Here is a 134,494-nt window from a genome sequence, read left to right as displayed (position 1 = left end):
TGATCTAAAAGCAGAATATATCTTAAAGTCGTGATTCTTTTGAGCTTTTATCTGTTGTACATACTAAGCCACGAATTAAGAACATCAGGTTTCTATCTGGTAAAATCTCGCGTGAAAAAAAACGAATGATAGTAAAGCAATTCAAACTAATAAAGAATGTTCTTGTACGCAATGAGATAACAGTCTGCCTACATGTACAAATACAATACAATACGTAAACCCAGACATGCATGAGTTAAAATTAGGATGCCTTGTACAACAGGTACAAATAGATGTCCCTCAGTATCATAAGCCACGCGTGTTGTAGGTAATGTCAAGGCTGATTTTGATACACAGTCCGCCTCTGCATGGTTACGTTCACGACTCCGTGACCTTGAAATGTTTCCATGGCCTTGGCATGAGCATCGACATTCCGTTGTTAATAAATCAATAATTACTTTAAAATTCAAACTTAATCATGACGGCAAAGTATTTACTACTAAACCAATGATGAAGTATGTACATATGAAAAAACCCAGAATAAAATATTTCCATACCTATGCTGAATTTGCTGAAAATGTGTTCTAAATCAAAATAATTTTTTATTATAATATCTGAGACTGGGGTTTCTCCACGTTACAAAAGTCAATAGGCTGTATGTTTTTATTTATTATGGTCGGCAGGCTTATCTTTGTATAAATCTGATATCATCTCACTCCGCCTGTTTGTCTGATACAAATTCTGAATGCTATTTCCTCCCTACTTCCCTTTCTCGGTTCTAGGTAAAACTTTGAACAATTACACATTGTTATTAACGAAATAGGAATCAATCAAAAACAAGGTTACAAAGACATTTTGTGTGGAAACACAAACTTAAAATCGGCCCCCGAAGTGGTACACCCAGGCAGGCTTCAATATTTTCAGAAAGAACATCCTAATGAAATTATATCAAAGACAAATGAGAGATAAGAATGGAGAAAGAAGGTTGACAGATCTTGTGTAGTGCCCCTACGGTCCAGCAGATCAAGGTGAATTGCAAGTGAATGCAAAGTTTGATGTGAACCTGGCCTAACTAGTTCCCCTTTCGGACCTTGTGGTCTATAGGGAAGATAATGTAAAGTTCATCTGTTTTTTGTGGCCTACGGTTAATGAGGGTGTGGCCAGTACAACGACCAACCGCCTTTTACTTTTCCCAAACTACTGTCAGGTACCCATTAGAGCTGGGTGGACTCAGAGGCGCCCAAGGATTCCGAAGTTGAAAATTCCAGTCTTCACCAGGATTCGAACCTGGGATTCCCGGTTCGAAAGCCAAGCGCTTTGCCGCTCCGCTACCGAGCCTCCCCTGGCGTAATTGAAGTGTTAGAATTGATGTAATTGTTTTGAAAAGGCTCAATCTCTAACTCGAATCGTCGATACCATTGCATTTCAACTATGTAATGTGTTTAAGAAATTGAAGTTTACAAGATTACTATTCGTTTTAAATTAGGTCTGACTTATAATGCATACTAAATAGCTTTTTCTCTTTAAATAACTTCTTGCATAAGTGATTTTAAAAATTAGATTTTTCGCTTTCAGAAAAAAAAAGTAGCCGTTGCTTCAGAACTTTCAATGGTCTAAGATATTGTGATGTCAGATTTTCACTATCTTTTCTAGTTTACGAGATCTAAACGGGACGGACGGACAGACGGACAGACATTTCACACAAAACTAATAGCGTCTTTTCCCCTTTCGGGGGCCGCTAAAAATTATTGTTCAATTATCAAATTAATTAGTGTTTCGTTTGAGATAGAAACAGGGAAATAAATCTTACTGTATTATATATATATAAATATATGGCTGTAAATGTGGATTGCTTCCCCTTAGATAAGCTTTGATTTTTTTTTTAAGTAATTTTTTTTTTAAAGTAATTTTTTTTAAAATATTTTGCTTGTTTTTTTTTGTTTTTTTTTTCTCTTTACTGAAGCAGCCCACTACGTTATAACGCTCCCAACACATACTTAAAGCGTAAACTTGTATACTACTTCCATCCTCTCCCCCCCCCCCCCTCCCCCCACACACACTTTTTCCTAAGATTTAGATCTAACCTTATAGCAATCTAATTCACATTAGAATAACTAATCATTGAATAAACGCGAGAAATGATTTCTCAGTTTGTACGGAAAATATCAAGAGCGATATTTCTACATATATAAAGTGTCTACAATCGCGAGTTTACAATCCTGACAGACAGTGAAAGATAGATAGCTGTTTAAAATATACGGTAAGTGATTATAAAGTTTAAAAAATTGTATTCATTTTCAACTCAAGAGGGAAATAAGTGATAAGTGAGTCATTGACTTTTGATTTGATTTGGAAAGACCAGCTTCATATTGCGTCCCAGACACATACACACTCTCATATTTAGGGTCCGTTCATTTTAGTAGCAGTTTGACTTATCCCTTCCTCCGCCCTCGACCACAACAAAAAAGTTGGTCCACCATATGACCCACAACGTACAATGATCTGGACTGGTTAATCAAAGTCATCGTGTAATAAACAACAGCACTCTGAAGTGTAGGTTTGAAGGCGTAAGTTCGAAAGTAATCTTTCTTCTATATTGTACAAGTACTTTTGAAGCATGATCTAATCGTACTTGTATTTACAATGTTCACCTTTACGAACCTAGTGCCAGTCACTGGCGGATCCAGGGGGGGCGGTAGGGGCGATCGGCCGAAGGTGGGGGGGGGGCGGACGAATTTTAGTATAGAATTCACACAATTTGTATAAGAATTCATTACTTATGTTAATAATATATACTAATTATTTATATTTCAACCTATTTTTAGATTATTTCGCCCCCCCCTCTAGTATGTTGGCCGATTTGGTGGGGTCGGGAGGGGGCGATGGTATCAATCCCGCCCCCCCCCCCATAAACTTTTGAGTGGTCCAATTTCTTTGTAGAAATCACAGCTTGCTAACAGAATCAATTACATATCTATGTGATTAAAACTTGTTATTGATATTTTAACCGATCTTTGTATTATGTCGTTCCCTGTTTGCCAATTTATCTCTACTGCCCTTCCCACCTAAACCTTTTGAGGGGGGGGGGCGGTCCTACTTTAATGGAGAAATCATAGTTTGTGAACAAAATTAGTTGAATTAATATATAGATTTATATTATGTCGCTCGCCTTCTTGTATCTTGGCCGTTTCGGTGAGGTTGGGGGAGGGGGAAATTGCATGTACTGCCCTCCCCACTCTAGCCCTCTGAGTGGGGGGGGGGCGGTCCTATTTTTGTGGAGAATCATAGATTGTGAACAAAATTAGTTGAATATCTATATAATATAAACTACATATTTTTTTCATAGTCGCCTTTTTCTAACCTTTACTCAATCTGATATTTTTCTAGTTAAATAAATTTGGGACTATAATTCACAATTTATACTTTGATTTTATTGAATATTATTTATCGAATAATTTTTTTTCGGCGGAGATCCTCAAAGCCAAAATCTAAATATGTGGGGTATCTTATCTTTTCAAGGAACAAATCGGATTTTTTGCAATGTATTAAGGGCCTATAAATTCATATTAGAATATTATAAGTACAACAGGTCCTTTTTTAATAGTATGAATGGTGTTTTAGGTCAGGAGAATACCTTTCTTCTGTGAAGTATGCAAGAAAACTCTTTTGGCGGCGGGGCTTCGCCCCGAACTCATTGGATGAATAATGAGTTGTAGATGTCAGGAGAATGCGTTTTTACAGTGAAGAAAGCAAGAAAACGCTTTTGTCGTGGGGGCTTCGCCCCGAACTCCATTGATGAATAATGAGTTGTAGATGTCAGGAGAATGCGTTACTGCAATGACTAATGCAAGAAAACACTTTTGGCGTCGGGGCTTCGCCCCGAACTCCATTGATAAATAATGAGTTGTACATGTCAGCAGAATGCGTTTCTACAGTGAAGAATGCAAGAAAACGCTTTTGGCGGCGGGGCTTCGCCCCGAACTCCACTGATGGATAATGAGCTGTAAATGTCAGGAGAATACTTTTCTGCAGTGAAAAAAGCAAGAAAACGCTTTGGTCGTCGGGGCTTCGCCCCGAACCCCACTTGAAAACCTCATTGCGATGCCCCAGTTGTTTTGTTTTTCACCAAAGGGTTAGAAATGCTGCTTTTTAAAAATTCTCATATATATATATATATATATATATATATATATATATATATATATATATATATATGCACGTTTATGCATAGGGTTAGGGTTTACTGGGCATTAGGGTTAGGGTTTGGAAAAAAATCGCCCCCCCCCCACTCAAAAGTTCTGGATCCGCCAGTGGTGCCAGTGTGTCCCTGATTTCACATTGTTGAGGCATGTCGAAGTGCGGAAGTTAAAAAAAGCTACGCTCCTCTTGTTCCACACAATGTATGGCGAACTTGACCAACCGACGAATAAATCTTGCATTACGCCATGACATTAGAGAAGCGACCATTTTTCTTTTTTTACGTAGTGATAGAAAAATCGAAGATTGAAAATAAAAGGCATTTCTTTTTCCTCTTCGTTGTTGACGGCCGTTGACTTGTAGCACCAAACTGCTAGTAGACAACTAAACCGCTGTAGGCGTAGTATAAAATGTTATAAAATACTCAGAAAGACACAAAGATAAAGACACATTTCTCATGCCATAAGCTAGGACAAATTTGTATAAATACTCATTCGTCCCTAGTGCTATTAGAGCATGGAATGGATTGCCACAGGAAAACCAGTGACTTGGCAGAATTTAGGTCATTGGTTAATATGCATGAATAAATGCATGACGCGTAGGACGTAATCATCTTCTATTTTGAAGTAACGTCTGTAATATATAAGATAAGAGAAATAATTTGTATAAATTCTCTGTAAACAAAACTAACCCTAACTTTTATTACAATAGAGACAAAGTCAACTTCAGATGGAATGAAATAAAATTTAAATTTTAAAAACATCTAACTCTCTAACAAAACAGGTCTTTACACTCTAGCATCCTGGAGTCATCTGACCTACACAAGTCAACTTACGACAGTGCCGCTGATCTTGCATCATTCACACGGCATAGCCATCAACCAATCGCTAACTTCTTCTCACCGTCACCGTATAAACACACACACACATACTCGATATACTCCATAAAACTCTTATTCTTAAAAACTCACAGACTTTGGTTTCTCTCGAGAGTGATTGTAGAGAAGTGTGTCAATGTATAATCACAGGACGCTAACTTTCCCTAGCAGTTATTTACATACTTTTCTTGTTTCTTTTATTATTTAGAGATCATGTTTGTGAACACTTTAGTGTATACTACCTTCTGAAGATGAACTTAAGAGAGAATGCAGCATTACAAAGGACTATCAGACCCAGGCGGGACCTACATCTTCATGTCAAATCTAAGGCGTACATAAACCATTGCCTGTGGCGGGTCAATCATTCTCTTTTCGCGGTCTTCACAGAGCCTCGGTCGTAGCATTTCTTTGGGTCTCTAATGTGTTTCTAGGCTTTTGCAAGAGTTCTCCTGATGTCTCTTTTGGAAGCCATTTTCTGCCAGGTTTTTTACTATTATTTATGCCAGGAAGTGCATTAATGTATCTGAATTGATTTTAAGTGTTTATTTATTTTTTTTATTGGGGGACGGGGGAATCATACGCACTATCATTTAAGCTGATAAAAAATGTCCAAACTATAATGCTTATAGAATTATACAAAAATAAGTAAGTTAAATGAACTGAACAATTTCATTACCAAAGTTTTGACTCTATTGCGTGTTAGATTAATGGAATTATAAAGGAGGTCTAAATTCGCACATATAAGGAACTAATTTATGTGAAAATGTTTTTGAAACATAAATTTAAAGTTAATTTTATTAAATAATGAAATCATTGGGCTATATTTTATATTTTCATTTGTGAAAGTAAAAAATATCTTTGCAAAATGTAGTTCTTAAAATTAGATCTAGATCCTTTCGATTTTGTTTCGTGTAAACATGGCTATATGATCTGGATCTATGAAAAAGTAATGATTTAAAGAGTTGGGCAACTTTTTTTTTAGGGTCTTAAGTTTGTTTTAGGGCTACTTTATATACGTTACTGTCCCAGTTAGTATCCAAGGAACATTTATACCAAGTTTTATAACGATTGATCAAAAATGTTTTCGATTTCTATGAGGGACATACATGCAAACATGTGCCTTGTTTTCTGTATCACATTATAGACATACGAACATATATATGTATTAATGTGGTATATATATATATATATATATATATATATATATATATATATATATATATATATATATATATATATATATATATACGTAACAACATGATGTTGTTAGCTAAGCCCTTGTCTTCCTCTCCCTTCCCCCCCATTTCAAATCTCCTATATCTGGTTTTGAAGTTAAAGCCATTTTTTTAATGACATTAATGACACATTTAGTCGATTATGCCTTTTTTTTTCAAAACTTCAAAGACAAACTAATGAAGAGAAACATTTCATTGATTAACTCCATTTGCTTATTGCATAAGATGAGAGAACTATACATTTATTAATTATTTTTTAAAGACCTGAAATTAGAATTATTGTTGAACAGTGAAAACGGTGTGTGACATTTGAACAAAATATTTAAATAAATAAAACAAGAACATGAAAAAATAAGTAAAAAAAAAATCTCTGCATATTGTATCAGTCAAGACTTTTGACCACCTCACCCCAAGTCTTATGACCACCCACCCTAAGTCTTTTGACCACCCACCCCAAGTCTTTTGACCACTCACCCCAAGTCTTATGACCACCCACCCCAAGTCTTTTGACCACCCACCCCAAGTCTTATGACCACCCTAAGTAAAGAAATTTCTGATTTTAGTATTGAATTTTTAGACGCAGAGATGGTCGCCTCTAGAAGTTTAATATCTCGTTCACTCTACAAGGGAAGAGATCGAAGCCCATCTTCTACAACAAACTAAATACTTATTTAAATCTTTAACGCCTTCGCTACTGATTGCATTGACTACATCTGCCAGTGGTAGCAACGTTAAAGAGCTATCGACTGATTGCGTACATTAATGATCGTTACTTCCTAACTGCTGATGTGTACACGACAGGTTTTTTGTTGCCTTGACAAACAGCGAGTAAGATTATGAAGAAATATTTTTTTTTGTAAATTCGATATTATTGACATTCATTATCAAGAGAACTCGAACTTTAATCACGATTTCATTGACTTTTAAATGTCTGCACTCTGGAAGGTAGTTTTAGTTGTGGACTGAGCAAGTGGAGTAGATGGAGGACTTGCGTATATTGCTGTAGAAAAGTAAGCCTAACATTTTAATTTATTATGTGTACAGTACCTCTCTTTAACTCTTACCTTCCTGGAATCTGAAACCTTCTGGGGGTGTGGTCTGAAAAACCTGGACAAACATCTCGAAAACGGCTCCAAAGATTTGCTAAAAATTTGACAGTTGATGTGTATCGTTAGGGAAATAATGACGAGCTGGTTGGCCACTTGAAGAACACGCGAAGAGTTTGACTGTCATTATTTATCAAATTATAAAATTAATGCATTTTAATTTGGCAAGAGAAGTAGAAAAGACTCTATGTCTTCGGGAATATCCTCATTCATTCAAAAGATTTTTTTCCGTTTTTTGAAAACTAGCATTAATTAATTAATTAGAGAAAAACAATCGCTCTAATAATTTGTTTAAAGGAGGTATTGTCTTTAAAGTTTTTTTTTTCTTGTTTTTAATTTCAATTTCATAATAAAGCATTTCATCTTTAACTCTCTTACTTTGTTTGGCCAAGCTGCGTCAACAATGACATCGTCGTATAATGGCTTTTAGTAAAGAAGTTCTTTTGAATTGTACCAAGTCGCAGACCACAGTTTGGGAATCACTGTTTTAGAGCGCATCATCATCAAAAAAAAAAAAATGCGAATGTTCATTACAAGACTAGAAGCAGACAATCGGATAAGAGAATCACAAAGTGCACTTTGCTTGGATGTCATCAAGAATAACAATACAAGTAACTGACGTAACATGCTCTCTACACATGACCATCTAGGAATGCATGTGTCACGATGTCCAGCTGGTCAGTTTAAACTTTGACGGTTCAACCATTAGGTCTATTGCCCCATGCTGTTTGACACTCACTGATCCAATTGATTTCCAAAATCGATTCACGAACTGTACTTTTTAGAGGAATGCAGTCACATATGCATTCACTGCTAGATATTTCCTATCGTACCGATTCTATTTGTGTACATGGAAATTAAACAAACCAATAATAATAGTAATAAGATTATTGGTAATAATAATAACCAAAAAAAAGTAAGAATTTCAAGGGCGAAAACTGTACTTATATTAAGATTAGTTAATCGTACAGAATTCTTCCCCTTACAGCGTAATATTACTGTTTATTATGTGTCTCTCGAGAAAAAAAATGTAACTAAAAAATAATAATCATTATTGTCAACAAATAATTCATTCTTATATTTTAAATCTCTTGACCCAATTAACATAAGTTTCAAAATTGTCTAGAGAGTGAAGTAATGTATATGACTTATCTAATAAGTATTACTAGCTTCAACAAAGAACCGTTTTATGTTCTAAGAATTGATTCACAATTATTTGCCTATGAAGTTAAAAAATGCCTTGATTTAAGATTGTGGGAGACTTGCAGCTGTACACATCTACATCTAACCCAATCAAACGTTATCTCGAGGATGTGTTGGACAGATAGTTTTTGAAGATCATCTTTCACATCCTCTGTTCGTGGATTGCATTAGACAGAAGTATCAGAGAGTCTATATTTTCTTGTGCGTATAACTTCATTAATAAGTACATATATTCGAAACGATGGACCTTGCTAGTGTACCTAAAGGCATCATTCAGCTTTCAGCAGGCTAGAGAATGTACTCTGACACTTACTTATTGAGCCCTGGCTCTTTACATAATAGGCCCGAATTAAATATGTAATGGGCCCTAACACTTTAATGGGCCCTGATATTCTATAAAGTGTGCTGTGATAGTTTACATGGGTTCTGATATTTTACATAATAGTAATAGGCTCTAAGAGTTGGCATAATGAGCCCTAATAGCTTACAAAATGGGCCCTGATAATTGGTATAATTTATTCATCACTGATAGTTTACATGAAAAGACCTAATCAAACATATAATTACCTTGACCATTTTAATATAGATTGGTTTACCCTAGTCTCTATTGCTGAAGTGGCTGTAAAATATAAAACAAGATATTGCTGACATAATGCAAATATACAGTTAAGAAAAATAAAGTCGGACGTGTATTCTGACAGCTCCCACCACCGACAATGTAGTATCACCTGTACCACCTGTACCATCAGGAAAGTCAAAGAGTTCTAAAGGTCGCAAAACATTGTGAAATCAGACAGAGCCAACAGGTGAAGCATCATTCGTGCCGGATGTAACAAAGTCACAGGGCTCAGGTGTTCCTAGCAGCGGGTCACCTTCACCTGTCAGTGTTGCGAAATTATCTCAGCGTAAGCGTTATTATCAATCTTTGGGACTGATTTGTCCGTTATTGTAATCCCAAGTGTTGAAATATGTATCCATCTATGTTCCAATGTATTATCTGTGTACAGAAACAAAAAAAAGATTAATTCATTTTTTACATTTTCTTTATCGAAAGTCTGTCCTATATGTCCTCTTGCTTTGTCCTGTAGCATGCTGATGATTGGTAAAGCATTTGGAAATCTAAAAAGCAAAAAAGTAAATAAAATACACCTGGGCTCCCCCCGCCGTATTGTATGCACTTTATATTGTGGTCCAGGTGAACCAGCCGCCGCCATCTCCCGCCATCCCAAAGTCTGGGATAGGAATGAAGTAAAGGGTTATAGGCCTACAAAACTATCCCGTTTTATCTTTGGTGGCAGATGTTGATAGGCCGAAGATTTAAAACGGTGTCATGTGGCCAACATAAAGACCAACAGCTTTAACTTTACAAACTTATGTCAGATAACATTTAGTGTTGGGTAGAAGAAAGGGGCATTCATGACATCCCGAAGTTTAGTATCAACCAATCTTCACCGCGATTTTATTTTATCTTATCTTATATACTTTGGACATTACTTTAAAAAAAAAAGATGATTACGTCCTTAGCGCCATGCATCTAGTCATGCATGCTAACCAACAATTCTGACAATTCACTGGTTTTCATAGGTTGGCTCAGGCAATCCATTCAATGCTCTAATAGCACTAAGGGAGAAGGAGCATTTGTACAAATTTGTCCTAGCATATGGGACGAGGAATGTGCCTTTATCTTTGTGTCTTTCAGAGTATTTTACTAGATTTTGATTTCGTATTTGAAGATTATGGTTCAGTGTTCTATGTTTAATTGCTACTTTACTTTTGAGTCATCTCTCCTAAAGGCTTTCTAAATTTAATGATTTTTATTAAAGGTTTTACTATAGTCAAATGGAAATATTCGTTTATTAAGAATCTCACTGCGCAATTTTGTGTTTTATTTTATCTCCAGACCACTCGTTTCAGAATTCAAATATTCACCATTCAACTACCTAATATTGTTAGGGTCGAAATTTGAAGATTTTAAAATGTTTCAAATATCAAAGGAAACAAATCTCAGAAAAGGTTAAAAACAATAGACAAAAAATGCGAAATTTCTACTAAACAATTAAAACTTCTCACTGTACAAATAACACTAGGTATACATATAGAAAGAATACCTTCTCCATTTCATTATTATATATTTGGCTCAATAGGCGGACTGGCCACTGCAAAGGCCGTATTTATGCCAGTAGAATGTTTTAATTTATATTTTAATTTTAATTTAATTTTAATTTTTATAATATTCCCTATAAAAGCGTCAAGATTTATAAAAAATCTTTTAGACTTTAAAGTCTAATACTAATCTAAAACATAGTGGGTAAATACCATACATCCGTATATAGTGCTTCTTGTAGACGTCAATTCCAAATACACACTAAACGATAAGCAATAAAAAAATAAGTCCTTTATTTCGAATAGAGATCGACGTTAGTATAAATATATTCGAATGAATCTATAAAAAAAAACAACGTTTTATGTCCCTTAGATGACATATCCAGTCACATGCAGGTTCTTATTGGTTTGATGGAGGTGTCGCATGATCACAGTCCTTCACAAATCACAAATTATTATCTTGTGTAGAAACGTGTTGATTGGAATCAAAATGCAAAAGAATCGGAAAAAATATAGCAGGGGATAACTAAGATAAAAAAGGTAACTATTGCTAGAGTATTGTGTAAAATAGTGTAGTAAAATTATTAAATTTTTCTTAAAAGCACTACAAAGTCACCAACGTTAAGATGACAGCACTTATGAATAAACAGGCTCAACGCCATAAGACGCTTTGCTATAATATGAAATGATCTTCACATTATAAGTTTTACTGAATGTAAGGATATTATATTACCTTCAAGCAAGTGGACTTGATGTTCTAATGTGTGTATAGCCAGTTCTAAGATGCAGACAGTCAAGCTAGGTTTCCAAGTTATTGAGAAACCAGTAAGCAAAGTAAAATTCCCCTATCAGACCTGTCGATCTATAAGGCGGATGATGTTATGGTCATGTTTCTTTGGTCAATGGTTGACGAGCACACAACAACCAACCGCCTTTATCCCAACTAAAGTCAGGTACATGTTATGTTTCCTTGGGCTCTAAATATTTCGTGAATTTCGAAAATCAACATATAATGTACACATTGCCTTCCGAATTGCTGTATTTATAATGGTAGCGATTGTTTTCATTTTTTTAATTCTGTGACATTAATAAGCTATGCGTTTCTAAATAGGTCATCTGATTATTTTTTTCAAATACAGTAGTCTTTATTTCTTCATGTATGTACTCTATGTAGTTATTACTGAAAAAGTTTGATGATAAATACCAACGTTACAATGCCTTCCAAACTGTCACGAGTATTACCCCCTGTCTGAAATATCAAAAAAGTAAAACTTTTCTTGTTCTCTTTTTTTTTTTTCTTTTTAGGATACCATCAGCTTTTTAGGATACCTTCAGCTTTTTAGGATACCTTCAGCTTTTTAGGATACCTTCAGCTTTTTAGGATACCTTCAGCTTTTTAGGATTTTTTAGGATACCTTCAGCTTTTTAGGATACCTTCAGCTTTTTAGGATACCTTCAGCTTTTTAGGATACCTTCAGCTTTTTAGGATACCTTCAGCTTTTTAGGATACCTTCAGCTTTTTAGGATACCTTCAGCTTTTTAGGATACCTTCAGCTTTTTAGGATACCTTCAGCTTTTTAGGATACCTTCAGCTTTTTAGGATACCTTCAGCTTTTTAGCTTTTGGCGTCAATAGTCGAGATATTGACATTCTAAGAATAAATTAATTTGTTTGGTATCTCGAACAAGGGAAAGAAATTGTACAAGACTAATGTTGTGGTATAAGCTTAAATATTTTCCTTCAATTGACGCCGCTTTGAAGTAAATTTGAAACAAACAATAGATAATTATACCATCTTCTGTTTTCATACGCGCCTCACAAACAGAGTGGTTAGAGATTGTTAGACTGTCGGCTGGAGGAGACTTACGTTCATAGTTCGAATTCAGATGGTTTTCCGTTTTTTTATTTTTTTATTAATGCTTTTAAAAAAACGATTACAGCAAAATCAACCCAGATATCCCTTTCTCCCTCGGCCCTTGGTTTACCAACTGGTCCAGATAATTGATAGGATCAAAGCGAATTAAGAAAGCTCAAAGCATGAAATAGCGATAAACAAGTTCAAAGGGTAACAATATTTCTAATCGCACAGATTTATTATTGTTTTCATGACTGATCCAAAACTAATTGATACAACTACACTTCTTATAAGCTTTGTTCTGTTTGGAAAGTATTTGTTTTGTTTTGTTTTTCTTCTCTCCTCCTATCTTTGAACCCACTCTCCATTTCTCTCACACGGCCAAGTCCTCTATTCTCTTTTCTTTTTGTAATAAACCCACAAAGGGAAGTAACTGGTGCCGGATATAAAAAATAAAACTATTGACTCTCTCTTTAGGTCAGTTTGCTCCACATTTGTGTTCCAGCACCTGGCTGACAGTCTGTGTACAATCTTTAGGAAGCACTCAATGTCTTTCTCTGTACAAACACTCACTATCTGTCCATAGGGAAAGTAAAACATGCAACATGTCAAACAGTTTAGCTTGAACAAAAAAAAATGAGTTTGGATTCATCTCATAACGCCGTCTCTGCCTAGGGTGACACACCAAAGTGGCGACAAAACAGACAGACAGACACACACACACACACAAGTATTTTGTTGTTTACTTTCTCTTTACACTAGCTCTACACTAGCTTTAAAAACTCGTCAAGAAGTCTTTTTTAGCGGCCCCAGTAAGGGAAAAAGCCGCTATTAGGTTTGTGCAAAATGTCCGTCTGTCCGTCTCAAAAACTAGAAGAGTAATTTTTAAAAATATTATTTCATCATGCGATGCAGCATGCAGCTTGCAAAGTTTAGGTGCAACGGCAACTTTTGTTTCTAAAAACAAACCGTTTAGTTTATAAAATTAATTATGCAAACTATTTTTATATTTATAAAATGTACAAGAAATGTTAACAGCAAATATAAATATTAGTTCACTGCAGCTGTCCTGGTCGACTAGCTGCTAAAATTAAATGAAAATATTTCTGTTTGTTTATAAAGGCTAAGAATGCACTTTGTATGTAAATATCACGCACATTTTTTTTTAAATGCAGCGAATTTCGTACAGTTGTGTAACGGCCGCGGTAAAACATGGTACTAAACTAGTTCCTCAAAATTAAAAAAAAATCAGATTTTATTTAGTTTTTGTTTAGTACCCCCATCAGGATAAAAGCCGCTCATTTTTGTGAATTTTTGTCTGTTGTTCGGTCTGTCCTTCCTGTTTAGATAAAAAACAATAAAACTAAAAGCTATCTGAAAATCTGATATAACATTTTATGTTCCTTCCGAAACATCGCAATACTTTTTAAGTTTCTATAAAAGATTGTTCCGGATATTTTTTTGCGAAAAACAAATAATGCCAACGAATGATTGTTTGCTTTTCTAACTTGTATTGCCTTTAATTTCTTGCTTAAACGTTGCAAAATTACATAATCAATAACTTGTTGTTCCGGTTTTTTAAAGTAAATAGTATATAACTGCAAAATGAAAATTTCTATACTGACTTATATTTCATTAACTATAAAGTTGTTCCGGAAATGGCTATTTAAAAAATAAATTTTGTCAAATGAGTGTTTGAAATCACATAACTGACATATATTACACTTATATTCTAGGACAATACGTTACTATATTTTAATTATCTATATCGAATTCTTCCGTATTAACTTAAAACAAATTTATGTGGAATGAATTTTTTTAATTTAAAAAATATCGACAATATGTTGTTCAGGATTTTAGAACAAGAAAGTAATTTACTAGAAAATATTATTGAAAATCTCTTTTTAGACTTATTTTACATAAAATGTTCTTGCTAAAACCGAACCAAAGATTTTTGTCGGTAAAGAATGTTACGATTTTGTTTTGAAAAAGAAATATATATATATATTGTTACGTATTTCTGAATCTTCTGGCTAAATGTATTAGTAGGCACACAAATAAAAACACTGCAAAGAACTTGACAACTCAACTTTCAGCTTCATCTAACTTTATTGACTATTAACTCTAACATTACTGTAACATGTAGGGTAGAAGACTGTACAATATCTGTCAGTTTACAGTTAGCTATACTTCGTTGCACTGCATCTCTTCACTTCGTTGCAATTCCTCTCTTCTCAATTTGCATCGAGCCGTATTCCACAGAACAGACCAACGACACACTTCCCAGTGTCGCTCCAGGTCTCCCAAAGCTGAACCAAGTCGTACTCAAGTCTACCGAATCAGAGCCGCACACGTCTTACATCGACTGTATCGACTGTAACAGCTCAAGTCCACTGTAGTTCGCTGTATAGACTTAACGACAATAGTCCACTCCAGTTAACTCTACCCTAGTTAACTTGCATCGAGTCGTACACATCTCTCTTCTACTGTCTCGCACAGTAGACAACAGTCCCGACGACTCATTCACGACTCCATACGACTGACTTTCACATTAACTTTCAGGCTTATATAGAGTCCCTAATCGCTTCTCTAAAGTTTCACAAACACTCCTAGTATCCTCTGGAATAACATGTCAGGAAACGTCACATCCTGTCTTTATTTATACATGTAGATTCCAGAAAACACTCGCTGCGGTGTCATCAAGTCGGGGTCACACGTAGTGACCTTTATCTGTCATTGTTCATTAGTAACTGTCCTCCTACTTAGATCTGTTCGTCCCCTGGAACAACACGTGAGGACACGTCACATCCTGTCTCTGTTTATACATGTACATTCCAGGGAACACCCGCTGCTGTGTTATCTCGTCGGGGTCACACGTTAACCTCTCCCTGTCACTGGTCATTTGTAACAATATATATATATATATATATATATATATATATATATATATATATATATATATGAAGATTTATATATATATATATATATATATATATATATATATATATATATATATATATATATATATCTTCAAATGAAAAGCTTTTAGCTAGCACATTCTGAGGTAATGGACTTTTTTTCCTTTGATGTCATATTAAATTAATTCTTTAAATGAATGCTTAAGGAACTCAGTGCACCGATGTCTATGAACCCTCGTAAGCTTGTTGGTATTTATAAAGACATTTTTTAGTCTAACTAGGCTGTGTGCGTAGTGGATTTTTTTCCCTAAAAGAACTTGGTGCATTAATATTTATTAAACCTTGTTAACTTTATCGTATTAAAAAAAGACATACTAGCTAAATTTAGATCTAAACTAGATTTTTTAAATTAGATCTAGATTTTTTTTAAACATTTGATCTACCCTTTTTACACTACATCTATTTTAGATTTTTTACACTTGATCTAGATATTCTAAGTAAAATCATTATATATTCTAGATTTAGAATTTCTAGGTCTAGTTTATAATGATATAGACTAGATCAACATCTATAATTCCAACTTCTAGACTTAAAGTGTAGATTTTCATTTCCAAATGTCTAAATCAATATTGCAATGTTATAAAATACTTAAAATAATGTACTATTTTTAGATTTAATGTTGCAATCAGTCTATTGATAGATTATATAGACTTTTTTTTACATAAATCTTATCTAAATTACATCTAAATTATTCCAAATTTATATTTTAGATCTAGTAGATATAGATCTTAAGAGTGCTAAATCAGAAGTTTAGCTTAGGTAGATCTTCATCCTCATTCTAGTTCCTTTTAAATGAAAATGCCAATAGCTCAGTTGGTAGTGTGCTGGGACATCGAGCAGACGTTTCCGAAGCTCGATACCTGTTTTTTGACAATCAAAACAAAATCACGTCTTGGATATTCCTTGCGAATAGGCGGATTCGACAGGGATCCGACGGAGGCCACCTCTGAGTTTGTGTGATAAGTCAAACTCTCTTTGTAATCTTGTTTTATTTGTTTTTTTAATGTATCATTTCTCTTTTTATTTTTTTTTCTTAAACGCTTAATTATTCTAAAAGGAGTTTCTTTAAAAAAAAAAAAAACGAAAATCTGTTAGAAAATCTTTGGAGGTCCTAATAATCTTTAAGCCTGGTAGAAAAACTTTCCCAATGGTCATGTGACACTATCTTTTTAAAACTCTTTACAATATCTGATTCTTTTGTGGCGTGGCTATATTATCAGAAATGTTTCATAAACATTCACCATCATCTTGACTTCGTGAGAATCACTCAAACTGTATTTCCATTTCACATTTAATAATAAAAAAAAAATAAATAATGATTTTAGGGCTCGCACTTACATGACGAGAATGAAGCCGCCTCAGACTCTATAGTTAATGCAACAAATCAAAGAGCAGCACCAAAAAGCTCAATCTATCAGAATTAAAAAGTACAAAACATTTTTTTTTTACTTAGCGACGACTTCCTTTTTTCTTTTATTTACAAACATTTGGAGAAGATGTCATCTTTTTTAGTTTATATTCGCAATGTATTTATTGGTCAAAACTCTTTTATATTTGAACGTTGACGATAAGGTCAACGTAGACAGATGATCTAGTGAACCAACTTTGAGAAAGTCGTTTCATTAATCACCTCAGCGAGTGTCCAGTTTGAACCTATGCCTTACGGGAAGAATTTTACCCAGAGGCCAAGAGTGAGAGATGGCTCTTCACCGATCCCTCAGTCCGGAGATTCCGCATCAACTGATTATCATTAAATAGCATCCTTTGTAATAACCAGCAACGTTCATACGAACCTTACATTAATGTGTTTTGTTGGTGACAAAACAAACTTATTATTTTGTTCTAACAATTGGAATGAATTGAACAAGGAAAATGTTAGAACTATCTAAAATGTTTTGAATGTTTAGAAAGACTGCTTGTACTTTTTGACAAGTCCACACTTTATAAACATTAAAGGTTGTCTAATTATATACAGCGATTGGACACTATGATGATCTGCTAACTACTGTCAAAACACGAAAACTAAAAACTCTGTGGCTATATCACAAGATCCTCAGGGCTCGCAAAGACCTTTCTTCAGGAAACAGTACCAGGAAAAAGAAGGAGAGGCGAACAGAGCAAGCGATAGGAACCCAACTCAAAAGAATGGACGGGCCTGTCTTTGTAAAAGATTATATCCACAGCAGTAGACAAAGAGGAATGAACAAAGACGTTAAGAGATCTTGTGTGGTGCCCCATCGGTATATCAGATTAAAGGATATGTTAAAGTGAATATTATAATTCACGACATAAGTTAAATGAAGAATTTCTCATGCTACTAGTTATTTAGAATTTAATAACAAATGCATTACATTCTTGCATAGTTTTAAATGTTTAAAAGTCATAGACATCTTTTTTTTTTAAGTTTTGCCATTAAATGAATAAAGCAGTACTTCCTTTTTAAAACACCCCCCCCAACCCCATCGCTGCCTGGTTACCTATACGTTTGTCAATACATTTACCAGAAACCAAACCTTTTTTTCCCCGCTGTTTTGTTGTTTGTTTTTTTTTTTGCTTATTGCACATGCTTCTTTTCCTCTAACCGTTGACATTTCATAGATTGCGGGTGAGTTATATTTAGTAATACTTCTGAGTGTTTAAATGCAGCAATGTTTTAGGAGCATTGCATCCCTAGGGCCCTTGCTGTCACTCCTTTCCTCTTACCTGGGCCGCATATCATCTATGTAAGTAGTACGTGACTAAGTACAGTATGTAAGTAGTACGTGACTAAGCACAGTATGTAAGTAGTAGGTGACTAAGTACAGTATGTAAGTAGTAGGTGACTAAGCACAGTATGTAAGTAGTAGGTGACTAAGCACAGTATGTAAGTAGTAGGTGACTAAGCACAGTATGTAAGTAGTAGGTGACTAAGCACAGTATGTAAGTAGTAGGTGACTAAGCACAGTATGTAAGTAGTAGGTGACTAAGCACAGTATGTAAGTAGTAGGTGACTAAGTACAGTATGTAAGTAGTAGGTGACTAAGTACAGTATGTAAGTAGTAGGTGACTAAGTACAGTATGTAAGTAGTAGGTGACTAAGTACAGTATGTAAGTAGTAGGTGACTAAGTACAGTATGTAAGTAGTAGGTGACTAAGTACAGTATGTAAGTAGTAGGTGACTAAGCACAGTATGACCCCATGCTTGTATTGCACAATGACTCGTGTACATTCCTGCAGGAGACGCCACGCGCGGCTTTCATTCACCTGTAGCCGCTTATCTTATCTATCTCATCCCACCTTCACCCCACCCACATCTCGAGCAGGTGAGCCTCCCACCTCCCGCTACCCAGCACCACCACCCCCCACACACACATACATCCACTCTCCACTTACAAAAACCCCAATCCTCCTTGCCCCATTCAAGAAGTCGTATCTCATTTCTTAATTTCCTTACCATCGCATTGAGAGGTAAGTCCAATGCCTAATATGACTAGCTCAAGGCTCACACCACACAATCACACCCAACAACCACACTCCCACCTCACAATTCACCCCCTCACACTCCCTGAGATTATATAACAGCTAGCTAATTTCAAATCTACTCATTCAGAAACACGATACCAAAATTAGCGTCTCTTTCCTTGCCCTGGGAAACTTTCACTGCACTAACCCAGTCTCTATCACTTCTTACTCTTTTACTCAAGATTTTCCCGATAAAAATACTAGCCAGACATCCCGTGTTCCATGATAGCATCTACATATAAATGAGTCGTCATATGACGTTATATGACGTCGTCATGACGTCATATAGATAAAAATGAATACGCGGACGAAGATTAATGATATTAATCTCTTCTTCTTATCTTCGACCGTTCCTAGAAAAAATTGTTAGAGCCATTTTCGAAATCCGTGTCCACCCAGGTTGGTTCAAGATTCCACCCTTTAAGAGTTTGCAAGCTGATAAGATGAATTGTAAAAAATATGTAAAATTTATGTAAGAATTGAGAACCTTCGCTGTTTGTCATGCTGATCAGAACGTTGACCCCCGTGTCTAACCCCCCTCTTGCCTATCAAGACCATCACCGATTACGTAATGCTAGCTGTCACGTCAGAACCATGACGTCACATAAGATAGAGATGAATGCGCGGAAGATGTTTATACAGCAAGGGGGATCTGAGAGACAGTTTCCAGGGGACTTTTAAAGCGTGCCATTAAACATTGCGCTCAGCCCCATCAATGTTGTGTTTACCGGCGCAATGATTCCATCTCTCCCAGTAATAACAGGATCTACTTTCAAGTCAGGATCAGAGCAGAAGGCGGGCATAACATCTTTAGAGATTCAAGTTGACGCAGATCTGAATGCAAAATAAAAACTAGACAGAGGAAAGAAACGCTTTGGGCTATTGTAACTTATGAGCTGAATGTTTACTACTACATAGGCTACGTGGGTGTTGGAACAAAGTCTCAGATGTAATAATACTATGCTCTTTTTTTTTTTTTTTATAAAGTTTGATTCTGAAAAGACAGAAAGAAATCTTCCATTTTAGAATTTTTAAAATCCACTTCGTTTTCTATCTCCTTTCTCCTCAGTGTTGGCATTTCCCAGAACACTGCGCCACTTGTTGTATCACCATGAGAAAAGAAAAACGAAAAAAATATGTTTGCATATATATATTTATAGCTTATATATATATATATATATATATAGCGCTGCTTTCATGCTCATAGCATGGTCAGAGCGCAATGGTCCAATCTCATTTGTGGACCAGTGGGGGGAGGGGGTATTTGGGAGAAGGTTTTCCATGCTGCCTTTAGGCGCTCAGTAAACCCAACTCTGCTCGAGTCGGGGGTCGAGCCTCGAGCCCACTTCATAGCCAAGCCAAGCCAAGTTCAAGCGTACTTAGCCTCTCTACCACCATATTTACTTTGCTTAGACTGGACACGAGTTACAACGAAAGGTAAGTGGAGTCCCTAACTTCCATCACAGCGTCGGCAGTTTATTTTATTTTTAAAATGTTTTTTTTTTCGACCTACCTTAATGACCTCTTGATGGGTCTTAACAAGTCCGAAATAATGCCCTTATTTCTAACCAGTAAACAAAAGTCAAGAATACCGCTTCAAAATCAGCTTGTAGAAAGACATGGTGTGCTGACGTCCCTTGGTGGAACTGAATACACGCCTTTCAAATTTTCACTCTATTGCATAGCTTCTAGTCTTTAACATCGTCTGCTCCAGGCTCTGTCTGTCGCTGCCTTTGCACTGCGTTCTCCATTCAGAATGTTACGTAGAGTTGTACTGTTTGATCGTTTCACTTGCCTGTCGTCGGCAAGTCACATTTCAAAAGTTATCGTCTGTAAATAAATAGAAAAGGCGGTTAAAATGTAATTTGAAGACATTCAGGTAATTGTCGCTAAAACAGTTGTTTTTATAATTGACTTCTAATGTTTATTTAGCATGTAGAGAGAATTATTTCCCTTTTATAACGAGGAAAGTGGTTGGCCTACCTGCAGGGAAATAAAAATCCTTCAATTTACATAATCTTTAAAATCTATTTCTCTCTCTCTCTCTCTGTTTCTCTCTCTTTGTACCTCTCTTTTCTCTCTATTCTGCACTCACCTCCTCTCTCCTTCTCTCTTTTCTCTCACCTTCCCTCTTCTCTCTCTCTCTTTCACTCTTTTCTCTCTCTTTCACTCTTTTCTCTCTCCTTTCCTCTTTTCTCTCACCTTCCCTCTTTTCTCTCTCCTTTCCTCTTTTCTCTCTCTTTCACTCTTTTCTCTCTCCTTTCCTCTTTTCTCTCTCCTTTCCTCTTTTCTCTCTCTTTCACTCTTTTCTCTCTCTTTCACTCTTTTTTCATTCTTTCACTCTTTTCTCTCTGCTTTCCTCTTTTCTCTCACCTTCCCTCTTTTTTCTCTCCTTTCCTCTTTTCTCTCTCTTTCACTCTTTTCTCTCTCCTTTCCTCTTTTCTCTCTCTTTCACTCTTTTCTCTCTGCTTTCCTATTTTCTCTCTCTTTCACTCTTTTCTCTCTCCTTTCCTCTTTTCTCTCTCTTTCACTCTTTTCTCTTTCTTTCACTCTTTTCTCTCTCTTTCACTCTTTTCTCTCTGCTCTCCTCTTTTCTCTCTCCTTTCCTCTTTTCTCTCTCTTTCACTCTTTTCTCTCTCCTTTCCTCTTTTCTCTCTCTTTCACTCTTTTCTCTCTCCTTTCCTCTTTTCTCTCTCTTTCACTCTTTTCTCTCTCTTTCACTCTTTTCTCTCTGCTTTCCTCTTTTCTCTCTCTTTCACTCTTTTCTCTCTCCTTTCCTCTTTTCTCTCTCTTTCACTCTTTTCTCTCTACTTCCCTCTTTTCACTCTAGCTCTTCTTTTCCCCCTCTTTCTCCTCCCATCTCTTCCTCTCAATATTTTTTTTCTTTCTCCATCTTTCTTTCTTTTTTTATTCTCTCTCTCTCTCTCTCTCTCTCTCTTCGTCTTTCTGTCAGCCCGCTTCTGACTCTGGCTTGCACTTTCTGCTTTCTGCCTTTGTCTATAACACTGTCTTTCTGTCTTTCCATCGGTCTCTCTGTCATTTTTTCTTTGATCTCTGCACTTTTTTTTGTTGTTGTTGAGTCCTCTTGCTCAATATCCAATATCTATGTCTTAAGAAGATTTTATTTTTAGCTTTTCCCATCTCATTATAACAAAAATCCCCCTTTCACTCGAACCCACACCCCTCATCTATACTGCCCCCCCCCCCCCCATAGATCATTCAATTAGCCAATAAATCAATGCATGTGACTTCGTTCTCTTTCATGTTCTTCAGTGTCTTGCACTTTTCTTGTTTCATCTTTAGTTCTCTTCCTCACTCTCACACTCTCTCACACACACATATAACCTCACTCTCTCTCATAGACACATATAACCTCACTCTCTCTCACAGACACACACACACACACACAACCTCACTCTCTGAGCTTCTGACAGAGAGACCAGCACGCGCCAGACGCACGTTCCACTAGCTACGAGTCGTGCTGGTTCTCGTGTCGCGGACTATCATCGAGGCGGCACAGCGCCCAGAGCGTACAAACACGCGTTCACACTGTTGCTCGCGCGCACACACACACACCCACGTAACGCATCGTTTCTCCGAATACCTGCACACGCTCTTGGAAATAAAAAAAACAAAAAGGAAAACAAGACTCAGGACTTTTTAATATACCTGTGACGGGGTGCTACCTCTGTGTCGGTGGATTTTTCTGATCAACCATCAATTCCTGTTTCACACAGTTGAAATAGTCTCTGACATTTCTTGTGTTAAGTAGATTTTAACAGAGACGCAGAATTTCGGACTCAACATTTTAGGCGGATTAATTCATTTCAGTGAAGTGTTATTATTTATTGCTAAAGTTCTGCGTTCCTATATCAGAAAGTCTAGATATTTACTGTGGTAAGTTTTAATGCGTTGAGCATCGATATTGTCTACACACCAAGTAGACATTAAAACATACTAGATTTAGCTCTACAACCAATGAGGCAAATATCTAGATTCACCTTCACCCATCCCTTAGTCTTTCATACCGTTGGGGCATTACACAAGATCTGTTGACTCTCTTTCTTCATTTCTCATTGCTCTGTGCCATGGAAAGAATTGCATCCAATGACAGTCTTGTCCATTCTTTTATGTTATGTTTGTGAGCTCTGAGAACCTTCTGATGTGGCCATAGAGCTTCAGTTTGCGTTGTATTAGAGTGGTTAACAGGTCATCATTGCTGTATTAATCATGTTTCTAATATCTTTGCGAATGATGCCTAGAATCATTCTGTTCCATTATATTGATGCTTTTCTCGGGATCGGCAGTCAGTGTCCAAGAATGGCAAGCATATAGAATGTGGCCGTGACAAGGGAGCTAAAAATCAAATTGAAATCTAGATATGTTATGGTCTGTAAGACATATTGTTACCATTATGAGTTATCTATTCATTACTTACTTGTTTATTATACATCATTCTTGTTTTATACTTTAAAAAATATGGAAAATAAGACTAATCTACATATAGATCTGGGGGCGTGTTGGCTGAGCGGTAAGGCGCTTGGCTTTCGAACTGGGGTCCCAGGTTCGAATCGTGTTAAATTTCGAGATCTTTGGGCGCCTCTGAGTCCACCTTGCTCTAATGGGTACCTGACATTAGTTGGAGAAAGTAAAGGCGCTTGGTCGTATTGCTGACCACACGACACCCATGTTAACCGTGAACAGATGACCTTTACACCATTTGCCCTATAGATCGCAAGGTCTGAAAGGGGAACATAAGATACAGATCTATATCTATACGGTGTGGGATGTGTTGTTAGGTGGCCCAAACTTGAAGAAGAGTTTGAATCTCTATGTAGACTAAGAATATTTAAAATATGAGTTTTAAATTGAGTTGAATTTTTATTGTTGAGCTCGAAAGGGCGCAGGGAAACCTCCCAGATACTCTCCCCCCTCGTGTGTCTACTGATAACATTGTATCAGAACCGAGCACAAAAGACAGATAGACTAAAGCAGTATTAACACTATTATAAATATACCGTTCTCTGTGTCCTATTATACAGAGAAGTAAAGTTCATTAGCTCTATAAGATAGACAATCTATTCTTCAATGCTCAACGGTTTACATTGTGGAGTTTTGTGACTTACACAAACTCCCACAACTTTCCCGTTCAGTAGATTCCAAGGCACCCAATTAAAGCTATGCCCGCCATTCATACATTTCCTGAAACATAAAGCGGAAGTCTCAGTTCACCTGAGTTTGAATGTTGCCCTTTTGACAAATCGAGCTAACGAATACTTGGCAGTATCATTGCTATTGTACTTGGCAGTATCATTGCTATTGTACTAGTACTAGACACGTACGTTTGTGTCAGGTAGAAGTCATTTAGTTCTATGTTCAGCCCTCACAGTAGCTTGGCGTATAAAATATTTGCTGTACTTAAGACTTATCATTCCATGGTAAAGGAGATATGTGGCTGAAGGGAGGAATCTTTTGACTACCTATTAAAGGGGGCTTGAGCTCGAATCCCGACTCGAGTTGAGATGTGTTTACTGAGCACAAAAACCTTGCCTTGATACTCCCTCCCCTTCCCCAAGTTTCCACAAATGAGCTTTAACCATATGGCACTGAGCCTGTAATACCACCAGTGCTGAATTCACCATTGTCAATGTATGCTATAGCTTTCTTGGGGTCCACATACACACAAAAGGTAACAAGTATATTTTCGATAATTCTGAAGAAGTTGCAAAGGAAAAACTGCCTTCCACTATCCCTCCAGTCTAAATCCGGCACTGTTAATTGCATGAAAGATACGCAATGCAAAAAAAAAAATAAAAAAAAAATAAAATGGAATGTCACGTGACAATATAAGTAGAAATGTTTGTTTACTAAAGACGTAAATTCGTAAAATTTTAATCCTATAGTCTAAAGCGAGCAGTTCTTGTATATATATATATATATATATATATATATATATATATGTATGTGTATATATATGTATGTATGTGTATATATATCTGTATATTTATTTATTTATTTATATATATATATACATTTTATTCTGAAAACGGCTCTAACGATTTTCTTTAAAATTGTGTATGTAGGCCTATGTATATAAATGAGAAAAAAAATATCTGAAAATGGATTTCCGCTCTCGTTTATATAAATAGACACACACAAACATTGCTGAACTGGTGAAACAAATCATTCAACCGAGCGAGAGTCGGTCACCTAGTACTACTAATAATAAGAGTTTAGAGTTTTAGAGTCTTAAAACTAAATACAAAATGCCTTAACGCACCTCCCTAGTTACCCCAGTGGCCTATGATTTTACCATCATTTAATTATTGCATGGAAGTATTATTGGCTAAAGGCTGGTGAAAGATGCCATTAAAATCTCTTCCCAGGCACAGGTGCTAATTACTGCATATTCCAGATCTAGTAGAAGGTAAAAAAAAATAAAAAAATTAACGCATCTGTGCTGGACTTTTGACTTAATCAAAGCATCTGTCACTACTGGAGCTTTTCATAGTACACAGCGAAAAAATATTAATAGCTCTCTTTGTTGGTGTGTCCTATGTGTAGAATGAAGGACGTGTTGAGAAGTGAGGTTGTTGTTTTTTTAAAGGTATAGGATAATTTTGTGCATATTTTAACTCGGCAGAATTAAATTCTCCCAGCGCTTCTGTGTATAGCACACACACACACAACAGTTTTATATGGAAGAAGCATTAAATTTTCAATTAATGACTTAATTACTATTTAAAAACAAACGGGCTACTAACTAGCGGTAATAAAGAAAATTTGATGCACGATCCACTGACACTTATTTAAATCTTGTTCAATTTATAGCTCAATTCATTTCAATTTAGTTGGCAACAGTGACCAACAATTGAGCGTTGACTTTATCGTAAAAAAAATCTCCAACTCACTTCTCTTGCCAAGTGTTTCATATTCGTTGTTAGAAACAACCGAAAGGCATAGTACATCAGTTGATAGAAATCTCACTTATCTCAAGATATGACCAATCTATCCATTATTAGCGGGCAGAATGTTAGCATTCATCGTGTTGAATAACCGCTCATGACAAAACGTGAAGAGTTGTTTCCCCTCTTGCTGTTACGTAAAAAAACTCTGCCTCATTTCTGCCTTGGCGGTGTCACTGTCATGTCAAGATTTCTTGGGAGTATTGTATTTCTAATTCCTAAGTTGTTATTAAGTGTTCGCGCCTCCCAGTTCACTTTGGGGATTTACCAAAACCTAACCACATCATCATGTCAGTCTAACTTCCAAACATTCTCGATGTAGCCTTCTCACAAGCCACGATCATTTTCAGTCATTTCCTTATATCTTATCTTATCTTATCTTATCCATTCTAATTACAGGCGTTACTTTAAAAAGGAAGATAATTACGTCCTACGTATTTCATGTGTCTTATGTTCGTTTGCTGTAGTCATCAGCCTATAATTAGTTTTTAAAGCGTTTTTTTTCCTGCCCATCCCATTCGACATATTGACTTGATTAGTTCCACATCACTAACTGCTTTCTTGTGTATCTCCAGCCATCGAGACAGTCTAGCCTTAAGAACTCTAGGAAACTGTGATACTTAGTCAATAGATTTACTTGTAGTTTCTTATCTTATCTTTCTTCTTATATAATACAGACGTTACTTCAAAAAAGAAGATGATTACGTCCTACGCGTCATGCATTTAGTCATGCATATTAACCAATGACTTAAATTCTGCCAAGTCACTGGTTTTCCTGGCTAGCTCAGGCAACCCATTCCATGCTCTAATAGCACTAGGGAAGAAGGAGTATTTGTACAAATTTGTCCTAGCACATGGGATGAGGAATGTGTCTTTATCTTTGTGTCTTTCAGAGTATTTTATTAAATTTTGTTTTTGTATTTGAAGATTATGGTTCAGTGTTTTATGTATAATTGTTACTTTACTTTTGAGTCTTCTGTCCTGAAGGCTTTCTAAATTTAGTGATTTTACTAAAGGTGTTACTCTAGTCAAATGTGAATATTCGTTTGTTATGAATCTCACTGTTCTATTTTGTGTCTGTTACAGTTTCTTAATGTTTTCTTGAGTTGAGGGGTCCCAAACGGAGGATGCATATTCTATTATTGGCCTAACCAAGGTTAAATAACATTTTAGTTTTATGTTCTTATTTGATTTATAGAAATTTCTTTTAATAAATCCTAATGCTTTGTTTGATTTTTTTATAGTTTCATCAATATGTGGATTCCATGATAGTTTTTCATTTATTATAACACCTAGGTATTTTGCGATTTTAGTCTGTGTTACCGGTTTGCCATGAATAAGATAAGTGGAATTAATTTGTTTCTTAGTGCACTTTGTAGTCATGTAGTGGGAAGTGAAGTGAATCTGGCGTTATGTTCCAGAACTTTTGACCTACGTGTACCCCTTTTATAATTTTTGACCCCCCCCCCCCAACCACACTTTAATTTATTAACATAATAAATGGGTATTTTATAAAATCCCCAGTAAATGGGAAACACTACTATACATTGTAAACGTTTGGCATATTCATACACATCTAACCAAGAGACAAACAAACATTACTCTATATATTTAACAATACAATTTAAGTCTCTTGATATCCATCAGATAACTTGGATTTTCTGTAAAAATAAAACATAAATCTTAAAAATGTATATATTTCCAAAAAAATTGAAGGTAAAACAAAACACACAAAAGAATAATAACTATGTCACTACCATAATAAATTCTTACTTCCCCTTAATTATACGCAGCCAATTTTTTATTTCATGTTTGCTGATTTCTTAAATCATTGGGGAACAGCAATTTCTTTTCTTCACCGGTGAAACGACTGTGTCAAATCTCGTGGACTTCAACTAGAGGAGAGCCTGGCTAGGATCGGAAAGTTGTCGCCCACACAGCAGTTCCCTGCACTCCACGCAGCTGTTGGGTCCAAAGAAATGGTCAAGTTCCAATATAATTAAGGATGGACTCTTCTTCTTCTTCGTTCTCATTCTTATGTTGGGTGGTTCAGACGAGTAGTCCTGTATCTTAGATGAACCGCGAAGCTCTTATCTTATCTTATATATTACAGACGCTACCTCAAATAAGAAGATATTACGTCCTACGCATTTCATGTGTCACTCTAGGCATGCATGTTAATCAATGATGTACTCTGCTAAGTAATTCGTTGGTTTTCTTGGCTGATTCAGGCAACCCATTTCATTTTAAAATGGCACTAAGGAAGAAGGAGCACTTGTACGAATTAGTTATAGCGAATTGTATAATAAATGTGTCTCTATCTTTGTGTCTTGCTGAGTATTTCATTAGGTTTGGTTTTTTTCTATTTATTTCATTTTGTTTCCAAATCAAGCAGTTCACCGTATAGTTTTAATTCTTAAACAGGATTTTGGGGCCTCTGGAATTAAAATTGCATCTGTAAAGGAAATGGTCGGCATTCTCTGCTGACACTCCTCAAGGGCAAGTTTCACTAGTCCAAATGTTTTGCTTCCGGAACATATGTGGGATTTCATTCTGTTGTGTAAAGTCCTGGGACGAAACATTCTATGTTGGTCTTATCAGGACAGCTTGTAATAGTTATCACTTTTCAAGACATTTTGAATTACAGATGGTCTATGTCTTATTTATTCCACTCTCTATCACTTTCTTTATTTCTTTCTGGTAGTGAGGAATGTTCAATGGTCTGTGCATTCTACGGTATATGGCCAGTATGTCTGCGTTTTCATTGCCTTCTATTTAATGTGTGCTGGGATCCATTGAAAAACGATTTCCATGTTGTTGTCTTTGAGATTTACAATCGCTGTCTTATGTTATTTTATATAGAAAGCATCAGAGTTTGTCAGGCTCTGATATGTATCAAAACACTTGTTGAATTGGTAGTAATGGTTAGCATCTTTAATCGATATTGATCAATCTATATTGGTATTGGGGAAATTGTTTAAAAAAATACGTCTTAAGCTACCAAACTGTAACATCATTCGTTACCTCATTACAAGTGTACACAATATAAACCTAAACAATCAAAACACTAAATTTTGCCAGACCTTTGCAATATTCCTTAAAGGTTCCTTCAGATACAGGGTGTCATATAATATTCGAATATTATCTATAATAGGCATTTGGTTTCTTGTGTTCATTTTTGCTCGTTATATTTAAATTCCAATGTGCACATATCTTAAGTACAAAACAAATTCACATTCCCACAAGAGACTTCTAATCATCAAATGTCTTAACATTAGACCAATTTTTTTATCCCATATATTGTAATGTTTTTCTTATATCATTAAATATCTATGTAATTATCACTGCTAAATCTGTTTGTCTCTGCCAGTATGTTTATCTCGACAACCCTCTTTATCTCTGCCACCCTGTTTATCTCTGCCACTTATTTTATCTCAGTCAGTCTGTCTAGCTTCGCAACGCTATTTATATCTGCCACTCTGTTTATCTCTGACACTCTCTCTATCTCTGCCAGTATGTCTAGCTATGGAATTCTGCCTATATCTTGCACTCTGTTTATCTCTGCCACCCTGTTTATTTCGACAACCTTGTCAACCTAACTTGTTTACATTCAAATTGTTTATCACTGCGATTCTTTTGATTTGAAAAAAAAAAAGTAGTTATGCCTCTATATCATAAGTTATAGTATGCAAAAAATATAGTACATTATATTAGTAATACATGTATTGAAAACGCAAATGTATATGGCTTGATGTAGTGTAGTATTTAGATTAGAAGATTAAACTATTATATGATTTTTTTAAAATAATCAGAAGTGCGTTATTTGCATATCTTGGTAAAGTTTATTTCAAATGATCTATTTCTTTTCTTTGCCATATCTACAACAACTGTGTGATGACACCATCGCCTCCCCCCCCCCGGCCTGAATAAAAAAAAAATAATTTTAATCCTTGAAAATAATTAAAGGGTGATAATTAAGGAAATTTTGTAAATTCTCAAAAAAAAATAAAGTAATAATAATAATTAAAATAATTAAAAAGTCTTTACGCCCCTCAATTCGTTACTCAGACACCACGTATTAAATGTAAATGAAGAATATGTACAGCTGTTACCTAATTCAAATCGTAATAAAACCACTTCACGTTGTTGTAGAGTTCAAGTAGTTAAAGCAGCAGTCTACTTGTATTTACCATACCCACACATCATTCTATACTTTCTGAAAGTAAATGAATATTCAAAGCACAAAATGAGAATTTGAAATTATATTCAACGTATTATAATATAGATATAAAATGCTTCATGTGAAAAGTAACTTATAACATATAAAAGATGGTATGACATTTGGTCCTGCGTGCATGTTTACACTTGTATAGGTAAGTGCCATTATGCCAAATTCTTTCTTTGTTTTTTACCGTTCCGTGTAAACTAAATGTTAAGATCAGCAAGTATATCGTGCACTGGGGAAATGGGAATCCTGTTGAACAATGAATGTTTATACCCAACTTAATGTAACAGTGACTATATCTTTGATATTTTATTTGAAATAGGGAATAATTAAATAAAACATTTGGAGATTAATTTGTCTCAACTGAAGAGTGTATCGTTAGGAGCAAGTGCCATGATCATATTTCTCTTTGTGATTCTAGAGGATGGATGTGGTACTTCCCACTCCATCACCAAAACAAGGACCTCCTCCCAAGTCTTTATTATTCATTTGAGTTTGTTCACATTGACTTGAAATTCACTAATTTAGAACTTGATTATTAATGTATTTATTTTAGGATAGCTGATGTCAAACCTGTAAGAAAACGTCATAGTACGTAGTAGAATAGCAGTGTTCAGACTCGTTTTTCTTTGACCTCTCAAGCTATCAAATCTATTTTAAATTTTAATGTCCTAATTATTTTCCGTTTTAAAAATAATCAATTCATCTACTAATATTTATGAAGAATCGTAGTCCCTTCGAGATTCTTAACAAATGGAAAGATCAAATTTTGGATGAGAGCTATGTCAAAAAGAATCTATAGTTTCTTGAAATGTTATTACATGAATCGGAACTCCAAGAGAGGTAGAGGCAAAACGCACAAGAGGGGCTCATTCCATCTAATATAATCTACTATTTCTTCGGAAGTTTTGCCTTTGGAAAGACTCTTAGCTGCCGAATGCAGTGATTAAGGCTTCATGCAACATCCTAAGGATGCGCCTCGGTCGGCGCATGCCCTTATTTTCGTAGCATTTTAATTCACTACTTTCTCTCTTAAAAACTTGGTCCCTGGTGCTGTTATTCATTTATGTTTAATATATGTATGTATCATTTGTTTCAGCACCTAGCTTCAACTCTATGTTTACATTTACGTTTACAGCATTATTGCTCGTACCCACTGAAGCTTCTATATGTTATGTGTTTATGTTGTCCACTTGTCTTTGTGAGAGATAAACAATTAGATAGAGCCATCGTTTGTCTAATACATGCCTAACGGCTGTCTGTGTCGGCTCTATCGAAGTTGTTAGTGAACGGATGCTGCGAGGGTGGGGGAGGGGCTAGCTGGAGCTTGTGACCTTTGACCACTGGGGTGGTAATTTGCATACGGGCGAAATGACTCTGGATCAGAAGAATGTTTTTTTGGACATTCCGATGGTCTAGAGGCTAGTTTCGCTTGGTGCGTTATCGCTAGGCGGTGGTGTCGAATCCAGTGTCACAGGTTCGAGCCTAGGTCGGCGCATGCCCTTATTTTCGTAGCATTTTAATTCACTACTTTCTCTCTTAAAAACTTGGTCTCTGGTGCTGTTATTCATTTATGTTTAATATATGTATGTAACATCCTAAGGAAGCTCATGTTTGTTTCTCGGTTAAGCCGCCCTTTTTCTTCCCGGTATCTGTTTCCAAGTTGAACCGAGGAAAGATTTGGAAATGTATTAAATAAAAGTGTGAATCGATTCATAAAAACATATGTGTTTTAAATTAAAATAAAACTTTGAGAATCACTGTCATAATGGCTTGCAAATATCTTCCCAACATTTAGATTCCCTGATGGGAGAAGGATTTATCAGAGACGTTACGAGACTATGCACTAATGCTACTCAGCAGGAATGCTGACGGCTCAGATCTCTACGTTCTTATTAAAGACAGAGTTTGCTGCGTGAAACAGTGTCAGATATACTTACTTCTGGATTAATGATAAACTTAATAGTAGCACTAGAGTTCTTAATGTACTCGTAAAACTAGTCATTGAAGAGTCATCCCAAAAGTATCAGGAGTTCTTTCAAATGAATTTGAAACTTTTACTTTACAGTCATGATCAATATTTAAAAAGCTTCTTTTTTTTTTGTTTCGTTGCTAATCTGGAAGATGAAATCAATTCAAGTTTTAACGTTTTACTTCTGCAAGTAAACTTAAAAAAGAACTTGAAATACATAATTGTTGACTTTGAAAATGTAAGATTTCCACACTACACTTACCAAGGTCAAGAACGTAACTGTTGCCAACTCGATCAAACAAAAAGAATTAAGTAATATTTCTTTTGATATCTCAATGCATATCACAAGATCTTCTTATCAAATCTCTTCCATTACCGCTAGTTAGTTGCCGATTTTGGTTTTTAAATAACTTTTAAGTCACGGAGCGAAAGTCGAATGTGCTCTCCAAACTAAAATTACTTTGTGCTACAAACAGAAAAGCTGTTACAGATTCAGCAGTGCTATCAAGTGCACACAATTATTTTCAAAAATACTTTCTGTAACATTTCCTTTATTTCGTACACTGGATGCACCTAAAAGCTAGCAATACTTTCGCCATATGTGAAAAGCTCCGATACTAAATTCTGTAAAAGTGTTTGAAGCTTTAATGCTTCGTTATGTTCATGTCGGCTAAAAGCAAAATATGTAGGTCAATGCTGGGTCAGCGTGTCAACATAAAATAATACTCTCTTCTCTAACATACGTACTTCAAGACAAGCTATTTGTAAAAAAAATAAAGGATTCCAAAAGAGCTGAAGGTGAAATGTTACAAACGTCAGAGCCATACCCAAACGTCGGAGCAATGCCCAGACGTCGGAGCAATACCCAGACGTCGGAGCAATACCCAGACGTAGGAGAAATACCCAGACATCGGAGCAATACCCAAACGCTGGAGGTGACAGTTGGGTGTACTTTGTTGGGATTCAATCTGCACTCTTCCTTATATTTTCACCTTGAACACAATAATGTGAACATCACAGCATTAGGACTCAGTGAAATGTGAACTTAAAGTGTCATTAGACAGTTCTTTTTTTTAGTTTTTGACATTCAGGCATAAAGATTGTCACATTCTTGCCTAAACGTCCGATAGTACGCTGGGGATGGCGTCTGGCAAGATTTAAACTCGGGCCCAACGTGACCTCTTAGCGTATCGCAGTGTCGTACTCATTAACCCTCTCTATTAAACGGGGTGCCTGGATACATATTTTGTTCTATGGGCCACCTGAGATTGTCTTCTTTTGCAATTGGACATATGGCAATTTTCATGCAGTCATCTTAAAACTGTTCCAGTTCGTGTCAATCAACAGATAGTGCACTTTGTTTTTATGTAATCAAGTTATCTTATCTTATATAATACAGATGTTTATTTAAAAAAAGATGTTTACGTCATACACGCATTCCTAGGTCAATCTTGTCTTGCATGTTAATTAATGACTTAACTTCTGCCATGTCATCGGTTTTCATGGATGACTCGGGCAACCCATTCCATGCCATATTAGCACTAGAGAAAACGGAGTATTTGTACAAATTTGTCCCAGCATATGGAACAAGGAATGTGCCTTTATAGATCTACTGAGTATTTAATTACGTTTTGTTTTTGTATTAGAAGATTATGGTTCAGTGTTTTATGTATGATTGCTACTTTACTTTTAAGTCTTCTATCCTTAAGGGTTTTTAAATTTAGTTATGTTTACTGAATGAGTTATTGTAGTCAAATGTGAATATTCGATTTTTATAATTCTCACTATTCTATTTTGTGTTTGGGTTAGTTTCTTACTGTTTTATTAACTTGAGGGGTCCCAAGCATAGGATACATATTCTATAATGGCCTAACCAAGTTTAAATAACATTTGAGTCTTATGTTCTAATTTGCTTAAATAAATTCCTTTTAATAAACCCTAATGCTTGGTTATATTTTTTGTATGATAACTCCATCAATATTCCATCAATTTGTTATAACACCTAGGCGTTCTTTAATGTTCCGCGCATTGCTGGATTACAAATAACTAGAAAGTGATATTTATTTAATTTTTTTTGTTACTTTTTAATACTTCACAGTTACCAATAGTGGAATGTAGAAATAAAACAAATTTTAAGAAAACTTATCCAGAAGACTTCTTCTGTTCTTGCTATCATTATTTTGCATAACTATTGAAATTTTAATATCCTGTGGGAAAAAAATGTAAAATAAATTTTTGAATTTTCTTGTTCCTATAGGCTTCGTTTTTGTCTAGATTATGATATTACTTCTTAATCGATGCATCGACACGTTAAGTAGTCTAATAAGAAGCTTCCTTAGTAATGATATTGTCTGATCTAATTGTTTTATTGTTACTTTCAAGAGTAGGCCTGGAAACCGATTTCGATACGATCTTAATTCTTTATTATTTGGATACTAAATATTGTTCAGGTCTTCCTAATCTGTAACTTCTTGAGCTACTCTTGTGCAGAAAAATATTTGTTTCGTGGTGTCTATATGTCATGTCTTAACCCTAAAACTAAAGGTGCTATTAAAATCCGGATCTACGTCTCTTGTTGTGTACATTATCAAAAATTGTGCAGACTGTAATTTTAGTCTTCCGAAGTAAATAGTTTTAGGTGTAACTAAATATGTTACCTAGTCAGTGATTGGGGTGTAGGATTGAACCTCAGTGGTCTGCTGCCATTTGGCGATATAATTTTGATAAACCTTTAGCATGAAAGCACTTTCCAATTTTAAATCAAATCTGCTTTTATTTTTTTATTATATTATTTTATTTGTTGTCACGTATTGATTTTATTTTTTATTTTTTTTTTGCCTCTCTTTACTTAGGTCTTATCTCTCTGCCCTATCTATTTATCTATCTATCTACTTATCTAGAAAAATAAACTTCATTGCATGATTCTATTGTATAATAAGAAATATAATCTCGGTGGACACTGGTTTAACAATGAAATTTGTTTCCCTTTAACGATTTTTGATTCTGGCTAAGCCCAAGGAAGACTATTGATTTCATTAGAAAATTGTTTCCATTACGTAGCTGTGTAAACAACTTAGTCTAACTAACTCAATCTTTGACAGTAAAACAGCGGACATCAAATAGTATTAACAATGCAATCTACATTATAAGAAACCTTAGGCTTTGAACAAAACATCTGTAAACAAAGTACCTAATTTAAAGTGCACCTTTCAGACCTTGCGATCAGATGATGTAAAGGACATCTGATTTTTTGGCACACGGTTAACTAGGCTGTCAAATGTAGCTTGTAAGTATAATATTAGCATTATAACAAAAGATCTTATGAGCTTTGTATACACTTATTGTCACCAATCATATAAAGGTATCCCAATAAACTCAATGTAATACATTGTTGAGTTACTTAAAAAGTTGGAAGTATATTTCCTGTACAAACTAAAGACATCTACGTACTACATACCACAGTAAGTTGGGTTGTAAGAGTGATAACAGTACCATAGGTTATAACAATATGTTGATGCTTTAGTTTAACCAAGAACCGAAACTCTGCACTGGGCTACCCCTTGTATTTACCCCAGAAAATTACCTTTTCTCTGCTGGAGTTATCTTCGCTTAATGGTTCATTGATAATCTACACCAGACCTCCTTTTTTATATTAGGTTATAAGGGGAAAAAAATTCTATCTAAAAAAAAAAAACTTGCTGATTCCCACCATTGCTTGAAGGAGCTTTGCGTGAAATTTGTGGATTCTGTTAAAACACCTGTTGGGGTCCCTCATGTTAAGTTTGTGGCTTTGGTAAACATTTTAACTAATTTAGTTATTTTTAATTTTAAAAAATACAACTTCGCATACCTAATAGTAATTCCCACATTGATATTCGTTGCTTGTCTCTTGTGCTGGACAGCTAGAGCAGTAATTCCCAAAGTGGTCCACGCAGATGTCCAGGGGTCTGCGAAAGGGAAAACATAAATTGGGGGTCTTTGAGATGTCCATGGGGGTCTACGATAATAAATTTCTTTTGGACCGGTTGTGACTTTAAGTTAACATCAAATTAATTTAATTCTTTTATAAACTAATATATGGTTTGTTGATTTTTACCCGAGTTAAACCTTTAAACATTTATCCTGCTATTCAAACGAAAAATTGTTATATTTAATTTCAATACTTATTTTACTAGCTTAATTTTTTCTACATGTAACTAATGATTAAGAAATACACGAGAAACTGCTCTTAGCGAAAACTTTTACAATGATACATAAGCAGTGGCGTAGCAAGGTACCTGTGGGCCCGGGTTCAAGAACATCTTGGTGGACTCCCCTCCAGACAATAAGACAAATTTAAGGTGTGACAAAAATGAGTAATCGAAATGCAAAGACATTCCAATGTAAAGATCGTACCTTTTTTTAAAAAAATAAGTTATTCGAATGGATGGTTTTAAGGTCATACGATGTGAATGAGTGGGCATTGCATCGTATTGGTTTCAAAATCAACCACCGCAAGAAAACAAAGAAACAAACAAACAAACAAACTTCGAATGGAGGGTTTTGAGGTCATACGATGAGAATGTATGGGCATTGGCATCGTATTGGTTTCAAAATCAACCAACGCTGGAATCCGCTATCGGAATAATTATAATAGGCACTCGCTGAACCTCCAAGAAAACATTTAACATCTATATTTCATTTAGTATGGGGATCCAACCCAGGACTTGTGTGACAGGCTCGAGCTAAATGGGAGTTGGCATAAACACGACTTGGTGTTGGACCGAATTGATGTTGGAAATCAAGTGCCAGTGCTTCTTGTGACTGAATTAGAGACAGTATTATAAGCGCACATTCTTAAAAGCACGGGATAAAACGATATTATTAATTAATATCTATTCGTTTTAAGACACATTAGGAAGTAATATGTAAGCATGTAGTTTTGTTAAGTTAAATTTTAATTTAGGTGATGGCCAGAGACTGTAGATGCATACGACATAACCACTGCCTGCTACACAAGTAAATATCACACCAGTACTGCGAGAACTTTAGGACGTAACCAGTGCCTGCTACACAAGTAAATATCACACCAGTACTGCGAGGACTATAGGACGTAACCACTGCCTGCTACATAAGTAAATATCACACCAGTACTGCGAGGACTATAGGACGTAACCACTGCCTGCTACACAAGTAAATATCACACCAGTACTGCGAGAACTTTAGGACGTAACCAGTGCCTGCTACACAAGTAAATATCACACCAGTACTGCGAGGACTATAGGACGTAACCACTGCCTGCTACATAAGTAAATATCACACCAGTACTGCGAGGACTATAGGACGTAACCACTGCCTGCTACACAAGTAAATATCACACCAGTACTGCGAGAACTTTAGGACGTAACCAGTGCCTGCTACACAAGTAAATATCACACCAGTACTGCGAGGACTATAGGACGTAACCACTGCCTGCTACATAAGTAAATATCACACCAGTACTGCGAGAACTTTAGGACGTAACCAGTGCCTGCTACACAAGTAAATATCACACCAGTACTGCGAGGACTATAGGACGTAACCACTGCCTGCTACACAAGTAAATATCGCACTAGTACTGCGAGGACTATAGGACGTAACCACTGCCTGCTACACAAGTAAATATCACACTAGTACTCCGGGTTCAAGAACATCATAGTGTGTGACAAAAATGAGTAAACTAAATGTAAAGACATTCCAATGTAAAGATCAAACCTTTTTCTTAAAAAAAGTTATTATGTCATAACGTTTGATTCAGCTAGGACTGCATATAAGTAATAGTGTCTTAAAAGTCAATGTTTTTACAACTTCTTAACAGAGTTAAACGACTTAAAAGTGTTTCAAATGAACAAACAAATGTTCTTCCTAAGTTCTAATGTGGGCCCCAACTGGCCTTGAGGTATGGGCCCAAACGTAATGAGCTCCTTCGCGCCATGGTTGCTACGCCACATCTGTGGGCCCCTATTGCTTATGGGCTCGGATTCATTGAACCTCTTCGCGCCATGGTTGCTACGCCACTGTACATAAGACAAATTAATTAATTGATTGAATAATTGTTAATGTTTGAAGGACTACTTCATAGAACAACAAAATCCTATATGAAACATTTATACGTAGCAACGGATAATAGATGTGCAAAAAAAACAAACATTTCCAGTGTGTTTGGTGATTCCAGTAAAAATATAAATTGTTATTTTAATTAGTTTAAATTTGAATTTTATAAAAAAAAAAATAGATCTCTATAACTTCATGTGTAGCTTTAAATTAGTTTTTCACTCTTTAACTCACTACAGTTAGAAAGTTGCTTTAAATTTTTTTTGATGTATTTGCAAAAATCCAATACAAGTTAAGTAGGGGGGCTACCGAAAACCAGAAAACATGGCAAGGGGTCTACCAGACAAAAAAGTTTGAGAACCACTGAGCTAGAGGCTAGTTCCCATCTTTCTATTTTAGAACTCCTATTCTGAACTCCTGACATAGGATTTATGGACAAGCCCACGTCTATCAATAGTTGAAAATAAAAGAATTTGTTTATTAGTTATATAGTTAAGATAATTTTGTTGGTACAAACTAATTGAACATTCAGGTTAACTACAACTGTCTCACTCAGCTTTACTACAACTACAGCGCTACGAATACAAATTCAAATACAAATATAAAAAAAATCAGTCTCCGAACTCAATTCCTACTTTCGCTTCAATCATCAGTTCCTCCCTTTTTACAAAGCTTATATCAACTCACTCTGTTTGTCTGTCTGCTACAATATTTGTACATATTATTTCTTCTATTTCCCATTCTCGGATAAATTTGAAACTTTACATAACTGTTTGTTGTACCTATGAAAACATTAATAAAAAAAAACAACAACAATTAGTTAAATACTTATTGGTAACTAACTATTTTATTTGGTTTAGAGAAAGAGAAATAAATGCTACTTATTGAGAGATATAACTGTATATGTGGAGTTATTCCCCTTTTAACGTTCCGCATCCTTTTTTTTTTAAATAAATTTTACAATCTCGGATCAATTTGAAATTTCGAATAATCGTTCATAAAAAAAAATTACCAATTAGTGATAATTGTTTTTTTTTTATAAAGAAAAAAAAAACAAAGCTTAATCCTGCATTATTGAGATATATGGCAGTGATTTTGCAGTTTCTTCCTTAGATAAGCATATATATTTGTTTCCTTATTATCAACTATTCTGTGCGATGGTCTCACTCGTTGTAATATAAGAATCTATTCAGTCAATCCGAACTGTCACATACACCATTACAAGTATACTCTCAGACCTCATGTTTAAAGTCCTAGAAAAAGTTCAGAAGATTACATACAATACATTGTCGTATCCGTGGGCTTTTAAACACCCCCTTTAATGTTTTTTTTTATGTAAACATTCCAATAATTATTATTATTATTATATTATAATGAGCCCTTTAATTGAAAAACACACACACAGACAACTGACGCTAATTGGCATAAGTCCCGTCGGGGCCCTCACAATTAGAGCAACAATTCAAATTTCTATTAATAAATTAAATTAGTGCCATCCCGCTGTCTCGCTCCTGCCCAAATGTCAAATGTCAATGGTTATCTTTTGCTCGGCCCTTTTCTAATTAACAGATTTAATGTTGACAACAAGTTGTGTAGCCTAAAATAAAATCTTGACAATCTTGTCATAGGTTAGATTTTGTTTATTTTACATTTCTTTACTCTGCTAGCTTTACGTTCTGCGCAATACTAGACAAAGATTTGTTGGCGCTATCCAAGTTTTATGTTGGATATTTTGAACCTGTTCATGTTCATTATACATTTCCAGGACGATAAGATGCTGTTTTATATCACTAGTGCCAGCAACTCGCTTCTTGTTTGGGTGTCACGCACCTAAGTGGTCTTCAGTTTATAAGTAGCATTGAGACTGAGGAATATTAAGAAATTAGAACAAAGGCAGAGTCCAACTTGTAAATGAAAGAATATACGATTGATGCAGTGTTGTATTTCTGTTTGTTGGGTTGACGCAATGTTGTTATTTTATATGTTGGGTTGATGCAGCGTTGTACTTCTGTATGTTGGGTTGATCTAGTGTATTTCTCTATGTTGGGTTAATGTAGTTTTGTACTTCTGTATGTTAGCTTGATGTAGAGTTGTACTTCTGTATGTTAGGTTGATGTAGTGTTGTACTTCTGTATGTTGGGTTGATGCAGTGTTGTACTTCTGTAAGTTGGGTTGATGCAGTGTTGTACTTGTAAATGTAAGATTCAAGAAGTAAGCCTACTTTAGTAAATTAGATTGAGGCAAATGTTAAAAAGTATATATTCCAAATAAAGTTTGATGATTTCTATATGTTGTAAAGGCCGGATTGGTGTTACGGTACTACCGTTCAGGAATGCAATGCCTTAGAATATGTCTTAGTCTATTACTAATTTAAGCTTTTTGACGCTCAACGTTTTTTTTATCGGTCTTTACTCTAAATGTCAATCTTTTGTACAAGACTTCTATATAACTCGTAACTTCCTGATAACTTCTGGGTGGGTGTGTGTGTATGTGTGTGGAAAATGGAGGGACAATGATCTCAAAAATGGCTGTAATGATTTTCCTAGAAATTTAACAGTATATCGTTGAGAAATAAATTTCTACCTCATTGACCACATTGGGAATATTCTAGTTTGAATGTTTTTCAAAGTATTAAAAAAAAAAAATTTGACTAGAGAACGAAAAAAAATTCTAACTGTCTTCTAGTGAGGTTAGTTGTGTCTTCTAGTGAGGATAGTTGTGTCTTCTAGTGAGGATAGTTGTGTCTTTTAGTGAAGGTAGTTGTGTCTTCTAGTTAGGGTAGTTGTGTCTTCTAGTGAGGATAGTTGTGTCTTCTAGTGAGGTTAGTTGTGTCTTCTAGTGATGTTAGTTGTGTCTTTTAGTGAAGGTAGTTGTGTCTTCTAGTTAGGGTAGTTGTGTCTTTTAGTGAAGGTAGTTGTGTCTTCTAGTTAGGGTAGTTGTGTCTTCTAGTGAGGATAGTTGTGTCTTCTAGTGAGGTTAGTTGTGTCTTCTAGTGAGGGTAGTAGTGTCTTCTAGTGAGGTTAGTCTTGTCTTCTAGTGAGGGTAGTTGTGTCTTTTAGTGAAGGAAGTTGTGTCTTCTAGTGAAGGAAGTTGTGTCTTCTAGTGATGGTAGTTGTGTCACAAAAGTGATGTTAGTTATCTCGCAAAGTTACGGTAGTTGTGTCTGTGATATCAAATGCTTTTTTTTTCTTAGACAAGCTTGATTTCGAAAGAAATAAGTGATGGTTAATGTCACACAATTTCACACAGGCTAACAGTCAATCTCCAAATATTACGCTTAGAGGTCATCGAATTCATGATTAAATCTAAGTAAGTTAGCCCAGTCGATCATGATTTGAACCATAACCTTTTGTACCAGCATTTCCACACTTGGGTCTCGTCCACATGTCATGCCTCCACGCTCCATACACACACGCACGCACGAATGATGTAAGTTCCGGCCAAGCACAGAATTGACAACTATCGATCAGATCCTGTGTCTACAGCACACTGTTCGATGCCAAATTAGGTGTCGGTGACAGCTCTTCCTTCAGATCGTCTCCCCTTGCTTTCTCTTTGCATCTGATAAATAAATCTCTAGGATGGAAATGTAGAAGAGTGACGGGGAAAAATTAAAGGCAAAAATAATAAATAAAATATTAAAGATATTTTTTTTTAAAAAGTCCTTACAATCAATGCTATATCTCTAAATGCTGTGTCAATATATGGCTCCTTCTGTCTCGGAAGACAATGAATGCCCAATTGATGACAATGGATGTCAATACTGCAAGTTTTAAATCCCCATTTTTCTAAACAAAACAAAAATGCTTATCAGTAATCGATAAACCAATTGGTTAATTTTCTATAGATTCGTGCATTGTCGTCGAATTTGTATGATTAGGCTAAACTTGATTCGAGAATGTGAGATGGAAGAGAAAACGTGTTAAAGCATCCTCACAGACAGACAGACAGACAGACAGACAGATAGACAGACACTCAGACAGAGAGACAGACGGAATGAGTAAATAGTAGTTTTGAAAAAAAAACTGTGATAGTCTACTAACTATTGTTTGACCCTTCGCTGATAATTACCTTTCATTTACTTAACGGTGAATTATGTGTATTAATTTTGTCTTGTTTATAGTAACAGCTTAAAGTGAAATACAGATAAATCCCTTCGCTAGTGACTCATGGGCAACTAGCAAAGTACGAAAGAGTTTTCCTCTGGAAACAGTTCTTTCTACAGTTGACAGCCAATGATTCGTGTAGTGCCCGATGTATGTCAGTAAGCCTCGTGACCGACCGAGTTAAGTTTCCAGGGACGAAGTGAAGCAGAAGGCGCTAGAAGGAAGGAACTACGACTTTCTTAAGAAAGGCAGAAACAAAACCTCGGACTTGAATTCTGGCCTTCTTAGCTGTGACCACCCCAAAATGATGGCCGTAGATTCCAGAGCGGATATGTCCAAGTTCAGGGCCATCGTACTGATAGCGGTGGACGACAGCGAGCCTGCGGAGTTTGCTTTCAACTGTAAGTACACGATGTTAGCTTGTGATTTAGTGTTTCTTTGTAATGACGTCATTCGTTCATTTATTTCGTGTATCCTATGTTCGCATGTCTTGTCAGCTTTTCGCTTGAAATAACGTCATCAATCTTGAACTTTTTTTTTTTTTAGTTGGCCAATAAGCTTACTGGGCAAAGAAGAGATAGCACATCATCTGTTGTCATTCAAACTGTGTCGTCCTAATGTTGTTGTATGCACTAGCTCAGCATTCCCTGCTCCTTTGTTTCCAAATTACAAACGCATCTTTGACTTCGATTCTTTTTAAAATACCTCTATTCAATTCTAAACTTAGTGCCAACTTCAAAAACCTGGGCGGTTGAATACAGATCTCAATAACGGCTGTTAAGATTTTCATAGAAAATTAACTCTTCGTGTTTCTAGCTGAGAAAAGAATTATTTGTCACACTGGGAAAACTCAATTTTGACCGATATAATTTTTTAAAGTAAAAAAAAAAAGAAATTAAAATTTGGCTCGTGAAGGAGAAAAGATTTATCTATAACGGACATGACGTCTTTGGGTATTTCCGCATTCCTTGAAGAGTTTTAATCATTTAATGGTCAGGAAAATTGTGCGCATTGCTTTTTAAGTCCAGATCTAAAGCCTATCATTGGAGTATTATAAAGTGTAGTAGACCTATACATTCACCTAACCAGGGCTATTTCTCAGGAGGTTAGGTGGGGAATGGAGAGGGATAAAAAAATGTTCCATTGTTGTTGTTTTTTTTTTGTAATCTAAAATTCATTTGTTATTAAGAGAAAAATGTTCACTCTATAAGTTTTATAAAGAAAGTATTGTCTATTTATAATGGTATGTTCAATGTTTATCTTGTCATTTCGTCAGAGGCGTCTTCATACCCGTCACGCAGTCTTTCTTAGTCTGGAGAACGCTTCTTCATGTGTTTATTTAAGCTAGACTTTCCTTGGAAGACTTTGGGCTTAAATAAATTCTGCCAGCCTCTTTTTATTTTATTTTCGGATAAGGAAGTGTTTATTTAAACATCACATTTTTGTTTCAACGTCGCGGAGTTAATATAGTTAAAAGGAAGAGAATTTGATAATAAACTGTGTTTCAAGGCCAAGCCTAACATAAACAAAGTGAAAACAGATCAAAGATGTAGAAGCTTAGCCCTTGGGTTTTCTACAATGTTAACTAAGAAATTTGATCAGAGAAGGCAGTTTCAAGTTGTACAGGCAAAGAACACCTTAATGCCTCCTCCCAGATTAGTGTGTTTCTTTTGTGTGAGGTTGTGTGAGTGTGTGTGTGTGTCTAAGTGTGCAAATAAAGAAAATAAAGAAGGTTTAAGATTGAAACGATTCAAATGATGAGAAATGTGAAGGCGGGTAATGGTATTGCTATCATGTGACTAGTACCTAACAGAAATACCAAAACTTTACAAAGCAGTGGTTTTCAAATTTAGCTATCACATTATATATAATAAAAACCGGATATGACTCACGGCCTACGGGCCAAATTTTGGGTATTTTGACACGAAAATGGGTTCACCTGTTTAGCCGAAGTATAAAAAACTAATAGAGATCTTTTTAGATTTTTTTTTCATTTGTTAGGCCCTCCGGTTGTGGGTGGGACATTAAACATACACTACGGTCTCCGAAATGATCTAATGAACATTTATGCATTGTATTATCAAGATTAGTCAAACGTTTTTTTATTGCTATGCAGGACATACATACATACATAATACATACATACATACATACATACATACATACATACATACATACATACATACATACATACATACATACATACATACATACATACATACAAACAAACATACATACATACATACATACATACATACATACATACATACATACATACATACATACATACATACATACATACATACATACATACATACATACATACATACATACGCCTTACTTTCTACTTTAAATATTAGATATATTCATTGGATACATCAGCTTCTTGGAGATGGGGAGGGGGGAGGGCTACTGTGTCGGAGACATCGTTCTGAACCAAGCTACTGTCCAGGTATTTATCTCTTTCCAATAAGATGATTTATAGTCATTTCGTAACTAGAGGATGTCATAGATAGATAGAAAGTTAGATAGATAGATAGATAGATAGAGATAAAGGAAATACCTTTAGGTAACGGTTTTCTGGTATCTAAATACAAATCTCGCAGCTGTGAACAAACCGAACAAGAAATAAATAAATGTGTGGGCAACTTCTCAGGCGTGTGTATACATTGGCTCTGCCTCTGGCCTCAGACACTGTTGATGTTTCGCAGTGCATCGCCGCTCAGTAACCTTCCAAATCTAATAAATCTTTTGTTTAACTATAAAATACAGAGCTTATATTAAGTATCCATTAGTTCGGATCACTCATGTGATTAAATTTGTAATACCTCTAGAGTCTAGACTAACAATAATAGATGTGTGATTTTTACAATTGCGTCTTTATAGCAATATTAGGTTTTTAGCTTTCATAATGCGCTATGATCTTATCACTTGTCTGGGCCAGTTTGGTAAAAAAAAGGGCGGGGGAGAGAAGAGGGTATCTGAGTGAATGTTACTGTGATCGCTTATTAAATGATCTTTTAAAAAATTTGTTCTTATAGGGCTCAAGCATTCTCAAAGGGACTAATTCAAGTTATACCAACTCCAAACAACTATAATTAATTGTCAATAGTTGATAAGCTAATTGGTTATTTTTGTTTATATTGATTCATATTTTGTCAGGTACAAGAAATCATTTACCAGACAGACAGACAGAGTTGAGCTTTGTAAAGATACATATAGATCTTACTCAATTTGTTGTGTATGTTGTAGCGCAAGTCAATCTAATAAACTGAGTTTGTCCGAAATGTTATTTTCTTCAAACTTTTGATATTTTCCTTAGTAAGTTTTAATCTGTTCTTGCAGTTTATCACATTAATTGCTTAATTCTCAAACTTCTAATTCTTTTCCTTAAATCATAAACTTCTTCCATTGTTTATTTTCCCATTCAACCAAAAGATCCTGGAGGCAGTGTGAGTATTTGGGACTTTAGGCCGACCATCCTCGTGAGGCGTAACCTTAGCGGTTCGTGACTCACGTGTTCCGCCATAGCGAATGCCTGCTGTCACTTAAAGGACTATAACTCTGCTTAAAAGAGACTTAGATCTAGTGAAGGCAGTAAAGAACACAATGTGCCCTTGATTTCAAAGAATTCTTATTAGCATTGTCAAAATGTAACTCTTTCTCTCCTAACTGACGATACCAACGTTGATTTGACCCCATTAAAATTAAATTAATTTTTGTTTTTATAAACTTTAATTTGTGTTATATAAAAAGAGCATGCATTCTTCTATAATTATATACTTAATATAACATTTTCTGATTACATATAAAAAGTTATTGAAGTTAGACCATAACACAAATGAGCATAAGGAATATTTCCATCGAAAAGTGGAAAATAATTGTACACTGAAAGAGTTAATTCAGAAGTAATTTTAGTTGATAAACGTCTTTGCTAAAGTACCTTGTAAGAGGAGCTTCAGGTGGCCGCCCCCCCCCCCCCCACATTGGCTGCATTTTTCTTACAAACGCTTTCTCTGAAAGATCTTGTGTCCCTAAACTATGAGGGACGTTTTTCACATGTCACTAAACTGTGAGGGACGTTTTTCACATGTCACTAAACTGTGAGGGACGTTTTTCACATGTCACTAAACTGTGAGGGACGTTTTTCACATGTCACTAAACTGTGAGGGACGTTTTTCACAATCTAGGTTTTTGTGTCTGCCACCTTTCTGATCAGTTAAAAAGTATTTCTCTATCGAGCTGTAACCGTCTTAGGTTGACTAAGTCATTACAGATATTAGGCCTAGTGTCCCCACTAAGCCTGAAATTTGATTAAACCACGTGAGTTAGGCTCATTCAGCCATCTGAGCTGGTCCCCTAAACCAATTCCTCACACAATTAAATGTGTCGGGTATTTGACCTAGTTCAGTAAGTAGGTAAATAAGTGGACGAAATTAGTTGGAGATAGCAGTAATGTTATATCAAGAGAGAACGAGAAAAAGAGAGAGAGAGAGAGAGAGAAAGAGAGAAAGAGAGGGAGAGATGAAGACATATTTATAAATACCATTTGAAAAGAAAGAAAGAATATGTATCTAGAGAGAAAGAGAGAGAGAGAGAAAGAGAGAGAGAGAGAGAGAGAGAAGGAGGGGCGATAAAAAAAGGCTTTCAGGCCTATTACAGACCAGAGCCAACAAAAAGGAACAAATAAATATCACGAGTCTGCAATGGCGTCTGGTGTTTGATGTGTTTATCACGTGATTAAACGCAACACATTTAGACATCAGCCAATGTCAGCGATTTCACAATACCTACACTGCACCTTTACTGGGTGATTCCCCTTTAGAGCAGGTAAGAAGGCCAACATTTTTTAGTATAGTCAATTGAAAGTCAGGAAAGTCACAGTCTCTCTCTCTCTCTTCCTCTTTACCTATCTATCAATCAATCAATTAATTTATATATCTCTATCTATCTATCTATCTATTTATCTATCTATCTATCTATCTATCTATCTATCTATCTATCTATCTATCTATCTATCTATCTATCTATCTATCTATCTATCGATCTATCTATCTATCTATCTATCTATCTATCTATCTATCTAGCAGGCGTTTGTGGCCTCCGAATCGAGGGTTCTTGAGTTTGAATCCAGATTAAGACTGGAAATTTGAGCTTCAGGAACTTAAGCACGCCTAAATTTTTGTAAAGCTTTTATCAATTCACTCTGTCTGTCTGTCTGGGTGGAATCTTGCAGACATTATTTCCACCACTTCCCAGTCTGGGATCAAGTTGAAACTTTGCACAATTTCTTATTGTTGATGTCAACGTTTAAATACAAGTACAGAATTATCGAACTTTGTTAAATATAGAAAATGTACTAAGATAAGGGGAGGTAAAAGTTGTGTAGAGAATCAGGTCGTTCGGTAAAATTGTTCAAGTAACAAAAGATATTCTTAAAACCTACTATGTTTTTTTAAGTACTTGAATATCTTAGTGGCACACGAGTAGGCCTTCCAACGTGGAGGCTCCAGTTTAAATGTATACTCTAGTCACTTTAAAAAAAATAGGTTTTGAAAAGGCAGCACTGAAACCTTCTAACAGATACTATGTCCCTCTTTCCTTCTCCCCAAACGATCTACAAAACTGATTGGGTCATAGCAAACTGTTTTATAGGCATGAGAGTTGTTCTTAGCAAAAACAATCAATAAGAAAAATAACCTATTAGTCAATTAATTACTAGTAATTAATTAGTTTGTTTGATACCGACGAGGGAAATTAATTATTCAGTATTCATAATTTTCAGATTCATAATTTTTCAGTGCTGTTAAATGTTATTTAATACAAATAAGAGAAAAATTAGTTCCTCTGTTGGCCCACTGTTAACGAGGGTGTCGTATGGCCAGCACAACGAATAACCGTCTTTGATTTTTTCTCAACTAAAGTCATTAGAGCTGAGTGGTCTCTGGGGCGATGTATAGATCCCAAATAATCAAAATCCTAGTCTTCACCAGGATTTGAACCAGGGGCCTCTTGTTGAGATGCCAAGCGCTTTGTCACTCAGCCACCTTGCCTCCACAGAATAGAGTATCAGCTATAGATTGTGTAGATCAATTTCTAGATCCTTATAAGCCGCTGTTGTTGTTGTTTTTTCCTAGGACTATTTAGCAACTTCAGACTACTCACAGTGTTCACTTAGGCTGCCAGTACGTTATCTAATCGTCTTGGTCAGACCTCTTGTCATCGACCACATGTTGCAAAGTCAACTTTGTATACTATAAATATCTCACAGGTACACAATACATTGCGTAAATGTGACCTTTAACCTTACTCACCCCATGACAAAAGGTGAAAAGTGAAGAGAGAGAAAGTTGCGTGTTCTAAGCTAAAAATAACTATGTCGTCAGTGCTTGGGACATAAACAGAACAAGCGTGTAAGTGCGTTCAAGGGAATTAAGATGGTGCAATACGTGTATGTGTAGGAATACATAAGAGACATACATTTGGGTGCTGTGATTACGTGACTGTAAAGGATTAGACCCAATTATTGTACTGTTTTGGGAGTGGTTATTGCCACATTGCTTAATTTCTAGTATGACGCTATGTACTAATATCTCAACAAATACATCTTCCTTCTCAGAATGCTTTCTCCTGTAGATAACACATCTACAGCACCAACACGTCGGGCGTATATATCGACCATTTCCAATGAATGCAATTACTCTCTCCGAATTTCGTTCGTACACACAAAGGTCTATAACTCTGATACAAGGACGGTAACTCTCTATTTGATACCAAGACTAAAATTGTATTTTAGATAAAGACATTGTCTTTCTGTTAAATTGCATACGTTGATGTTACTGATGGATCCCAAAAGATCCTAGTATAACCTAATAGGTCCCAGTAGATTCTTTTAGATCCCATTAGATCCTAAAAGATTAAATTAAGCTTATGATAGTTTTTATAGTGATTCAGTTTTTTTTTCAGAATGTTTATATTGTGTCACTTTTTAACTTCTGTCATACAGAAGTCGCCGAAGGAATAGTATCGTTTTTACAAAGCGTATATCAATTCTGTCTGTCTTTCTGTCTGACTGGTAAAACATGTGTACACGTTATTTTTCCTACACCCATACTCGGATCAAGCTGAAACCTCGCACAATTATTCATTGACATAGACAAGACATACAAAAGTAACCAATTAGATAAATAATTACTGGTAAGTGATTATTTTGTTTAATAGAAACAAGGGAAATTAATACTTCAGTATTCATAGATATGGCTAAATTCAGGGCCGGTATTGGGCCACTGCAACATATGCGGTCACAGTGGGCCCCGCACTTTCTTAGGCCCCGCGCTAATTTTAGGTGTAATTGCAAAAAAAGGCTATATACGAAAAAGTCATGGATTTCTAAATTTATTAAAATCTCCTGAAAACTCATAAAAACCTCATGAAAAATTGTCATTTGTGACTGTCATTCATTGCGGAAAACGACAATCCTACGAGCGATAAAAGAAAAAAGGCATTGCTAGCTTTCATGTAATAGAATGTACTAATCGGGCGAAGTTTCACCTTAATCGGAAGTTACAATACTTTATTTACTTTTATAGTCACTGGCATATAAATATGTCATAGGTTGCAAGGTTCGTAAAGTAAAGTAAATGTGATCGTAATTTTGTACTTAGTAAAGAATTAATAAAATTCAAAGTTGAATTATTTTCTAATACAAAATCTTAATTTTCACTTATCCTTTTTCCCACCCAGACTAGGCCCCGCGCAATTAGTTTCGCATAGGGCCCTGCAATTGTTAGGACAGGCCCTGGCTAAATTTGTTGAGTTTAGTCCCAGTAAATAATTGTTAACAATAGTTCTCCTCACGCATTCTCCGATTAAGTTGATATTTTAAACAATTATTTATTGTACCTAACAAAACATGAATTTATAAACACAAATACTAAATTAGTCAATTAAATATTGGTAATTAATTATTTTGTTTGATATTGAATAAATGAAATAACTTGTACATTATTGATAGATATAGTTTTATGGACTGAGTTCTTTCCCTTTAGATAAGCTTTTATTTTTTTATTTAAAGGATTTTTTTTTTATATTTCGCTTGTAAATAAATACTTTCAGCATGGTATGCTAGACATACTGCGGTCATAGTTTGTGAAGCGCTGTTCATATTAAATCAAACACGGCCTAGTTTTAAAATTAACCAGGAGAAGTTTTCAACCAGTTATCCAGATCCATCAATGGAGACATTACGGCGGAAGCTGTTTCGATAAGAAGGTTCTCTGTTCGTGATTATACATGATTCACCTTGACCTTCGCTGACAGAGACAAGATTGGATCTTAGAGGTGGAGAGTCTCCACAAAGAAACTTTCTGTTCCAATTTTTTTATTTTTTTTTATTTCAAAAGGTAACTTTGTCCACTTATTTCTGTTAATGAGGTCAAACGCGGGTTATCGTCGTTCTGCTCAAATTTACATACATACAAATAGGTCAACTTTTGAAAACAAAATATGTTTTTTTTTCGTTTGTGAATGCCTTGTGTTCTATAATCTACTATTTGATTTTGTTTGCATTTTTTAAAAAAATAGCTTCTTATATAATGTTCAAATTGAGTTTATGTTTGACTGATCTTTGACCGTAGCATTTACTTCTGTGATACAATTTCATAGAATCTCAATAATATTATTTTAAATCTGACAAGATCAGGTAATTTCATTTCCATTGGACAAACGAAAACAAAAATGGCTTCAGAAATCACGATGTCAAAGAAAAGTAAAAACTCAATCATAAGGTGAAAACTGTTGGCTCCTTTGATGCAGGAAGCTATAAAAAAAACATTCCAAAACACAGCTGACTGCATTTGGTTTAAGGTTAGATAACCTGCAGTTGAACGCACCTCTGGGCCAACATGACACCATCAGATCAATATGCCATTGTGGCTTTTAGTTCTCGAGTTACCAGAAATCTCCTTGGAGATTAGAGATGTTCTCTACCCACCTAAACATAGGTTGAAATAGAAATGTTTTATGGTTTTATTTTGCACTTTCACGCCCCAACCACACCGCAACCCAATGAAGAAATTCTAACTTATCAAGCAACTACTAGTAACATGTTTTATTAAATGGGGCTGCGTAGCCACGGGAAATATTGTATTCCATATCAATCTTCAGACTCGAAGACAATCCCTATTATTAATATTATTAGGTAAATATATATTGCTAAAATATTACACGTTCAACTGAGAACAATCAGACATTTTTAACAGACTACGCTATCAATACATCTATTAGTTCAACCAGGCAGTCTGTCATGAGTCATGAATGCTCTCCAACACAGGTCACAAAGGTCATATATCATACACATACACACCTGTTTGTCTGACATCATTACTGTTACCTTTTTACAGAGTTCATAGAAATATTATAGTTTGACTGAATAACAAAAACACATAACTCTTAAAGACGATATTAACACCCCCAACACTAATTATCCTAACCACCGGCTATACATATAGAGATGGAGCTAATGCTAATGCTATTTCTATAATATATTGTCTACTTTCTTATCTTATACAATACAGACTTTACTTCAAAAAAAAAAAAAAAGAAGATGATTACGTCTTACGCGTCATGCATTTAGTCATGATCTAAATTCTGCTGGTTTTAATTGGCTAGCTCAGGCAACCCATTCACAGCTAAACCAAATAACATCAAATAAATAATTATATAACAAAGCAAGTTTACTAACAAGCAGTCAAATAGCTCAAGAAGTAAGACACATCACTACTTTCTTGTTTACATCCTAATCCTCGACCTTTTCCTTGACTTCCTCTATATCTCCATTGTCTCTCTCTCTCTTGTGTACCATGGTGTACAATCTTGTGCCAAATGTAAGTGTGCAATGCAGGGTACTAACAATATTTTTACAAAACTTAAATTAATTCACTCTGTCTTCTTGTCTGGTAAATTTCTGCACACGTTATATATCCCACACTCCTCGGATCAAGTTGAAACTTTACACAATTGTTTATTTTCCTTAGCAAAACATGAATCAATTTAAAAAAAAAATTAAATTAGTCAATTAATTACAGGTAATTAATTATTTTGTTTGATACCAAAAAGTGAATTTAATCCGCCAGTATTAAGAGATATGGCTAAATATGTGAAGGTTTATTGTACACGTTATTTCTCCTAAACCCATTGTAATTATTACCAGTAATAATTGAATGATTGGTTAATTTTTTTTTATTGATTTATGTCTTGTCAATGCCAATGAATAATTATGCAAATTTTCAACTCGATCCGCGAATGGGTGTGGGAGAAATAACCAGGCAGAAAAACAGACAGACCTAAAGTTCACATAAGCTTTGTCAGTATGTATGTGATAGTTAATACATATTGAATGTTGCATAGTGGATTTAAGGGTTCAATGAACATGCACAAACAAATAAACAGTCTGAATTAACATTTGGATATACATTGTGAAATACAAAACAATTTGATCTGACTAGTTAGCAGGCGTGTACTACCTGGATGGGGCGTGTATTAAAAAACAACAACAACACACACATCTAAGTGACAAATTGTATTATTGTAATTCTCATGGTGACACTCTTATGAACTTTGTTTAAAAAAGAATGGTGAGCAGAAAACGGTTCTGTTGTTTTGGTTTCACTGCTCTTTATCAATCACAATGCTTCTCAAACTTTGCCACTATTTGGTAGTACCGTAACCTTGATCTACTTTAACCTAAGTCACGTGGTTGTTGATTTTTAATTACATTGGCTTGTCTTCCTCTATTTTTCCTTAGCTGTTGGTGTCTGCATGCCAGAATGTTTAGCATATACAAAATCTGGGTTATTAGGTTATAGATAAATTTAGTTTAGATCATCTAGAATAATCTAGATGTAAGTGTAGCCTGAATCTACTAGAATAACCTAGGTAGAGGCAAATAGAATAACGTACTAGATTTAACTAGATGATCAGATGATGATCTAGATGTTGAACCAGATCTAGACATTCAAGGCAGATCGACTTAACCAATCATATCAATTAGTGGATTATTGTAACATTTTTTTTTAATTAATGTTTTATATATGTCTAGATCCTTCTAAAGTCTATATAAATAGATACTTGTTCTTAAGTAAATAGTTTGTAATCAATATATTATACTTTGAGATGCTCTGAACATATGCGGCCATTTTCCTTAGCTTTACAAGGTAACTCGCTTGGTGTACCACTGCTTGATTATTAATTGGAAAGCGATGAAAAGTTACATTTGTTTTACGTCCATTGGTCTGTCTACTCAATCCTCATACCTAACCAGTTCACATTCAAGTAACAACGATATCAGCGAGGCCTTCAAATGTAAACTGCACTTACACGTGACAAGGACGAATTCAATACAACCTGATTGGATTATTGAACAAGAACAAATGTATTAAAATAATAACAATGCACTTAATGTAATGCGCTACGCCGATTACATATATGCAGGTGCTATAAAAGTCTTTTAATCTGACAACAAAACGAAACAATGGTTTGGTTTAGTTTTAGACGAATTTCTTTGTAGATGTTTATTTTTCAGGGGCATGGGATGTCCTGGGGAAGGGGGCTATTTAGTTGTTGTTTTTTTTTCGGGGGGGGGGTGAGTACGATTAAACTGAAGCCCACTCTGAAAGATGGACTTGGTCATTCTTCGATATCTTAACCAGACTTTCATTGGTTGCTGTGTAATTGATTCTGTATACAGTTGACTTATTGATGCTATGTTTCCATGTAGCGCCAGACAACTTTATACTTTTTTTTGGCAACAGTTCAATAGTGCCTAGACTACAGAAACACAAACATCTAGTACATTTGTGTAATAAACAGAAAAGTTATCGCATTCATACATCGAGTGTTTTATACTTAAGTCTCTGAAACTCATCGAAGTTCAGGAAGAAGCCGCTCTTAACATTACAATTTACCTTTTCTTTGATTCTTGTTATCTAGACATTTAAGTCTAAGCTGAACTCCCTTGACTTTCATTCCTGGTTGAACCTGATCTGGTAAGTAGCTTGTACAATCACTTGGTTTGGGTAAACGTTGGGTGACGCAACATCTTGTCAAGCCAGCCGCCATGACGGTATAAGAGATTACGCAAAGGTTACGCATTCACTCAGTGTCAGCCTGAAAGAGACGATGGATGGAGGGAGGGAGGCACATGTCCCTCGTTAACGATACAGGATGATGATAGGTTAGCTAAATAATTACCTGCACGGCAGTGCCAGGTGTGCCTATTGTTTCCTGTTTGTGCCCCCTCCCCCGCCCAGTAAAAAAAACAACTGTTTATCCCTCTCCTTTCTTCCACCCCTCCCCTCGGAAGTAAGGCAAGAGCAGGTGGAGCTCATCTTGCCACGTGACTGCTTCATAGTTTATCTCAATAACCTGGCAGTATATGGAGATGAAGTCCTGAAGGCAAATGTGGTAGAATGTAGATCACACCCCCCCCTTCCCCTAGACTGAACGGCTGCGAACTGTAAAACTAAACTAAACAATTAGACAAAGCAAAGGGGAAGAACTACGTCCTGAAAAATATATCTACCAATAATTTACAAGCTATATCTCTGATTCGTAATCAAACAATATAATTAATTACCAATAATTAATTGACCAATGGAGTATTTTTGTTTATTGCTTAATTTTTTGGTAGTTACAATAAATAACTGGTTTAAGTATCAGCTTGATCGGAAAATGCGTGGGAGAGAAATTGCGTTAAAAATTATTTAAGGAGACTAAACCCAACAAATTTAGCCATATCTGTGAATACTGGAGTATTAGTTTCCCTTGATGCTATTAAAAAAATAATGAATTACCTGTACGTAATTGTCAAATCGGTTACTTTTTTGTATTGATTTATGTCTTGTCTATATCAATGAATAAGTGTGAGAAGTTTCAGCTTGACCTGAGATTGGGTGTTGGAGAAACTACGTGTACACACTTGTTACCAGACAGACAGAGTGAGTTGATGTAAGCTTTATAAACAAGATAGATCAGAGCAGATGACAATAAGATGTGGCTGCACTCACTTGCAGAGAGAAATCTTAATAAAGTTCTAGGGAACTAGCTGTTACATTTTTCTCTGTCAACGTGAGAAAATCCTGTTGGAACCCAATCATGTTTGATTGTTTTGAAAGACTAACCAGATCAAATACTCCAGCATGTAAGCGCGTTATATCGTTGTAATGTCAGCATGTCAAGTATTGCTGTGTTACCTCTGATTACTTCATGCGTACATAGAAACTTTTTATTAAAGAATGGGACTTTTTTGATTGCCATTAAAATGGTTTCCTCATTACTAGGAAGTGTACTCAATAAACTTTTTTTTATAATAAGATGATTGTGTACTCGTTAATGCTAATTTGACCTAGTCAATCGATTTGAATGTAAAATCCAATCTGTCATTCAGTGCCAGCCCAACTCAACACTGGCCCATTAATGTTGTTGCGCCATATATAAACATCTGTTTTTCTTAGTGCGAGCAACCTTAAGGAAAAAAAAATGTCTTTCGTAGCCTGACCCCCAAGCCTGACCCCAAGAGTGATAGCACTGATCTTATGACTTGTAGCATTTTGTTGTTCATTCTTTCTGTCTTTTTATCTCAATGTCTTTAATTTCTTACATTTTCTAGGAGCACACATTTTGTTTTTCTCTTGACTTGTCTCCCTGGGTAATTATTTACTTTGTGCTATCTCATTTTCCAGCCTCCCTCCATCTCATTATTTTGCTCTCATATGCTCTCTCCCACTCTCTCTCTCTCCATCTCGCTCTCTCACTGTGTCTCTCTCTCCCTCTCTATCTCCCTTCATCTCTCTCTCTCTCTCTCTCTCAAAGACGAAGTATTGCTGTAATACTAATATTTAATTACAAATATATTTTTTTAAATATGCCATATGGCACATGGCATAATAAAACTTCATTTTCTTTATTATCATTATAGCTTGAGACTAAACCAAAACCAGTGACTCATCTGGGCGCATCTATTGCCTTTGGAGACAAAAGGAGCCATATATATACATATTATAGATTATACAAAAATAATCAATCGTTAGTTTCTTTTTTTTTTTAAATTAAAAATCTCAAAGATACATTTACTCACTTTTTTGGGGGGTTTGTTTTCGTGTTTTGTTTCGATGTTTTATAAACATTATGGAAACAAAATATCGAATCAATAAACTAGACAGCATCAATCTGACTGGGAACTGAGAGTTCATAAATTAGAATCCCGTTTAAAAAACTTCAATATGTTAGAATGTGTCTGCGTCTACACAACTTGAATGTTACTTGAAGATAGTGACGTAGGTTGAACGTTGAGTCTGTAAGTTTGGTGTCGTCTGGTTAACAACCGCAACGACTGAAAATGACCGCTCTCCGTCGTCCTGCAGAAGATTGGGACTGGAATGTCTTTATCTTCAAATTTAAAGGAGCATCTGAAATATGGAAATCCTCATTTACAGATGCAGCTAACTTTTCTTGTATATTTCGTACTATTATTTATTTTTGGGATTATTATTGGTCTGATACTGAGATAGAGTAGCTTCCGTTGTTAAGTTGTTTCTTTAAATAAGCATACGTACTGTAATCAACTCTATTGCGCTCAGCGTGCTATGGTCTAATCTCTCTAGTTGACATTGATATGAAGGCAGAAGGTCTCCATTCTGTATTTAGCCGCCTAGCACACACAATTGAGCCAAATTTGGGTTTCGAATTCAAGCCCCCTTGACAGATAGCCAAGAGGTTTTCGACACTTGGTCGCACATCCCACATCCAAGATGAGAGCCTTTACCCATAACACTCTGCGACACTCTCATCCCCAACCTCTTTTAGTTACGTCACTTAGTGCATAGAAATTATCTAAGTTATGCTTGCAGGTCACCTCTGGCTCTATCCGGCCCTCGAAACTAATGCCATCACGACCACGGTGCGGTCAGTGAAAGCACGTCTCTACTGTATATAAACCTCAATTGGAAAAACATCGGGCACTACTGCTCTAATAACTTACTTACATAACTGACGTCTCTCTCTCTGCTTTTACTTTAGTGTGCCATAGAGTTACATCTTTACTAGAATTTCAAATAACGAAATCTGACCTACGAATAAGTAATTTCCACATTCAAAATCACTTTGCAACTTGTAGCTTTAGAATGCAGAGACATCTGGCCCGAACAGCTAGTTATTTCACACAAGCCACGTTGGACAGACTAAGCAATAGAGCTCAGGCCCCAGGGAAATTCAAACCATTGTTCATTAAGTCTATTTTTTTTCTCTTCTAAACTTTCTTTTTACAAGCAACTTGCAAAAAAATTGTTAAGCTGAATTCTGTCCTCTGGGAACTAGATCTGCTCAAGGAGCTGAATTGATTGCAATGATTAAGACATTTCTATTTTTTTAACTTAACTTTTTAAAATGATTATTTTTAATGTTTGTGCTGGCAAGGTGCACTGGATTGAGGCAAGAGTCTTAACAACCTGAAGCTTTTCTTTTTAAATATTGGTTTTATTTTGTTTCAGCGACTTGAAACTCATTCTTTCGAATTCGCAATTAAATTTGAAATGAACGGCTTTAAAAGAGAAACATCTCTTTCTACATCACTGTTATTGAGTGAATGTGCAGTTTCTGATGTAACCATGGCGTGGCAGAATAGATTCTGATGTAACCACGAGGTGGTCTGTCGTAGTTCAAGAGAATAAAGATTGGTATGATAGTTTTAAAGGAGAGAACACTCAAGGGACGACAGACATCAAGACGTGTATTTTTTAGTGGATATATATATATATTAGGGGTGCACTGGATAGTAGCTCCAGCTCCGGCTTCTGTCGAATATTCGGCCTTTTTTCACTTTTCGGCCATATTCGGTCTTGCCGAATATTACTGCAGGATATGAGATATGTACAAAGTGGACCTCATTCCATTAATGTCTGTTATAGAATGTATTAACGTTTATATTAAAACATAATAATGTGTTTAAAAATAGGGCCTTTATGAATTTGCCCTAAACATCTCTTTTTACAAAGAAAAGGCGTGTTAATATAAATAGAAATGAAACTTTACATCATAAATGCGATTTACATACAGAGCAGCAATGGCTGACACATTTTTTTCATTGTATCCTGACCTTTGAGTGGGTTAGTTAACATGTTGTTATATTCTTTGACTACGTCACGCTGACCAGACGTCTGTCTAGCTGTGCGAGTATGTCTCCAGAGGTGAAGATGAACAATCGCCACCCACTTTTTATTTGTTAAGTCCATCAAATTTGAATTCATTGATAGACAGGTGACCGCAAGTCAAATACGATGGACGTAATGTTCTCATATTGACACTCTCTAGAGGTCACAACTTATGAGAGAACTGAGTTTGTTTACTTGGTAGTAAATCTTTATTAGGGGGCTGAACATCAAGCCACTACTCTACAGGAGTAACAAGCTATATCTCGGTACTAGATTTAAATAACACAATTTTCTAATTTCTTTGTAAATATTTTATGGTACACTATGTAATGTAATGGAGGTATAGTCTTTTATATTTAAAAAAAATGTAGTTTTTAATGTTATTCTTGTTTGATTTGCCAAATTAGTAAATAATTTAGAAACAAAATATTTGTATTTTCAAACTTTCCACGGGCCTTTTTTTTTTTCAGTTTGAAAGTTTTTCGGTCCTAGTGAATCCAAAATGGTGGTCGTTGTACTCTTTAGTATTTCAGCATTTGTTATTTTATCTACGCGACTTGTTTAATGTTTAGAAGAGATTGTATTTTCTCCCTTTGTTTACGCTCTACGCTGAGGTTAAACAGCCAAGATTTAAACAAAAAAATTGCTGTTACCTGTGGACATTCTCACCATGTGTTTAATACCCAAAGTTACGCACTCGAAAAAAAAAAACAGGTGAGAAGGATCTTGAGCAGTCGTGTCATTGAGGTGCTAGACGAGTGGTTGTGGCCTGGGCGCCACCTGGTGGAGATGGGGGGGGGGGGGCAGTGTTAGCATGACGTCAGGTCTGCGACGCTTTGAGCAATAGCCCCTCTTGCATTTACGCTCAATTTGGCACGATATGGCTGTCTGCTGGATCACGTGACATAAGTTTGCGAAATATGACGTAAGACAATGTGATCATTGTCGTCATTATGGCTAAACGCCACATAAAACTTGTTCGTGATGTGAGAAATGGTTATTTAATAAAACAACAGGTGTAAATACTATATAGACTTTTGTCTCATCTTATGTAAGTATACAAAAAAAAGCACAATATAAAAAGTGATTGAAAAAAAAAAAAGCTGTTTTATGGATCAAGGGTAGAGCACCGTTAAATCGGCGACATATGTCTTAATATTACAAGGTTTATCTCCCCTTTCTTGTATAGAGATACATTAATTATTCAACACTAATTGATTAACTAATTGCTCAATTTTTTTTATTGATACATGTATTGTCCGCGACAATTTGCAAAATTATTAACTTTGTAATAACAAAAAAGGATGTGTTGTTTTTGCAAAATGTTATACATCTTTCGGATGTTCCTTTAGAGTTGAAGATAATCTTCTTCCTAGCTTAAACCTCCAGCTGGACAATGGGGGAATGCAACTGGTAGGATGTGAACCCGGGGACATTGTGATGAGCAAACGTCAGTCCAGCACGCATACCGCACGACCTGGCAACAATAGCATATTTAATTATCGTTTTGAATTTAAAAAAAAACAACTCATTCACCCTTTGGAAACTGAACAGCTAAGTCTCGAAGAAATCTATTGCCACAAAAGAATATATGATGGCCAAACGGACTAAGACAGATAACTAGCTAAGAGGTTATAAGCTGATTCTACAATAGACGCAATTTGTTTTTTTACAAAGAATAAGCAATATTTACCTAGATGTTCTGCAGAAAAAGCTGTCTCAAGAAGGCTGCTAAACTCCAGAGGGAAAGGGTTAATATTTAAACTCATGCTTAGACGGATAGACAATATTCTTACAGACTTTTGACATTTTGTGGCCAAAAAAAAAAAAAAAAAAGACGAAACTTGCAACTACAGAAAAAAAACATTTTAGTTCATTAAGTGTAGAGTTGAGATACACAGAGTACGACTTTTTGATAGAGTACATATTGTATCAATGTTTAAGCACGTACTATCTTGGGTTTACTTAAGTAAAAAATTCTTAGCAATACGGACATCTCTTAATGCTTGGCTCTCCCTTGAAGAGCCAAGTGGATAAAAGAATATACCAAAGTAAATGAAAATTTTTATGAGTCATAAATTTAATAATATTTAAAAAAAAAAAAACAACTTTTTACCTGCCGTGTGTGTGTAGCGGTGCCAGTAGGTGGAAGGACCTGGACTTGCTGTGTGTGTGTGCGTGTGTTTGTGTGTGTGTGTGTGCGTAAGAAGGTGCCAGTAGATGGAAGGACATGGACTCGCTGACAGCTGAAGCCCAGTAAGCAGCCCCACTTATGTTCCTTCGCCCTTAGCTATTAACCCTTGGAAGAGTGGCGAGTACTTTCTGGTAGTAGGATGAGCAGAACTTTGTACTCGTCAAGAGGTTTTGTCTCCTCTCACACCTCCTCTCTCCCTCACGCTCCTCCCTCTGACATTCCCATTTTGTTTATTGCCTCTATTACCAGATGTGACCCGAGTGAGCCGGGGGGGGGGGAAGGGGAGGTGTCGCTAGATCGATACTTCCCTTTAGACTCCAATCAGCCTATAATTTGTGATAAAGTGGAGGACATGTGAGAGGGTGTTTGCGAATGTGTGAATCTGTGCGGGAGAGGTTGAGTGAGAGAGAGGACGGAGAGTTTTATGTGGGGAACGCTTTGGGTTGGACTTGTCAGTTTGAAGTAAAGCCCACTGGACGATGTGAGATCTTCTTGACAGAGCCATTCCAGAACAATTCATCCGTTGATAGGATGATGTCATGCCGACTGAACAATTCATCCGTTGATAGAATGATGTGCCAACAGAAAAATTCCTCCGATAATAGAATTGTTTTGAACACCGAGAATTCTAATATGATTTTATAGAGAGATTTGGAAAGAAAGACAGACGGTACTTCAATAAAGAAGATGATAACGTCCTACGCGTATTGGTAAATATGTATAGTACTTAGAAAATATGATGGTGTAAGTTGAGTTAGCCCCCCTTTATACGTTGTGGGTGACCGCTTTAAAATTAAAAACTAAAAAAAGAATAAATATAAAACCTATTTTCATTAGCGATTCGCTGTCGCAGTGGTTAATGTGTTGACTTAAGGAGGCTTTAGAATGACTGAGGTCTCGCGTTCCCATTCAGGTCTTCAACGTTTTTTTTTTGTATTAATACATTTAAAAAAAACGATCACGTAAACAATCACCCAAAGTATCGCTCCCCCCCCCTTTTTATTCCCCCGTCCCTTTCAACTGGTCCAGACTGACTCCAGACTAGTGAAAGGATCATAGAATATTGAGAAAGCTAAAAGTATGAAATAGCGCTAAACAAAAACAATTGGTAAAAATATTTTTTTTAATAGCCCAGATTTATTATTGTTATTGCCCAACGCCAGAAGACTTAAATTTCCTAAATTATATTATTAATTTCTTAAAAGTTTTTTTTCTTCAAATTATTAATTTCTCTTTGTTTGTACAAATCCCTATAAAATAGAATCTGAGATCTACATTATGTAAGTGATGTCCATTTTACAATGGCAGCTTAGTAAATCATATATGATGTTTTTGACACTGCAACTCAGATTACCAAATTTTGCATCCCTCTTGCTTTACATGTGAACATTGACTAAACGGAGTTATCAGAGATTCATATTTAATTTTTTTTATGGTTCTCAAAGAGATTTTAGACAGCCTTGCATATTCATTGGTGCCTAAAATTGAAAGATGTTCTCCAAAGACGAAATCTTGAGTGGAATATTTTTACCAATTATTTTCAACTTTTAGATTTCTCGATGCGCTATGATCCTATCTCTGGGCCTGTTGTGAAAGGGGAAGGAAGGAAGGGGGAAGCCTGGTGAATGTTTACGTGATCGTTTGTTTTTTTTAATTGCATTACAAAAATTCACTCGGTGGCTCTAGATTTCTTAAGGGGACTAATTCAATTTATACCATCACATCTGTCAAGTACGTTTTCCTTGGTCAAGATACCAAACAAAGTAATTTTTTTAAATTGATTCTTGTGTTGTCAAAATTTCAGCTTAATCCGAGATTCTGTGTGAGAGAAATAACGCGTACAAATGTTTTACCAGACAGACAGACAGATGGACAGAGTGATTGCTTTGTAAATAGTCAGTGATTTATAAAGTATATTTTAAACTTACCGAAAGCCTTTTATCTTGTAAATATCTGTGTTTTAAATGGGTAAAATGGAACAATCTTCCGTTCGAAAATGGAAGTATGGACGGGTAGAGCTAATACTTGAGATAATTTAATGACCCTAGGCGAGGTTAATAGCTGGGCTTTCTCAATAAGGAGCTATTTATCTATCAGATCAATATTGACCTCATTCCTAAGGCTTTTATTTTGAGTGTTTCTTTTTTGTTAATTTGCTTGAGTGTTGTTATTTTATTTTACTAACTATTATTTTTACAAAGCTTATCGACTATCTCCGTCTGTCTGTCTGTCTGTCTGTCTTGTACAAATTTTGTACATGTCATGTCTCCCACTTCCCATTCATTGCACTTTATCCAGAAGAAATGAAGAAACTAATAGTAAATAAAATAAATGAGAAATGGACTAGCTCTCATCCGAATCACAAGAAAGATGATACCTATCATAAGCTATCCTGACAAGATCAACGTCTTTCGACTCAGGACCGGACACAACAGAATGAGACAACATATGTACCGGAAGCTCAAAATTGAAACCAGTGAAATCTACCCATGTGGCATGTCACCAGAGAAGGCTTACCATGGCCTTCAAAAGTAAATCAAAACAGTTCTCTTTACCATTAGGCCCGTACAAGACACCCCAATAGAAAGAAAACAATATGAAGCGCTCCCTGATTTGGAAACCACTGCGCAGTTCATCTCATATATTGGTCTAGTCGCTTCAACATAAAAATGAGAACGAAGAAGAAGATATTAACGACAGCTCCGAATCTGCATGTCAAATAATTCTGGAGAAAATACAACACCGCTCTCTCTTCAAACACAATCGTGGTACTTTGTTATTGAATCTTAAACGTTTGAAACATATAATGTGATTCTTGTGTTTAAATGTGCATCCTCAGATCGTTCCACAGTGATATAATACGTATGTTTCAATCCCCAGGGTACAGAGATTTTATACACAAGCCAGAATACTACACAGTACTGCTCCACTGTACAGACCAGAATGACCAGGAGATTAGAGATGCAAGTAAGTTTAACCTACAATAGGATTAAAAGCATTGGGTCATTGAGACATTTGTGTTATTTTTTAAGTAATGCTTGGTGTCACAACGTGTGTTGTGGTGCCGGGGATTTTACTTGAATTAAAATAGTTGAATAAATGACGATCTAGGATTCACAATAAAAGATTCTTTGTTAAAACACAACTCTGGAAATTTATTTAAATATAAAACGTAAGTACAGCTTATGTACAAGTACAGATCAACAAGCACAAGTAATATTACAAAGGCTTTAAATCAGAGCTCTTAGAAAACGTGACTGTCTACTAGGGAATTCTTTCATCGACTGGCGTTCTTTCTCTCTCGTCAATTCTCTGGCGCTAACTCTTTTAAAAAAATGTCTTTATTTATTTTCAAATCAACCAATAGATTTGCAACATCATAATTACGTCTCGGGTAAAACCTGAGGCGCTGTCAAGGATCTAAATTTGTGGGGTAATTCCTGAGGCTCAGTCAAGGGTTTATATTTCTATTTACACTCAAGCTTTTAAATGTGAAATATACAAATAAATCTATAATGGCATCTGTGACACTTGGACGCTGAGCAACGGTTGCATATATATATATATATATATATATATATATATATATATATATATATATATATATATATATATATATATATATATATATATATATACATATATATCAACAATAAAGAGAGCATAAACACAAATTTTATTCTTTGTATATATGCCTTAAGAATAACAAAATCTCCTTAAAATGGCCGCCATACTGGCTCCTCTATAGAGTAATACAGTTTTCATTACTTCCCGCTGCATATAGGCCATTCCTTCATGATGATGCAATTCCTTGTGTGAATTTTGAGTGTTTGAGTATGAGTAATGAGCGTTATAGAAATAGGAACCTATTATTATGTAATATCTACATTCGCTTTGTTGAGACTTGTGTGCCTGTGTTGGGGGGGGGGGCTATCATGTAGTTCAATGCTGAGTTCTCAGGTTTATAATACAAGTTTACGATGCTTCATTCTTAGCTCACACGATACTTCTTTGCTAGCTCTTGCGAGAATTTAAAAATCGCTAACAGGATACTTTACCGGGCAGTAGGTAATATTAAACTAAATACTTTATTTTAATTTTTCATTTCATATTTTATTATTTTTGGGTCGATACATTTCTGCATTAAAAAAAAAAATTCGCACCAAAAATGAAGTGCAAAGAAGCAAAAAGAACTAGGTCACAGGTAGATTTCTAAACGAGGCAATATGTATCCCCATTAAATCAACAATCAAATTACAGGAAAGCTTTGAGTACCCAACATTTGGCCCTACTGATGTTTCCAACATCATGCCGTAGATGTTTTCATTAACTTAATGAGAACAAACGTTTATTTTTGCTCCAGGTTAAAGTCATATCAGATTTTCACCAGATGCTGGTGTTTCAATACACTTTGCCTTGAATGTCTGTAAGATTACAGTTACATGTGCAAGAGTATAAGTGTATGCGCCACTGTGTTTTATTTCTGTGTAAGTTTCGTACATTCCTTCGGAATTGAAGATAACTTTATTGGTTTGCATGTTTCATAAGAACTGAAGATTTTTACATCCTAGCCCGAAACTTCCGCATGACGGCGAGAGATATCTGCGGGCAGGTTTCGAACCCGGGACCACCGAGACAGTAGTCCAGAACACCGGACAGTATTGTAGGGTTGGAACTCGGGACCATTGTTAGGACAATCTGAAGCGCATACCTCAGAACCAGAAAGTCTCTCAATCAGCCGTTCCTGTGACAGCGGAAACTGTTGAACGATAAGGATAAAATAGCTTGATACAGGAACCAAGGATCTTTGACTCAGCGACACCGCTCATGGGTCAGGTTTGCAATTCAATTTAGCATCTAGCCCCCACCCTACAATCTTTTCTATTGATGGTGTTGACTGGTCATTTAAGTTATTACCCTGTGGTCAAACGTTGTTTAATGGCATACCGTATCAACATTATGACATGGTTACACCGACTTGAAATATAATGTACTAAGGCCGATACATTTGTGAATACATAGTCTCGATTGGCTGTATAAAGTCTTTTTCAGATTGTAAATATTTATCTTTATGATTCAGTGGTGTACTGCTAGATTCGCTAGGTCTACCATCCGATCTATAGTTAAGCTTGTCAATCAATTTCTTGGTCATTGCTAAATGTTTTTGGATGTTTCTGGGTACTTGATACCTACGAATAATAGTCCGACATTTCTTTTAAACAGTCTAATAAAGAGTGATACAAAATGCACTATAGAGCAAAGGAAAATAATTATACCAGCGGCAAGGATACAGATACAGAGAGATTAGCTCTTTTAACAATCACTCTGTCCGAAGTTTCTCTATGTACTAGATAGCCATCAAGTCGCATACGTTTTTGAATGGTCACGGCACTTTCATCTATTGCCTAGTCCCCCCCCCCCCCACTCGTGAGGTCGGAGGCTTCACTAAAACTCCTTTTGTATTTCTACATTTGAACTCCGCTTAGTGCGATCCATTTCTTTCAACGTCATGTGCCCGTTGCTGTGTAAGCCCTCTAAAGATTATGATTCTAGTTGGTTTTATCTAACAAATCTATCAAGAAATTCACCTTTGATTTTTTTTATAATTGTGCTGAGTAATTCGTATCAAAAGTTGCACTGACTTTATCATGATACTTCTTTAGACATTGAAAATGAAGTAACTTACTGCTCTGAATATATTCTGCAAAAAGATTAATTTTTTTCTTCAAAACCAACCGATTCTTCTACCAAAACATAGGCTGGGTTTTCCTTTTCTTGCAGTTTTAGATTCATCTCATTTAGTTTCTCTGTTATATCCACCATAAAGTAATATTTCGCTGTTAAAAGCCTTGATTACCAAATTCATTACCTCAACTATATTTCGGCCAGAAATGTTTTGGGCACAAAGAACTTCTTGGTGTATTATTCAGTGAATTTCGCTTTATTTTGCTCTAACGAATTGAGGTTGCTGCTTTATTTTTCCTGTCATAATTCTGGCTCCATCAGTTGCTATTTAAACGATTTTATTTAAATCGATCTTATTGTCTTCAAATATTTTTGCATGGCGTTCTCTCTATTTTCTCCTCTAGTTAGTCACGAGAGCGGTCGCAATCCTAGAAGTTCTTCTTTTAATCCTTGGGAAAACACACACCTGACAAAATGGGCGACTTGAGTCCCAAGACTCATCTATAAGATGATAAGACAGAAGAAAGTTGAATATCTTCCACCTGCAAATACGTTACATTTGAGGAAATTTTAGCTATTCTATCTTGTACTGTTTGAGCGGATAGTGGCAAATCTTTGATTTTTTCCCCCAAGATTTCTGGTTTGTTTTTGAAACCACGAAACAGTTCTTTAGAAGAAACAACAAACTAAACGTCGCGGCCAAAGCGAGTGGTGAAGATGTCAATTAGTCTTGCGTCGAAAGCGATTTAAAACCTATCTAGAAACGTCAGACGACGGCTGAGAGCCTCCGACGGACTGACAACAGTGACGACGCGTGTAATGGGGAAGTGGTGTGGTGAAAAGCGAGTACAAGTGTCTGAGAGATAGAATCGGTGCCTTATCCTCGTTAGACGATTCCGAACTATTTTTTAAATGTTTCGATAAAATAATTAATATTGTGTATGGAACTAAAGAGCCGCAGCTCCAAAGATCCGCATGTGGCTCGCGATCCGCTGTTTGCCGACCCCGGTTCTAGGATGAAGAGGTCCACGCCTTTCTGTTGAGAGAAAACCTTCATGTGGGGCGTCTGGTCACTACGACTTTTTTGAAGGTTATTATCCCCTGCCTATTTACTTTCTGGTATCTGGCTATCTACTCTGTCTATCAACTGTCTCTCAACCTCTGTCTACCAACCTCTGTCTATCAACCTCTGTCTATCAACCTCTGCCTACCAACCTCTGTCTATCAACCTCTGTCTATCAACCTCTGTCTCTCAACCTCTGTCTATCAACCTCTGTCTATCAACCTCTGTCTACCAACCTCTGTCTACCAACCTCTGTCTATCAACCTCTGTCTATCAACCTCTGTCTATCAACCTCTATCAACCTCTGTCTATCAACCTCTGTCTATCAACCTCTGTCTATCAACCTCTGTCTATCAACCTCTGTCTATCAACCTCTGTCTATCAGCCTCTGTCTATCAACTGTCTCTCAACCTCTGTCTATCAACCTCTATCAACCTCTGTCTCTCAACCTTTATCAACCTCTGTCTATCAACCTCTGTCTATCAACCTCTATCAACCTCTGTCTATCAACCTCTATCAACCTCTGTCTACCAACCTCTGTCTATCAACCTCTATCAACCTCTGTCTATCAACCTCTGTCTACCAACCTCTGTCTATCAACCTCTATCAACCTCTGTCTATCAACCTCTATCAACCTCTGTCTATCAACCTCTGTCTACCAACCTCTGTCTATCAACCTCTATCAACCTCTGTCTATCAACCTCTATCAACCTCTGTCTATCAACCTCTGTCTATCAACCTCTGTCTATCAACCTCTATCAACCTCTGTCTATCAACTATCTCTCAACCTCTGTCTACCAACCTCTGTATTTTAATCTTTGGTTATTCACCTCAGACTGTTTTCTTCTCTGGCTTTCTACAGCTAGCAATCACCCACAATTCGCTATAATCTCATAATATTCCAAGCAATCATTTCATTCCCCCCCCCTTTTCTGCCCCCTTTTTTTCTTGTGTTTCGACGCGCATGTCTCTTTTAATATACCTGGCTGTTTTCCGAGAACCTGACCCAGTCATCTCACTCGTTTATGTTTAATTGCTTCAGTCACGCCTTGATATGTGAGTTCCTCAAGCTGGGCAGAGAGATATCTCTGACTACTAATTTATATACAATGTCTTTTATAAAGAATCTATTTTCAAATATGTCTAGTCTTCATGTATGTCAATTCCTAATTCTAACTTATACACTGTTCATGGAAATAGGTTTCAAGTTTGGTTGGGTGCGTCAAAAGGGAATATCTCGAAATCAGTGAAGTTGGTAGAGCGTATCGCTAATAGAATGAAAGTCCTGGTTCGAGCCCCACACTAGCCAATTTTTTTTTTCATTGACAATTTGTTTGTACTCATTCAATTTGATCAGATCTGATACTACCATCAGTTCCATAAATATCTTAGTTGTTTTTGGTCGCAATGCAAAATTAAGTCCAAAATAAAATTACGTATAAAAAAAGCAACATGTAATAATTAAGACAGATTTTTAAAGGACAATGTCTTTTAATAATCTGATGACTTTTTTGTGAGATCGATTATACTACATATTATTATAACTTATGAATGATAGATTTAAATAAACTCGAAGTTGATCTACTTCGCCCCAATATTCCCCCATCCCCATGAAAGAAAACAAATCCTGGTTAAGCGAATGTAGATTTAGACTTATAAGGCGGGGCGCAAATTGTTCCTGATTTTCTATTTATTTTTAAAACTCTTAAATGAACACGCGGGAAGTACACATTGACGTCAAGAGAAAGATGGTCTAGAATAGTCTAGATGAAATTTCATTTGAGAAGATAGGTTTTCGAACATAAATAACGGTCAAACTACACTTTTCCCAGTATAGCTAATTAGCTAGTATATTTTTCCACAAAGCTATACATCAACTATCTAATTTTTAGGAAAATCGTTAGAGCCGTTTTCCAGAACCGTGTCCAACCAGGTTCCCCCCCCCCTCGCCCCCAGGTTTCTTTCTCCATTAAGAGGTTGCAAGCTGAGGAGGGAAATTGTAAAAAAAAAAATCTTTAAAATCTAATCAGAGAAATTTATTGATTAAAAATTTCGTTTGAATAATACATGTCAAGATCAAACTAGAGTTTAGCCGTAGCTGTATTTATTGAATTTAGTTGATTAACTTTCAATTTAATTTCCACGAGCGGATGCTAAACAGGTGAACTATGTTTTTTTTGTTTTTTTTAGTTATGTTTTTTTTTTTAAACTGACGTCAGTAGACACATTTCATTTTCAAGTCAAAACATTGTTTCATAAAATATGGCAAGAGTTTTTAACTCTGCGGGATGAAGCATTTGCTGTTATTGAATTATGTATTACATTTCCCTGTGACACTTATTTTAGACTTATATTTAGATCAAGTTTGTGGGTTTTTATGTGTTTATGCAAACAACGCTTGTTCTGTTTTTATGCAGATAAATTTAGGAAATAAATTGTAGGAAACTGGATGGGCACCTTACCAGACATTAAAAAGTATAAGAACTCTTACAGGTACACACGAACATATATATATATATATATATATATATATATATATATATATATATATATATATATATATATATATATATATATATATAGGCCTACACACAAACACACACACACAAACATCAGAAAAAAAAAGTAATATATTGTTACGTATTTCTGAATTTTCTGGCTAGATGTATTAGTTGGCACACAAATAAAAACACAGCAAAGAACTTGACGACTAAACTTTCAGTTTCATATAACTTTAATGACTATTAACTCTAACAATTCGTTACTGTAACATGTAGCGTAGAAGACTGTACAATATCTGTCAGTTTACAGTTAGCTATACTTCGTTGCAATTCATCTATTCACTTCGTTGCAATTCATCTCTTCTCAACTTGCATCGAACCGTATTCCGCAGAACAGACCGACACACTTCCCAGTGTCGCTCCAGGTCTCCCAAAGCTGAACCAAGTCGTACTCAAGTCTACCGAATCAGAGCCGCACACGTCTTACATCGACTGTATCGACTGTAACGGCTCAAGTCCACTGTAGTTCGCTGTATAGACTTCAACGACAGTAGTCCACTCCAGTTAACTCTACCCTAGTTAACTTGCATCGAGTCGTACACATCTCTCTTCTACTGTCTCGCACAGTAGACAACAGTACCGACGACTCACTCACGACTCCATACGACTGACTTTCACATTAACTCTCTGGCTTATATAGAGTCCCTAATCGCTTCTCCAAAGTTGCACAAACACTGCTTGTATCTTCTGGAATAACACGTGAGGAAACGTCACATCCTGTCTTTATTTATACATGTAGATTCCAGAGAACACTCGCTGCAGTGTCATCAAGTCGGGGTCACACGTAGTGACCTCTATCTGTCACTGTTCATTAGTAACTGCCCCCCTACTTAGATCTGTTCGTCCCCTGGAACAACATGTGAGGACAAGTCACATCCTGTCTTTGTTTGTACATGTAGATTCCAGAGAACACTCGCTGCTGTGTCATCTCGCCGGGGTCATACGTTGACCTCTACCTATCACTGTTCATTTGTAACAATATATTACACTTACACGTGCCTCATTTTCTATCTGTCACTGTCCTTCTTTCTCTCTCTCAATGTGTCTGACTATCTCTGTCACTATCCTTCTTTCTCTCTCTCAATGTGTCTGACTATCTCTGTAACTATCCTTCTTTCTCTCTCTCAATGTGTCTGACTATCTCTGTCACTGTCCTTCTTTCTCTCTCTCAATGTGTCTGACTATCTCTGTCACTGTCTTTCTTTCTCTCTCTCTCAATGTGTCTGACTATCTCTGTCACTATCCTTTTTTCTCTCTTTCAATGTGTCTGACTATCTCTGTCACTGTCCTTCTTTCTCTCTCTCTGTCAATGTGTCTGACTATCACTGTCACTGTCCTTCTTTCTCTCTCTCAATGTGTCTGACTATCTCTGTCACTGTCCTTCTTTCTCTCTCTCAATGTGTCTGACTATCTCTGTCACTATCCTTCTCTCTCTCTTAATGTCACTGACTATCTCTGTCACTTTCTCTCTCTCTCTGTCTCTCTCTGTGGATCTCTTTCTCTTTCTCATTCTCTGTTTATCTGTCTCAGTTTGCTGTCTCTCTCTCTCTGTATCTATTTTTTTTTCTAATTTTGTCTCTCCTCTCTTTCTCTCTCTCTGTCTTTGAAATCATCTTTTTTTTTGAAGTAACGTCTTTATTTTATAAGATAATGTGTCTTTCTCTCTCTATGTCTCTGTCTATCTCTTTCTCTCTTTTGTTTCTTCTTCTCTTTCTTTTTCTCTATTTCTCTGTTCGTCTCTCTATCTTTCTCTATCTTTCTCTTTGTCTCTGTCTCTCTCTGTATCTCTTTTTTTTCTCTTTTTCTATATCAATCTCTCTCTGACATTGTACATCTTTCTCTCTCTTTCCCTCTCTCTCTCACTCTCTGTATCTCTCTCATTTTCTGTTTATCTGTCTCAGTCTGTATCTCTATGCGTATTGGTTTCTCTCTCTTTCTCTCTCTGTCTATCTCTCACTCCCTCTTTTCTCCCTCTCTCTGTATATCTTTTCGATCTCTTTGTCTATTCTCTTTCACTCTCTTTCTCTCTCTTTCTCTCGTTCTGTACATTGAGTCAGGTTTACACCTTCACATAATCTACCTATAAAACATTGCCCATAGCTAGTTGATGTGAGTATTGACAAATCCATTAGAAAATGACTTTCTTTTTCAGTTGCAGGTGGCGGTGAACGTCCTTGACCTTGCTCGAGTCGCTCCCTACGTCTTGGAGCTATCGATTTTCGGGTTCTTTTTCCTTGATCTTCAGAGTACCTTTTTTTTTTTAGAAATGCGTGTATCGTGGGGGGCAGCAAACGGAAAGATGGAACATAAATAGCTAAGAAAAAAAAAAAGAATGATAGACGAGAGAGGGCTGGGGAGAGGTGGGGTGGAGGTAAATAATTTGGTTTTGTATTTATGTCTGTTAAATCAAATCACATTTCAAAAGCAGAAACTCCTTTCAACTCTGACCGCCACAATAAGAACATAAACAAAACTTGATGCGGTCAATGCAAATCATACCCAACTAAATCTCACTTAAAGAAATCTAAATATATTCCCAAGTAACTTGCTTATCAAATTGTCACAAACCTGATGTGCACGTAACGCGGACTGTGTAAAACTTCTTGTTGTGTTGTTGTTTATTTCACAAAATCTTATATTAGTACAGACAACAATTTAATCAATTAAAAAATAATAATCAACCAGTCAATTAATTACTAGTAATAAATTATTTTGTTTGATACCAACAAGGGAAATTAAACCTTCAGTAACCAGAGAAATGGTCAAATATCTTGGGTTGGCTCCCCTAAGATAAGTGTACACGTTATCTCAGCCTCAACCATTCTCGTATCAAGTTGCAACTTTCAACAATTATTTTAGTGTTCTTAACAAAACATAAATGAACTTTGAAAAATTAGGTTAATGAATTATTGGCAACGAATTATTTTGTTTGATATCGAATAAGTGAAATAACAACGACATTATGGTGACCCGTCAAAATAGCGCGGACATAATAGCGCCGACAAAATAGCGCGGACATAATAGCGCCGACAAAATAGGGCGAAATTTCCCGACAAAACAGCGCTAGACAAAATAGCGCGGACTTATATATGATGTGTATAAAAGTACCGGATTATTAGTAATTTAATGTCCTGGGCATCATTTTTTGATGTCTATTTTTCAATATTAATAGATGCCATATTTGCAGAGAAGGAGAGTACTTTACATTTTATATCATTCCACTTTTTCACTGAGAACAAGATTCTGAGGTACAATGCTGGAGAACGAAGTAAAGCTGCAAGCAAGACAAAGTGCCTCCAATTTAACAAACATCTTGAAGCTATATTGCTAATGTACAGAAACAAGCCAGTGATGGAATTTCTATGTGACATTTCCTATAATTTAACTTTGTGAAAGTTTGTGCGTGTGTGTTTGTGTGTAAATTTGACAAGTATCGTTGCGTGTTTTCGAAGTACACTTTTATAATGTAAATAAATGCTGTATTTTGAAATTATTCATTTTACCTTATTATGATTTCTGCTTATTTATGTTTTAAGATATCTAAAGTATTTCTTTCAAAATGACTAAAAATAAAATATACTCTTTTCTGCGCTATTTTGTCGGCGCTATTTTGCTCGAGCTATTTTGTCGGCGCTATTTTATCCGCGCTATTTTGACGGGGTACCTACATTATTGATAGATACAATTGTAAGTGCGGAGTGTTTCCACTTAAACAAGCTTTGTTTTTAAAAAAACAAACATTTTATTCTGTGTGTGTCTGTACTACAATGTGTCTTTGGTTACAGACTGCCTCAGAACAAATGTGGATTGGATTAAGTTCCTTGATTATTTGTCAATATATTTTAATTGTTGATTTAAATGTACTGCATATTATTATTTATGTTAACACAATAACTTTTTCGTTGCTTTAAAATGCTTAAGAACTAGAAAAAATACACAACATAGTATTGAATAACTGTAATTAACTTAGTAATTAACCACTCAGCAGCGTAATAACAAGTAGGCTACTGTCTTTTTAATGTTTTGCTTCTAAAAGCTTTACTAAGAAAAACAATTACAAGTTCTTAGAGATCTTTGGTGGTGCATTTATCCAATACACTATAGAATGTTGAAGCTTTAAAAAGGTTTCAATGAAAGGTATCTGGGTACACATAACAACAATTAGTAGCTATTGGTAGCTATAAACAAAGATGCACCTATCGGCGGCAACATAAGCCATACATTAGCTCATCTAATGCCTCCTTCGTTTTGCTTTGAGACCCCGAAAAATAATTTCACTGGAATTCTCAATCATTTTGAAAAAAAAAGAAAAGGAAAAGTAATGTTGAGTACAAGGGGCCCCATATTTCAAAAAGCTTAGGTCCTTATCATACCCAAATCCAGTCATGATTGCTGCATCAACAACCATTTTTTGAAATACCAAGTTTATTTGGAAAGTTTCCCTTGGCACTGGCCTAAAAAAATGGTATGTATTATTATTACACATTGTTCCCTTGAGTTCTCTTTCTTGGTAGCCACAGACACATCTAGTCACCGAAAAGTCACTAGATACAAATAAATGATTGCGTCTCGGAAATAGAGAAATACACGGGAAATCAGCTAAACTCATCTTTCTATTGTATCCTTCGACTGTGGAGTACTGCCTACGAAGTGAACTCCTCAACTTTGGAAAAAGGAGATAGCGAGAGAATGGGAGAGGGTGAGGAAGATAAGAACAGAGATAGAAGGGGGTTATTAGTAAGAGAGACCTTCTTAACAAAATGCTTTCATGCATTTTAAGATATCATTTCCACATCATTAATATAAACAGTTCAATTGTTAACTGGAAACAAGTCATAAGAAACTAATCAAATTCAGAAAGTTGAAAAATCTAAACAATATTTACCTCATCAGCTATACCATTAGTTGCTTCTCGTGATTCTCTCTCCAATGTCAGTTCTCAAACTTAACATTTTTATCGTCATTATTTAATTAGCTGCAGTTACCTCAGTCACAATTTAAAACAAATTAGAGTAGCTCTTCCCAGGCATTCATCGATACGTGAGGCATTTTAATAATGGAGCTCAATTTTACACATGAAAAGAGCTTAAAAGCAATGTTCCCTCTTTAGACCTTTAATTACTCAATCAGCTCCAAGAAAACCTTTCACCAGAGACCAATTTAATTTCATTCCGTTCACCTGAGATTTCTTGACGAAGAAAATTCTTTGAACAATTTTGTTTCACTACTTTTTTTCCCTTTCATCTTTTTATTTCCTTTTTTTTTACTGTTAAAATCCCGTGATCCATTATTTTTTTGTTGTTGTCGTCACTTCCTTTCCGTGACTTAAAGGTCACACTAATCTCCCGTTTCAGGCTCCAGCACCCGAAGAGAGTCAAACGGAAGTCAGGGTCAGTTAAATGTGACGTCACTAACCTCTCTTTCCGTGTTCTTCTTTCACGCGCATGCGCTATTCCCTCGATAATAAAACACTAACGATGACCTAATTGTTGACATCTAGCTTTCGCCTGTTGGTCTGTCAGGATCTTCTTGGTATTTTTATTCTATATTAATGTCATTGATTCTTTTTATGCACTTAAATTAATTTTTTACTCCTATTGAGTTTGTTTTTCTTTTTTTATGGACCATTTTCTTTAATGTTATTTCATGACATCATTTTAAATCTTATCCTGACTCTCTGTTTTAAATTACTCTCGTATATCATATCTATACTATAGCATAGCTAGGGCGCTGTGGTCCAATCTCATTTGTGGATATGTGGGGACGTGGGCTATCTGAGAGTTGGGCTCATTAAGACACTCGAGTCGGGATTCAAACTCAAACTTTTAGGAGTTATTTTTCAAAGTAAATCTGGTTGTTTAGTTTGTCGCTGTTCATTGCTGTAAGCATCAATCTTATTTCATTGCTTACTGACTTGCGCAAGTCTCTCATCATCTCTCCTTGAAGACCAAGAGACTGCAAGTCTTTTGAGCACATCGCCCCAAGGTGATAATGAGAAATACTTGTACTTCAGCTCTTTAGACTTTTATTTTTGCTGGGGTGGGGAGAAAGGAGTGTAGCTGAGAGCAGACTCTGATGTGTCAAGATCAAGATTTTATTTCCATTTTTCTTTGGGGTGTTTTTTTTTTTTTTTGTTACTGGCATCGTGTCACTGGCATCGTGCCACTGGCATCGTGTCACTGGCAGCATGTTGCAAGCATCATCCCAGCGGTTTTGTTTTAAAAAAAAGGTATACCCACAAAAGATATGTTACTTATATACCGTGAACTGTTGAATGACTATTTCTTATACATTATTTTCAAATTTCTTTATTTCTTATGCAATGTAACTCAACCTTCAACCTTAGCACGTGACATTTTTACCTTTTCGTAACCTTGTCTCAATAACATTTTTTGTTAATTGAACACAAATGTATTAACTTGAATGGTTGTTACTTTGGACTATAATAACGATGCTCCCGCCTTCAAATCCAACAGCCGGAGCTTAGGACTATGGCGAAGGCCTGATAATCTTCTCTTCTAAGTGCTATACGGGACTACATTTATAACCAAAAGTCAAGAGACTGTACAGAAATCTACATTTTTTCCTTCTAGCTTATAAATGACATAATATTCGCTTTAACATTGAGCAATATCGTATAACAACGTGAAAAAAAAAAGGTTGCAATATATAATGATATAATATTGCGACGCTAGTGCGTGAATTCTAAGTCATGTGAATGACGATTGAAATCTTAAAGTTGATTTGAAAGTTAACGATGACAAGACTGAACTAATTGAGTTTTGCAAAAAATAAAATATAGGAATTAACTCCCTTGAAATCTATGAGTCTATTGTGATGTACTTATTTCCCTTCGAACGCCTACGTACAAAGAATAACCTCAATGACGCTCTTTTGAACTATCAGTCAAAATACACACTATTAGTCTCTGTTGCAATGAAGGAATGAAGACATTTGATTCTACACTGGAAAAAGAATGTTATAAAGATTTCTGGCTTATCAAATCCTTCGATCCACCAGATAGCTTACTGTTCGCCATGCTTATCTCCCGTGTTTCATCGTTAAGAAGAAAATCTGCTAGCATTTTTTCTCTTTGTATGAATTACATCTCTTTTTCTGTGACCCAGTTTTAGGGTCAGAATAAATTAGCCAGACAATCACTAGAAAAACTGTTACGTCTTTAGGAGTAAACTTTAAACCTTATCGAAACATGTTCAACATTTGATTTCCATTACAGAAACTTTACATTTCCGCTCCACGCTTCACCCTATTTCTACGCGATATTATAATTACTTGGAACTAATTTCTAAGCCTCGACTCCCTGGTTCTATCACTCCGGAAGTCACTCTTCACTCCCCCTTCAATCGTATTAGAGGCTTAGAGGATCTCTACATAAGCAGACGATGAGCTAACCCTTTGTAACGATGTAACACACTAACGTCTGGGGCTTGTTGATAACTGAACTGTGTCTTAACAGCACACTATTTTCTTTTTTTTTTTTTCACTTTTTTCTCAGTTCAATAGATTTAATTTTTTTTATGCCGGCAACATTAATTAATATTTTGATCTTAATGACATCTAGAAACTAAGATTTTAACTTTCAGGAAGAGGAGTAGGCAAAAGCTTTTTTATTAACATTTTTTTATAATCAGTTTTAATATTAACAATTCTAACTATGAGACCGCAAAATTGATGTAAATACATATACATATTATTTCGACAATGGGAATGTAAAGTAAATCCACACGTAGCAGCAACAACTGCAGAGCTCAATAGACGATTTAAAAAAAACTAAATTGTTTCCCTTGTGTTTCAGGTCCAGGGAGAACTGCAAAGATCATCAAAGAGATGTCAGAGAGGATGAAACGAATTGAAGAGAAGTTCGGACATTTGATGGAAATTAATGGAGTAAGTGTGTTTTTTTTTATTCTTTGCAATGCTTGAATTTATCTCTCTGTTTGCTTCCTCCAGCACTTACTGAGATAGAAGTCGGCTTTATGGCCAGGACACACTAAGTGAGATAACTCTGCCTGAACTAATGGTTGATGCCACTGAAGGGCGTGCTCCTCAAAGTAATCGGTCGTTGTAAATCTGTGATTGCTTGATGAAATAAAACAGTTGCGAGATATGACCTAACCTCTCAGATGGTCATCACTTGGCGAGGTCACTACTAACTCATTGGAAGTAAAAGCGGGTGAACTTGATCAGTTTTTTATAGTCACATTTGGCCTCTAACTAGAATTGTGATAAAGAGGCTCAGACCCACCAATGACTTACCATCTGGCTTACTTCAAAACTAAATCCATAGTCTAATTTAATTCTAGACCAGATTCACCGTCTAATTTGATCTACGTCCCAATTTACAGTCCAATCGTCCATTTCCATTCAAATTTACCTTCTATTTCTATTTTGATTTTAATCCATATTTGCATTTGATTGAAAACAAAGCAATATTTTCCATAAATTTTACTTCTAATTTGATTATAAACCATATTTACCATCTTGTCTAATTCTATTTAAAAAATAATAATAATAATCGCATTTTATTCTAAAACAAATTTAACCTTTTTTTTCGGTGGTTACAAATAAAGCGTTAAAAGGTGCATTCGGAAAATAATGAGTAAATTAAAATTCAGCTGATTTTAAATATTGAATGTATAAAAAGTAATGTGTAAATTACCAGTTATCTCCCCCCCCCCCCCCAAAAAAAAATACATTTGACATCTTAATTATATAAGTTCACCTGGAAAATTAAAATTTCTCTTTCTTCAGATTGTGGGTAAAATCAGAAAAGGAAAAGGCAAGCCTGGAGAGGCCATTGTCAAAGCAGCCAATGAAGAAGGCGCCACCATGATTGTAACCGGCACTAGAGGGCTTAGCAAACTGAAGCGCGCATTCTTGGGCAGCGTCAGTGATTACGTGGTGCACAATTCTCCAGTTCCGGTCATAACCTGCAGGCGTCATTAGTGACCTTGGCCTTTTAAATTTCCCTTCTTTTTCCAAAAGCAAAAAATGTATTTTTTTGTTTGATGTGGACAAAATTGTAAATGAATAGTATATCTTCTTAAGGGATGTTTTCTTCTGTGTATATTATATGATTTTCTATGTTGATTTTTATAACTAAGTTCTATATGAAATTTATATTGAAAAACTTTCCATACATTTCAATGAAAACAGGATACCAAAATATTGTCTCCAGAGAGTTCTTAGCTGACTAAACACTATACAATAACAAATTACCTATTTTAGAAATTGAAAATATAAATCGAAATTCGATATACTTTGTAAAGTGTTTTAACACAAGGCATTATAGTGCCCCCTTTCAGACCTTGCAATTCATTGATGCAAAAGATGTTAAGGTCATCTGTTTCTGTGGCCAACGATTAACTAGCAAGGTTTCATGTGGCCAGCACAACGACCAACCACCTTTACTTTCCCAACTAAATTCAGGTACCCATTAGAGAGGCCTTAAAATCACAAAATTAAAAATCCTAGTCTTCACGTAGATTCTTAAAAATATAGGAATATAAGTTTTAAAACAATTCGTTTAAAAAAAATATTGAGCAATATCGTTTAAAGTAGAATTCCTTCGTTATCCATGCGGAGTGAATTATGGTCTTAGTATAATCCATCTACCATAGCACTTATGACTCTAAACAGGTTGCTATGTTTAGTTTTAAAAACGGGATTCACAAACAAATTTAATGTTTAATAATGTAATTTTTTCGTTGTACTGAGAGATGTGCTTATATTTGTAATAGACTTCATACATTTACATTTACTTTCCTAAACATGCAAATATCAAACTTTGTTTGGGGGGGGGGGCACCTTTATAGGAGGAAGTCGGCAAACTAGGAGACACGAAGGCAGTCTTTTTTTTTTAAGGACAAAAATCCAAGTAAATGTTTTCGTGAAAGTCGTCTGCAATACGATTGATTCAAAATGTTGAAGAAGACATTTCTATACGTATTTGCCAAATGCGATTCTAGAGTCTTTTTTTTTTAAAGTTGGAACGGGTCAAATATCTCCAGAATGTTGTGTCTTCCTTCCTTTTGTGCAGGGCCGGCCTTAGGGCACTACAACCAATACGGCCGCAGTGGGCCCCGCACTAATTCTAGGTGTTAATTATTAAATTAAACTATTATAACTTCTAACAGGGTTCTCGCGATTTTCATGGCGCTCCTTGAAATCTACGGAAATTGCAAAATATACAAAAACGTTATGGAAATTTCCAGAAATTATTAAAGTCTCCTGAAATCTCATAAAACTCTCCAGGAAAATAGACAAACTTGTCATTTTGGGGTGTCATTCAAAATCTAAAACGCCGATCCTACGCGTGAAAAAAAGGGAATTGCCAACTTTCATTTAATAACAGTATAGAACAAATGACAAATTTATTTCTAATACAAAATCTTAATTTTTAACTTATTATCCTTATTCCTATTCAGACTGGGCTTCGCGCAATTCGTTTCGCATAGGACTCGGAATAGTTATGGCCGGCCCTGCTTTTGTGTGAGCAAAGCAGGCTTGCTAGAAGACTTCTTACAAGGATGAGCTTACGTGAAGCTCTTAACGTTCTTGCTCTACTCCCTTGAACGTCTCTCACACTTCCGTATCTCAGCACTTCTGAATGTAGCTTTAAATGAACTGTAATAGAAATAGAGCTTTAGACACGCCAGGAGAAAACATTTTGGTGCACCACTTCCGTATCACAGCACTTCTGAATGTAGCTTTAAATGAACTGTAATAGAAATAGAGCTTTAGACACGCCAGGAGAAAACATTTTGGTGCACCACTTCCGTATCTCAGCACTTCTGAATGTAGCTTTAAATGAACTGTAATTTCTTACTAGAAGAAATAAAGCTTTAGACACGCCAGGAGAAAACATTTTGGAAGCCTATAGTACAGGAAAGGGCTTGGTGAGGGAATAGGGATAAAGCGAAAATATTTTTGTGTCTGAGGGTGCAAAGTACGTTCTCTGTTACGTTCTGACCCGTTACGATCCTGTTTGGAATATGTTTCACCTTTCTATTGTACCGGAGAAAGTGTCATTTGGAACTGTTAGAATTATAACTATCCAACTAACTTTTATAATGAGACTTTGAAGTCTGAAATTGATCGGCAGTAGTATAATTATATTTTTACGAAATATAGAATTTAAAAGAATGTTACATAAATTGTATCTCGATGTTTTAGTGTGTGTGTGCGCGTGTGTGTGTTCTATGTGAGTAAGGGTTAGCGATCCGTCAAACAAAATTTCCATATATTACTCTGTGAAACCTTTTTATTATATATGTATATATTTGTCAGGTGTATGGAGAAGAAATGTTTACATCATTGTATCATTCTGTACGACCTACATTCTATCCCATCATGTTTCACTCACGTTATTTGTGTATCCACTCTGATACAAAAGATTGAAATGTATGAAGAATCTCACTCAAAAGACATATACCAAGGGAAGTAAGAAAGAGTAGTAGTTTTTCTTTTTTAAATTTTGTTTTGCTCCCTATAAAAAGCAAATAGAGATATCATACCATAGCCTCTTTTGCTGTTGTCATTGCATCATACCTAGGGCCGAATCGACTTAGATCTGGATGGACTGTAACACTGGTCACGAAGTTTGAAGGGACATATACTTTTTTATATATCTGGCGCTTTGATTCTAGGTCTCTTCCCAGTTTCCACGGTGAACAGAATGTGGCATAAAACTTTTATTGCTTTGATTGTCTGAAGCCAAATTATTAAACTATTTGCCATGAGACTGACATATTTGTGTTTTAAATTTCTATTATTGACTTCTCTTTCCCCTTCTTTTTCTCTGTCTGTCTCTGTCTGCTTCTGACTCGGTCAGTCTGCCTCTGTCTCTGTGTCTTTGTGTGTCTTCCTCTCACGCTCTCTCACTCCCGCCTTTCTCTTCGAAAGGTTACACGTAGCCAGAACTTATTTCTAGACATTTCAGTTGTTTGCCATTTAGTTCATGAATGTGGCTGACAAGCCAGCAGTGAAGAGGGAAAACTGGAGTCTAGCAACTCGATAAACATAAAATTAACATTAAAACGAAAAACTTAAATCCATGTAATAACTCTAATCAATATTATGTTTAAGTGTTTAAAAAATACAAAACACACAATACAAGCATAGAAAACAACAAGCGAAATATTAAAAAATCCGTTTTTTTTGTTGTTTTTTTTAAAAGAAGCTTATCTAAGGGGAAGAAATCCGCACTGACAACTATAATAGCTAAAAAAAATCTAAGTTATTTCCCTTATTAGAGCTCCAACAAAATATTTACTAAAAAATTAATTGACTGATTGGTTCATTTTTTAATTGATTCATATTTTGTTGGGTACAGTAAATAATTGATTAATGTTTTAACCTGATCCGGCATTGGGTGTGGAAGAAATAACGTGTTTTTTGTCTAAGGGGACGAAAGCCGTATCTGTGAATACTTAAGGAATAATGACCCACGTTGGTATCATACTAAATAATTAATTACCAGTAATTAATTGACTGTTTAATTATATTTATTTATTCATATTTTGTCTCTGTCAATGAATAATTGTTCATAATTTCAACCTGATACGAGATTGGGTGTGGTAGAAATAACATGTACAAAGTTTTTACCAGACAGACAGACAGAATTGTAAAAATGTATCCAAGCTAAAAAAAAACACATTTATTTTTGTGCATCCTAAGATTATATAATTAAAAAACAATTACCAACATAATTACTTTAAGGGGGATGCACAGTGAGAAAACATAGATTTAGGTCAAAAATATCGATATTTTAAAATTAATTGATTTTAATAGTTTAAAATGTCTAGAATACGAATTCCCTATCAGAATACTAAAAAAAATACGTTTTATACATCAATTTTGTATTTTAGATGTATATATATTAGCAAAATTTTGATGTTTTGGTGAAAAATCAACATTTTGTAAGCTATAGTTGATAAGCTAATGTACGCTCTCATCCCTAACAGATGGTATCGATACAAAGGTCTACTTTTCTAGTTCCGATTATGTGCATGGTTTCTCATTCTATAAATAAATAGTACTGCAATAAACTTTCAAAATACGTCACTACCTCTTTTTTTTCCCTATATCCTCATATACACACCCACAAAGCCATATTTACGCATGCGCACCATCAAAGCTTCTTTGGTTACTGTACATACACGCATGCGCACTGAAAAAGCTTCCGTAACGACAAAGTATGCACGCATGCGCACATGACGTGAACCGGTCCTTCTTCTGTAAACTTCCATCACATCAACAATCGATTCATTATTGAAACTCAGAAATGCCAACAAAAGGTTATATGTTTGGAAAGAAAAAACGTTACTGTAAGCCCAGAGGACGACATGCTTCAAAGACAAATGCACAATTACAAAGGTAAGTCTAGATCTAGAGTTTGCTTTTTTTTATTTACTAGACAAGCGTGTGCTGACACATAAAATAATAATAATGAAACCTTGGCTCTTTGAGTTCGACACTGTTTATCCAATGAATCACATCTAGATCTAGATCTAGAATCTAGATTCTATAGACATTAAATAAATATCATGAAAATGATTGCAAACATAGAGATCTATCCTTTTATAGAGCTAGTCTATATTAGGAGCATAGATCACATTAGAACTAGATAATCTCTAGAGATTAGATTATCATGTATGATGATGTATTGAACAGTATTGTAGGACTTCAACTCAAGTCTTGGTCTTAGTTTTTTTTTTTTAGATCTAGTACATATTGTCATATATAGATCTACATTACATGTAACATGTCTCTATACATTCTTTACTTTTTATGATTAATACAATATATGATTTCTAAAATGCATTATAAAATTTAAAATAATCTTCATGTTGTGATAGATGTGACGTGTACTTTCATACTATTGAATTTTTTTTTAAAGACCCTCTAATTTATTTTTTATTTGTTTGCAGCTCTGTTTTGGATACAGCTGGATCTGAAGCAGCAACAACACAGCCTGCAAGTGCAGCTGAGCGAAAAATATCCCTAACTGCAGTTACTAATGCTGATAACACCAATAAGAGGCTGCCTGAAGATTTCATATACGTCATGATGAATTCAATGCAATTGACCACAATGGTCTCCTTGTTGTGCTGTCCACATTGCTTTGACAACAAATTAACTATGTGCATCACACAATCAAAAGGCATGGCTCATTTGATTAAAATCAAATGCCTAAATTGTGAAACATATTTGTGGTCCGACTGGACCTCAAAAAAAAGTAATGATGTTCATCTGGATATTAATGTCCGCGCTGTCGCTGCATTAAAAGAATCTGGAATCTCGCATTCTAAATTTGATAGGTTTTGTGGACTTATGAGTATGCCCTGCATGCACAGAAATACTTATAACAATCTAGCTAACATAGTCAATACTGCTATAATTGAAGCTGGTGAAGAATGTATGATTAGGGCATCTGCTGTTGTGCATGGAAGAAACATTTCACAACCTCTAACTACAGATGAAAGAATAAGTTCAACAGGCTGTCCTGTTATTACAGTTTCTTTCGATGGGACTTGGCATAAAAGGGGCCACTCATCTCATTCAGGAATTGGCACAGTTATTGATTTTGATACTGGACTCGTCATCGACACCGAAGTCCTATCAAATTATTGCCATGTTTGTGATTCAAACTCTGCAGAACTAAACTTTGATGCCTCTAAGCATATGTGTCAAAAAAACTTCAGTGGCTCAGCAAATGCAATGGAGGCCGCAGCAGCATCCAAAATCTTTTCGCGCTCTGTGGCATCCAGAAAACTTGTTTATGGCACGATGCTGTGTGATGGCGATAGTAAATCGCATTCATCTGCCATTACCAACTCAGGATATGATGTAGAAATCTTAAAAGAGGACTGCATTAACCACATCTCAAAAAGAATGTTTAATGCTTTGAACAATTTAAAAATGTCTAACAAAAAAGAACTAAATTATAGGCTTACAAAGCCAAAAATTGAAAAAATTACAAATTACTATTCCAAAGCTCTGCGCCAAAATGCTCCCGACATTCAAAAAATGAAGCTGGCTGTTATGGGCTCATTTTTTCATATGATGAGCTCAGACCTAGATCATAACCACAGGTTGTGTCCTGATGGCGCTACATCTTGGTGTCACTTTAAGAGATCAGAGGCACTAAAACAGCCATATAAAAAACACAACCAGACCATCACATCAGAAATAGGTAAACTGTTATTTCCTATAATGAAAAGACTAACAGACACAGATCTGTTAAAAAGATGTTCTAGAATGGGAACACAAAACGCCAATGAATCTTTTCATTCCCTCATTTGGCAAAGATGCCCCAAAACAGAATTCGCAACATTAAAAACGGTAAGGGCTGCGACATACCTTGCTGTTTTAGCCTTCAATAATGGACCTGTTGGCATCAGATCAGTTTTTGACATATTAGGCCTTCCCTGGACACTAAAAAACATTTCTTCTAGTGAGAAAAAGCAAAATGTCAAACTACAGCTTGTTAGAAAAAGAAAATCAATCGCATTAGTGTCCAGGAGAAAAAACTTGAAAAAACGAAGAATTGAGCATGAGCACCGGGCAGAGGTTCTAGAAGGTCCAACCTATCAATCAGGCCATTTTAATGAATAGTTTTTTTGTTTTTTTTATTATCTATTATGTTGTTTTATGTTAATATTCCCTTTTTTTTCATTTTTATGGTTACAATAAATATTTTATATCATTTTAGAAACTTTAAATGCGTTTTTCTCAAAATGTATTTTTAGGTGCATGTTGTCCACAAGAATCTCAAAATCTTTAGTTCTGTATAAGTTAGACTAATAATTTTTCACATGTAGTTTATTGATAGTATATCATAGGTAATAGGCTGCAAAAATTTTCAATATGTATAATAAATTTCATTAAAAAATAAAAATAATGATGTGACCTCAGATGAAAAATGGGGTCGGAAAAAAATAAAAATTTTAAAAATTCATAAAAATTAAACCAGTAATAATTTTCAAAACAAAATTAGCCAGTTACCTATGGGATTCAAATATCTATCAGGTGCAATCAAAAAATTAAAAAAATTTTGAGTACTTTAGAATATTTTAAGAATTTTGTAAACATTGTTTATTTTCAAGATGGCCGCCATTTCCATAGCAACCCAAAAGGCTACACTCATAAAATGTGTATGGTTACTCATGTCTCTATATGTTCTATCAAGTCATGCATAAAGCTTTTCTATTTATCTGTTAATTACAAAAATTGAAATTTCATTGTGCATCCCCCTTAAAGGCAATAAAAGAAATAGTGAAAATATTTATTTAAATAAATAAAAACCTAAACATTACATTCTGCATTATATTAGTACTAATTAAATATTAAAATCAAAATTTTTAATTAGGATAAATAAATATGTAGTAGCATTTATCGTGCAACCACCTAATTTTTTTAAATGCCAAACTTGAATATGATCTATGGCTATGGATTCTATAGCGAGCTCCTAGAGTGTACCTTCAGACTCGTACAATATAAAATGAGTTTTCAGAGATTGTATATACTGTGCATATGTAAATAATCTAAATACATATATCATCATATAACATGGATGTTTTCAAAAATAAGATCTTGTATTTTGGTTTAAAGAACTAAATCCGTAATTCTATTTCGTTTTGATAACCGCTAGAGCGTCATTAGGCACACAGTTGTTTGGGATGATCAAAGCCTTGGTGTCTGTGATGGTAGTGAGAGGGGCCACGAAGTGGTAGAGGCTGTTGGTGCCACGGTAGCCTAAAGATGTAAAAGGAAAAAAAGATACATGTGCGGAACATCTATAAAGTATGTATATGAAGATTTAAATCAGAGACTCCTAAAGTTTTGTTAAATTCACTGAGTCTTTGAGATTTCCATCTGTTCTTTTTGGCAATGTAACGTAAGGGATACCACACTTCTGTACAACACCATTGCTTGTACACACCAGGAGTAGAAAGAAGGGTGAAAATGGTACAGCGTCTTGTGATTACATAGCACGGCCCGTTACCGCAGCTGTGTATTAATGATTGGTCTCTGTAGACAGACACATGAGAAGTTGCAAAGGGAGACAATCTCGTTTTAACAGTGGCGTAACTAGAAATTTGCCATCATTTGGGGGAACCGGGGGCTTGGCCTCTTAGGGGGCCCCTGCATTTTGCGTAATATTTAATTTAAAAAAACACTCATTTGGGGGGCCCCAAGCAGTGGTAACCCGGGGATTTTCAAATTCTCCTCCTCTCTCCCCCACCCCAGTTACGCCTGTATTTGAAGATGTAAACTGCCACAGAGGGACTTGATACTCTCCCAATACAACGGGCAGATAAGAACGCAAGTATCGCATATTGTTGGGGAAGAGGATTAATGACAAATTAAGGAATCATTAAAAATTCTTTTGTTCAAAATATAATGTTCTCGACATTTCTCACACAGTCGCATCTCACATGAGCATGTTAGTGGGTCTCCCCTACGTGCGGTGTGGTGAACAACTAAAACTTTTGCAATTGTGTTAGGAAAATGATTTCTTTAAAAGCTCATCAAAGTTTGCATAATTTGAATTTCTCACCCAGTTCCTGAGACAAGACTGGCCAAGCTTGCACGATTGCGTGAGACGTGTAGGTTATTCTGTACAGGACATCATAGGCTGTAGGTATTTCCCAGGTCTGGGTAGGCAGATAATAGCCACTTCTCGGATCGCCGATAGCCCCAGTTTGATTTGGGACCAATCGGGCGTATGCTGTAAAAAAAATAAATTTGCAAAATATATATATATGGTAGGAGGCAAATACCAAAAAGTATTAAGTTTTACCAAAAAGTATTAAGTTTACCAAAAAGTGTTAAGTTACTATGTGTATTAAATATTCCAAACTGCTCGACAGTGTAACTAAATATCATGCCAATGTAACCAATACATTTATAACTTTAGGTCTAGAGATAAAATGGTTGATTCGTAAGAGGAGGAGCGATTACTATCTTTTTAATAGAACAAGATTGAAAGACAGATTTTGGTTTCATGATACACCTTTAGACATAGAAGACGGTACGCTAATGTTTATTCACAGTTAAATACAGACATGCGGGAATACCCGATGACGTATGCGTGTTGAAGATATAGATTGTCTTGACCTCTAAACCAAATTTAATTTTTAGATTATTATACTTTGAAATATTAAAAAAGTCGAAGTTTTTTTTTTCTGTGTGGAAAATTAGCTAGTAATTGAAATAATAATATATTTATTTATTTGTCCAAAGGTCTCTGGTACAGGTCTAGCCTAACCTATGCAATATTATAATCATCAATGTATAAAATTTAGTATATACTTACGTGGCAAACATTGGTGCTATACTTTACAGGGAGATAATGTTGACTGTCTGCAGCTGGAGTTATTGGGAATCTCATACGATTTTAACTACAGGAAAAATATAAGTATTAATATTTTATTTCAGTTTGTTTAAATTCTGTTGATTTTCTATTAACATTACATAATATATACATATGTCATAAGAATATATATTAAACATAAATAAATAACAGCACCAAAGTTTTTAAGAGAGAAAGAAGTGAATTAAAATGCTATGAAAATAAGGGCATGCGCCGACCAAGGCTCGAACCTGTTACCCTGGATTCGACACCACCGCCTAGCGATAATGCACCAAGCGAAACTAACCTCTAGACCAGGGGTTCTCAACCTGTGGGTCGCGACCCCCTTAGGGGCGATTTACGATTTGCCAGGAGTCGCCAAAGACCATTGAAAAAATGAATTGTTATTGTCTATTCTTCAATTGTTGTGTGTGTGCGGGGTGGGGGGTCGCGGTTAAGTGGGGAATTGTAAAAAGGGGTCGCCGAGCATAAAAGGTTGAGAACCGCTGCTCTAGACCATCGGAATGTCCAAAAAAACATTCTTCTGATCCAGAGTCATGCAAATTACCACCCCAATGGTCAAAGGTCACAAGCACCCCTAACCCCTCTAGTAGGCTGACTGATTTGGTTGGGTGTGAAAGGGGCGATGGCATCAATCACGCCCCGCCCCCAACCATAAAATTTTGATATATATATTTGTAGGAATAACAGCTTGTTAACAGAATCAATTAAATATTTATATGATTAAAACTTGTTATTGATATTTTAACCGATCTTTATATTATGCCATTCCCCTATTAGCTGATTGGGGGGGGTGCGATTAAATCTATTTCCCTTTTAACCTAAGCCCTTTGACTGGGGGGGGGCGGTCCTATTTTTGTGGAGAAATCATAATTAATGAACAAAATTAGTTAGTATAAAATTTATATATTATGTTTCGCTTCCCTCTTCTATCTTGGCCGATCCGGTGGGATGGGGGTGGGGAGGGAGTGATTGCATTTACTTATCTCCCCACCCTAGCCCTTTGAGTGGGGGGGCGGTCCTATTTCTTATAGAGAGATCATAGTTTGTGAACAAATTTAGTTGAATATCTAAATAATATAAGCTACTTATTGATATTTGAATACATTTGTAAATTATGTCGCACCACACTCTAATCTCAAATTTTATCATTAGTAAATATACAATGAAAAAGGGTTGGACCAGGTGGGAGGACAATCCTAGAAAAGAGGGGGTGGGATCAATAAATCTTAGTACTGCATTTTGTCCGTATGAAATTGTAAAATTATTTTCACTGAGTGACGAATTCTACGCAGTTACCAGAGGTCGATACACATTCATAACAGTAATATTTAGCTTTATTTACCAAAAAATATTTTTTACAAAGTAAATATTTAAGAAGAGCTGAAAAATATAATATTTAAGAAACCGTATCAATTATGAACAGAACATATAATTGATTTATATATAAGATTTACGGTAACGCTCCAAAGACCAGCGTAGGCGCCAACTTGCCTTAGCTGACATAGAAGAGAGCACCTGGTTGCATGCGGCCTCAGAACGAACAGCTGGAGGTCACTCACAAAGGCCGCTGGATACACGTTTGAGACCAAAAGAAAATCCGCTGCCGAGGACAGACGCAGTCGGCGAAAAGAAAATCTAAATCGACCACCTGAGGACAATGGTTATGCTTTCCCTGGGTGTAGCAAAATATGTAGGTCACAGTTGGGGCTGCGCAGCCACCGGAAATAATGTATTCCTCACTGATCCTCGGACTCGAAGACAAGCCTTATTATGATTATATAAGATTTACATCTATTTTATACTGTTCCCAATCCTGATGAAGATCTAATTATTCTCTTGATGGAACTTCTAGGGAAAGTGGATTGTAAAACTATTTCCTACTTTTTCTAAAAACGACCGCATTCTATAGCTTACTTGGATTTCGCATCTAGTGATTAGTGATTGCTTTCTGCATCAAATTATTGTACCTAGTTTACTTAAATATGTTTCGTTAATATTTATTCTTTCCTTCTTGTGATAACATTCAACAACACAGCATTTTATGGTCTTCAGCTACACGACAACATTTTATAGTATTCAACAACACAACATTTTATGGTCTTCAACAACACGACAACGTGTAAAAATGTGACATTGATCTAAAAACTTACGTTTTTGAAATCTTAATAAGTCGAATGTTGGTTTTGGTGGAAATTTCTGCCATTAAATTTTTGGAGAAGTCCACAGCAATGTAGCCAGTGTCCTGTTTGAAATATTTAATACACGTTATTGCTTCCTAGTGTAAACCTTTGCATGATAGAGACGGGCAGGGTTAGAACCATGGACCATCGAGAAGACAGTCAAGAGAGCATACCACACAGCCAGGCAGACATCCTTGATGAGTTGACAGTTGATCACTCTAAGTTTTTTTTTTTTTTTACAGTTATACCTAATCTTGAGTCCTCTCTTAAATCATCTATAAAGTATTCTTTTATACTTGCAATTTTTTTTCAACAGCGCTCATATTAAGTCCCTCTGTATCTTTGTTGTATCTTTTATGAAGTAATTTTATGCAATAGATTTTTCGACTACTTCCACTCATTCAGCTCAAAGTTTACATACAAGCCCATGCTCGATGGGGGCAGGGGGGTGCTTTGTATTAATAAAAAATTTGTTTGATATAGAAATGCGTTTAAAATGTACTAAGCAAGGGGAAGATAAGCATTGTGTAGCACATTGGAATTGAAAGAGAACAAGAGAAAACTAAAATAATAAACTCTGAATGTCAAGATTAGAACAAAGACTGTATGCATATCAATTATAAAGAAAACTTTGTAATGGATTTGATACTTTAATTGTTTTAATTACCCATTTTACTAAAAAAAAATTAAATATATTTACATGGGCGTTATTAGATCTATATATCGATAATTAAGCAAACATTTGACAATCACATAAATGGGGGCGATCAGGCATATGTACTTGTAACTACACAGACAGACGGAGTGACATACTATGAGTTTAGTACAGATTACTTTGTACTGCAAGAGAAAGAGCTTAGAAATCTGATTTTCTAGTGCAAAAAAAAAACAAGATTACAAAGAGAGTTTGTGTTACACAAACTCAGAGGCGGCCCCCGTCGAAGTCGGATCCCTGTCGGATCTGCATATTCGCAAATAATATTCAAGAGGTGATTTAATTTTGATGGTCAAAAGTAATAATGTTTCAAAGATTCATTTGCCGTAAATTTAAATTAAATAAAAAATAGTAGATTAGTTTTAGTATATTATAACATTGCAATATTGATCAAAACGTTTGGAAATGAAAATCTACACTTTTTTTTTACACTTTAAGTTTAGAAATTGAAATTCTACATCTTAATCTAGTCTATTTTAGTCTAAAATAGATCTAGATCTAGACTCTAAAATAATTTTAATTAGAATATAAATCCAGATCTAGATATACTGTAATAAAAATCTAGATCTAGTTTAAAAAATCTAGATTAGATCTAAATCAAGATATCATTCTTTTTTTAAACGCGAGTCACATAACGAGGCTTAATAAACATTACTATACCGAGTTCTTTTTTCATTTCATTTGAAGAATTCATTCCATATGACGTCAAAGGATAAAAAAACACTACGTCACACGGCCTAGCTAGAATAAAAATCGCCTTCACCATTTATCGAGTGTTCATAGACTTTGGTGCACCGAGTGCGTTCTTTTAGCATTTCATTTAAAGAATTCATTCCATATGACGTCAAGGAAAAAAACAACACTACGTCACACGGCTTAGTTAGACTAAAATATGTTTTCATTAATCCGAAAAATTTTTCGAGGGTTAATAGACATTGGTGCACCGAGTGCGTTCTTTTAACATTACATTTAAAGAGTCCATTCATATGACGTCAAAGAAAAAAAATTCCATTACCTCACAATAGGCTAGTACCGGTACCATAAAAAATGTCTTTATTTAAACGAGATATTTAACGAGGGTTCATTGACATTGGTGCACTGAGTTCTAATAGAATTTATTTAAAGAGGATCAAAGCCGCATTGTTTTTGCGTTTTGTCTGTCAGTCGGTCTGTCCGTCATCTTGATATTAAAAAAACAACAACTAAAAGTTATTAAAAATTGATTAACCTTTATTTTACGTTTCAAAACATCGCAATAATTTTTAGGCATGAACACAATTGAAAAGTTTATATAATAGATTGTTCCGGATGTTTGTATCAATAGTAAAAGAAAAAGAGAATTTCAGATAAATGTAATACAGTTAATTAAATTTTTTGCATGGTCTCGTATAAAAATTAGATGTACTACAGCCATGTGGAGAGATTTTCATACCTTACTTTTGTGTTTGGATTCTGTTTTCCTTAAAAATTGGAACATAATATTAACGATAGTTAGATTTTTTTTTGTTTTAGGTAGAAAGTTAAATGTACTGTAAGAGTAGTGAGTTAAAATATTTTTCATAAAAATCCGTAAAAAAATTATTTCGTAAATGAGAAGATTATTTGTTTATTAATTAGAAGAGGGAGTTCAAACAATTATTTGGCGTTAGTAGATTTTTAAATAAATTCGGAAATTTCTGGCGACGATTTGTAAGAAACAAAATCCGGAACTTTTTTTATCGATTACAAAACTTCTATGTTATGTTTCAGCAAGAAAATTAAATGTCTAAAAAGTAATTTTCAGTAATCAATTCTAGTAAATTACTTTTTTTTAAAGCCCTGAACAACCTATTGTCGATATTTTTAAAATTTGTTTAAAGATGAAAATACGGAACAATTTGATATTGATAACCAAATTATAGTGACGCATTGTCAAATAATATAAGTGTAATATTAGTAAATTATGCGATTTCAAACAATCATTAGGCAAAATTCATGTTTTATAAAACAATATCCGGAACATTTTTACACTTAATGAAATATAAGTCAGTATAGAGATTTTGATTTAGCATTAATATGCTATTTACATTAAAAACGGAACAACATATTATTGATAATGTGTTTTTGCAACGTTTATGCATGGAAATGGAATGTAATATAAATTAGAAGAGCAAACAAACATTTGTTTGGGTTGATTAGTTTTGCACAAAAAAATCCGGAACAATCAATTTTTTTAGATACTTAAAACTATTGAGATGTTACGGGAGGAACATTAAAGGGTAAATCCGATTTTGAATAGCTTCTAGAGTTCTAGTTTTTTTAATCTAATCGTGACGGACAGACCGACCAACAGACAAAACGCACAAAAAAAATCTACTTTTATTCAGATGGGGGCACTAAGCAAAAAATAAATAAAATCTGATTTTTTTTAAAAAGTTTAAGGCATTGGTTTAGCACCTGGTCATATTGCGACGTTACGCTACTGCACCAAAATCGCTGCATAAAAAGTCCATTTAAGGGGAGGTATCCCTGAAAATCTTATTTTTCTTATTTCTGAAGCTAGGCCTTTGAAATTTGTTATGGTAACATATAATGATATTCTAAAATAAATAATGCTAAAAAAAAAGTTGTTTGAATGATGGTTGCCATGGTAACGGCGGCCATATTGTTTATTGTATACAAATTAAAACTCTGAATTTTGTAAAAACTATTGATCAAAATTACATGAAATTGAATTTAAAGATAAGAGAAAAGGATCCTCTAAATTGGTACAACATCAGAATTAAAGATTTAAGTATGTTTTTTTTTTTACAAATTTTTGAATTTTTAGTTATATTTTAGGCATAAAAAACAGGATAAATATTAATTAAAATTACTTTAAAAAAAAAGTAAATAAAAGTTTGAAAAAAACTCATTATACGAGTAAAGTAAATGATGTCCTTAAGAAGTGTTTCAAATTTCATTGAAATCTATCAAGTAGTTTAGGAGAAATTCCTAGTAAGGCATAATGATATGTGCAAAAAGTAACATTTTGAGAAAAATGAGTTTAAAGTATAGATTTGAAAACTTAGAAAAAAGTATTAAAAAGTTTCACAAAAATTCATTATACAAGTAAGGTATATCATGTCTAGAACAAGTGTTTCAAATTTCATTAAAATCAAACAATTAGTTTAGGAGAAATCATGTGTACAGCTAAATGACCTACGTGAAATTTATATTTGTTGATTTCTGAAAAAAGAAGAAAAAAGCAGAAAAAAAAACAGCTAAAACTGTCCTGCTTCATAAGTAGGTCCCTCTGCATCTCTTAACTCAAGTTCCCTTCGAGCTTTTGCATCTTTCCTCATCTGGAGTCGTCTCATGACCACTTTACTTTTTTTATACGCCGACCCACTTAATCGTTGATTCTGTCGACTCAAACCAAGACGATGGGCATGAAACGTGTTTTTGCAGAACAGAATATTTTTCATTATTTTTGAAGCAGCAAATCCAAAGTTAAAGTCATAAATAGAGGATATCACTGAAAATGTTACCTTGTTCCAAGAAGAAAATTTCTTTTTATCACAAGTACTCCAAATCTTGGAATGCAAAGACTCGTTGGCGTTTTGGGTAGCACCTAGCAAACAACGTTGTAAGAGGGCTGGCTCGGAGAGGCGTTTATATATTGGTTTTAAGTGGTCAGCTAGTAGCTTATAATTTAGAGGAGTGCAGAGAAGCTTGCTATGTGGACCAGGAGTCTCATTTTTAGCAACAGCAGCATTGTAGAAGCACCACGAGCCAGATCCAGTTGGACACAATTGATGTTTCAGTGATTTGTCAGTTGACAAGCAATGATAAAGAGATGCCATTATAGCTTTCTGCATATCAGAAACATTTTTATGCTTTCTAATGGCTCTAGAGTAATAAAGTGTTAACTTTTTTATAGTGTTTTGAGTTAGTTTACCATGCCCTTTGCCTCCAAGAGAAGTACCTTTTTTGCTACAATCAGCAACTAAATTTCGAAGTGCAGATCCCATCCTTTTACCAACATGGTTGACACATTCTTCTTTTACTATGGGAATGTCACCATAAGGTTTAAGTTCAGTTACTCTTTTGAAAGATTTAGCATCTCCATCAGATAACATTGATGTGTAGCGAAGCTTAAATTTTGTAACTGACCTCAGCCATAATACCTCTGCGGCATGTGTTTCCCATCATAGCTGATGAACCTGTAAATATAAAGAAAATCAAACAGTTTAGAAACTTGTTAATATTATTTAGTGAATCTACAAAAAAAGCAAAGCTAATAAAAATTTAGCGAAGAGAATTTAAAAACTATACACAAAGACTTGATAGAAGTGTAAATTATATTTAATAGACCCTCACCTGTGTAGTTGATTTCACAAAAAGGCTTGTGTGTTTCAAACCATTCTGAATACTGTGATGGGGATTTTTCTTTAATCTTTCTGCCAGTGGTTTGACAGACCAAACAAAATGTTGAAACTATGTGGAAATCCAAAACATATCCTGTTAACACATCAACAACACATCCAATTCCAATATGTGAAGTGTGTCCTCTGGTTAGCCACGAGCCATCATATGAGACATCAATATCAATGATATCTTCTTCGTTTATAGAAACTCCACTTTCCTCCGCATGCTTTCGACGAATAAGGTCAACAGTTTTAAGTTCTAGGGCCTGTCGGATATCATCACCTTTATTGTAAATTAGTTAAGTAATATTTAGAAAGTTTTTTTTACACATTCCAGGTATGTCTAAATGTTCACACAGTTTGTTAAATGTGTAGGAACCTAATCCACATAAGATTGATGATAGAACTGCAGAATTGTTAACAGAATATCTTTTATTTTCTTTAGAATAACCTGATGTATGGTTGCTACTTACAACTGTGCTGCATGTTTCACAGTTAATGCTAAGTTTAACAGACAGGCCTTTGCGACATTTTTCATCAGAATTTAATTTTAATGAAGACTTATTGCAGCCAGGACAAAGTAAAGGCTGTATAAGGGCCTGAAGTTGGTCAAATTCAACTATTGTTCTGTTAGTGTGTGGAGTGGTGGATATTAAATTATCAACATCTAATTTGGGAATGTCAATAATTTTACTTTTACTCACTAGACTTAGATCTAGATGCCAATGCCTCACTTTTATTGGCTTCGGTAGACACATTCTCAATTTCAACTGCTGCCGTAATATTATGTCCAGAAGATGAATCAGATCTAGATCTAGTAGGGCTAGGTGTTGATGAAGATATAGATCTAGAACTTGTTGTGGAAGTACTAGATTTATCTAGATCGACTAGAGTCTTAGATTTACCAGTAACTCTTTCTAGATCTAATTTGCGACTCATTCGAGCTTGCTTCAATTGAGCTAGCCTTTTGTTGAGTCTAGCCATTTATAAAAAACAAGGTGAAGCAGATCTAGAATATTTGATGAATAAAAAAAGAAATATATATACTGTAACTGTTGAATAAATAAGAAAATGCACACATGAACAGAAAAGAAAGTCAACGTGTAGACTTCGCCATTGAAATAAAGTCTATTATCGATAGTCGGAAATAACAAAAGTAGTTACGGGGATTCCGACCACGGGGGCAAAATCAACCAATGGCGTTTCTTTATTTATTAGCAAGGCTAAAAATAATCTAATTTGCTTCAAAAGTTGACCGAAGATTTCCGATCATTACCGAAATTGAATGAAACATAGAGCGAAAACGAGGCGTCTTTATAAAACTAGAGATCGTGAGGAAAAAAACCATACCAAACATCGATAGTCAAACAATGATTTGCTTATAATAGAGATGGCGTAACCAAGGGCCATTTTTGTACTTTTCAAGAAATTTATAAAAATTTTGTCTCATAGGCCTTACAAAAACAACATAAAACATGTTTTAGACACAGATTTAAGCAATAAAAATGATTGTAATGTAATGAAAAATGGTTGATCTACTTAATTATGTTATTAGTTAAAAATCGATATCCTAGACCTAAAACTCGATTTTCTCTAGGGATACCTCCCCTTAAAAAAATGTGCGTGATATTTACATACAAAGTGCATTATTAGCCTTTATAAACAAATAGAAAATTTTTCTTTTAATTTTAGCAGCTAGTTGACCAGAAAAAACATCTTTAACTATTATTTATATTTGTTGTAAACATTTCCTGTACATTTTAAAAATATATTTGACTTAGTGATACTGAAAATACACAAAAATGTCTATCTTTGTTAGCATATTGTAACATTGCCTCCCTTACTTTTACGTAATTGTTTTAGAATCGGTGTATTTTTATGAAAAAATCGCTTGCATAATTAATTTTATAAATTAAACGGTTTGCTTTTAGAAAACCAAAAGTAGCCGTTGCACCTAAACTTTTCAAGCCGCATTTAATGATGAAATAATATTTTTCATATCTCTTCTAGTTTTCGAGATCTGAGTGTGACAGACGGACAGACGGACAGACAGACAGACGGACAGACAGACATTTTGCACAAACCTAATAGCGGCTTTTTCCCCTTACGGGGGCCGCTAAAAAAAGCACAAAAAAAAAACACACAAGAGATATTGTAAACATTTAAATTACATTCACGATTCCATTCCTATTTTCTGTACATGCATGCTCCAAAACAAAAGCTAGCTATTTTTCCTGCCAATGCTACTGAATAATGAAATGACGCTGGGTGTAGCAGACACAAATAAGTTTAATATAACACCACATAGTGAATACACCATACAATTCGACCCAGGAATGGTCAGTATTAATCCAACAGTAATATACAAATATCACAACTTAGTACTTATTCTATAACCAACTACTTTAAACATCTAACTCTACTGCTTATATCTTAAGTGACTCAATACAAGTGCTTGCTACAAGATCTCTATGTGGACTGACTGCCTTTAACTCTCTGGTTCACCTAAGGTCAAAAGTGTTCACCTTAGTGCAACATGGGTTGTGAATAAGATTCACAATATGGAATTAACATACACAATACAGAATTAGGGTTTCTACTCTATGGCACCAACTTTGAGGTGGTGACATTACCTATCACCCCCCTTTTGAAAAAAAATTTTGAAGAAATTTTTTTCAGCTTGATGACATAATTATCCTAAGTAGGATCAATTGGAATTCTTGGGGTCTATGAAATGTACAATTGCAGAGTTCAAATAGAACTACAAACTTGAAATAAAATATATAATATGACAGTGTTACACAAAATATTTGCTGAATCAAAAAAAAATTCATACAAGGGCAAAATTCTCTAATTCATCATATTCTTGTAAGGCAATTCAAATAATTCTCTGAGTCAAATACTTAACATCCCAAATAATTCTTTACATGTAGTTCTAATATATACATCAATATTCAAATGTGTTCAATATTTACAAGTCTTTTTCATAATAATATGTGCAAAGTGTGACGAAAATTTCAATGACAATCTCCTATGTCACAATGTGAAAAATAAATACAAGTTTTTATTCACAATATCTATCCACAAAAATCTTTGACACTATAGCAATGTTAGAAGTCTGTTTTTTTTGTTTTTTTTTAACACCAATAGTACAATATGTACAAATCATGTAGAAAATGTTACAAGTAAGTCTCAATATGTAAGTGATAAAAAAAAAAAGTATAGAAAAATTCAAAATATGTGTCAAAATTCAACATCAAATTGATTAATGATCATTGTTACAAATTCAATGTATCTGTTTACTTCAATATGAGGTTTGACATCTCCATAAAAAATTGTTGTGCATTAATATTACACAAGTAAATATGTATAATTCAAGTATCAAAATATTGGATCAAAAGTATCAACATGAAATCAAAGTAATAAGTATCCCTCATAGTGCTTGTTACATGCACCTTATGTTTCAATTAAGTATTTCTCCATATGACAGTTCAAATAATTTGTAGCTAGTAATGGCAAAAGTTTAATGTTACATTGTTTATCAAATAATAATTATTGAGTACAAAGTTCAAAAAAATCTTTGTCGAAAAACTTCATCTGAGAAAATGTGTCAGTTGTGATACAATCTTTGAGGTTACATTAATTTGTTCAAGCATATACATACAAGCATAACATCATAATGGTTTAGTTGTATTCATTTTAATCTGTTGTGAAAAAATGTGTAAGTCCAATTTAAAAGAATAATATCAAGTGTCTCTTTCAGTACTTGAAATATCAAAAAGTTTGTACAACAATCTTCTTGTTTACATCAATGATTGTTACAAAAAAATAAAGTTCATAAGAATAGTTTGACAAAAATGTTTTCAAAAAAAATACAAGTGTATGTCAATATTTCATTACACTAATTGACATTGAATAAATAAGTTACATTATGAATCAATCTCCTTTTTCAATAGTATTGAAAAATGTGACTAAGTTATATAATTGTGATAAATGACATAGTAAAAAATTCCAATCTTGTTTACAATAGCTGTAGAAAAAAAAATTTGTCACAGTTGTTCTCAATACAATGAGAAAAAATAATGTTTACATTGTATGGAAAAAAATTAAGCTAGGTACTGAATAAGTTTGGAAAAAATTCAATGTTTGTTTACATTGTTGAGTACAAAAATGTTATTCTTGTTGACAAAAGAATGTGAAAAAAATGTAGGTTACAATGAAGTAATCAAATTCCAAAGTTTGTTTACAAATAGAGTTTTTTTTTTTAAAAATGAAGTCTTAGTTCTAGTTCAATATTTACAAATATAGAATACAATGTTTTCAAAATAATGCTCAGTGTTTACAAAATAATGCTCATAGTTGGTTGTAAAAATAATTTTTTACTTTAAGGTGTGAATCTTAAATCTTTGACATTTAGCAATACAAGTTTTGACTAACATGACATAGATCATTATCTAAGTCATTCTGATTATCTTGAATATATCTGGACATAAAATCAGCAATAACATTATCTTTCCCTTTTATTTGTTTTTTTTCAAAATGGAAATCAGCTAGGATCATGGTCCATCTTGTAATTCTACTATTGGTATTTGCTTTAACATTTAGAGTGGTTAATGGTTTATGATCTGTAAATATTAGGAAAAATCTGCCTAACAGATGTCTTTTTAGTCGCAGTGTACACCACAGTATGGCTAAACATTCTTTTTCTATGGTACTGTTTTATATTCTATTGGTCTTTCAGTTGCTACAGCTGCTATGTTTTGTCTGGTATGATTGTTATTGTGGTAAGTATGTTGTCTATCTTGAAATTGGTCTCTTCTAGACATTCTGTTGTTTTGCCATCTTCTGTTTGTTTGATGTGATCTACTGTTAGTTGGACTGTAGCTTTGCCATGTTCTTCTGTTATATTGTTGTTGATAGGATCTATTATAGTTAGGACTGAAGCTCTGGAAAGTTCTGTTATCTCTTCCATATTTATGGTTTCTATTTACATATTGCTGTTTTTCTGATGCCATTCTCTTTCTGCACTCTGCTTTGGTGTGACCCAATATGCCACAGAAAAAACATTGTATGCTCTTGGCATATTTAAATTTATTTGTAGTTCTTGGATGGTTTTCTGTCACTGTTGCAGCTACATTGTACAATTCCCTTTTGTCAATGGTGATGTTTGGGTGGGAGTCTTTGTATGTTGTTAAGTTTGATATCAATTCAGCTTCGTTTTTTATTTTTCTCTCCTTCAGGAATGAGAATGCTGCATCTGTAACATTACTTAGCACATTCTCAATGAGAAAGAAATCTAATATCTGTTTGGGGTCATCTAAGTTGCAGTTTGCGAGTTGTAGCCACTTTGTTATGTTCTGGCGCATGTCATGTATTGTTCTTTTTAAATCTGTATTCTTTGCTAGTTTTATTTCCCTAAAAAGTTTTCGATAGTGCTCCTCCGTTTTGCCAAAATGTTCAATAAGTCTTTGTTTTACTGTGTTGTAGTCTTTTCTTTGCTCCATAGTTAGTGTGTCGATGATGTTTAGTGGTTCACCTCTTAGGTTAGCTAGCAGTTGTTGAGCCATTTGTGCACTATTCATATTTGCTGTTTGACAGATATATTCAAATTGAATAATGAAATTTTCTAATGTGTCTTCTTTTGGGTCAAAGTTCCTAAATTTGCTATGATACTGATGATGAGATGAAGTTTGACTTGCTGAATTGTCTTTATTTTCTTTTGCTAGCTTGGCCATTTTTTCTTCATGTTCTTTTAATTTTATTTCATGCTGGCGTTCTTTTTCTTTCTCTAAGTTTTCTTGTTCTTTCTCTCTCAGTCTTCTTTCATGTAGCCTTTCTTCCCGTTGCTTGTCTTTTTCTACTCTAATTCTATCTATTTCAATTTTAATGAATGCAGCTCTATCATCTTCTTTTAACTTTAGTTTATCCACTATCTCTGTTAGTTTTTCATACTCAGCCATTTTCAAAGATTCAAATTAGTAATATAGTTTAGTAATAGATATGTGTACTAGATATTTGTAAATGAAATATTGTACAATAAATACTTATTATTGCTCAAATAGTAATTACAGGTAATAGTAGATATATATTTTGTGCGAAACAATTGAGGTTATGAGGTATCTTAAGTTATTCTTGGTACTTTGTCTAGTTCGTAATGTAATACTTTACTGATCAATTATGTGATTATGTATTTTTAGTATCTCCACTTGCAATGTAAAAATTTATTGCAACAAGTAATTCACAATTATGTGAGCCTTATTAGTCTGATAAATAGTGATCAATGTATCAATGGTATCAAAATAGTTCAATGTGCTCAAAGTATATATTATATACAATCAATCTTGTCACAATCTCAAATCAAAATATATCCCATAGTGTATCAAGTGTGTAGTGTAGTGTTGATAAAAAATAGGTTGAAATAAGAAGTAAAATAAATATCTATATTAATAAGTAATTAATTAGACAAACATAAATACACTATAGATATTAAACAGTCTGCTTTAAAGAGACATTACAAGATAGTAGAAATAGTAGACAAAAGAATTACAATGAGAAATAACTATGACGCAAAAGAAAATTCAACAAATGTAAACAAGACAATATCAATACAAGAGTTTAACAATATGATAGATACTTGACGAAATACAAACTTAACTAATACAGCTATACGATCAAGTATTTACTTTATCTAAAGAGTCCCTACCAATACCTGGATGCTGACTTGAAAAAAAATATAAATGCTCAGACTCAATAGATAATTAAATTTAGTCCCTAAAGTCAAATGTATATATAAATACAAATGTAAACAATGAAAAAAATTGTGGTGTAGTTCAAAAAGAACTAATCAATACTGATAATACTAAAGGGTAATTAAAGTTACTTCCCTTAAATATTCACTTGATGCTTGACTTTTACATAGAGTTCCGGTGATGCTCCACATAAAATATGTCCACGGTACAGTTCATAAGTAATCCACTTGCTAAATCCGCAGCACAACGGTACAGTTCATAAGTAATTCACTTGCTAAATCCACAGCACAACGGTACAGTTCATAAGTAATTCACTTGCTAAATCCACAGCACAATGGTACAGTTCATAAGTAATCCACTTGTTAAATGATATAGTACTCAAGTCCTTGAACAATAGTAATCCAATAAATACTTCATTTGCTTGATAGGTAATCCACTGTTTCGTACAGTTGCTGAAACAAATATAAATAACTAAAAATGACCTTAGGTAGTGACGACAAGAGAGGTCTAAGAGTGGGAGCGCTCTCTTATTAAATGTGCTGTTAGACAGCGACAATAGGAGTGTGTCATTAGAATTATGACGAGCACTCGATGTAGATGATTCTTGAATATGTCAGCTACTTCGACTGACCATATATCAGCTGTCTTCAAGCGATGACTTGAATGACTTGTAGTACTAGATTTTCACCCACACCGGTTGTAGTATCACGGTTGTCTAGTTTCACCCACACAGGCTGTAGTATCCAGGTTGTCTCAGCATATCATGTTTGATCTCTTTCGCTTAGGATGTTAAAAAGTAACTTTGAACAATGCTGTGCTCCTAAAGCTATCTCAACTGGTGTACAGAAAAAAAGTACAACCACATAAATCAGGCTTCTAGATAAATGACACTTAGGACAGTAGTCAACTGTAAAAGTTGAAAATACAGCTCAGACAGGAACAGTTCAAATTGTTCAGTTCATCACAGATGAAAAAAATAGCTCGCTAACGGTAACTGTGTCATGGCAGGTCGATGTGACATGTAGTAGTAGCTCTAGATACCAAGTGTGTAGTCAAAAAATTTAATAAATTCTGGATTAGTTGCAATTCATGTAGAGTTCAATCTTGAAGTACAAGTTAAAATAGTAGGCACAGTTAACTTTCAATTTCAGCTCTGTTTTCTGTTAGTAGTGTTAGACTAGCTGAAGATAATAATAATGTCACTCTTGGATCACGTGAATCTCACTTGAAAAATTGTGTGCTGGTTTCAATAAATGTAGATCTAGGTCATCTAGGTAATGTTGAATGTGTCGCTGAACGACCAAATGAGAAAAATAGTAGAGTCTATAATAATCAGGTTTTAGCTTTCTTGCTCGTTGAGTGGCGTCATGATTTGTGTAAACAAATATTTTTTAGAGTTACTTTTTCATGTGTTAACTAAATAGTTCACTTGCCAACTTCAAAAATATCCGTATAAATGTTACTGTAAGTAACTGTAGTATTAAAATACTTCTGACAGCAATAGAAAAAATTCTTGACTTGTTCCTCTGGTGCTCATAAATCCTTTAAGTTAGTAGATCTGACACTTCTGATATCATAAAATATCGTTTGCTGACACTTCTGACACTATTCTGACACCAAAGATGTCATTTTCTGACACTTCTGACACCATTAAATGTCGTTTTCTGACACCACTTCTGACACTATAAATGCTGTTTGCTGACACTTCTGACACCAAAAATGTCACTGTGTTGTTTTATAAATGTCACTGTGTGATTTTATATGTTATGAATGTGGCTGTGGTTATCAATGTAGGCGTGGTGGTGACATTGGGTTCTTGTTACAAATCACTAAATAATGAAATGACGCTGGGTGTAGCAGACACAATAAGTTTAATATAACACCACATAGTGAATACACCATACAATTCGACCCAGGAATGGTCAGTATTAATCCAACAGTAATATACAAATATCACAACTTAGTACTTATTCTATAACCAACTACTTTAAACATCTAACTCTACTGCTTATATCTTAAGTGACTCAATACAAGTGCTTGCTACAAGATCTCTATGTGGACTGACTGCCTTTAACTCTCTGGTTCACCTAAGGTCAAAAGTGTTCACCTTAGTGCAACATGGGTTGTGAATAAGATTCACAATATGGAATTAACATACACAATACAGAATTAGGGTTTCTACTCTATGGCACCAACTTTGAGGTGGTGACATTCACCTGATATGTGGTTGATTGACAGACAGTCACTGGATTCTGAGCCATCACCGCCACCAGGCATAACAGAGCTACATAAAGGAACAACTGACGCATAGTTATGTTCTCTTAGATTGAAATCAATGAAGAGTTTTACTACATTGATAGTGCTCTAAGATCAATTGCTCATAACTTAAATTGTGTCGTTCTTATATAGGCAATGTCGACGGACGTAGAAAATATCACAATATAGTCCCATGATAAATCAACAAGACGTATTGCCTCACTCAGTACAAGATGTCAAACAATTTTATAGTGGGATGTATATCAACAGAATGTCCTGTTAGTGTTTAGGATAGCAATAAATGGACGACGAGTATAACATTAAATATATTGAGACTTTTTTTTTGCTCTCCAAGTGGTTAGCAATAGGACCCGCAGGTGGGAAAACATTGTTCCGGAAACAACTAACGCTACCTGGATTAGCGGCATTGAGAGTGAACTCAAGCGTCCTTTGTTTCTTCCATAGAAATTATTTGTACCAAAAATTTAGAAGCACACAGAAGTAAGTTTGTTTTCTGTTTAGCTATCTCTATTGATGTACTAAAGGCAAGTACAAGGGGCCCATTTTTTTATGAGAGCTGTTAGTTGGTTTAGAACAGGTATTGTGGATCATTAATATCTACTTGACAAAGTGTGGAATTGGAAATCAATGCCAATCATGGGCGTAGCCAGGATTTTATTTCGGGGGGGGGGGGTAGGGTTTGTTCGAATGTCGTCAAGCTATATCTCTACGTCATAAAAACGGTCTCAAAAGCCTTCCAAAATATTCTGTTTACATTTCGCTATCTATCTATCTATATTATTCTCAACAGTGTGGACACCAAGACGTAAAAGAAAAAATTACTCTTTAATTTCTAAAAGTCGGACTACAGTTACCCACAAAAAAAAAAGAGGGGGGGGGGAGAACAAGTAGTATTCACCCGCCACTAAATAGAGGGGCCGGACTTAACCATTGTGACCAACAAATCATGGAAATATCACTCTTTTATTTCTTTTATTTCGAACTAGAGTTACCCCACGTAGCTTTAGCGCGAAAAACAAAGAGGTTGGGGGAGGGGGGGGGGAGAACAGGTAATCTACTCAGTATTTAAACCGTTACTAAATAGCAGGGCCGGACTTAACCATTGTGGGGCCCTATGCGAAACGGATTTCGCGTGGCCAAGTTTGGGTAGTGATACGGATAATAAGTGAAAATTAAGAGTTTGTATTAGAAAATATACTCGTCTTTGCATTTTATTCATTCTTTACTACGTACAGTATTACTTTACGAGCCTTGCGTGTAGCAAAGTCATACAGTATATCATAAAAATTATGTTTCCTACATAGATCACGCTCAATAGCAAGAATTACCAAATGTTTCAATCTATCTTCGAGAATTGTTGACCTCAAGCAATTCTTCATTAGTTTTAGGCGCGAGAAGCTTCTTTCACCAGATTACACAATTACGGGTAATACATAATGCCGTTTTTACTTATCGCGCGTAGGATTGGGGTTTTCCATATTGAATGACACCCCAAAATGACAATTTCTGCCTACATATTTCATGAGATTTGTATGAGTTTTCATAAGATTTTTAATAATTTCCGGAGATTTCCAGGACTTTTTCGAATATTTTGCAATTTAATGAAATTTCCAGGAGCTCCTGGTAAATCAGGAGGCCGCTGGAAATCAGTTATAAGTTATAAAATAGTTTAATTTAATAATTTACACCTAGAATTAGCGCGGGTCCTATGAAAGTGCGGAGCTTACTGCGGTCGCATAGGTTGCAGTGGCCTAAGGCCGGCCCTGCAAATAACGGCGTATGCTACGCCGTTCGTCGACTAGTTCTTCTTAATAAACCTAGTTTTGTTTTTTACAAGTCACGTCATTCTCTTTTTAAGTCAAAACTTCTCTTATTTACGAAACAAACAACTAATTCCTAATCTTGCCACAACACATCACATGAGACCCTCGCACCCGCTACTTACACTACTACCTAGGTTATGCAGGTTTGTCCTGGTCCCTCTAGCCACAAAAACCACATAATACGTGCTAATGTCAGTCAATATGTCTGACACATCGTATCATTGTCAACTTGAACTATAATTGTAATTCTTTGGAGGGAGTCAAGAATGTTTGCTGTGGACAAGGCGAAGAAACGAAACAGGAAAGCCTTGGAACGAAACGTTTTCCTGGGATTGTCTTCAGTAGCACAGCAACTTTAGCTCTCAAAGACGTCACGACTACCACTAATAACACGATTTTTTATCTTCACAGTGCAGTAGTCTAATCGGTAGCACCATATTGATATCTATCTCTGGCTCACAGTGCAGTGCGCCATCTTGCTATCTATCTCTGGCTCACAGTGCAGTGCGCCATATTGCTATCTATCTCTGGCTCACAGTGCAGTGCACCATATTGCTATCTATCTCTGGCTCATATAAGATCTGCATGTTTTCCTTTCCCTAGAACTGTTGCGTCCACAATGTCTGCTTTATGTTCAGTTATGAGGTGCGAGAGTATTGCTTTAATCAATATATCCTAAGCATTTAGTGTAGTACTCTTACACACTGACAGTGCCGGATTTTAGTAAGTGGACACCTTGGGGAAAGGTTTTCTTTCCTTCTTTCAAGCGCCAGTATAAAAACAGTTAATAATATTAATAAATCTAATAAAACAAGCAAAAAAAAAAACAACAATTATCTTAGGGGAAGAACCGTCAATTATTTTTTATCTTAAGAGGGCAGTATTTAGCTCCCTTTCTGCTATATAAAACACAATTAATTAATTACTACTAATTTATTAACTACCTGGTTCATTTTTGAATTGATTCGTCTATTATCATCGACTATGAATAATTATGCAGACTTTTAACTTGATCCTAGATTGGGAAGTGGCAGAACATACGTGACTAGATGTTTTAAGGATAATTGAACCGTTTATAAATAACCTTTGAGAAGCATTTATTTCCATTTTTCGATATCAAATATAGATAGAATGAAAAACAATAATAGATTTAAAAAGTAGTTCAATTTTTTAATTGATTCATGTAGTGGTTTTCACAATGAATAATTTCAACTTGATCCGAGAGTTTATAAAAGCTTTGTGAAATGTATGTCATATTTTTAAAAACGTATATCATTTCTTTTATTTCTTTTCTGTTATATTTACAAAATGTAAAGTTTGAAAAAAAAAAACAACAACAACAAAAAAAACAAACTGCGTAACTTTAAAACAGTTTACGGGTAAGGTCCTTGGCGACAGCAATCTGCTTGAGTTTTAAGTTCGGCCCTGCACCCTGCGAGCTTTTAGATCGAATTCGGAAATCCAGAAGAAAGCTTCATATTTTTAAGAGGATCTATTCTATAAGAAAATAAAACTTCACTACTTGAAACACATACGCATTCTCATTTGAAAGCAACTTGTTTTCAGTTGATGGAAGAACAAGAACAAATAGTTGAAAATGTCTTGTCATGTTTTTTTTTTTTGTAACTCTAGGTCAACTCTTGAAATTTTATCAACAAAAGAATTACAACAAAACATAAAAATACTTATTACAAAAACGTATTAAAGAGGAACAACTCCACATTTACAACTATATATATATCTCGGTAATGTAGAAGTTATATCCTTATTTCGATACCAAACAAAATAATTATCAATAATTAACGAGATTATTGGTCAATTTTTTAATTGATTGACGTTTTGATAGGTACTATAAATAATAGTTTGAAGTTTGAACTTGATCCGAGACTTGGTGTGGGAGAAATAACGTGTACAATTATCTAAGACGTCAAAACCCTACATATTTAGCCTTATCTGTGAATACAGAAGGATTATTTTTCCTTATTGGTATCAAACAAAATTAGTAAGTACCAGTAATTAATTTACTAATTGTTAAACTTTGTTTTATTGATTCATGTATTGTCTTCGCCAATGAATAATTATAAAAAAACTTCTACTTGGTCCAAGATTGGGAAGTTGGAGATAAAACAATTCACAATAAAGCTTTGTAACAATGATGACCTTGCTCATATATAAATGGACTCATTCAGCTGTAGAAGGCTGCATGCTTTACAGGCGCCATGTCTCTGCTGTCACCACTGCGCCTGTTAGTATAATCGACTGGCTAGACTGGTCGTTAAAAAGCCATTTAGGACTATTGAGAGTTTAACTCATGAAAGTTCCGTTTAAAACTCACAGTAATAAATAAATAAATTAAAAGGACTTTAACTGATAAGAGGAGGGTTTCCAAACAATCAATACTTGAGATTAAAGTCTCTATCGCTTGACATTCAATGTTGTTTCACAATTTCAAATCTATTGTATTGTTAAAGTAATATATACAACGTATAGATTTAAAGCTCAATATATATTTATTTACAACCATTCACAAACATCAAGCTAGATCTAAACCTGAACCTAATCCTGAGCCTATTCCTCATAAAGTTTCATCGCATTGTTGCAGTTCACCAATAACCCTCAGAGCTTTAGTTTCGTAACACAACAGGAAGTAGTTCTTGCAGACGTTACCAATAAAATTTTGTCTCATTAAATTAGTTTCGCATCCTGTTTGCAAACGCTGAATTTTGACTCCTACGGCTGCTTCTGCTGAACGAAGACCGACATAATCTCAGCTACTGCGTATTCTGGGAACATAAAACAAGAAAAAAATGCTTAAAAAAAATAAGACAATCTCTCCAGTATACATCTTACAAAGCCATTAGTTTGCTCTTAATAACTAATAAATGCTTGATAGAAACAAAAAAGGAATATTTCTTACGCCCCCTTCCCAAATAAGTAAGAATCCTGGTTAAGAGAATGTATAGATCTACTAAACTTTATAATATTTCAGTGATAGGGCTTTAGATCTAGATTTAGAAGAAAAAACAGGTTTTTGTTACATTTCCTCTATTCAGGTTTGACGTTCATTTTATTAAAAAATGTCATCCATTAGTTATTAATTTGCTCTAATCAGCTTAATAAAGGTGGAAATGTCTTTTTGTTAAGTATTTCTTCCATATTTTATTTGTTTGTTTGTTTACTTCAGACCTTGTTTTTACACTGAAGAATTAGCAAGCTGAATAGAGGAATTGTAATAAAGAGGTTAAGCAGTCTTGTCCGAATGTCATCTGATCAGCCAGAGACAATTTGTTTGAGAACAAGCTAGCCTTTGTACACACTGCAGTTCATTAATGTAACATCACTGACATGACTAAAGTTAAAAACAACTAAAAAAATTTTAACATTCTTGACATACTGGCCAAGTATAAGAAAAGAAGCTAACAGTCCACACTATATCTATGTTCGGTAAAGACGAAGACACGGATTAAAAGATGTGTAACTAAAAAGATTGGACCAGCTCTTACCCAAAGGCTCATGAACAATGACGCATATTACAAACTATTTTCAAACGATCAACAAATATTTGTGTTATCTCCAATCAGGACACAGGAGGCTTGGTGGCTAACCGGTACAGCGCTTAGCTTTTGAATCAGGGGTCCAGGGTTCGAATCCTGGTAAAGGGATTTTTAATTTTAGGGATGTTTGGGTGCCTTTGAGTCCACCCATCTCTCATGGAGTACTTAACATTAGTTGGGGAAAAGTAAAGGCGGTGGATCGTTGTTTTGTCCACATGACACACTCGTTAACCGAGGGCCACAGAAACATAAGACCTTTACATCATCTGCCCTAAAGACTACAAGGTCTGAAATGGAACATTTTAATCAGGACACAACAAAATGAGACAACACATGGTACTGACACTGAAAATTAAATCTAGCAAAACATTGCCCTTGTAGAATGTCTTCAGAGAATGCTGACCATGCCCTTTAAATGTGTTTGCTGAAAAGTCCCAACGAAATATTGGCCCCAGAATATTCCTTAGAAAGAAAAACAAATGTATGAAGAACTGCCTGATCTGGAAACCGCAGCGCAGTGGATCTCACACATGGGACTAAACCCGCCACGTTGACATAGAGAATGCAGAAGAAGAAAAAAAAATTACTTTGATTCATTTGGGTAGCATAGAAAATCAATTCTATTGATAGTAGAACATGGCTTTTATAAAAACAACAATAAAAGTCTAATCAGAAAGCGACTAGTTTGAAGTGACCCCTAGAAGCAATGTAATAAAGAAAAATATTCAAATGAATATAATATGTTCCACATAGAAACAACTCACCTGGTGGTTTGGTGCTCACTTTCACCATCTGGTTCTGAAGTGAGTAAATAAACAGAGGGTAGGAGGGGATGGGCATCCAGTCAGTGCTGCATGCTTCATAGTTGGTGTCGAAGGTGCACACGTACATTCTGTCGTAGTTACAGCCACCGTAGGGTCCAAATATAATCATGCGACGGAAATTGTTATCTACTGTCAATCTGTATTGAAACAAAAGTATATCAGATAACCAAGTGCAATTATCGGGGCTAGTAACAATATGAAGAAATAAGATTTTTAAAGTATATAATAATGTATACATATGATGTCTAAAAAAAATGGATGGAGTAAGGGAGCTAACCAAAAATATTTAGTTTTAAATAAGTATGTATCATTTTTCGTTCCCTTTTTTTTTTTTTTTTGCGATATTCAACAAAAGAGAGGTTTTCAACCTTTTTAGCCCCGCGATCCCTTAATACTATTCCCCAAATGGCAGCGACCGCGACCCCATATTTTTTTTTTCATAGGTCTAGGTAAATGTGATTTTGTTAATGTTATGAAATCGTAATTAAATTCATATAGGCCTATCTGAAGTACAGACCGACATCAACGCATGCATCACGTGATGTAGAGGTCGTCTCAAGAAATTCACAAAACAGAAACGCGTCTTTAATAATAAAAAAAATATAGCCATTATGTATGAATCCCACGTGAACCAGTAATTGAGACCAATTTGCAAAGTCTGTGGTTTCATCAAGCTGGATGTTGAATATTGAAGTGAATTAAATGATTGATAATATCAGCAGACATGTCAATTATTTTCCTGTGAACAGTGAGGTCAGATAAGGGCATTGCTGAACGTATTCGGCTCCAGTTATCACTAAATGTCTTTGACCGTAGACAATATTAACTACTTGCAAGGGTGAGATGTTCCATAGCTCTAGCAATTATGATAAATAAGAAGCTTCAACGACTGCTGTGGTTTGACTGTGGTATTAGCCACTGAGTCAAGTCTAGATTTATTGACTTCGTTATGTCAGCCTTGAAATCTGAAATACTTGATGGGACACGCTCCAAGTAGACCCGCGAGCCAGGTATCTGGGAGTTATCCTGGACCGATCATGTGCAGGAATGTTGCCAGCCAGCCTTGGCAACTTGAACGTCTTAAAGCGAATGACCACGACGAAATGGATCGCTAATGCAAACCTGCTACGACGCCCTATATCAGTCGCAGATCGAGTACAGTCTCAAGCTAAACGCTAATCTGTGGTACATTTTGGATAACGCCAATAGCCGTTGGTGAAATCAAGACAGACATTCCCCTTTCTGGCGCTGAGGAGGGAATAAGCCGTTATGTTAGCGAACGAAAAATACTATACCCAAACGCCTAGTCGGCTTTCTATTCTAGGATCTAGCCTTAGCCAAATTTGCCTGTCTTTTCACTATACAATCGATATTACGGTTCTGACTGCTCACTATATGCACCTACTCACCCTTGAAAATTAAAGTTCACTGCTTGGGTGTCAGTCTTCAACAGACTCCAGCTTGATTCTATAATTAGCATCCGGTCATACCAAGATTGTCTGTTGGTTGAAGTTCCATTGAAGATTATATAAGCGACTTCTGAAGCGTTGGTATACAAAGCAAATTTTACCTATAAAGTAGCAGAAAATCAGCTAATAAAGAGATTGACATACTTTAACAACATATAAGGCATTCATGTGTGTGCGTTTTTGAAAAATAAATAATGTTGTACTTACTACTTTACTAATTAATAAAAAAGTAACTGTCTATATATCTACAAACATTTTTCTTAATATAGATAAAAAAATTGTTTTTTTTAAATATATTTATTTATTTAAGTTTTCTTATTTTGTCTCTCCAATAGCTATGCCTAATTTAATGTTTCAATAGATTCAATCTCGATGTCTGTAGCTGGTTTGCAGTCTACGACTTATCAGCGTTAAGTATGGAAACATATGTAGGTCAAAGTCGTGTCTAAGTGGCCATTAAGATTCAAAGACTATTTCATTTTATTAATTTGTTTACATCATTTTGTACAAAATTAACTCTATAGGCCCCTTGTTAAAACTGGTGTCCAGAATTCTCCAAGTACCTTTTCAATGTTTGTCCAGTTGTCCAGAACTGAGCTCCTAAAATGACTTGTGCACGTTTCTTTCTTGTCCCATCTGTAACATCCCATGGCCAGGTCACTGGACAGCGGCTCGTCGTCATGGTGACCATCTTTTTCCCATAAGTTGTAAAATGACGAATTAATTCCACTGTATGCCTTGAAGACAATCCTCCAGTCTTCAAACTGCAGAGCTGAAGACAGAGGAAGGTCTTAGGTTACAATAAAATAAAAATGTACAGCAGTGATTTAAAGACCTAATAATTACACAATTTTTGCGGTTTTATTTTGCACAATAATGTACAATCTGTTTAAAATTCAAATGTACGTATTAAATGTTCATTAAAGATAGTCCATTGGGGACTATTTGGTTATGGAAGGCCTCACCAATGACCTGCAACGTCACAAACTGTGGGAAGTTTAGACCAATAACTCGTTGCCACGTTGTAAAGACCTGTGACGTGGCAACGAGCTATTGGCCTAAACTGCCCAATGGTTATGACGTTGTAGATCAGCGTTCAGGTCTTCTATAACGATTGCACTCGGTCTAGCTAGGGAGTCTGGGTAACGCCATGTTAGTTGGTGACCATCTTGTTTTAGTTTTCCTCTCATCGGCAGCAATGCTCCATGTCTTTGGGTTTCATCTTGTCAAAGGGTAAATCCTACAAATCTCATACATTGTTCGAGAAAGTAGAACAAAGATTTTATCATCTCGCTCTGTCTGTGTGTCTGATACACAATTTCAAACGTGTTATTTCTCCCATTTCCCATTCACGGATCAAGTTGAAACTTTACATATTTATTGATTCTCTAAAACAACACATGAATCAATTTTTTTAAAAAAAATCATATTCGTTAATTAAATTGTGGCGATTGAATAATTTTGTTTGATATCGAAAAAGGGAAATATTTCTTTAAAAATTGAGACCTGTAGCTGTAAATGTGGATTCATTCTCTACAGACAAGCTTCTCTCTGAGTTGTTCAAAAGTATCTAGTTCAAGGCTTTCTATAAATATTGTATATCTATGAATGATTCAAGTCAAAACTTACTTGATTCATCTCTATACAGCATGAACCAGTCCAGATCTGCTGTCCAGAAAATGTTTGGAGCAAAAAACTTCTCTTTAAACGTGATACAAGTCTGGTACTTTACACTGAAGGTGGCACTGTTGCATTCACCCGAACAAAGCAGAGCACAGAAAGTAGGTTTCATTGCTAGAATACAATGTACAAATGTTTTAAAATGTAGATTTCAATGGAAGTACAGCATGCATTATATTTATGAGTACTATTCGCTGACCGTGTTAAACTGAAACGAGCAACTTTGGCTAGCCATATTTTTGATGGACATTGAGACTTTGAAAAAGCGTAAAAACTAAATACTAAATTTTCTTATTACCGGAAAAACAAGAAGTTGATGCTAAGAACAATTCGCTAAAAAATTCCAGATAAAAGCCAAAAAGTTCCTTTCAGGGGAACAGGCAGGCTTTAGGATTGTGCAAAGTTTCAAATTGATCCGAGAAAGGCAAGTGGGAGAGAATACGTGTAAAAGAATCCTGCCAGACATACGGAGAGAGTTAATAGAATTAATAATTGGTAGGAAACGTGGTCGAGACGCCAAGTGCGCTTGAACTTGGCTTAGCTTGACTACCTAGAAGGGGGCTCAAGGCTCGACACCCTACCCCCTCCCCCTCACTGGTCCACCAATGAGATTGGACCAAAAGCGCTCTGAGCATGCTATAAGCATGAAAGTAGCGCTATATAAAAGCTATAATAATAATAATAATTAATAGAAGCCTTGTAAAAAAAAAAAGCTTTTGACCAGGGATGGCTTTACTGTATGTTGCAAGCGATGAAGAAGTTTTGATAAAAACATTTTAAATATCATTTATCAATTTACCCAAATTTACCATTTACCAAAATGTAACTAGCTCAGTACTTCTTAAAAACTAAGTTAGAGAACGTTTTGGAACATCCACAGGAATACATTCTCACTTCTGCTCTTTTCAACATTATTTGGAGCATATTATGTAAAGTATTTAGTTCTAGTTTGATCATAAACGGGCGGCCTATATCCACTCTCAAGATTTTCTGGTGCTATAGACCTCAATGGACAAAATGCAAATCAGGGCTTGAGTGGTGCTCAAAGAAGAATATAAGCCTTATTGTAAGACACTGTCAAAAGTCATCCTTCAAGGTACATGGAGGGAGCAGGAAGATATGTTGGCTGGTAAACATAAAAGAATAAACCGGATATCTGATATCCTTTTAACAGCTGCTGACCGGTGTGATGTTGCTTGTTCAGGCTGTCTTGATTTCAACTATGGATGACTGTTGAATTTCAACCAATTACTCTGCAAGCGTTTGGGTGTAATTGTTCGGGTGTATTCCGTGTAGTTGATAAACAATCCAGACAAAACAAACACATCGGTTTTAACTAGTAAAGAGATGTAGTCAACGCTGAAGAACAATGTATCATGTATTTATTCTAAGAAAAGGCCACAGTAAAAGTCTCTGTCACTAAACACGTCGTTACCCTAGAGGATTATATCGCTAACTGATTTTCCGGTCTCTAACCCAACATATCCCAAACGTCACTAGTCCCGTTCAATATGCGTCTTCTATGGTGCGTCGCTAAATAACTAAACTATAAATAAGGTGTCTAACAGATTCCTCCCCCCTTCCTTGAAAAAAAAATATGTCAATATTTTTCCACTACTGTCAAGTCTTACAAGGGCATTTTCAATTTAAGGGGAAGACAACAAACATAAAATCTTGACATCTTCATCTTGGCTTGACAGTTCCTCATGTTCATGTCAATGTTCATAACATTACACTGTTACTTCCAAAATTCCAGAATCATCTGTAAACAGTAACAGTTCATCATAGCAATGTGGCATCTCATGGGCACGTCATACACTTCTCACAAATGTTCTCCACTGGCAGTAATCTGACAAAATACAATATTTCAAAAACAATTTTAGACTTTATTTCCACATTCAATAAGCTTTTCTTTACTACCCTTTTATTCGCTTTTGTCCATTTTTCTTTTATACTCACCCTTTTCCATCGAACTAACTTTCGTCAATGATATATGAAATGATTCACACAAATAAAATATCCATACTTACTTTTAAATGCTTAACATCAAATTTACTTATCTCCTTTTTCCATAACATATAAATTGTGCCAATATATTAATATATATTACATAATCAATATAATCATAGTTTATTTACAAAATTATTTCATTTCAATGTCATTCTAGATAATAGATCAGCTACAATATTCACAGATCCACTAATAGCTTTCACTTCAAATTTATATTCCTGTAGTGCTAAGAACCATCTATAAACACGACTGTTTTTCATGCTCTTTTGCTGTATATACTGAATAGGTTTATGATCAGTTAATAATATGAATTTCCTTCCTATTAGGTAACTCTCTAGCTTAGTAATTACCCATATTACAGCTAATGCTTCTCGTTCAATGACACTATATTTTTTTTCTGCCTCTGATAATTTTCTACTTACATATAATATAGGATGTAAGTTATCACAATTCTGCATTAGACAACCACCAATAGCACTACCAGACGCATCAGTTGTGACATAAAATATTTTGTCTTTATCGGGTAGTCTTAATATTAATTCATGACTAAAAACACCTTTAATTCTGTCAATAGCTTTCACACATTCCTCATTACAGACTACTTTTTGAGGTTTTCCTTTTTTAAGTAAGTCATTTAATGGATTCACTATTTCTGCTAAGTTCTTTATAAATTTTCTGTAATAATTTACTATTCCTAATATGCTTTTAATTTGTCTTTTTGTTGTAGGTATTTCAATATTAAGTACTTTCTTTATGTTATCTTCAATAGGGCTAATCATGTTGTTATTTACTTTATGTCCTAAGAAAATTATTTCCTCCAATCCTATTTCTACTTTTTCTGCCTGAATTGTAAGTCCACTTTCTTTTATTATTTTGAACACTTCTTTTACTTCTACCAAATGTTCCTCCCAACTATTATTAAAAATACATATGTCATCCAAATAACAAATAACATTTTCTTTGTTTCCAATTATCATGTTCATCATTCTATTAAATGTGGCAGGTGCATTTACTAATCCAAAACTCAAATAATTCCACTGAAAAATACCATATGGTGTTACAAATGCTGTGTAAGGTTTTGCATTTTCTGTTAAAGGTATTTGCCAATAACCTTTAGTTAAATCCAATTTAGTAAAAAATTTTGCTCCATTTAATTTATGTAAAATATCCTCTATATTTGGCATTGGATATGGTCAAATTCTGTGATGTTGTTAAGTTTCCTATAATCAATACATAACCGTATATCTCCATTTTTCTTTTTGGCTATCACAATTGGTGAAGCATAAGGAGATGTTGATGGTTCAATTATACCTGATTTTAGTAAATTGTCTATTTCTTTTTTACTTTGTCTTGTAAATGTAGCGGTATTCTATATGGTTTAAGCTTGATAGGTTTTGGGTCTGTTACTTTAATGTCATGTTTAATAATATTTGTTTTTCCTGGTATGCTGGAAAAAATTTCTTTGTATTCCTGTATTATTTTAGTTATATCTTTTGACTTTTCCTTAGTTAAATTATTAAGATTAATCTTTTGCCAAGTTTGATTCTCTTTTGTTTCTATTACAGGTATTTCCTTAATATCATTTTCATTGTGATTTTCATTTGTTATTATCATCAAGCATTCTTCTCTTTCTGAAAATGTATTTTCTATTTCTTCCTGAATCTTTTGTATCAACTCATCTTCTCTATCATGATACAGTTTCAAATTATTTATGTGATATGTTTTAATTTTCCCATTTATTTCAATTTGATAATTCACATCACTAATTTGCTTTATCACCTTAAATGGACCTTTCCATTGTTTACCAATTTTATTTTTCAGGTCATTTATTAATATTAATACATTGTTTCCTACTTCTAGTGTTTTCAATTGTCTTTTCTTATTTATATTCTTATGAGCACTTTGTTTGTACTTCTTATTGTTGTTATATGCTTGAGTCCATATTTCTTTCAATTCTGTTGTGATTGTTGTTTCACTGTCATTATTTAATTTATTCTCTATGTCTATTAGATTTTCTTTAAAAACATCTAATTCATCTCTGGGTTTTCTTCCATGTATTATTTCATATGGTGAAAATTGTGTTGCTTCATGGATGTTGTTTCTATGAGCAAATAGTACATAGTTAATGTAATGATCCCATTTGTTCTGATTATTCTGAATTATTTTTGTTAGTGATCTTTTTAGTGAACCACCATACCGTTCACATAAACTGTTACTCTCTGGGTGGTAAACTGAAGAGTATATGTGTTGTATATTATATTGTTTAGTCCATTTCTTAAATTGTTCTGACTTAAACTGAGATCCCTGGTCACTCAATATAATTTTAGGTATACCATGTCTTGTAATTACTTTTTGAGTTATGGCATTAATGATATTTTCTGCACTTGTATTTGATAATGGGATTGCTTCTGGGTATCTACTAAACATGTCTATTACTGTTAGAATGTATTTATTATTATTTTCAGTTTGAATTAAAGGACCTATTAAATCAATAGATACTTTCTAAAATGGTTCTGTAGGTTCATCCATTTCTTGAATGGGTGCTTTATTCACTAAACTTTTGTTAGATCTCTTTTGACATATGTCACATGAGTTTATGTATTTGTTGATTGTTGCTTTCATTTTAGGCCAAAATACTTGTTTTGACAAATTCCTATAACATTTCTTTACTCCCCTATGTGCTGCTAAATTATTATCATGTGTCATGATTAAAACATCTTTCCAATATTTCTGTGGTAAGACAAGTTGTTTTATTTTTTTGTTATCATTACTTGTTTGTCTAAATAATATTTTATTCTCTATACAAAATTTCTCCATTGGATTATTATTGTTTTTATCTGATATTCTTGAATATATTTTCCCAATAATATTGTCATTTATTTGTTCTAATGCAAATGTGGGTATTGTTTCTTTTTCACTTTGACTTTGAGATATTTGTGTTTCAAGACTATTTTGTGTTTCATTTTCTATCTCTCTTTCCTTAACATCTGTATTTTCTATTTGTATTACATTACTGGTTTCTTTTTCTTCATCATTACTTATTACATTTATTGTATTTTCCTGTTTCTCATCTTGTTTATCCATTGATCTTGTTATTACCATACTTGTTATATTTTGTGTTTCTATGTTTTCATGATTTTGTCTTATGTTTTTGTATTTGTTTTGCCAGTCTTCTAATTCTTTTCTTGAACATTCTTTAACTCCTTTTATGTTTCCTACTAACATATCATATCTCATTTCTGGTATTGCAATGCCATCACAATAACCAGTGAAAAATGGAGTTTAATTGTATACCCTTATAGCTTTAAATTCCCTTACAGTGCCATCTGCTAATTCTACTTTCCTAGTAAACCCTTTATACCAATGAGGTTTGACAAATTTAGTTTTTACTGCCAAAGTGTTACAACCTGAATCCCTGATTAATTCCACCGGAATTCTATCTACAAACCCTGGGTACACTGCAAAATTGTTCCTATTTCCTTCCATGAAATATACCCTGTCTGTACCTTTATTTTTGTATTCCCTACTGTAACTCCTATTTCTATAATTTCCCCTGTCATTCCTATCTCTACTCCTATATCTACTGTTATTTTGTTCAGTGTATCTATTTCTACTTCCAGACCTACTATTCCCTCTTCTACAGTTAGCTGCTATATGACCTTTTCCTTGACATTTAAAACAGGTTATTTCACTATATTTTCTATTTCCACTATTTGATCTGCTTCTATTTCTACTTCTATCAACATTTTCTTTGGTGTATCCTATTAAATCTACTTTGCTCTTATCCCTATCAGAAAATGGTTTATTTGGATAGGCATTTTTGTATACTCTCATTATCTCTGTTATTTCATCTATAGTTTTTGGGTTTCTTTCTCTAATAAAAGATTGTAATTGAGGATCACATTTATTTACAAAGTTGTCCACTAGAATAAAATTTTTTAATCCCTCATAAGAGTTTATCACTTTTTCTAATTTTACCCACTTATTGAAAAAATCCTTTTCCATATTAATAGTAGTTTGGGGTTCTATTCCTAATGATGGTATATTGTCAAAGTATTTCTTTCTGAAAGTTGTAGCATTATGACCATAGGCATTCAACAACTCTCTTTTCAAAACTTGATAGCTATCATCAATATGTTGGTCATGATTTTGGCATATTGTTAGAGCTTGACCATGAACGAGGTCTATCAGTATTTCAGACCATTCTTCTTCTGGCATATTAAATGTAGATATTTTTGCCTCATATCTTTTCAGAAAATCACCAATGTCATCCTTCTGTTCATCAAAACTTTGTATCTTTCTCTTTAGCCATGTTTGCGAATTAGGGTTGTCTCTTTGTGTGGTAATATTATTTGAGTTATTTGTGTTATTTCTTTGAGTTGTCTGTTCAGTTTGAGCTCTAGCTTGTGCTGCATCCAATCTCATCTTCTCCATTTTAGCTTCATGATCTCTCTGCCTTTCTTGGTCCTCTTTTTGCTTCTCATATTCTTCCTTTCTGATCCTATCTTGTCTCTCTATCTCTTGTCTTTGACGTTCTTCTTGTCTTTCTATCTCTTCTTTTTCCCTTCTTATTTTATCTTGCCGTTCCATTTCTTCCCTCACAACTTGCTGTACATAAGCTGCTAAGTCCTTTCCTTTTAACTCCATGGCCTTTCCATCCTGCATAGCTGTTTCCTTAACCTCCTTAAGGTCCACATATGATGATGTAGCCATTGTATTTTATTTTCACCCAAATTTATATATTTTTACTTAGCCTATATTAGTTATGGCTATACTTTAAACTGATTTTATATTTAAGTTTTTACACACTTTTATACAAGTTTTAAGTGTTATGTCTCTATAGATTCAGTAAATGTGTAAATCTAGTCTGATTTATATTCAAATCGGTATATTAATATCACACAAATTTTAATCTAGTATATTATAGTATATATAATAGTACCATTTAGATCTACAGTTATCAAGAGCACTATGACTATTAGTATGAATAACTATGATCAATTTTAAAATTTGATGTGACTGAAGTGTCTAGAGTAGATAAGATAGATCCAATCCAGAAATTATGGTTCTATTTAACCATATGAAATAAATATGTTTATACAATGTCAAATATATCTTTAACAAGATATATACATCTAAAATGTACTACCTTCATTCATCTTTCAATTAATAATAATATTCCAAATTAGAGTCTAGATGGGTAAATGTACCAACGAGATGTACAAAAATTTGTGGATCTAAAATTAGCCAGACGACAATGTTTGACTACAATGCCAGTTTCGGCATTATTCTCATGGCAAAATCATATTTGATTTTAACCGCTCAAACTAAAATGTATTTTAGTCTTATTCACAATAAAAGAATCCTACCTGTACTTTCTATCATTAAGTGAAAAAAAATACAGATCTAATTAAATTAATAAAAATAAATAATTTAAAATAATATACACAAATGAAATAATTAAATGAGACTATCGCTATGGGTTGGGATATGACAATATGGCACACATTAATAACGTCACGAAGTAACCAAGCAACAACGGATATGATGTTTACACAAACAAAACAATCACTATCCTAAACGTATAATATAGCTTTTCATCTAAATTACGTCTTCTACCCCGACGGGTTTTAAGGCGCACCACCTGATTTTACTACTCAGGCTAACGTACCAAATTTAGATAAAATCTATTTCTAAGGGCAATCTAAACATATACTAATAAGAAAAATGGCACTTAGCTTTTGATAAGAAAGATCCCCTTTGTTCGGATTCCCGAATATGATAGATCACAACAAACTCCACTGCCTCTCTTCCAGTTCTGACTCTGTTCTCCGGTGCTACCAGTGGATACAATCCGTGTCGAGTATCCCACGCAATGCTCCAGATGTCTTGATATGCCACAGCAAAATGTTTCAGTTTCTTCGACGACTGTTGATGACCGTATGTGTAGTTCCAACGACTTTGTGTACACAGCTACTGACGAATAGGTTAACGGTTCTCCTGGCGACGACTTGATTTGCGTAGACGACTACTGACAAATAACAGTCTCTTGACGGCAACTTGATCTGGACGACTGACGAATAACGAATTTCTTGACGATGACTTGATCTGGGCTGACGAATAACGGTTCTCTAAAATAGTTCACTGCTTCTGCTGCTACTCTGGTAGTACGACGAAGTTTGCTGTTGTATGCTGCTTCACTAGACCAAAATGTCCAATGTAGACTAGGTGAGACCAAGGTCACCTCCGACGACGTTCCGTTATACGATTAACGGTTTTCAACAAAATTAAGTGGATGTAGCTGTTTCCACTACTTCCATATTAACAAGTCTAGATATGGTCTAGACCAACGTATAATAAATATATCAATGTCCAGCAATGATAAATACGACTTCACTAACCTTCCAAAGGTTAAATGCAGTGACCGTTATAAAAGTGGCAAGCAACCGGTTCAATGAGCAAACTGCTCCACAAGAATGTTTCAAAGGGTAAGACGACAGAGCGATTTAGTTAGCTACCAAACTTGTAGTACTCACAATACTTCTGACAGCGGGCAAACTGTCCTTCTCAAAACTGACGAGGTAAAACTTGATACGACTATGTGGCTCCTACGACTGTTTTCTCAAGCGAAGAAAAAATATGTCCAACAGGTTCACTGACAAACTCTCACCCGTTATGAATGAACGGTTCCTCTGGCTGTAGGTCGATTCGGCATACGAAGATCAGGCGTTGATAATATACTCGTTGAGTAGACCAGACGTTGCGATAATCATTGTCCTGACGAAGGTCACCCTGAGTTAACGGCTCGTTGAACGTACGATCAAGCAGGCGACGACTGCATGTAGATCTAGAACAAAGTCACTCTGCGATGATGCTGTGTTTAGCCGTACTCCGATGAAACTTTATATCTTCGAGTGCACGACCCTCACCTGAGTAAACGTTCAGCTTCGAGGTCCGGTTCAATGTTCGGCTTCGAGGTTCGGGTTTGTTGATATGGTGCGCAAAGGTGCACGCGTTAAATATAATAAAGTATCATTCTCCGCCATGACACTAATGGTTGTTTGTTTATTGCTGACTGTGAACCTAGATCATAATTAACATGGTGGCAGCGGTATATTAATGATCAGAGGTAATCATTAATCAGTATATAAAGGTTAATTGTTTGCATTAATAAATAGACAACAATTCAAGGCTACGCCGTGCAATGGCAGCTAGAAATTTCCTTCCTGTACCCGAGCCGCTCGAGGTAGAAGGAAACATGGCCGCTAATTGGCAAAAGTTTCACCGGAGCTGGCGAAACTATGAGTTAGCCATTAAATTGTCGGAAGAATCAGAGGAGGTCAGAGTGGCCACCTTTCTAACAATTATAGGAACAAAAGCGATGGACATATATGATGGTCTTGAAATTGAGAAGGGAAAAGAAAGAAAGATGGAAGAAATAGTGAACAAATTTGAAAGTTTTTCCATTGGAAAAACGAATGAAACTTATGAGCGCTATGTGTTCAATACTCGTGAACAGCAAGAAGGCGAGGACATTGAAAAGTACATAACAAATCTGAGAAGACTAGCAAAAACGTGTAGTTTTGAACGCCTGGAAGATAGCTTGATTAGAGACAGAGTAGTTCTTGGTATTAGACATGAATGCCTCAAAATGAAATTGCTACAAGATAGTAGTCTCACATGGGAAAGGTGCAGAGATATTTGCAGAGCATACGAGACCGCCAACAAACAGTTGAGACAAATACAAGCCGACCCTCCAATCATTGAGAAAGTATCAACACCTTCAAGAACAAACATTCAGAAAGGTAAATGCAGGTATTGTGGAAGGATTCACGAATACATTAAAGAAAAGTGCCCTGCATGGGGTAAAATGTGCCTAGCATGCAAGGGGAGACATCATTTTGCTGTGATGTGCAAAAAGAAAACTCAGCAGGTGTCAGATGATATGTCTAACGATGAAAGACAGCTACAGTCGGACACAAGAGATGATGTCATGATGGTAAAAAATGAATGGGTGATGTCTTTGGAGAACCACAAAACGAAAAGGATGACAGCAGTTATGACAGTAAATGGTCACCGTGTAAGGTTTCAAATGGATAGTGGAGCTGATGTAAATACCATCCAGGAAAAATACGTAAATAAGAATCAGATAGAAAAGGCAACGCAAAGATTACTAATGTGGAATAAGACTGAAATGAGACCCATAGGGAAAGCCACTCTAACGACGAGAAATGAGAAAACTAACGAAACATTTGAGGTGGAATATATAGTTGTACCAAATAATCTAGCATGCCTTCTAGGTCATGAAACTTTAACAAGAATGAAGTTAATCAAAGTCAATAAAGATAGGTTCATAGCATCAGTAGTGAATAACCAAGAAGACTATAGTCCAAAGTTTACTGGTGATTTGGGTGACTTAGGAGAAGTGTCTTTAAAGATTGATAGCAGCATTAAGCCCAAGGTTCTGCCGTGTAGAAAGATCCCTATTGCTTTACAAGAAAGAGTTAAGGAGGAGTTAAAGACCCTAGTGCAGAGAGGAATCATAGAACCAGTGATAGAGCCTACAGAGTGGGTGAGTCAGATGGCTATTGTGGAAAAAGCTAATGGAAAAATTAGGATCTGCATAGATCCACAAGCCCTGAATAAAGTTTTACTAAGGGAATTCTATAATCTTGCTACTTTAGATGACATATTGGCAGATTTGAACGATGCCAAAATATTCAGCAAATTGGATGTGCAAGAAGCTTTCTGGCATGTCAGACTAGACACAGCGTCATCTAATTTGACAGCAATGATAACCCCTTTTGGTAGATACAAATGGAAACGATTACCATTTGGACTGAAAGTGAGTTCAGAAATTTTTCAGAGACGATTAAATCTAGCACTAGAAGGACTGAAAGGCTGTTTCAATTACGTTGATGATATTATAGTGGTAGGAAGAGGAAGAACGAAAGAAGAAGCACTCAGAAATCATGATATTAATCTAAGAGAGCTGATGAAGAGATGTCAAGAAAAGAAGATTAAACTGAACCATGAAAAGTCTGTTTTTAGAACAGCTGAGATTAATTTTTTGGGTCATATTATTACAGAAGCAGGAATAAAACCAGACCCGAACAAAGTATCTGCGATTTTGAGTTTGAATGCTCCAAAAGATATTTCATCAGTCCGAAGATTCTGTGGCATGGTTCAATATCTTGCAAGATTTGTTCCAGACTTGTCGACAGATTTACAGCCCATAACAGAGTTGGTCAGAAAGAACACACCATTTGTTTGGTCTGATCAATGCACACGAGCTTTCAACAAGATAAAACAGAAAATATCGACTCATGGCACATTGATATATTTTGACCCTAACAAAGAGCTTACATTACAAGCAGATAGTAGCCAAAATGGGTTAGGAGCAGCGTTATTACAAGATGGCAGTCCAATAGCATATGCTTCGAGATCATTAACTGATACTCAGAAAAGATGAGCACAGATTGAAAAAGAATTGTTAGCAGTGGTTGTTGGTTTGGAACGTTTTGACCAGTATACGTATGGCAGGACAGTTATAGTTCAGAATGACCATAAACCACTGGAAAACATCCTTCAAAAACCACTCAGTTCTGCTCCGAGAAGGCTACAAAGTCTAATGATGCGTCTTTATCGTTACGATATCCAGTTTCAATATGTCAAAGGCAAAAATTTGTTCATAGCTGATACTTTGAGTAGAGACCCATCAGAGGAAAAGAGTGATATCCCTGATGTTTGTGTCAATACAGTCGGACTGGCAATACCAGATGCAGTGCTGGAGAAAGTCAGAATCGAGACACAGAAAGATAGAACAATGCAAACACTTATTCAGTATATCCTAAATGGATGGCCAGACAAACATAATAGTTTACCTGAACTCAAACAATATTTTTCACTAAGAGACATGTTAACATACGAAGACGGACTCCTGTTGAAATGAGAACAAATAATCATACCGATATCACTTCGCAAGGAAATAGAAGAAAAACTCCATGCAGCACATCTGGGAGTAGACTCAATGAAAAGAAGAGCAAAAGAAACAGTTTTCTGGCCTGGATTATCAGCTCGAATACAGGAAATAGCCAACTCATGCTACATTTGTCAGAAAAATAAACCAGCAAATCAGAGAGAAGAATTAATACAGCACGAAATAGGTTCTAATCCGTGGGACAAGATTGGAATTGATTTATTTCAAATGTGTGACCAACAATATCTAGCCATAGTGGACTATTATTCAAATTTCATAGAGGTAGAAAACATGCAGTTGACAACAACACACGCAATTATAAAGAAACTGAAAGTTTTATTTGCAAGATATGGGGTGCCCAAAGTTTGTATATCTGATAGCGGACCTCAGTTCACATCGGAATATTTTTCCAAATTTATGATGGAATGGGGAGTGACTCATTTGAAATCTTCTCCAGGACACCATCAATCCAATGGAAAAGCTGAGTCAGCAGTTAAAATTTTGAAGAACATAATGAAGAAATCTAGAGAATCAAAGTCAGATGCTTATGAAGCTCTTCTGGAATTTAGAAATACTCCAAGGCAAGACACAAATCTAAGCCCAGTTCAGATGTTTTTTGGTCGGATGACTCGAACACTGATACCAAACAAAAGGAGTAACATTAAGATTTCTACATGTCAAGAGAACATTATGAGAAGGAAAGAAAAACGTCAGATGAGTGTAAAAACATCTTATGATAAGAGGTCAAGAAATTTAAGTCAGCTGAAAACTGGACAGATGGTCTATTTCCAATCTCCTAATGACCCTACATGGAGACGTGGAAGAATCCAGTCTCAAGTCAATCAGAGAGCTTACATTATTCGAGGTGACAATGGTGCAGTGTACCAAAGAAACAGAGTGCATATTAACCCGAACAGAGAAACAGAAGAAGATATATTTCCCGATACTGATAACAACATACAGGACAATAGAACTCAGGATCAACACGTTCGCCACTCATCAACTCATCATTCCCTGCGACCAAGGGATCAGTTGAAGAAACCGACAAGATTCAATGACTATGTGTCTTAATGAACTATTGAATGTTGATTCTGACATTTTGACAGTGAAAATGAGACATACGCGATGTCGCTGAAAAATGCGCTAAAGGATCGCAACTTAGACCAACTGATAAATGTTCCGACGCACGTCAAAGGCCATACTCTTGACTGGATTGTTACAAATGCAAGTGAGCTTGTAGCCAAACTCAATGTCTCAGACCGCGGCTTGTCAGATCATTTTCTCGTAAACTTTGAAATGCGCCTATCAAAAGCAAAAAGGCCAAAGAAAAACGTGACTTCCCGTAAACTTAAAGCCATAGATATTGCCTCCTTCAAAATGGACGTGACCTCTTTGCTGTTGCAACAGAGCAACACAGACGTTCTCAGCAATTACAGTTCTTGCTTGAAAAAGTTGCTGGACAGCCATGCACCTCTTGTCACTCGTACAGTCTCAGTTAGGCCATCTGCACCCTGGTTGACGGAAGACATAAAGACTGCCAAACTTATTTGCCGACGTGCCGAACGTACATTTCAAAAGACAGGTCTGACGATACATCGACAAATATACATACGAGAAAAAAACAAGGTTAACCGTATGATTAGAGACGCAAAAGCTAGTCATATTCGACAAAAAATCGAAAATTCTGATTCTTCAAAGGAGCTATTCAGGATCACCGCTGAAATGTTAGGGGGAGCAAATAACGAACGTTTGCCGTCATCTATCCCATTATCTGAACTTCCTGATTCCTTCAATAGATTCTTCATTGGGAAGATTGAGCAGATTAGAAATGACATGCCATCCCTCTCATCACAGCTTGACCACTCTCCAATTTTTCAAAATACTCCTTTTTGCGAGTTTCAGCGTGTCTCTGAAGATTATGTCAAAAGTACTATTTTGAAGATGCCAAATAAGTCATGTGACCTTGATCCCATTCCAACCTCCTTGCTCCTTGAATGTTTAGATGAGCTTGTACCTACAATTACCAACATTGTGAACTCTTCACTGACTTCAGGCATTGTACCACAGCAATTTAAGCATGCACTTGTCAGGCCCTTATTAAAGAAATCCAGTCTTGACCCGGAATGTCTAAAAAACTATCGCCCGGTTTCAAATCTTCCCTTCCTGTCAAAGCTTCTGGAGCGCATCGTGTTAGTGCAAATTCTTTCTCATCTTGAACAGTACTGTCTCTTGGAAGAATTTCAATCTGCATATAGGAAGTGCCGTAGCACAGAGACAGCAGTGGTCAGGGTACTAAACGACTTACTTCACAATTCCGACAAAGGCCACATATCAATTCTTTCTATGCTGGACTTGTCCGCAGCCTTTGATACGCTAGACCATGAAATTAGGATGGCCAGATTCTCTGCAACTTTTGGTTTAGCAGGAGTCGTCCTAAAGTGGCTTGGATCCTACCTGACGGAACGCACCCAAAGTGTCGTTGTTAGCGGGACGGAATCAACAAGCTTACTTTTGAAGTACGGAGTACCCCAAGGATCAGTTCTAGGCCCAGTACTGTTCACTATGTACACATATCCACTCAGCGGTGTCATACGGCCAACCGGCATCTTATACCATTTCTTTGCCGATGACTCACAGTTATACGATTCATCAGTACCCTCAGAGGTGTCCCATCTGGCAGAGAATATCAGTGGTACCGTTGCAAGGGTGAGCGATTGGATGGTTGAAAATAAACTCAAGATGAACGAAGACAAGACAGAAATAATTAAGATTGGCACTAGGAACAATGTCTCAAAAGTTGAAAGCACAGATTCTCTCTTTATCACGAACTGCCATGTTCCTTTTGTCCATGTAGTGCGGAATCTTGGAGTTTTCTTCGACTCAACACTATCTTTCAACCCACACATAAATCAGCTCTGCAAAGGTCTTTATCTGCAGCTGCGCAGATTAGGCCAGATCCGACCATATTTAACAACGGAGTCAACAAAAACGCTAGCTGTGGCATTCATACTCTCCCGCCTTGACTACTGCAACGCCGTGCTAGCAGGTATACCTGATGACAAAATAGCCAAGCTGCAACGTATACAGAACAACGCCGCTCGAATAGTCCTTAAAAAAACTAGACAAGATTCTGCTACTACGCTCTTGCGCACGCTCCATTGGCTTCCCGTGAAAGCCAGAATCGATTACAATGTCGCCACACTTTGTCATCAGTGTATATATAACAATGAGATGCCCTTGTACCTTAGCGAACTGATTACTCCATATGTCCCCCAGAGAACCCTGCGCTCAATGGACTCAACGCTTTTAGTAGTGCCACGTTTCTCCCTCAAAAGCTACGGTCTGCGTGCTTTTTCAGTTCACGGACCAAAGGTTTGGAACTCACTCCCCATTGATCTCAGACAGACAACATGCTATACCACTTTTAAGAAGAACATTAAGACCTACTTGTTTAAAACTTTTTTAGATTAACTGTTATTTCGGCAGTTGTGTTTATGTTTGTAATGTTGTTACAGCGCCTTGAGCCTACATTTTGTTTGTTAACAGCGCTTTATAAATAAAATTATTATTAAAATTATTATTATTATTTTTAAATGTGATATGTTTCATATTGATTGAAGCGTATACATGTATGTTACGTTTAGTTGTTTATGTTGTTGTTTTTTTCTTTTTTTTCTATGATACTCCCCGAAATGTTTTATTTTTTTATATTTTTTTTTTAAAGAAAAGGGGATGTTGATATGGTGCGCAAAGGTGCACGCGTTCAATATAATAAAGTATCATTCTCCGCCATGACACTAATGGTTGTTGTTTGTTTATTGCTGACTGTGAACCTAGATCATAATTAACAGGGTTCATCCGGGCTTCGGGCTTCGGGGTCGCCACTGTGATGTTGCTTGTTCAGGCTGTCTTGAGGTAAACTATGGATGACTGTTGAATTTCAACCAATTACTCTGCAAGCGTTTGGGTGTAATTGTTCGGGTGTATTCCGTGTAGTTGATCAATCCAGACAAAACAAACACATCGGTTTTAACTAGTGAAGAGATGTAGTCAACGCTGATGAACAACTTCACATATATTTATTCTAATAAAAGGCCACAGTAAAAGTCTCTGTCACTAAACACGTCGTTACCCTAGAGAATTATATCGCTAACTGATTTTCCGGTCTCTAACCGAACATATCCCAAACGTCACTAGTCCCATTCAATATGCGTCTTCTATGGTGCGTCGCTAAATAACTAAACTATAAATAAGGTGTCTAACACCGGGAAAAGTGGAAGGATTTGGTTACACGAGCTTCTTATCTTATCTTATATAATACAGACGTTACTTCAAAAAAGAAGATGATTACGTCCTACGCGTCATGCTGTCACAGCAACCCTATGAACTGTCACGGCACACCTACGAACTGTCACGGCACACCTACAAACTGTCACAGTACACCTACAAACTGTCACGGCACACCTACGAACTGTCACGGCACACCTACAAACTGTCACAGTACACCTACAAACTGTCACGAAAGTCAAGGGACAGACGACAATGAGATATGTTGTATAGACTGTTCAGGGGCCTTTGTAACGACAGAATATTAATTCTAGGACCTCTCAAAAGCTAAGGTAAACAATGAAGGCCTATACAATTTCTAGTAGGTATGTTAATACGCTATTTGACATACCCGTTGAAGTCCAGATTCCCAGTGGTGTCCCTTGTGTAATCTTGGAGCCGTAAGCTAGTTTGAAAACTGAGCTCGTGCTGCTTGAAGCTAAGGTCAAGGTCTCAAAATTCATGAAGACATAGAAGAGTATCAATGTGGGTTGCTTCATTCTGTTGATAAATATACTCCGGGTCCCCCTATCAATGAGCGATGTTAACATTGAAATATAAGTAGGAAATATAATAATGTCAAATTTGTTATAAAAAAAAATCATAGTGAAGATGTTATCACACTTGTTATTTGTAGTCTACATAGTAAGTCCAACAACCCGACGTTACGAAGCATTTGTTCGCTTCATTATATAATCAAAATATGTTTTATTAGCTGACTTATTTCGATGTTAAAGGTTCCATCAGTAAGTCAGTTATTTGTCGATCTAGATTTTTAAAAGAAATTATTTAGTTTAATTTATAGAGTGCTGTAAATAAACATAATCTAACCTCAGGGTTTTTAATAAATTGTTTTTTTTTTGTTTGTTTTTTTTTCTGCTTCTTTTTTTATTTCATTTGAGGCCACCAAAATCACCTTACCTAGGGCCTCCAATTATTAAAGGCCGGCCCTGAACGTGGTGTTTGTATAGTGTTATATACTGACAGACAGGTCCACGTTAATGTTTCTGACAGTGGTTAGAAAGTTAATGCATAAGGAATTTCATAACAGTTGTCATTCACGATCTCAGGGTTTTTTTAATCCCCCAAAACGTGGCGTCATCTATCAAGTCAATTTTTTAGCATTCACAGTGCTGTCGTCAAAAACTGTAGATGGGGCATTAGTTAGTGCGTGTCATCAAACGATAATTGGCATTGTTTTTTATTATTTTTTTTTGTTTTGTTTTGTTTCAGCATTAAGACTGATCACATATTTTAAAAATTTGCCTTCATTTTTTTAACAAAACCTGCATGGATATATTTAGAATCATCATCAATCTTCCGTCAATCAAAAGGCCATTTTAAAAAAAACATTTCAGCTTTTAAAATCCTTTTCAGTATAGGTAAAGTCTTTTTTACATAAGTAAAATGCAATATTTGTTAAATCTTCAGTATACGATATTAAAAAGTAAAGTGGTAATAGTACATAAAACATTAAACCTTTATTTACGAATTAAATAAATAAAGTACTCAGAGAGACGAAAAGTAAAAGGCATCTCACTTATTCTATATGCTAAGACATATTCCAATAAGTATTCTTTCTTCTGCAGTGTCATTGAAGCAAGAAACGTATTGTCAGAATCTTTTCGGAAAACCAATTACTTTAGTTAACCTTTCTATTAATATGCAAGAAATGAGTCCGAAGCAGGACGTTTTGGCAACATGGACGTTTGTAAAATGTTTGTAAAATGTTTTACATTTTTCTGATGTTCCTTCAGAGTTGAAGATAGTTTACTTTATTGTCCAAACCTCCCGCAGGACGACGGGGGATGGGAGCGGGCAGGGTTTGAACCCGGGACCATCGATAAATCCGAACGATAGTCCAGCGCGCAAACCGCACGACCAGGCAGCCATCGTTTTGGCGATGCAACGTGTTGGGTGACGTAGCATTTTTGGCGACGGTGGTATTTGGCGCTAAATATGTAGACTAATAATGTAAGTTAAATGAAAGTCTTTTAAAATATAAATTTTAATTTTAAACTATTTATTTTGTATATCTGTTACATTTATGTGTATTTTATGTGTAAAAACTTTTTCTCTTAAGAAATTGAATTATAGTTTTGGTCGTGCCATTATGTGGTCACTTCATGACAAACGTATTTCTGTTATTAAGATTCTTTGATAAGTCATTAAAAACGTATCTAGTTACTTTTCGTTGTATGTGTGTAAGTGTATGTTCTAATATCAAAGGTTCGCAAACTTGTTTGACCCGAGGACCCCATTACATAGTCTATATTTGCCAAGAATCCATAAGTGAAAAAGCTACAGAAATGCATTTCATATAAATTAATTCGTCAAAGAATAATGCGTCATAAATATAGAAACAGCAATGATGGGCGATTGGATTATTATTAAAACTTCCCGATCGGATAAATCTTGCAATCTGGTCCAGCTTGTTGTGGAAGGGTGGGGAGATAGGGGTTTCTGAGTGAAGGTTTCCTTGCTGCCTATTGGCAAGTCTAAATCTATATCACTCAATCATAATTCAGCTCAAAGCTCCGATCAAATATTCTTAGGCTTCATTGAGATTTAAACACGAGTGTACAATTAGAACGAAGACTATAAAAACTGAATGGAGAAAATAAAAAGTCAAGCCTACTAATTGTTTTTTTTACTCTATTGTATTTCCTTTAAAACACTTAAAATTCAAGTTAAAACACATTAGTCTAAAGTTACTTACCACGTAATACGTGGTGGCTGAATGCTAAAGCGCTTGAATTCCAAACCTAGAGGTCGCGGGTTCGAACTTTGGTGAAGATTGGTATTTTGAATTTTGGGATTTTAACGACGCCCCCGAGTCCACCCAACTTAAATGTGTACCACTCTTTAGTTGGGGAACTTAATGGTGGTTTGTAGTTGTGCTGGCCACATGATACCCTCGACCATAGAAACGGATGACCTTTACATCACCTGCACTATAGATAGCTAGGTCTGAAAGGGGAGCATTACTATTTACTTTTACAGTCTACCTTTTAGTCTGTCTGTCTATTCACTTCTTTATTATTTTTTTCTTTCTCTCTAACAATGCAATTAATTCACACCTGCAGAAATCAATTCCTCAATATCGAAACTTTGTATATTAATTAGAACAATGGACTTTGCTGTTGATGCAGTAAAAATATATTGATCCCTCAGAAAAAGAGCTAATTCCAACCATTGGACTATGGATTGCATTGTTACTGCATGTGCTAAATAAAGTACATTATAGATTGATATGACTTGCATTCTATCTATGTTGTAAATATAATTAATTTTTTTTTAAGCCGCTTGCTCACGGAACGGTTCAAACTGTACTGCAGTTTTCACATTGACACAGTGCACTGTGATGGTGTGGTGTGCTTGCCAAATTAGGCTTTTAATTAACGACTAGGTCGTAGTAATAGAGATAGAGAAACTATCACGTGACGATTATTAATTATGTTAGTTAAATGATTACGCCCTTATTTTTCACGCGTGCGGTAAAAAAAAAGTTTTCCATAAGAAATGTTAAACCAGCATTATCAACAGTTAAAATTTGGCTAAAGAGTGGGATTGATTTATTTAGCGTGCTTTTATTTTTAAATCAACCATATAAACCGAAATACATTTTTACATATATGGATTGGAAAAAAATACATTGTAAATGGTATTAACTAATAAAACTTTTCCAATACTTATAACATATTATAACATTTAACTTTTTATAAGTTAATATATCTTTTCAAATTTAATCTACAATCGAAATGTCTGCAAGCCTAATATTTTACTAAGCTTACATCAACTCACTCTGTCTGTTTGTCTGTCTATCTGTCTGTCTGTCTGCCTGGTATAAAGTTCTACACATTTTTTTCTCCCACACCCATTATCGGAACAACTTAAAACTTTGCACAATAATTCATTGGCATAGATAAGACATGAATAAATGATAAAAAAAAACAACTAATTAGTCAATAATTTACTGGTAATTAATTAATCTGTTTGATACCAACAAGGGAAGATAATCCTTCAGTATTTACA

General features: G+C 35.2%; 4 protein-coding genes and 1 long non-coding RNA gene across 7 annotated transcripts; 2 read left to right on the top strand and 3 right to left on the bottom strand.

Annotated features, from left to right (window-relative positions):
- The first annotated feature begins 22,484 nt into the window (after nt 1-22,484).
- LOC106053955 (universal stress protein in QAH/OAS sulfhydrylase 3'region-like) lies at nt 22,485-81,850 on the top strand. 3 transcript variants are annotated; one of them, XM_013209651.2, is made up of 6 exons: nt 22,485-22,931; nt 42,392-42,775; nt 63,654-63,740; nt 75,437-75,472; nt 77,899-77,990; nt 78,855-81,850. In XM_013209651.2, exons 2-6 carry the CDS (start codon nt 42,679-42,681, stop codon nt 79,047-79,049), a joined length of 507 nt encoding a protein of 168 aa, XP_013065105.2. In that variant the 5' UTR covers nt 22,485-22,931; nt 42,392-42,678; the 3' UTR covers nt 79,050-81,850. The 3 variants fall into 3 exon arrangements, with proteins under 3 accessions (XP_013065105.2, XP_013065125.2, XP_055883342.1); XM_056027367.1 differs by lacking the exon at nt 22,485-22,931 and adding an exon at nt 41,152-41,577; XM_013209671.2 differs by lacking the exon at nt 75,437-75,472 and having other exon boundaries at nt 22,491-22,931.
- A 966-nt stretch (nt 81,851-82,816) lies between these two features.
- On the top strand, nt 82,817-85,770 carry LOC129926032 (uncharacterized). Its single transcript, XM_056027858.1, has 2 exons — nt 82,817-83,480; nt 84,035-85,770. The coding sequence occupies exons 1-2, from the start codon at nt 83,389-83,391 to the stop codon at nt 85,719-85,721; spliced, it is 1,779 nt and encodes a 592-aa protein (XP_055883833.1). The 5' UTR covers nt 82,817-83,388; the 3' UTR covers nt 85,722-85,770.
- An 8,216-nt stretch (nt 85,771-93,986) lies between these two features.
- On the bottom strand, nt 93,987-104,162 carry LOC129925768 (uncharacterized). The gene is made up of 2 exons (XM_056026265.1): nt 95,722-104,162; nt 93,987-95,564 (listed from the first exon to the last, which is right to left on the bottom strand). The coding sequence occupies exon 1, from the start codon at nt 101,726-101,728 to the stop codon at nt 100,475-100,477; it is 1,254 nt and encodes a 417-aa protein (XP_055882240.1). The 5' UTR covers nt 101,729-104,162; the 3' UTR covers nt 93,987-95,564; nt 95,722-100,474.
- Nucleotides 104,163-108,438: 4,276 nt separating this feature from the next.
- On the bottom strand, nt 108,439-114,256 carry LOC106053997 (uncharacterized). The gene is made up of 5 exons (XM_013209703.2): nt 114,094-114,256; nt 113,028-113,236; nt 112,405-112,565; nt 110,936-111,132; nt 108,439-109,400 (listed from the first exon to the last, which is right to left on the bottom strand). Exons 1-5 carry the CDS (start codon nt 114,254-114,256, stop codon nt 109,348-109,350), a joined length of 783 nt encoding a protein of 260 aa, XP_013065157.2. The 3' UTR covers nt 108,439-109,347.
- A 1,255-nt stretch (nt 114,257-115,511) lies between these two features.
- LOC129925769 (uncharacterized) lies at nt 115,512-121,516 on the bottom strand. Its single transcript, XR_008777482.1, has 2 exons — nt 121,304-121,516; nt 115,512-115,993 (listed from the first exon to the last, which is right to left on the bottom strand). It is a non-coding gene; the product is annotated as an uncharacterized LOC129925769 (long non-coding RNA).
- Nucleotides 121,517-134,494: the final 12,978 nt, after the last annotated feature.

The sequence above is a fragment of the Biomphalaria glabrata genome, chromosome 4 (genome assembly GCF_947242115.1).
Source record: "Biomphalaria glabrata chromosome 4, xgBioGlab47.1, whole genome shotgun sequence".
NCBI classification, from domain to species: domain Eukaryota; kingdom Metazoa; phylum Mollusca; class Gastropoda; family Planorbidae; genus Biomphalaria; species Biomphalaria glabrata.
Note: the sequence above shows the minus strand (reverse complement) of the source record. Positions and strands in the feature narration are given on the sequence as shown.

Coding starts and splice junctions, on each gene's coding strand:
- LOC106053955 (XM_013209651.2), top strand. CDS start 42,679: ATGATGGCCGTAGATTCCAGAGCGGATATGTCCAAGTTCAGGGCCATC. Junction 63,741..75,436: donor CCAGGAGATTAGAGATGCAA/GTAAGTTTAACC, acceptor CTCCCGTTTCAG/GCTCCAGCACCCGAAGAGAG. Junction 77,991..78,854: donor ATTTGATGGAAATTAATGGA/GTAAGTGTGTTT, acceptor CTCTTTCTTCAG/ATTGTGGGTAAAATCAGAAA.
- LOC129926032 (XM_056027858.1), top strand. CDS start 83,389: ATGCCAACAAAAGGTTATATGTTTGGAAAGAAAAAACGTTACTGTAAG. Junction 83,481..84,034: donor ACAAATGCACAATTACAAAG/GTAAGTCTAGAT, acceptor ATTTGTTTGCAG/CTCTGTTTTGGATACAGCTG.
- LOC129925768 (XM_056026265.1), bottom strand. CDS start 101,728: ATGGCTGAGTATGAAAAACTAACAGAGATAGTGGATAAACTAAAGTTA.
- LOC106053997 (XM_013209703.2), bottom strand. CDS start 114,256: ATGAAACCTACTTTCTGTGCTCTGCTTTGTTCGGGTGAATGCAACAGT. Junction 113,237..114,093: donor GCTGTATAGAGATGAATCAA/GTAAGTTTTGAC, acceptor CTCTGTCTTCAG/CTCTGCAGTTTGAAGACTGG. Junction 109,401..110,935: donor AGTGAGCACCAAACCACCAG/GTGAGTTGTTTC, acceptor TTATGTTCCCAG/AATACGCAGTAGCTGAGATT.